This window comes from Phyllobates terribilis, unplaced genomic scaffold (assembly GCF_046119375.1).
Source record: "Phyllobates terribilis strain yellow unplaced genomic scaffold, ASM4611937v1 Scaffold_11__3_contigs__length_659146591, whole genome shotgun sequence".
NCBI classification, from domain to species: Eukaryota; Metazoa; Chordata; class Amphibia; order Anura; family Dendrobatidae; genus Phyllobates; species Phyllobates terribilis.
In genome coordinates this window covers 532755571-532899749 of record NW_027362771.1, presented here as the reverse complement: position 1 = coordinate 532899749, position 144179 = coordinate 532755571, and the positions used below count along the sequence as shown (strand labels likewise).

Genomic DNA, 144179 nt, shown 5'->3' with positions numbered 1-144179 from the left:
TTATTCTAATTTACTGAGATAATGACTTTTGTGTTTTCATTGGCTGTAAGCCATAATCATCAACATTAACATAAATAAACACTTGAAATAGATCACTCTGTTTGTAATGACTCTATATATTATTAGTTTCACAATTTGTATTGAAGAACTGAAATAAATTAATTTTTTGACGAAATTCTAATTTTGTGAGATGCACCTGTATACACTATGTGCAGAATTATTAGGCAAGTTGTATTTTAGAGTATTATTTTTATTATTGATCAACAACTATGTTCTCAATCAACCCAAAAGACTCATAAATATCCAAGCTTAATATTTTTAGAAGTTGGAGTGTTTTTTTTTTAGATTTGGCTATCTTAGGAGGATATCTGTTCGCGCAGGTAACTATTACTGTGCAGAATTATTAGGCAACTTAATAAAAAACAAATATAATCCCATCTCACTTGTTTATTTTCACCAGGTAAACCAATATCAGGGCACAAAATTTAGAAATAAACATTTCTGACATGCAAAAACAAAAACCCCCAAAAATAGTGATCAATATAGCCACCTTTCTTTATGATGACACTCAACAGCCTTCCATCCATAGATTCTGTCAGTTGCTTGATCTGTTTTCGATCAACATTGCGTGCAGCAGCCACCACAGCCTCCCAGACACTGTTCCGAGAGGTGTACTGTTTTCCCTCCCTGTAGATCTCACATTTTATGATGGACCACAGGTTCTCTATGGGGTTCAGATCAGGTGAACAAGGGGGCCATGTCATTAATTTTTCTTCTTTTAGACCTTTACTGGCCAGCCACGCTGTGGAGTAGTTGGATGCATGTGATGGAGCATTGTCCTGTATGAAAATCATGTTTTTCTTGAACGATACCGACTTCTTCCTGTACCACTGCTTGAAGAAGTTGTCTTCCAGAAACTGGCAGTAGGTCTGGGAGTTGAGCTTCACTCCATCATCAACCGGAAAAGGTCCCACAAGTTCGTCTTTGATGATACCAGCCCATACTAGTACCTCACCTCCACCTTGCTGGCGTCTGAGTTGGAGTGGAGCCCTCAGCCCTTTACTGATCCAGCCTCTGGCCCATCCATCTGGCCCATCAAGAGTCACTCTCATTTCATCAGTCCATAAAACCTTTGAAAAATCAGTCTTAAGATATTTCTTGACCCATTCTTGACGTTTTATCTTATGTTTCTTGTTCATAGGTGGTCGTTTTTCAGCCTTCCTTACCTTGGCCATGTCCCTGAGTATCGCACACCTTGTGCTTTTTGATACTCCAGTAACATTGCAGCTCTTAAATATGGTAAAACTGGTGGCGAATGGCATCTTGGCAGGTTCACGCTTGATTTTCCTCAATTCTTGGGCAGTTATTTTGTGCCTTTTTGGCCAACACGCTTCTTGCGACCCTGTTGGTTACTTGCCATGAAACGCTTGATTGTTCGGTGATCACGCTTCAAAAGTTTGGAAATTTCAAGACTGCTCCATCCCTCTGCAAGACATCTCACAATTTTGGACTTTTCAGAGCCCGTCAAATCTCTCTTCTGACCCATTTTGCCAAAGGAAAGGAAGTTGCCTAATAATTAAGCACACCTTATATAGGGTGTTGATGTCATTAGTCAACACTCCTCCTCATTACAGAGATGCACATCACCAGATTTACTTAATTGGTAGTTCGCTCTCAAGCCTATGCCGCTTGGAGTAGGACAACATGTATAAAAAGTATCATGTGATCAAAATACGCATTTGCGTAATAATTCTGCACACAGTGTATTTCTGGCATAATTCATGGCACTTAAGAGGCATAAAGTTTGATGTCTTCGCCACACCCCGCTGAAGCTTTGCCCTCTTTGGCGGTACTGGCCAGGACTGGTGTAAAAATAGCAAAAGTCGCAAATAGTTTTGTGCAACTTTGAGTTGTGCAAAATGTTTGCGACATTTCTAGGTGTTTTATGCTAGAAAATTAACGAAAACACCTTGATGAGCAGGACCTATGTTTACGCAAAATGCTAAAACCAGAAGTGACGCTGATCGCCTTCCGACGCAATGCTGAGATTCAGACCATCTAGTGATCGTGGAAATGTTGGGATTTTTTTTCTGCTGATTTCGGACCATTGGACATTCCAGACCATCCATGCCGGACTAGAGGAATTTTACTGTATTTGATTTATGACTCTTATCCTCTTCTGTTAAGAAATCTAGATATAATATTAAAGATTTGGTGACGAATACAGATTAGTCCGTGTAATACCCTGCAGTCAGGAAGTAAGCGCCTGCATGTTCTGCTTGTTTTGCAGGGGGCCCTGTATTTAGAGACGGTGTGTGTGAGTATAGGGGGGCAATGTGGGCTAGTAAGAGCTCAGAACACTGTGTTCTCGTACTTCTTTCTGGCACAAACTGCATATTAATAGGAGGAGGCAAAGATTAACTCCTTCCCCGATCTATGGAGAAAAGCTGCGTACACACAAGGCAGGAGCTCCAAAATGGAAATCACAACAAACCCAATATATTTTCCATTAAAGGAAGGCAGTGCTCATGGTAAATGCGCTCCCATGAGAAAAATCCATGAGGCGTATATTAATAGTAAAAGTCTATTAGGCCAACAGGATGCTGGATTAGCAGATCTTCCAGAGTACTGGATGATTTTAATACTCGGTCAACATTCTGGAGACTCTAACTGTGGCTTGGAAGCCCTCCATAAATGTCTGCAGCCACTCAGACACAGTATTTTTTTCCTGTTCAGATACTGGATCTTCCTGTCCTTTTTATACTATTCAACTATTAGACAGATCTCCAATTTGATGCAACGTCTTGAACTACAATTAGGAAAAAAAATTAATAGAAGCAAGTCTACAGATACGTTCTACAATAATAACATAATAGTTGTGAAAAAAAAAACACATCTGTCAAGTTCAACCTATTATCCTTCATCACTGGTCCAGAAAAAGGTAAAACCCTTACAAAGCTGGCCTAAACCTTTTTTAACGGTGGTCTATCGAATGTGCACTCATGACTGTAGTCACTGCAAACTGTAAGCACTTAAGTGACAGTAGGTGTAAAGGATGGTGTCTGTTATTTCCTTATAAATTCTTATAAAGTCACAACTGTGCCTTAAAGGGTTTGTCCAGGCTTGGGGTCTGGATTCTCTGGTGCTGGGAGCTGGCGGGTGCATCACCGCAAGTATGGAATTTGTATACATGCAGTCACATGCCAACGAGATGTGCTGGACACATCTAGTCATAATGTGGCTGGAAGTATTCAAATAACATACGGTAACATGACCACCCGCTCTCGGCACCGGAGACTCATGACAGTGCGCACTATACGTGCTGTTAGGATTCATAAGTCTGCAGATACATAGAGTGACTGGACAAACCCTTTACGGCCAGTTTCACACATTCTGGTTTTGCACACATCACAATACCCAGTCCAACCACCTATAAGGCTACCTGCCTAATAGATATATATACGGCAAATACACACGTGGTCAAAATTGTTGAAACCCCTCGTTTAATGAAAGAAAAACCCACAATGGTCACAGAGAGAATGCCAAGAGTGTGCAAAGCAGTCATCAAAGCAAAAGGTGGCTACTTTGAAGAACCTAGAATATAAGACATATTTTCAGTTGTTTCACACTTTTTTGTTAAGTATATAATTCCACATGTGTTAATTCATAGTTTTGATGCCTTCAGTGTGAATGTACAATTTTCATAGTCATGAAAATACAGAAAAATATATAAATGAGAAGGTGTGTCCAAACTTTTGGTCTGTACTGTATATAATATAACAGATCCGTGAACAGCATCTTAATTCCTGTGCTTATTTTCTATACTGCATGGCGTAAAAAGAGAAAAGGGTTAACAAGGCAAAAATGAAATAGGGATAGACAACAAAGATGTTACATTTATTGGGTATAGAATGTTTAAGCCAAAGGCCTTGATTCTTCACTGCCTTTGCACCTGTTTTTGTCTAATTTTGTGTGTTTTGCGACTTTTTTTTGTTTGCACTCAATTAATTATTCTATTTGTGCCTTTCATTTTCATTTTGTGGGTGAAGTTTAGCAATTCCAGATGTTTTTGTCTGATTTATCAATGCCGACTTTTTAAAAAGTCACATAATTTGGCGAAACTTCACTCCAGTCCCTCTTTTGGGTACACCAGCATTTTGGAACAATTTTTTGCATTTGTCGCCAAAAGTAACATAGTAACTTAGTTTTTAAGGTTGAAGGAAGACTAAGTCCATCTAGTTCAACCCATAGCCTAGCATGTTGATCCAGAGGAAGGCAAAAAAAAAACCCATGTGGCAAACACTAAGCTCCAGATTGGGGAAAAAAATTCCTTCCTGACTCCATACGACAATCAGACTAGTTCCCTGGATCAACGCCCTATCAAGGAATCTAGTATCTATAACCTGTAATATTATACTTTTCAAGAAAGGCATCCAGGCCCTACTTAAATGTTAGTAGTGAATCACTCATTACAACATCAAAGTCGCAGCAGCAGTTCAAGAACAGGAAGAAATCCCCATTTTTTTTTACTTTGCCTCAAATTCCTGACTTGCGCTCACCAGTTTGATGGAATTCAGTGGCGTACCGCCAATGGCGGCAGACCACGCGACTGCTATGGGGCCCGTGAGCCGGGGGGGGCCCCATAGCAGTCCAGGGGTGGACATACGCTGCCGGTGCAGCTGCGCCGGGTCCCCACCATGCAGCTGCACCAAGCTGCCGGCAACGAGGAGGATGCTGCTGCAGAGGAGCGAGCTGAAGTAAGTTGTTTTTTTTTTGTTTTGTTTTTTACTGAAATGCTGGGGAGGGGAGGTGGGGGGAGAGCAATGGTGGGATCGTCAGGCTGGGGAGAGGAATGATGGGGCTGGGAAGAGCAATAATGGGGCTGATGGGACTGGGGAGAGCTATGATGGGGCTGGGGAGAGAAATATTGGGGCTGGGGAGAGGGCTGATGGGGCTGGGGAGAGGAATAATGGGGTTGATGGGGCTGGGGAGAGCAATAATGGTGCTTGGGATAGGAATAATGGGACTAATGGGGCTGGGAAGAGCAATAATGGGGCTGGGGAGAGGAATGATGGGACTGGGGAGAGGAATAATGGGGTTGACGGAGCTGGGGAGAGGAATAATGGAATGGTGGGGCTAGGGAGGGCAATGATGGGGCTGGGGAGAGGAATGATGGGGCTGGGGAGAGCAATGATGGGGATCGTGGGGCTGGGGAGAGCAATGATGGGATGGTGGGGCTGGGGTGAGCAATAATGGGGCTGATGAGGCTGGGGAGAGGAATAATGAAGTTGATGGGGCTGGGGAGAGGAATGATGGGATGATGGGGCTGGGGAGAGCAATAATGGGGCTGATGGGGCAGGGGAGAGGAATGTTGGGGCTGGGAAGAGCAATGATGGGGCTGATGGGGCTGGGAGAGGAATGATGGGGCTGGGAAGAGCAATAATGGGGCTGATAGAGCTGGGGAGAGCAATGGTGGTAAAAGGGAGAGCAATGATGTGTTGCTGGGAGAGAGCAAAGATAGGGGTGCTGGGACAGAGCAATGGTGGGGGGCTGGGAGAGAGCAATGATGTGGGGCTGGGAGAGAGCAATGATGGAGGTGCTGGGACAGAGTAATGATGGGGGTGCTGAGAGGAAATGATGGGGGTGCTGGGAGAGCGCAATGATGGGGGTGTTGGGAGAGAGCAATGATGGGAGTGCTGGGAGAAGCAATTATGGAGGTGCTGGTACAGAGCAATGATAGGGGTGCTGGGACAGAGCAATTATGGGGGCTGGGAGAGAGCAATGATGGGGGTGATGGGACAGAGCAATGATGCGGGTGCTGAGAGAGAGCAATGATGGGGGTGCTGGGAGAGAGCAACGATGAGGGTGCTGGGACAGAGCAATGACGGGGGTGCTGGGACAGAGCAATGACGGGGGTGCTGGGAGAGAGTAATGATGGAGGTGCTGAGAGAGAGCAATGATGGAGGTGGTGGGAGAGAACAATGACGGGGGTGCTGGTAGAGAGCAATGACGAGGGTGCTGGGAGAGAGCAATGATGGGGGTGCTGGGAGAGAGCAATTATGGAGGTTTCACTTTTCTTCTACTGTAAAGCCTTGTATATTTTCCGTGTGCACATAGCCTTACAGTTAATTGGGGAGAGTCACAGAGACTGGACGGTGCAGATTATAGTTAATGGGGGGGCACAGTGCTGCTTATCACTTTATATTTTGATTACTAAGTGGCTAATAGTATATTAAGGGGGGGTTACATATCTGTAGTTAAGGACGCATAGCGGGGGAGACACATGTATGCATACAATATGTGACCTTGTTATTTTCTAGGCTGGAGATCATTGTGACAAGACGAGTTGTGGCTGGGAGATGTCGTCATGAAGGTCTGACCAGATGGAGAAGAAGCAGCAGAAACCGGCTCTGATCAGATGAGACGTCAGCGGTAAGTGCCTGGATGTAAATATTATTCTGTATCTGCACTGTGTGACTTGGAGTGATAATGTTATCTGTAAAATCCCTTAGGCCCCATTCTCATATTTGTGTGAAATGTCCGTGTGCTGCCAGATCTTTTTATCGGATGGTCCACGGACTCGTACAGTTTTATAGATCCATTCACACATCCATGAAAATCACGGATCTGAGAATGAGATCTAAGAGGGTCAGAGAATGTCCTGTTCTGATCAGATTTTGAGGATTAGAATAGGACATGCTCAATGTGTCAGTAAAACAGGGCAGCACACCGATACTGCACACAGATGCAGGAATGTAGCCTTATTATGTATAGCACAGTCCCTTAGTATATAGTGTACTCACTTATTATGTATAGCACAGTCCCTTAGTATATAGTGTACTCACTTATTATGTATAGCGCCATCCTTAGTTATATAGTTTCCTTTTTTATTATGTATAACACCCTCCCTTATTATGTACCATCCTCTCTAGCGGCTCACAATTGGGGGATCATACTGTGTTGGGGTCAGCATACTTTACCCTGGGAGTTGAGGTGGGGTACAGTAGGGTCATTATACTGTGCATGTGGAGGAATTTACCATGGGGGTTTCATACTGTGTTTGGGGGGCCCTTTTATTGGCATCACACTTTATGGGGGCAATGAAAGAGAGATCTAGGACGTCAGCAGGAGAAAAATTACTATGTAAAGGATGGAAACTTGTGAGATCTGATCTTTGGTGACCCCGACAATTATTTTCATTTTTTTGGGGGGGGCAATTAGAGCTTCTGCTATGGGGCCCCATGATTCCTATGTACGCCCCTGATGGAATTGGTGCCAAAAAACGGCAATTAATAACACAAGACAAAAAATGAAAATGACTTAAAAAAAAACCTCAAATATTGAATCAGGGCCTTAATTTATAGTTTACTTTTTATTAATAAAAAAATAATAAGTACGTATAATGACTGGATTGGATCACTTCCAGCACATGACTATGGAGGACAGGTGAAACTGTTTACCTTGATGTTATGGTTCCCTTCTATCAGAATTTTGTTGTCCCAGATGGTAAGAAGAACGGAAACCTTATGGACCAGTCACTGCAGTCCATAACAAAACATTAATAATTTAATAATGAAACACGGTGTCTGCAAATTGAGATTCTGATTTGGCTATTATCCTAATTCATATTATAAGACTCGTTAAAGAGTTGATTGTGACTTGTAGGATTGCTGCTTCCAATAGGTGGCGCTATAGTCCTCTCCATCTCTGAAGAGGCAATTTGCATATAATGTAGCCCATAATGTCAGAGTGAACAAAGTCTAATAGGGCTAAAGTATATGACAGCCAAAATTACTAATTTAGGATGTTTTCATGCACACAAAACTATAGCTGCCTTAAAGGGAACCTGTCAGGTGAAAAAACACTATTAACCTGCTGATATGGGATTAATCTGCAGATTAATAGCGTTCTGAACCTGCCTGGTGCCCACATGTTACACGCACGCCGCTAGGGTCAGATAAGGCAAGACGGGTTTCATGAATTCTTTGGAATCCTGGGGGAACCGTTACTCAGGGCGACCATAGACCATCTGCTGCAGCTTCTCTCAGGCACACGACAGATTCAATTGCTGACCAGACACATCTGACAAGAGTCTATTTCAACAGTTTAACAGTGGAATTTACTCTGAAGCACGGCCAGTGCAATTCATTGATATTACAGCAACAATCTTCATTACAGTACAGTCTGAGTTTCTTGAGCAACCGGCTCCAGTAACAATTCTGTAGTTTCTTTGCAAGGCACAGTATTACAGTCTGTTCAGTAGCATAATTCAGCATAGATTAGATCTCTTAGCAGCACACTTCTATGCATACACAACCACAGGTTTTTCCTTCACAAGGACACAATAGTGCAACCATTCTTTATCTTGCATGGAGATGGAGGGAGGGGGGAGCGTTTTATGAGGGAGATGATCCCTGTGACACGATTCCTTCCAGTCCTTATCTCTAGTTCAGGGAGTCTATCTGACCTGTGTTTAGCTTCCCTCCTGACCTGAATTCTGTTCACTTGCCTTCTGTGAGATACAGATCACACACCACCTTTCTCTTCAGCTCCAGCCAGACTAATAAACAAGTTCCTCACAATCTCCCTGGGGCTCTGATAAACACTTCTTGTCTCCTGTGACTGTGTTAACCCCTATAGTTGCTAGATGCTTCTGAAGCACAACACTTCCTGTCTCCTGTGCTTGTGTTATTTGTAACAGTTACTGGATGCTTTGGAAGCAACAGCACTACTTCTGCATGTCACACACAGTTAGATCCCTGCTGCCAGGAGGAAATTAATTTTATTCTTCCGGGCAGCCTTTGACTTTTAGTCACGGGGTGGCGCCTGTGTATAGAGAGCAGTGGTTGTAACCACACCCCTGGCCCTGACTGACAGCAGGCTGTAATGCTGAGTTGCTGTCAGTCAGGACCATTCACTATACACAGAGCAGTGACTGAAACTGTGCTTATGCTGCCCCTGTAACTGAAACCCAAACGCTGTAGGGAGGAATAAAGTTAATTTCCTCCTGGCAGTGGGGCTCTCAGTGCCGGTACCGGTCAGGTTCAGAACACTATTAACCTGCAAATTAACGCCATATTTGCAGGATAATAGCTTTTTGTTTGTCTGAAAAGTTGCCTTTAAAGCAATTAAGGCATTATTCATGGGCCTAACTGTAGGTGGTGAAGAGATAGCAGTCTTTTTAGGTCCTGACACTGAAAATAACCTTCTGACACAGAAGACTGTATGATAACACTCCCGGAATGTTTGGGAGGCTTCAGAAAAAAAGGGGAAAACTTCCAGAAGAGTTGAAAAATCTCCTGGATGCCACCAAAACCTAGTGTAAAGCATCATTCGGGAAAGTTTCTTGTACACAACTCCGGGAGGTCATAGCCTATTAGAGCATGGCAATATTAAAAAAAAATGGCGCATACTCCAGGAGGACCATCTCAAAAAGTTGTCATGTAGGATCTTAAATGGCATAGGATAGGTGGAGACTTCTTACAGATTTTGGATTTTGGCCCAGTAGCCTTACAAAGACTCTAATAAAGGGGGGTACACCTGGAGGCCCCGGGGGTCATATGCAGCCCTCGATGCCTTTCTGTGTGAATCTCAACTATCACCCCAGCTCTAGTATATGATATTATCATAGTGGATATGAGTGATTTATACCTTTCTGTGATGTTTTATTACATCTATGTGCCTAATATGCCATGTTACCTCCCCAGTGGCTACTTTACTGTCGGGCTGTTGTAGAGGAGCCACTGGGCATAATAGGCATAACATACTAACCTGTGCTGCCACCATTATCTCTGCATACAACATGTCAAGCAAAATAACACTAGTAAATGTTTATACCACACGACTTGCAGCATTAAACCACCGCACTCAACAATATGTAATAGATCACCTAGTACTCATAGGCTGCCATTATTCTCGGCAGCACAGGTCCTGTTTACACAGGACGAAGTGCTGCCGAGAACCATGATTATTTTTGTACAGCACGTAAGATTATTTCACAGTATTTTGCTCCTAGGAATGCTCGTTCACGATAATCTTTCAGTGTAAAAAGACTCATAGCCTCTAAATTGTACAGAGTCATAATTTGGTGCCTAGAAAAGTCTGCGTGGACTTACTGTAGAAGATTGGAGTCAGATCACTTATGGAGTAGAGTAGGACAAAAAGTGGTCAAACCTGTACATGTGGACCTGACTTTATACACGAGGCAGAATATGCCTATATCAAGTTTTAGAAGGGTGGATCCAGACTCTTTCTAGATGAAAAGGGCAGTCACGTCCTGCCCTGAACCCATTCACCAGCCAGGAATGTCACATTTTGTGTCTAGTCCTTCGCTGTGGGAGAGGAGAGGCCAAAACCTCCCAGAAAGAAAAAAAAAACTCCAGGCGTCATTTCCCTGCAAGACTTCTGCATTATCAGTACAGCTGTGATATTAACTATTACAGACTGCAGTCTATTATACAGTATATTCCTCTGGGAGACCTATAAGGTCACCATTACGAATGTCATACAACTTGTCACACAACTTTTCTGGAGTCTTGAGGCTCAAATATACATATTTATTCTGTGACGCCGTGGAGAGGGAGAGATCACTACTATGTTTCTAGACAGATCTGGCATTAAAGATCCTGAAAATAAAGGTTTAAAAGATATGTCCACCTTCCAATAAAAATATACTATATGTATAATAAACACAGTGATGTCACAGTACAGGGATAATACACGCAGTGATGTCACAGTACAGGGATAATACACGCAGTGATGTCACAGTACAGGGATAATATACACAGTGATGTCACAGTACAGGGATAATAAGCAAAAAAGGTGTCACAGTACAGGGATAATAAACACAGTGATGTCACAGTACAGGGATAATACACGCAGTGATGTCACAGTACAGGGATAATACACGCAGTGATGTCACAGTACATGGATAATACACGCAGTGATGTCACAGAACTGGGATAATACACGCAGTGATGTCACAGTACAGGGATAATACACGCAGTGATGTCAAAGTACAGGGATAATACACACAGTGATGTCACAGTACAGGGATAATAAGCACAAAGGTGTCACAGTACAGGGATAATAAACACAGTGATGTCACAGTACAGGGATAATGCACACAGTGATATCACAGTACAGGGATAATAAACACAGTGATGTCACAGTACAGGGATAATATACACAGTGATGTCACAGTACAGGGATAATAAGCACAAAGGTGTCACAGTACAGGGATAATAAACACAGTGATGTCACAGAACTGGGATAATACACGCAGTGATGTCACAGTACAGGGATAATACACGCAGTGATGTCAAAGTACAGGGATAATACACACAGTGATGTCACAGTACAGGGATAATAAGCACAAAGGTGTCACAGTACAGGGATAATAAACACAGTGATGTCACAGTACAGGGATAATGCACACAGTGATATCACAGTACAGGGATAATAAACACAGTGATGTCACAGTACAGGGATAATATACACAGTGATGTCACAGTACAGGGATAATAAGCACAAAGGTGTCACAGTACAGGGATAATAAACACAGTGATGTCACAGAACTGGGATAATACACGCAGTGATGTCACAGTACAGGGATAATACACGCAGTGATGTCAAAGTACAGGGATAATACACACAGTGATGTCACAGTACAGGGATAATAAGCACAAAGGTGTCACAGTACAGGGATAATAAACACAGTGATGTCACAGTACAGGGATAATGCACACAGTGATATCACAGTACAGGGATAATAAACACAGTGATGTCACAGTACAGGGATAATATACACAGTGATGTCACAGTACAGGGATAATAAGCACAAAGGTGTCACAGTACAGGGATAATAAACACAGTGATGTCACAGTACAGGGATAATACACGCAGTGATGTCACAGTACAGGGACAATACACGCAGTGATGTCACAGTACAGGGATAATACACGCAGTAATGTCACAGTGCAGGGATAATACACGCAGTAATGTCACAGTACAGGGATAATACACGCAGTAATGTCACAGTACAGGGATAATATACACAGTGATGTCACAGTACAGGGATAACTTATACATAGATATCAGAGTACAGGAATAATAAACACGGTAATATCACAGTACAGTAATAATACAGACAGTGATGTCAAAGTACTGATATGCTATACAAAATAATATCACAGTACAGTGATAATTTAGTGATGTCACAGTACAGGGAAAAACGTCACAGTATAGAGATAATACACAGTGATGTCACAGTACAGAGATGCATTTATTCTACTTTTTCCTATGGCTTAGATCCTAATGAAGACTCTTGGAGTTTACATTACCCTTTCTCTGCTGTCTTAGTTTTTGCTGTGACATCACTATATTATCCCTTTTTTTTGCAAATTATGTCTGAATGTAAATGGGCCCTCAAAGTTGTTGGGCCCCGTTGCAGCTGCTATGCTTATTGCTAGTTCCATCCATGGTGCTGGTATAACACAGTGGCTCTAGTAAAGCACTACTGACTATTGAGCAGAACTAAAGGGCACTGAAAACATCCTTGTGCCAATGGATCATCATCCTACAGGACCAGGGCTAAATTCCCATTAAACCATGTCTACTTTTAACTGGCCACAACACATAGTCATAGATCTTTTCCCTTTCTTTTATAACGGGAAGGAACAAGTCATAGCAAAGATTTTTTGTTTCCCAACAGGGTGTGAAGTATTGTTTATGAGTAATTCCAGCCATTAGAAGGACTCAATATGTCCCCTGTAAATATTCTAATTTTCATATATTTGACAGACTGCATGCAAATTTGGGCTATTCATGACTAACTTAAAGGGGGTTTCCAGTTTATTGTAATTTACTATTATTCATTGTGTAAATAGAACCTGACATAGATTTGCTCTGCTATCTCATCGACAAATGCAGCAGACTTATTAGGTGGCCCATGCCTCTTAATAAATTTGTAGAAACAAGGTCAGATGTGCCCATATAGAATATAAGGACTACAACTTAGACCTTGGTATTATATTAAAGCTATTATAATATTCTAGGTGCAATATTTCGGCCAGACAACTCGAAGCAGCACCATGAAGTATATGTCCCAGTCTACACAGAAAAGCCAACAGCTACGCTACATGAAATGTCAATTTACCGTGTGTTCTCTAGTTGACTTTGTAAAAACTATTTTTTTATATATATATATTTTTTATGGATAATTATATAAAAAAAAAAAAAAAAAAAAAAAAGCAAAATAAAAGCCCAATTTTAATAGTATGTTATTTTCTGATGATACGTTCTCTTTAATCTTCCAAAAAGACAACAACCCTTAGCACACAGCCAACACAACGCGGGAGTGGCATCGGGACAAGTCTGTGAATGTCCTTACGTGGCCCAGCCAGAGCCCGGACATGAACTCGATCAAACAAGACCTGAAAATAGCTGTGACTCTCCTATCCAACCTGACAGAGCTTAAGAGGATCTGCAGAGAAGGGAATCTACAAATACCGGGGTGCCATACCCTAATATTGTGAAGAATGAGGGATCTTCTGTGGATTAAGTCAAGGGGAGTGAATATGTTCTAAATGCAACGTACTTCAATGAGATTCTAGATCCTTCACAATTAGTCTTGAGATCAATGGTGCTGACCCATTCAAATGATTTGCAGCCATGACGTAAATGTGTGCATCAGTTCTGCCCTCCATCATCCACTCAGCGAACTGATCAAAAATGTGTATTAAAACGTAATGTGAGTGCTTAGGGAATCACAGTGGTTATCAGTACAATGACATCCACGCCTATGGACATCTTCATTTTTCCAGTATCACGTGGGCTTCCAGGCGCACAGATTTCTGATGTAATCTACACTCTGACTGTGTCTCCACCTGCGTAGAAGAAATCATTGCAGTGACTCATCCGCTTTGCCATTTACATGCACATTTTCAGTCCTCTCTGACTCTCGCCCACTGGAAATTTTCCAATGTGCTGATGTTTTTTTTTCCAAACTGATCCAATACATTTTCATTTATGAGAAAACCTCACACCACTTATTAAACCACTACTTGGTAATCTGATGATTCCTGTCCCTGCTGATGGGCACTTACTACTCCAGTCCTCTCTTCAAGTTCTGATGCTGAAAGGGACATTTTGTATTGGTGGCCACTCTCGACATATTAAGGGTTCCCACCATGCTTTTATGGTAGCCAGTCATCGTTGCTTTCAGTTGTATCTGTGTCCTCAGATTGATCAGCCGTAAGACTTCTCAATTTAAGGAGAGGAGCTGCCTATTTATCACTCACACGTCCTCCTGGATGGCTGGGGATCCAGAGGAGTTAAGTACTGGAGGCTACTTGTCTGGTTTTCTAAACAGGGACACTATCTGGATAGGGCACTCTTATAGGGGGTTCTCTTTCTGGGGAACTGGTATTGAGAGTATTCTCTGGCTGGAGCTCTCTTAATAGGGGTACTATTTGACAGGGGCGCTGATAATGAGCGGAGCACAAAAGGGGTTGTGTCATGAAGATGATCACTGACCATAGATGCCCTTTTAGGGTGACTAATTCTGGTGGACTTGAGTTGTACTCGTGCTACATGGATGATCATTTCATCTGAATAGTCAACATATCCTTGCAGTATCCACTGAAGGTGAAATGCCTGAATGGCTGTGACTGTCCCCATCATTAGTATGCCAGTGGTGCTGGGACAAACCTCCTTTATGTATGGGAAAATTTTGATGGCCATTGTATATTGGGCTACTCTTTGGTAGGCACTGTATATGGAGGCAGTTTGAAGGGCTATATCAGATATTTATCGTATATCCACAAGATACGGAATTTGGCAAATCTGTTAAATTATACAATTAGGGTTGGCATCGGCATCTGGCAAACCTAGGCATCTACCATACATGGGATGAGGAGCTGAGTCTGAACCAAACAGTCGATACCAAAGTCTAACTAGTGCAAATGGAGATGGGCTCCATGTCTGCCATGGTTGTACGCCTGCAATATTACAGTGTATTGTACAAGCAATCTAGATCAAGTGATTGCAGGTTCCAGCCCTTGGGAGCTGGTGCTTAAAAAATGTATTTTTTTAAATAAAAATATATATAAATGTTCATATCATTCCTCTTTTCCCAGAATGTGAATGAAATGTAAAAAAAAAAAAAAAAGACTTATTAGGTAACACCGGCTGCGTTACATTACTGTTCAAATTAATAAAATATTATAATATTGATCGCAGATGGTGAACTCTTCAGTGAAAAAAAAATCAAAATGGTCACTTCAGCTCCTAGAAAAATGAAATATTAAAGAATTTAGAAAGTCACATGGAACCCAAAATGTTAATGATAGAAACTAAAGCTCTTACCGTAAAAATAAACAAGCCTTGATACAACTTTATTACTCAAAAAATATAAAAAGTTCTGAATCTTGGAAGGTGAAGAGGAAAAATCGAAAGTGAAGAGGGACCCACTAGGACTTTGTCAACCACCCGCATTAACCAAAGGCCAAGTTCAGAAGGATATTTGATATAGTCCGTATATGTGTCTATGAGGCTCTAAGTTTGAGTTGGAAGAACCACGGTGAGTCTGGGCATTAAGGTCTATCTATGAGTATGTAAGTCCAGGTTGGAAGATCTACGGTCAGTCGGGGCATTGGGGTCTGTCTATAAGTCTGTAAGTTTGGGTTGCAAGATCCAAGGTCAGTCTGGGCGTTGTGGTCCTTCTATGAGTCTGTAACTTCGGGTTGGAAGATCCAAGGTCAGTCTGGGCATTGCAGTTTGTCTATGAGTCTGTAAGTTCAGGATGGTAGACCAACAGTTAGTCAGGCATTGCTGTCCATCTATGAGACTGTAAGTTCGGGTTGGAAGACTCAAGGCCAGTCCGGGCATTGTGGTTTGTCTATGAGTCTATAAGTTGGAGTTGGAAGACCCAAGGTCAGTCTGGACGTTGCAGGCCGTCTGTAAATTCAGCTTTGGAGGTCTGTGATCAGTCTGGGCATTATGGGTCGTATGCATATCATGAAATACACCGGTCTGAACCCGGCCTAAAGCTGCAACTTTATGCAACCATACCTCCATTGTTTCTGTATTGCAGCATAGCTAGTACTTGCCATTCAGTAGTCTGGGAAAGCTGAGTGCCAGCCTACGTAAGCCATATAGTGTCTTGGATCTACTCCAGCGTTGCCAGAAGCCGACAACCAAGCTTCATACTTGTGATCTAACATAGACATGCTCTTCAGACAGAAGGGGCCACCTCTGCCAGCTTCACCCACCGCATATATAATAATACAAAAAGGAGCTACATGACTATTAGCATATATGGCGAGATGTGCTCTCTTCAGTCATCGCTTTGGGGGGGATGAGTATTTAGTGAGTGCAGTTGTAGCACCTCACTTTGTATCATTAGGCCATTTGCATGACGCCCTAATTTAATGAGGTTTGCCCTCCTCCCGTGGCACGCGCTACACATTTTTTTCAGCACGCCAGTAATCACTGTATGGTTACACCCTCTTGGTGATGTAGTGCGAAGTATACGGTAAGATGTGTTTCATACGGGGGCAGTATATCGGATAAATGGCCGGGGAGGTGAGGGAAGGCAGATGAGGGAAGCATGGGATTACATAGAAGCTAATGAAGAGTCACTGCCAGCGCTCGCTGTCTCCCGCCCCCTCACCACCCTCCATGCCTTGACAGACTTAGGTTGCCATAGATACAGACAGTAATGCAGCTTCTTAATGGGAAGGTGACGTTAAATGGGAGCAGTCTGACTGATGCCAGTGTGAGGGGCCCCATTGTCTGGGCATCTTATAATTACCATGTAATGGAGTCTGCCTGCACCGTTATTCACCATAATGACTGGTTTACCTGCTGGCATCTCAAATGGATCAGTAATTAAAATGTAACTTAGTGCACTGTGTAATCACCGTGTTCACGTAGCCGCGCGCAACCTCGATGTATTGCGGGTTAGAAAGAAAATAAAGGACACCGGTAACATCGTGGAGAAGCACTCGCCATATAGACGCCAGACTATTATCTGAAAGGCACTTAATAATTGAGGGATTAATAGACGGTGACATTGATACGGCTCTGGCCTTGTAGGGGTTAATGGATGTGGTTTAACAATTGCCGTCATAAAAGGAGTTAACTAGTGAGAACAGGGGGATATATATATGTGTGTGTGTGTGTATATATATATGTGTGTTTACGTGTGTGTATATATATATATATATATATATATATATGTGTGTGTATATATAATGTGTGTATATATATATATATATATATATGTGTGTGTGTGTGTGTATATACAGTATATATATATATATATGTGTATATATATGTGTGTGTATATATACTGTATATATATACACGTGTGTGTATATTTATGTGTATATACATATATATATATATATGTGTGTATATATGTATATATGTGTGTGTGTGTGTAAATACACAATATTCATAATGTGTATGTATGTATATATACCACCTATAACGTGAATCTGATGGACCTGCAGTTCTGAGGCAATAAACAGGTTAATGAAAGAGATCACCTGTCAATCAAAAATGACCCTGCCATGTTGTAGGGTGAGACTGTGAGTGGTCGGGGAGGCTGCTGGGGGTGGCGGAGTAACTCACAGGGTGGTAAGGAGGTGGGAGAAACTTGGGGTGAAGATAATAAGAGACTGAGGAAAGATTGCAAACAATGAGGCGATGGGAGTTGCAGAACCTGAGATGGAGAGGAAGGGTGGAGAGGGAGAGAAGCGAGGAAGGGGAAGGGAGGGGAGGAGAAGAGCTCAAGAACAATGAAAAATGGAGGAAAAACATTGATAGGGTACAGAAGAAGGGGCACAGTGTGCCGGAGAGGGTGCGTCACCTGCTCCTCCTTTTGGCGCTATGCGATGCCAGCTGTTTCCATAGAAACCATCAGCAGGATACATTTTTAACCCTTCATCTATTAGGGATCTGTAGAGTCAATGCTCCATTACACAAGTTACTAACAGACTATTAAAACAATTAACCTGAGGCTCGATACAGAACATTTCCCCAGGAGGAGGGACGGGGAAAAAAAACAGACACGACTCTGATACAGCTTGTCACTTCCACTTATTACACCCACCATGCAGAAATTCACTAATAGCTCTTGTCTCGAGCGACGTTCACATTTGTTCCCAATTATCTATGTGGGCATTCACGACTCGCTGGTTCCCAATTGAATACACGGTCGTGTGAGATATTTCTTATTAATTGTTTTGGGGTTTAGTATTGGATTACACTTGTTTTATAATCTTCTTATCTTTTTTTTTTTTAACCTGTTTACTGCATCCCCTGATTGCAGCGCTCTGGAGTATGTTGGCGCTACAGATAGGTCTCTATTACTAGTGCCTTCCCTGCCCAGCTAGCAGTAGTCCAGGCTGTTTGCTCTTTTAAGTGCGTGTGGTCTCCTCCACTATTAAGTACTGGCATAAAACAGTCTGCGGAGGCCTCTGACAGCTCTTGTGCAACCACCCTCCCCTCCTGCTATGACTGCGGTAACCCAGCTCTGACCAACACATCTGCAGTTTGTTATGTGCTAGCGCCACCTTGAGGCCACATAGTCTAGGCAAAGTTAGTCAATGCTAGAGCGCATACATACCATGATACAACACAACTCAGAAAGGCCTAGTCCCAGGAACCTCCTGACTGTCCACCAGGCAGATCATGACCATTGCGTTTCCCTTATGTCTGACGAAACGTAAAAAAAAATTAACAAAAATATGCCTGATAAAAACTCTTGATGCAATTATCACTCTTAGGCCACAGCCCCCCTATCAGTATTTGGTCAGTATTTTTTCTCAGGAGTGGGAGCCAAAACCAGGTGAGGAACGATCAGAGAAAAGGTATAATAGAAACAAGTCACCAATTCTGCATTTATCACCCACTCCTGGTTTTGGCTCCCACTCCTGAGAAAAAATACTGACCAAATACTGATAGTGGGATTGTGTCTGGTATTGCAACCCAGCTCCATTGGAGTGATTGGAATGCAATACCATGCACAAGCTATGGTCAGGGGTGGTGCTGTTTCTAGAAGAAAGCAGCCATGTTTTTCTAATCCTGGACTACCCCTCTAATTTGTTTTCATTACCAAAAACTTTTAAAAATACAAATTTGATGTTTGTTGAACGCATATCGGCCTTTATAGTATTGTATCAACATTTTTATAGATTATGGGGTTCAGTTATTGCTGCTTTTACCTAAATTATTTGGAGTAAAATGTGACTTTTTATTGTTTTTTTTTGGCATGCGCCAATTCGATTTATACATCTGACACAAAGTTCCATTATTTTTTTGCACTTCCCACAATTTATTATTATTTATTTATTTTATTTTTTTAGACAAAATGGATGTGGCGTTACAGATGTTTTATACAGATTTTTCAATTGTGACCTTTTTAAAAAGTTGCAAAATATCTCCATTAGGGGGGTGGAGAAGAAGATGGAGTAACAGTTCTAGACAGAAGGGTTATATCTTAAAGGGAGTCTATCACCCCAAAAATGGTACGTAAACCACTTATATAGGGGACTTATCCCATATTAAGCTCACACCTATAGATTTTTGTGATTTAGCTGCCATAAAAAAATATTTATTTCCTATGCAAATTAGCAGATTTCTGTGCACCCTTGGTGTGGCCAAGGGCTCAGTGCACCTTTATGCCCCCTCAATTTTCATACTGAGCACTTTATCATATATTGTGCACTAGACAGAGACCAGGGCCGGCTCCTGGTTTTTGTGGGCCCCTTTAACACAAACCACGATTCATGATGCACAGATACGGCGGAGAAATATATATATAGTACAATGCAGAAGATTTCACTTCTTACATTACATGAGCGATATCTATTGTAAATTCTACAATAGCTCAGAAACCGGCGAATCCTTGCAGCACACAGTGCAGACCGGACAGTATAGTCCTCTATACAGTATTATGGCACCACTAATTCCTCCATACAGTATTATGAGCTCCATACAGAATGAATACAGAATACAGAATGTTCACCGCACCTGCGGGTTTCGCTCTGCTCAGCTTGTTCACCGCACCTGCGGGTTTTGCTCTGCTCTGCTTGTTTACCGCACCTGCGGGTTTTGCTTTGCTTGTCTACCGCACCTGCAGGTTTTGCTCTCCTCTGCTTGTTTACCGCACCTGTGGGCTTTGCCCTGCTCTGCTTGTCTACCGCACCTGCGGGTGTTGCTCTGCTCTGCTCGTCTACCGCACCTGCGGCTTTTGCTCTGCTCTGCTTGTCTACTGCACCTGCGGCTTTTGCTCTGCTCTGCTTGTCTACCGCACCTGCGGGTTTTGCTCTGCCCTGCTTGTCTACCACACCTGCGGGTTTTGCTCTGCTCGTCTACCGCACCTGCGGGTTTTGCTCTGCTCGTCTACCGCACCTGCGGCTTTTGCTCTGCTCTGCTTGTCTACCACACCTGCGGCTCCGTTCCTGTGTCCCAGTCTGTGCTGGTCCCTATCCTGCCTGCGTTCCTACCTGCCAGTACCCGCCTGTCTGCATGCCATGCCGTGCCTGCTAAAGTCCACCTGTCTGCATGCCAGCCATGCCTGCCAGTGCCCATCTGTCTGCATACCAGCCGTGCCTGCCAATACCCACCTGTCTGCATACCAGCCGTGCCTGCCAATACCCACCTGTCTGCATACCAGTCATGCCTGCCAGTACCCACCTGTCTGCATACCAGCCGTTTCTGCCAGCACCCACCTGTCTGTATGCCAGCCTAACCTGCCTGTTCCTGCATTCCCCGGTGTGGGTCAACAGCTGTGACCGGGGTCTGACCTGGAGTAGCACCTGGTCCCTCTGCTCGGTTCCTCTCTGGTTCACGGAGTCGACTGAGCCGCCGTGTGACCTTGGTCGGACCGAGTTGATACTTAATTACGCCCCTCCAGGCACTCCTCGGTTCATGGTCCAGTGGAATCACTAATCATGCTCACGCCAGTCAGTCCGGGCATGTGCGTAACAGTTTGCTCAGGCCATGGTCCCCGTTGAGCCCCACGGCCCTTCGCTCTCTGAGACATTAGAATTCTTGTCTGGCGAATACGTGCACCAAGGAAATTTTTTTTCTCAAGCTGAGGTCCAGGCGATTTACGCACCAGCCCAAATGGAGCTATCAGCACTCGTTCCTGCGAATCCACCACGGTACTATGGGGAGCCAAAACAAAGCCATGCGTTTGTGGAGCAATGTATGCTACATTTCAAATTCTATGCTCACTATTTCCCCACTGATCGGGTTAAAGTAGCATTCATGATGTCCTACTTAGCGGGTGATGCCTTGAATTGGATCACCCCCCTATGGGAAGCATGGAATCCTATCGTCTCTGACCTGCAGGCCTTCCTGGTGGCCTTTCTAATGGTCTTCGATGACCCTAAACCCTGAGGCTTCTGCTAAAGCTTCCCTTCCCAATATCCTGGAGCAGTCCCGATGGGTGATGCGTGTAGGTAGCCCACCAGCTCTCCAGCCTGAAGAGACTGCCGCCCACACAGAATTCACACAGGATGACAATGCTCCACAGAATACTTCTCTTCCCAACCTCAAGAGGCAGTCCAGACGTGCAAGGCGTAGAGGTAAACCGTCTTGCCAGGTTCTGTCCACCCAAAGACCTCCTGTTCCCCAGCCTGTTGAGGCAGCTACCCGCACAGAATCCATGAAGGATGACCATGTTCGTCAGGCAAAGCAGAGGCCGGAACTCAGTCACAAAATCGGATTGCGGTGCCTCTGCGGTTGTTTGGGACACCCTGATGGTCTCTGTCCAGCGAAGGTTGGAGAATCCCAAGACATTAGGCCTGTAGGAGAGGCTGCCCTTGGCGTTAGTGTTTCCTCTCCACAGATGACCGTGACTGTCTCCGTGGCAACTGAAGGCCTCAGATTAACCAGAAGTTTCGGGCTGAAAGCCGTGAAGAGTCGGTGTCTGATCCCCATCCGACAACTCCAGAATCCGGTTTGGGCATTGTCAGCGGAAGGATGAGCCCTACATAGAAACAGTCAAAATATGTCTGTACAAATTAAGCTCCAGATTGGAGCATTACACATGAAGAAGTTCACATTCCAGATGCTGTCTGGTTTACCCCCAGGTCGTCCAGAGCCGAGAGATCTAGTGCCCGCTCAGGTCTGGAGATCCTGCATGGTGTTTCCTGGGGGACTGCTGAGGTACAAGGAGTGTCCAGTCCCCATATATTCAGGACCGTCAGCAGTGTCTTCTTCTTCTTCACCAGACCTGCTAGTCGCTGACTCGCTGTGCGCTGAAGTCTCCGAAGGAAGGGAAGCGAAGGCATTGTCCCCACACAGTCTCGACGATTGCACCAATGATCTGCCTTTAGCCACCGCCCCGCCTCGCAGACGTGTCATCTCTGAAACCAGACTGAAGTTGGTCCCTAAGCAAGGATCCTCCATCTCTAACAAATCTGGCAATAAGTCCATCAAGGCGGTGGCTACCTCCAAGTCTCTGCACCTCTCCAACCAGCCGGAGGACCTTCAGTTAGCACCCCGAAGGATTCAGGAGGCATCTGATAACAAATGGAGAGAGACTTTTCTGCACCCTGTACCTGGTACTTCGCCCACTTCATCCAGTAAGCTTGGCAAAGTGTACGTCAAGGCGGTGGTTACCCTCGAGTCTCTGCACCCCTCCAACCGGGTGGAGGATCTCCAGTTGTCCCGTGAATCTTTTGGGGTGCTATCCTATATTAACAAATGGAGAGAGACTTTCCTGTGTCTTGGTCCTGGTACTTCACTCACTTCATCTGTTGCGGAGGATGGCTCGATGGGAGGAAGCATCCTAGTCACCAAGATGGTGAGACCAGTTTCGTTCCCTCTAGTGGACCGAAGAGGTAATCTTCTTGAAGCGAAGGATCGGCCTCCAAATTCTCTGCAGAAAATCCTTGCAGGCTTGAAGAAGAGGGGGCGTAAAGTGGGGGGTACTGTAACATTCCTGGCGGTGTGCTGGCATGGCTTACCAACTCCTACCATGCAAGACCGCCATCTTACCTATCAATCCAGGCTGCACAATTTGCTCCAGTACCTGCTGTGTCTCTTGTCTGATTTCTCAGGGCGGCGGCGCGGCTACTGCCTGATTCTTATAGTTACTGTGTGCGCACTCCTAATGCCTCCCCAGCCTATTGCTGTGAGTCACTGGATACTTAAACCCTCTCCACCCAGTAGGGGGTGCCTGAGCAACACTTTCATTCAGTGTGTTCTGTGCAACTGAGTTGCCAGGTCCTGTCCTGTATCTTGTCTGTTTCCGCCCCTGGGGGCTGTATACCCAGGCCTGTTACTTGTATCTGTGACTTCTAGTCTGTCTCCGCCACCCTGGGGGCTGAGTTCCCAGGCTCGTTCCTGTATCTTATTCCTGGTTCAGTTTCTGTCTGAACTGTGTCCTAGCCCGTTACCTGTTTGTCTCTATGTCCGAACCTTCCCTTTTCCTGCAGTGTCTGAACCTGCACCTAACTCCAACTCGTTATCTCTGAACTTCTGTTTGTGAGTTTTGTGTACACTCGCTACTTCATTGTAAGTACCTTGTGTGTATCTGGTTCTGCTTGTTCACTGTACCTGCGGTTTCGCTCTGCCCTGCTTGTTCAGCGCACCTGCGGTTTCGCTCTGCTTGTTCACCGCACCTGCGGTTTCGCTCTGCTCAGCTTGTTCACTGCACCTGCGGTTTTGCTCTGCTCAGCTTGTTCACCGCACCTGCTGGTTTTACTCTGCTCTGCTTGTTTACCGCACCTGCGGGTTTTGCTCTGCTCTGCTTGTCTACCGCATCTGCGGGTTTTGCTCTGCTTGTCTACCGCACCTGCGGGTTTTGCTCTGCTCTGCTTGTCTACCGCACCTGCGGGTTTTGCTCTGCTTGTCTACCGCACCTGCGGGTGTTGCTCTGCTCGTCTACCGCACCTGCGGCTCTGTTCCTGTGTCCCAGTCAGTACTGGTCCCTATCCTGCCTGCGTTCCTACATGCCAGTACCCGCCTGTCTGCATGCCAGCCGTGCCTGCCAGTGCCCACCTGTCTGCATGCCAGCTGTGCCTGCCATTACCCACCTGTCTGTATACCAGCCGTGCCTGCCAGTACCCACCTGTCTGTATGCCAGCCTAACCTGCCTGTTCCTGCATTCCCCGGTGTGGGTCAACAGCTGTGACCGGGGTCTGACCTAGAGTAGCACCTGGTCCCTCTGCTCGGTTCCTCCCTGGTTCACGGAGTTGACTGAGCCGCCGTGTGACCTTGGTCGGACCGAGTTGATACTTAGTTACGCCCCTCCAGGCACTCCTCGGTTCATGGTCCAGTGGGATCACTAATCATGCTCACGCCAGTCAGTCCGGGCGTGTGCGTAACACTAAGTTTGCTGCTTCAGTGTTTTTAGATTTTTTAGGTCGGATGTTTCAATTATTACCGATTTACAATTATCACCATTTCATAAGGTTTCATACTTTTCTCGACAAATACATGTTTATGTAAAGCCTCAATATTTCCAGCATTGACCCTTTTTTTTTTTTTTTTTTTTACAGACTTCTACCCTTCGCCCCTGGCAGCTGGATATCATCTTCCGGTCCAAATCCTGACTGATGACCCATGCTTTTCAGTGCTTGGAATTTATCAAAATTTTTGTGCTTTTGATTGTCCACCAGCTTTTTGAGAATTGACAAAAAGGTTCTCAATGGGATTAAGATCTGGTAATTTTCCTGGCCCAAAATTTCAATGTTTTGTTTACTGAGCCACTTATTTTACCACTTTGCCTTGTGACATGGTCTCCATCATGCTGGATAAAGCATTGCTCATCACCACATTGCTCCTGGATCCTTGGGAGAAGTCGGTCTTCAAAGATGTTTAAATCCCATTCTTTATTCATGGCAGTGTCTTAGGCAAAATACTGAGTCAGCCCCCTCCATGGATGAAAATCCCCAACACATGATTGGTGTCAGGATGCTTTACTGTTGGCATGACACAGGACTCATGGTAGCGCTCACCTTTTCTTCTCCTGACATTCTTCCAGATGTCCCAAATCCCTGGACTTCCTGCAGATTTTAAAATTTGCATTGAAATCCACTATTAAAATCTACAGCATAAATTGACATGTGGCTTGAAAATTTACATTACAGGTCATTTTATGCTGTGGATATCTTATGTAATACTTTTATAACATTTGGTGAAACCTCATACGTAATACCGCTACTGTAATGTACTTTGGACTTTCCTAGCAGAAATCCCTTTCAAGATGGAAAATCCACACCCTATCTGCCTGTAAGAACATTAAATGAAGCATTAAATGCAAGTGTAAAGTCCTCTATAGTGATTTACACTGGTGCTTGAAAGTATGTGAACAGTTGAGAATTTTCCATATTTCTAGACATTTTTGATCTAAAACTACATCAGATTTTCACACAAGTCCTAAAAGTAGATAAAGACAAGCAAATCAGACAAATGAGTCAAAAATATTAGACTGTAATTTTTGTTTTCAGGAAAATGATCCAATATCAAATGTCTGAGTTGTAAAAGTAAGTTAACCTTTGTTTTCAGTGTCTGGTGTGACCCCCTTGTGAAGCAATAACTACATCTAAATGTTTTAGATAATTATTTATTAGTCCTGCATATCGGCTTGGCGGAATTTTAACCAATTTGTTCCTTGAACTCTGTTATGTTGGTGCATTTTCTCCCATTAACTGATCGCTTCAGGTCCTTTCATAATATTTCTATAGGATTAAGGTCAGGACTTGGCCATTCCAAAATTTTTAACTTCATCTTTCTTTAATCATTCTTTTGTAGAACGACTTGTGTGCTTTGAGTCGATGTTTTGCTGCATGACCCACGTTTTCTTGAGATTCAGCTTATCAACAGATGTCCTGACATTTTCCTTTAGAATTTGCTGATACAATTCAGAATTCACTGTTCCATCAATGATGGCAAGTCATCCTGACCCACATGCAGCAAAACCAGCCCAAACCATGATACTACCACCACCGAGTTTCACAAATAATATCAGTCTGATTTTTTACTGTAATGCAATGTTTTTCTTTCTTCAAAGATAAGGCTTCTCATTTAAACCATCATATTAAAAATAGCTCTATTTTGGTCTCAACTGACCACTGTCCACAAAATATTGTTCCAATAGCCTTCAGGCTTGTCCAGGTGATCTTTAACAAACTGCAGATGGACACCACTGTTCTTTTTGAAGAGCAATCGCTTTCTCCTTGTCCTGCCATGCACAACATTGACGTTAGTGTTCTCCTGAAAGTAGACTCATGAATATTAACCATATCTAATGTTCAGAGAGGCCTTTAGCTGCTTAGATGTTACCTTGGGTTCCTTTGTGACCTCGCTCACTATTATACACCTTGCTCAAGGAGTGATCTTTGTTGGTTAATCACTCCTAGGGAGGATAGTAAGGGTCTTGAATTTTCTCCTTTTGTTACACAATGTGTCTGACTGTGGATTGGTGGAGTCCAAACTCTTTAGAGATTGTTTTGTAACATTTTCCAGCATCAACAATTCTTCTGAGATCTTCAGAAATCTTCTTTGTTCATGCCATGATACACTTCCCCAAACATGTTGTGAAGATCAGACTTTGATAGATCAGTTGCTTGCCCACATTGGTCATCGCACTGATTGAAAACACCATTCTGTAATTTCACCTTCAATTTATCTCCTAATTCTAAAGGTTCACATACTTTTGCAACTCACAGACATGTTATATTGGATCATTTTCTTCAATAAAAAAACCCTAGTCTTATATTTTTGACTCATTTGTTTGATTTGGTTCTCTATCTACTTGTAGGACATCTGTGAAAATCAGATGTTTTAGATCAAATTGATGCAAAAATATGGAAAATTCTAAAGGGTTCACTGTGCTGTTGAATTTCTGAGTGATTTCCTTATTGATACCTAAGTTAGCCTCCAGGAACATGACCCTTTTCCACTTGTGTCAAAAAATCTCACAAAATTTAAGAATATTCAGGAGATATCCATCCATGAATAACATTAGTACCCTTAAGATTTCAGCCCAGTCTCTTTCCTTAGTTGAACAGATTTCTGGCATCTTGGAGTGAGCATCAGGAGGCAGATTTTTCCCTAGACTTCTCCTAAACAAAGATTTGTTGTTTTTTTTATTGCCAAAATAAAACATCAAGGTTCATCGCCTCAAATTCCAAGAGCACTTCTCCTCAGCATGTTCAGAGACATCATCAGATGTCAGAGTCATTTTTATCATTAGGAAGGCTATGCTCTAAATATCAATTCACTAGAAAATCCTATAGTGTTGTTTTTTTCTGGAAGATTTCTTCAAGGGAGGTGTTCTGGAGCAAGTTCTTGCTTCACATAGAGGAATGGAAAACTATTTCAGGGTCTTTGTTGCTCCCAAAGCATCTTGTGATGGACCCGTGCTTCCTCATCACAAAGGATATTGTCCACACTTGTCATTGTTCTGAGTAGCATTGTTAAAGGGAATCTGTAAGATTTTTCCTAGTAAAACACAGATATTGTTCCCTATCAAAATCTTGTGCATGCGCCACTTTTATGGTTGACTGGTGCATGTGCAGAACGAAACTGTCTGTTGCAATGATCCTTAGTCTTGTACTGCCCATGCACCAGTGAAGAGCAGCACAAGCGCAAGATTTTGTCAGGGAGCCGAGTTGACATCACACAGTAGAACCTCTGTCTCTTTCAATCAAGATGTGGGGGCGACGCTAAGTAGGGAAAATAGAGATGGCACCAAGGACTACCGCCCACCAGTTTGCTTGCATGCCTAATTAACAGTTTTACAAAAAATTATTTTGGTGCAATGGAGCACTGGATGACAGCAAAATAGTTATCAATGGAATAGGAGATGTTTCAACATGCCCTATTCTGCTATGCCTGTGGTTTATTAGTGAAAAATTTAAGGATAAATTCCCTTTATTTATTCTTCACCATGTCTGTGTCTATGTGTGGAAAACTATCAACCTCCTTCCATCATGGATGAAGAAAAAATGCCTAAGTTCTTCTCCAGACCTCAAGTGTCCTGCTTATGTGATCAATACCCCTTCCATGACTCTAAGGCTGTTATCATTTTGAGTGGAAATTCTAGTAGCAAAATCAAGACCCTGTTAAGCCAGTCCAACGTCTCAATGTATTGTGAAATTAATGTCTTGTAACGTAGTTTCTGCAAGAAGCACCACATGATTACCTTTTTGCAACAGTCTTATTGTTACACACCTGTCCCAGGTCCGGGCTTTGCTCCCTTCACCTTGCTCCGCTGCCATCTGTTGTGCTCCACATCGGGCTTTGTAGGTTGCCCGGCGTGCGACATAATCTCCATAGGCTTTTTAAGGCCCATTAGCACTCAGACCTATGTCTTCGGATTGCTATTCAAGACTCTAGTTTTGTGTACACCACCTCCTGCTTAACCTGCTTCCGTTCCAGCATACTTCACTTCATCCTTCCTGCTGCTCCCAAGACTCCTGTGTGTGCCACATCCTTACTCTCCATGTGCCATCCTGCCAGCTGCACTGACGCCGGGGTTTGTGTACCCACCCAGACCTGGGGCTTAGCGAGTCCACTTCACAAGGTGAGCCTAATACTCAAGGGACAGGATACCTATTCTGTTAGACACCAACAAAAATCTATGGCGGTGGTTGGTGCCAAGCAGCCTCACACGCAGGGGAGCCCTCCACAAGGTAAGCATAATACTAACAGGACTGGATACCAATTCTGTTAAGTCAGCAACAAAAACCTATGGTGGTGGTTGGTGCCAAGCAGCCTCACGCAGGGGAGCCCTCCACAAGGTGAGCATAATACTCACAGGACTGGATACCTATTCTGTTAGACATCAACAATAACCTATGGTGGTGGTTGGAGCCAAGCAGCCTCACGCAGGGGAGCCCTCCACAAGGTGAGCATAATACTCACAGGACTGGATACCTATTCTGTTAGACACCAACAAAAATCTTTGGTGGTGGTTGGAGCCAAGCAGCCTCACGCAGGGGAGCCCTCCACAAGGTGACCTAATACTCACAGGACTGGATACCTATTCTGTTAGACATCGACAAAAACCTATGGTGGTGGTTGGTGCCAAGCAGCCTCGCACAGGGGAGCCTAATACTCACAGGACTGGATACCTATTCTGTTAATACACCAACAAAAATCTATGGTGGTGGTTGGTTCCAAGCAGCCTCACACTGGGGAGCCCTTGTTTGTCACTCCCTCAACTAGTACTCAGATCTGATTGGGAGGCCCATTGTCTAGTGAATGGTTCCTCAACTCCAGTCCTCAAGAGCCACCAACAGGTCATGTTTTCAGGATTTCCTTAGTATTGCACAGGTGATGGAATTCTTGCCTGTCCAGGTCATGCAATTATCACCTGGGCAATACTAAGGAAATCCTGAAAACATGACCTGTTGGTGGCTCTTGAGGACTGGAGTTGGGGAACACTGGTCTAGGGCAACGAGTCCTGTCTTGCAACATTAAAGAGTTAAAGGCAGCCAGGCTTGCGTAACTCCACTGTGCAGAACAAATTCGTGGTCATTCAGACAAAATTCCATCTGTGTTTATATCAACCAGTAGGGAGGTACAAGATACATTCATCTCTCCAGGGAGTACGGATGGATCTGAGCAGAGAAAAATCTTGTTTGCATTTCAGCAGTCCTCATAAGTCGGACAGTGAACAACCGGGCAGACGGGCTCAGTCGCAGCTTCCGCAGCCTAGGGGAATGGAGCATCAGTCCAGAAATCTCTCAAATTGCTCACAGATGGAAAGTGCCTGGCCTTCTTGTACTCGCTTCACAAAAAATGTCAAGTTGTCTAGAATTTGCTCCTTTAACACTACAGACAACCAAAAGAGGACAGACGACTCTGGGCCGTTAGTCCTACCAATGACCTTCCTGCAGTTTAAAGGCTCCTAATGGGGGCTTAAATAATATGGTAACTTTATGGGGTCAATTATTTATTTTTCTTCAATGTATGTATTGCATGTATTTTTGGCTAAAAAAAATTTTGCTATTGGGTTTCATTTCCATGGTTGCACGGTTTGTCTTATTTAATGGCTTAAGAATAAGTCAACTGAGAATCTGTCAGTGAGATTGCTTTGACTTGATTGCTTAGAACTCTATATATTTCATTTTCTGAGCTCTTCACAGATGATTTATGACCAAAAGGAAGTTGAGTTTAATTTTGTCATAAATCAGCTGAGACGAGCGCAGAAGAAAGTAAGAGTGGTCGGATCCAGAGCCATTCCGCGGCCAGCAATAGTCAGAGATCACTGAAGCTCCAATGAAATCCAATTGCAATAATATTTTTTTAAGCGAAAAACTACAAGCACTTAAGTGAAAAAATGCCCCTAAATTAAAATTCAGGTGTAAAACTTGTCACACACGCGAGATAGATGTCAAGTAGTGGACCAGCCCTTTAATGGCTATGGATTTAGAATAGGATGTCATATAAGCTCCTGCAGAGGTAATATGCAAGTAGGGGTCTCTATACTTTTGTCGGACATAACTAGGAAGCGTAATTGCACTGTAAAGCACAAGGGACGGACACGGCTGCATCATAAGCCTCTGAAGATAGAATGTGATTGAGATGTAGTCAGATATTCTATGTCCTTATGACACAGAGCTAAAAAGCAGCTACTTTGAGAGTCAAAAAACAGTAAGGCTCAATCTCCCATTTTTAACCCCATGTAGCTTTTTTTGTGTAAATTTTTGTATTTTTTTTTTTTTTTTTTTAAATATAATATAGAAGACTGTGCTCTCAAACATGTTCAAATCCCCAGCATAACCATAGAGGTAAATTATCTCTGGATGGCTATACCACCCGAATCTCCCAAGTAGACAATAGTATTAAATGATGAAATGTTGCTGCCTTCAGCCACCACTAGAGGGAGCTCACTACACACAGAATAGCTAGTACGGTCTGTCTCTGAGTGTGCATTGAGCTCCCTCTGGTGGTGGCTGAAGGCAGCAAAATTTCATTTAATACTAAGTCTAAATGGGGAATTTGGGCAAAAAAATAGCAGAAAACAGCTCTAAATTATTCATCAAGAATTTTGTACCTTCTTAAATGGAAAAAAATGGTCCTGGAGGGTGGACATTTACTAAAAAAAATGTTTTAGCAGCTTTTCAGGAAATATAACAACAGTTTTACATTATTACCAAAATGTACCATATAAACTGTGGGTAAAGATTTTCCACGACACTGTCTGTATACATATTTTTTTTTTATTTATTTTAACAAAATAAATAAGATTGCTTTGTGTCAGTGGCCTCTTGGGTTATAATTCTTCCCCTTTTGGTTCCGAGGAAACATTATCACTGCCCTTTCTCTCTTTCTCTCTGCCTCGTGTCAGAATTTGGCACATGCAACTGCAATGGGTTTTATGGTTTCCATCCAAATGAATGAACGTCTTTGCCTCGTTGCCTCGGTAAGGGAAAAAGAAGCGTCAAGCTTTTGCAAAAGGATGCCGGGGCATTTTTCATGTTTGTGAGGGTTTCAATTTTATTACAATGTCTCACATTTTTCTGCAAAACACAAGCAACTGTAAGATCTGCTCTTCCTGCGTCCCTAAGACAACACTTCCTGTTTCAATGTTCTAGCAGTGTATAAGTGTTAAAGGGACATTATAGTAACCAATCAGAAACCAGAACTCACTTTAAAAAAGGTAAGAAACTAAAAAAAGTAACTGGATTTATTTCTATTAGGTCCTCTACCCTTACCATAACTCTGAGATGCTAGGGCTTAGGCTGAGAAGTTTGTCACAGTGCCGATTACTTAACACAAAAAAATATTTAACCATGTTAAAACCTCACTCAAGGAAGTGTCCCGAAATAGTAAAAAAGGGATATGCTTTTTATTTTCCTCTAGAAACAGCGCAATTCCTATTGATGGCCTCTGCCCTTAAATTAGGAAGAGCTGCAATACCAATAACAGCCCAATGACAGGTAAGGCGCTGTTACTAGGAAACAAAAAAAAACAACATTTACTTTTGCTATAATCCTGGAAAACCCCTTCAGGGGCTTGTAGGGGTATGCCATATAACTAAGTGTTGATGTTTTGCTAGTAACGATGTGACTTTAAATATAGACATTCTCCTTTAAGGGAACCTGTCATCTTGGAAAATGGTATATACCTGCAGGTATAAGGTTAATCTGAAGGTAAATAGCACTAAAATGCTGCCTGACCGCCTTAATGAAAGTGTGGCTACTGGGAGAAAATGGACTTATTTCCTCCCATGAGCCGCCAGCTTTCAGTCATGGGAGTGGTGCAGTCGTCACTCAGTGTTGTGAGCTGTGGCTTTAAGCATACCCTGGCACTTGTACAGAATGAACTGTCAATCAAAGTGCGGGGGGTGCTTACAGCCACCGCTCACAGTTTAGTGGTCGATGACTGTAGATGCTCCAGGCTCCGCCCCAATGACTGAAAGCCGGCGGCTCCTGGGAAGAAATAAGTTCATTTTCTCCTGGTAGCTGCACTTTCAGTAAGGTGGTCCGGCAGCATTTTAATGCTATTTATCTACAGATTAACCCTATGTCTGCAGTTATAGAGCATTTTCTAAGGCAGGTTCCCTTTAAGAAGCTTGGGGAAAAGGAAAATAAAAATAATAAAACATAAAAGCTAGAGAAGTAATCTGCTGCTGTCAAATCTGACACCTGGTGTAGTGTTGCATACAATAAGTGGTTCACTATACGAGCTGTCAAATCTCTCCAGAGAGAACAATTACACCTACGACAACATGAATACTTCCCTTTAAATCATCGGTGTGGACTTTTTTACCCCCTATTTTTAAGGTGAAATAAATATTTTGATTCTTCCTAATGAATAAACAGAGTAGGTGGCAGCTCTCCGGGTGCACGGGCAGAATCTTTTCTCTGCCATTCTTTGGGTTAATTAACACACAGATAGACCGACAAGACTGTGTCGTTACTTTGCAGATCTTTAATGGGATCCTCTGTTAACCTCCCTTGCAGTCATGCCTTTATGGGTCTCCTGGGGTAATATCCATGACGCGTCTCATCAAATGCAGGTCAGATGCACGTGTATAGGACGTAACCCTGGGGGGCCAGCGTAGATATTGCACATTAGTGTAGAACCCCCTTTAACACGGGAGGAAGATGCCAGTTTACAAGAGGTTAACTACATAAGGGGGCTAAAACTTATTTACTTGTATAAAATGGGACTTTAAAAAAATATTGCATGACCGCCCAAATCGTGTCCCAGGTCTGTGGGACTAGAAGTAAATATGGGTAATACACAGGTATGATTCCCACAGTTCTCATGTTTAAATATTAAAACCAACGCCCCCTGTACATGTCACATTCATATACACGTGGTATATGCAGAGCTGTACTTTTATATTCTCGCCCTATGGAAGAAACTAAATTCCTTTTTGTTTTGCCCCTTTATAACCATTTAATGGTGGGTGGCTGCAAGGCAGCAGTGGGTGGTTGCAAGGCAGCAATGAGCTGCCACCTGTAACTTTTCTCTGGCCGGGTAAAAAAAAGCAAAGACAGAGAGTAGAGGATGCCAGCAGTGAGTGTATGGATGGAAGATGGGGAGTGCAGAAAGAAGGGCTGAACGGGAGATGATCTAAGAGAGGCCCTTAAATGCATCCAATTTGAAAGCGGTGTCCAGGAATCGCTTCAACTCTGTCATGTGGGTCTTCTTGTTGCCGGTGGCCGGGGCGGCTGCAGGTTCTCGGCCGGCGTACCTGGAGAACAGGGACGTACGGTTTAGAAGACTTATAATTTTCTTACCGTACTATATCATGCAAAGCACTAATGGTAACTGGACAGCAGCGGCCACCTTGCCAGGAATAATAGTGGTGGGGCATTAGCAATACAACAACCCCAATAAATGGTACCCGCAAAATACGGGATGACTACACAGGACTCCACATCAATACACAAGTCCAGCATCAGCAAGAACTTAAAGGGGTATTTTAATCTCCAAAATCCTAACCAAATATGTAGTAGGTGTAATATTAATAATATTAGCAAATACCTTCAATTAAAAATGTAGTGTAGTTCTTTTGATTAGCTATGCCTCTTTCCTCATGTGCAGGTCATTGCAGAACCTTAGGTTTCCATTGTTACGACCACTGCTATAGTGACAGTTAGTTGCTAGTGGTCAAAACCATGGATACCTAAGCTACTGCAATGCCCTGCACATGGGGTAAGCGACTTAACTTATCAGAAGAACTATACTACTTTTCTAACTGTCATCCACACAAATAAAGTAAAGCGTTCAGGCTTGCCCTTACGTGCTCATCCCTAGCAGTCCTGTTCCAGGTAAATTTATTATAATAAAAAGATTTTTTTTGGAAGTGGGGATTATTGGTATGTCCTTATGGAGTACTGTTCTGCCTAACTCTTTTTAGGGACATCCATAAACCACTTCTTGTTATTCGTTTATACATGCTTATGCATAGTTAGCAAAATATATAAAATAATTTTATAAAAAAAATATAAAAAAAATATATATATATATATATTTGCATTACTTTTTGCCTGGGTATAAAGTATAATTGTCTATATCTATATATGATTGGCTATTTTGGATGGAGCGTTAAGGGGGTTGTACCCCTGTTTGTTTGAAGTACGGGTATTTATTTATTTATTTTTTAATTTTTGAATAAAGATTAATGGTTTTATATTACCCTCAATACTCGCTCTTTATTTGTGTGGATGATATTTTTCTGTACAAATTCATGTTTTATAAGTTTTGAGTTGGGTATGATATATAGTTACCTATGGATACCATTTGGGACTTTTTTTGTGCTTGTTAATACTTTTCTAACTGGAAATATTTGCTAATATTATTATACCTACTACATATTGGCATAGGACCTTGGAGATGGGAATACCCCTTTAAAGGGAACCTGTCACTTGAATCATTTTACCCACACCACGGGCAGAATGAATAAGAGCTCTGCAGTTTCAGAGAAAGGAAAGTTTGAAGTGTGGCTGGGTATTACCATCTCAACATGCTGCGGAGGAACCCCACAATGTAAACTGAGGCTGCAGATTTGACCTCCGCAGTACGGCCATTTATGCTGTGGATTTCACCTTTTGCAATGCAGACGGTGAAGACTGCAATATATCAGCAACTGTATACACAACACTTTAGTGATTCATAGTGAAGTCTGAAGGCAGAGTGTTTCATTGGTTAGTGTAGAAGAGGAGGTAGGCAGTGTTCAGACCTTGTAATCATATCCCTGTCTGGTGAATAAGCTGAGATTCTAATAAAGAACCTATATCTGAGCATCGGAAGAGCCGTGATGGACGCGGCCTGCTGTCCTACTTCACACCTACCAGACAGGCTTATTGCGGTGGATTGTGGTGCGTAATCTTGGCTTCACGTAATCGTAATAACCCTGATTTTTGTGTTCCTCTTGGCACCAGACGAGATCTGCATTGGGGTATTTATTCACTTCCATCTCCAGAAGGTCAAATGGGAATGGAGACAGCTAAAGACATAAGAAAAAAAAAGAAACAGCAAGCATTTATATTAACAAAGTAATTCTGTCCCCACCAAAATTCATCTTGGGATGTCAAATTCAAACACACAGGGCCAAAATGAAAAACTTGGGACAAAGTCGTGGGCCAACCGTATACAGTATAATGGGCCCCACATAGTCCTCCATACAGAATAATGGGCCCCCACATAGTCCTCCATACAGAATGGGCCCCCACATAGTCCTCCATACAGAATAATGGGTCCCACATAGTCCTTCATACAGAATAATGGGCCCCACATAGTCCTCCATACAGTATAATGGGCCCCCACATAGTCCTCCATACAGAATAATGGGCCCCACATAGTCCTCCATACAGTATAATGGGCCCCACATAGTCCTCCATACAGTATAATGGGCCCCACATAGTCCTCCATACAGAATAATGGGCCCCCACATAGTCCTCCATACAGAATGGGCCCCCACATAGTCCTCCATACAGAATAATGGGCCCCACATAGTCCTCCATACAGAATAATGGGTCCCACATAGTCCTCCATACAGAATAATGGGCCCCACATAGTCCTCCATACAGAATAATGGGCCCTACATAGTCCTCCATACAGAATAATGGGTCCCACATAGTCTTCCATACAATATAATGGGCCCCACATAGTCTTCCATACAAAATAATGGGCCCCCACATAGTCCTCTATACAGAATAATGGCCCCCCACATAGTCCTCCATACAGAATAATGGGCCCCACATAGTCCTCCATACAGAATAATGGGCCCCACATAGTCCTCCATACAGAATAATGGGCCCCACATAGTCCTCCATACAGAATAATGGGCCCCACATAGTCCTCCATACAGTATGATGGGCCTCACATAGTCCTCCATACAGTATGATGGGCCTCACATAGTCCTCCATACAGTATGATGGATCCACATAGTCCTCCATACAGTATAATGGGCCCCACATAGTCTTCCATAAAGAATAATGGGCCCAGATAGTCCTCCATAAAGAATAATGGGCCCCACATAGCGGTGGTGGTTCTGGTGTCGCGGGCCAAATATAACCACCCTGCGGATCAGATTTGGCCCAAGGGCCAGAGTTTGACATGCATGGTCTAAGGAAACTGTCTCTGCGCTAACTGTTGGCCATGAACAAGAATTATATGGTGCAGACTAGTGAGCTTCTCCTACCTGCTCCACACGGGTAATTGCCACCTCGGCCTCCATTTCTCGGGTGCTGCGCTCTTTGGTCAGGTCGTAGTACACTTTTCCTGTGCAGAAGACTATGCGCTTCACTCCAGCAGGGTTCTGGGACGCGGGCCCGGCGTCTGGGATAACTCTTTGAAAATGTGTGCCTGAAATGAGACGATAGTGACTGGTATCCATTCTGACGAGAAGCGATGGTCAGATAATATATGGGATATATCAGGTAAATCATAACGTATGTAAAGAATATTTATCTGTCAGTAGGTATTACTATCACAAGAATATTTATTTATTTTACTCACTTATATAACACCATTAATTCCACATAACTTTATAGAAATTATCATTGCTGTCCCCATTGGGGCTCACAATCTACATTCCCTATCAGTGTGTCTTTGTAGTGTGGGAGGAAACCGGAGGAAATCCACGCAATCATGGGGAGAACATACAGACTCCTTGCAGATGTTGTCCTTAGTGGGATTTGTACCCAGGACCCCAGCGCTGCATGGATATCCTCAATATTCCAAAACTCCCTCACAGGTACAGGTCCCACCTCAGGAGCGCTCAGATATTAGCAGAAAGGCGGTTCAGTGACTTTCTGTAATAATTACCATAAACCTAAAAGGAGAGGGGCGCGGACGGCAAGAGTTCCCCTAATGCGTGTATTAATGAAGAAAGGGTGGTCCCAGAAGTGAGATGACGAGAAAAGATCAGGCAGATGAAAATACTCATTTAAAGGGAATGTATCACCAATCTTTTTTTTCGGTAATGGAAACCATTATTGATGGTGATAAATCTGTTTTGTTCTATTTTCTGTACCTGACTATGGTGGCGGTTCATCTTACTGGAGCTCGTTAACAGAATTGCTTTATAGTAGCCACAGAATAATAATTTTATTTATATAGCGCCAACATATTCTGCAGCGCTTTACATGGACCATAGAGACAACAGTCTGGAGACAGCTGCTGACTTCTACAGTAACTATCTCAGGACTGTTGTGGTCTGTGGTCCATGTACAGCGCCGCAGAACATGTTGGCACTATAGAAATAAAATTAGCATTAATTTCAGGCATGCTCTGTGCAGAGGACACATTTACTTTTAGTAGAGAGGCCTCACATGTTTGGTGCCAGAAAAATATTGAAAAAGCTCATCATGCAGGACAATCCATCTGACCTGATATCATCTCGTCGAAACTTGACCTTGCTTCAGGATGACGAAGGAGGGACTTTGGAGTGAAGACGATAAGCTGCGAGGCAAAAAAAATAAAATAAATCAGTGCACAACAGTGAAAAATAATAGAAGCTGGCTGGTATGATGTCTCCCATACACAGCACACACAGATATGAGGGATTCCTGCTCCCCTGTCTCTATAGAACACACCCATAGAGGCAGCAGCATGGAGGACATTATACAGCAGTACTGAGCAGTGTAGATGTGAATCCAGCACTGGAGAGAGATAAACACTAGAAAACTGCTGTCTCCCTGCTTCTCTCTCTGCTCTTCTCCTCTCCATAGACTTCAATAGGAATCTATAATCTGGCAGTCCGTCTTGCTCTGAGCAAAATGGGTTTGAGCGGTTTGTTCTTTTCATTTCTGAATAAATTCAGGAGCAGTAGTGGCTCATTAGTGGAGAAACATCTTTCTCTGATAAGCTATATTGGTGTGTGTCTATAATATAATTAGGGATGTGTCCCTCTGTCGGAAGCCTCTATAGACTGCGCAAGCGCTATGAGCCGGCACAGTCTGGCCCCAGACAGAAGAACGCGTACCACTGAACGCATACCACAATCTCCGACACCATAAGCACATACCTGAACGGGAGGAGTGTTACTGTGGCGCCTCTGTTCAGTCTGGAGGCCGGCGGAGTGCGTCGTCGGAATCGGCGCATGCGCATAGCGCGATATCCGGCACCATTATAGTGAAGACATATTTGCAGTGTGTCTTCAACAAAATGGCGCCGGACAGCGCGGTACACGCAGGTGCTAACTCCAGCGCCATTTTGTTGAATACACACAAAAATGTGTCTTCATTAAAATGGCGCTGGATATCGCGCTATGCAGGCGCGGATTCCAGTGCCATTTTAGTAAAGTAACACAGGTGACACACTGCAGGGGAGCGATGAAAAGGTGAGTAGGAGTGTTTTTTTTATATAATTGATACAGGATGGGAGCAGCACGACACAAACAGGATGGGAGCAGCACGACACAAACAGGACGGGAGCAGCACGACACAAACAGGACGGGAGCAGCACGACACAAACAGGATGGGAGCAGCATGACACAAACAGGACGGGAGCAGCACGACACAAACAGGACGGGAGCAGCACGACACAAACAGGATGGGAGCAGCTCGACACAAACAGGACGGGAGCAGCACGACACAAACAGGATGGGAGCAGCATGACACAAACAGGACGGGAGCAGCACGACACAAACAGGATGGGAGCAGCATGACACAAACAGGACGGGAGCAGCACGACACAAACAGGACGGGAGCAGCACGACACAAACAGGACGGGAGCAGCACGACACAAACAGGATGGGAGCAGCATGACACAAACAGGACGGGAGCAGCACGACACAAACAGGACGGGAGCAGCACGACACAAACAGGACGGGAGCAGCACGACACAAACAGGACGGGAGCAGCACGACACAAACAGGACGGGAGCAGCACGACACAAACAGGACGGGAGCAGCACGACACAAACAGGACGGGAGCAGCACGACACAAACAGGACGGGAGCAGCACGACACAAACAGGACGGGAGCAGCACGACACAAACAGGACGGGAGCAGCACGACACAAACAGGACGGGAGCAGCACGACACAAACAGGACGGGAGCAGCACGACACAAACAGGATGGGAGCAGCTCGACACAAACAGGATGGGAGCAGCACGACACAAACAGGATGGGAGCAGCACGACACAAACAGGATGGGAGCAGCACGACACAAACAGGATGGGAGCAGCACGACACAAACAGGATGGGAGCAGCACGACACAAACAGGATGGGAGCAGCACGACACAAACAGGATGGGAGCAGCACGACACAAACAGGATGGGAGCAGCACGACACAAACAGGATGGGAGCAGCACAACACAAACAGGATGGGAGCAGCACGACACAAACAGGATGGGAGCAGCACGACACAAACAGGATGGGAGCAGCACGACACAAACAGGATGGGAGCAGCACGACACAAACAGGATGGGAGCAGCACGACACAAACAGGATGGGAGCAGCACGACACAAACAGGATGGGAGCAGCACGACACAAACAGGATGGGAGCAGCACGACACAAACAGGATGGGAGCAGCACGACACAAACAGGATGGGAGCAGCACAACACAAACAGGACGGGAGCAGCACAACACAAACAGGACGGGAGCAGCACAACACAAACAAGATGGGAGCAGCACGACACAAACAAGATTGGGGAGCAGGATGGGGGCACACAAAACAGGATGGGGGCGCACATACTAGGATGGGAGAGCACATAACAGGATGGGAGCTTCACATAACAGGATGGGAGAGCACATAACAGGATGGGAGAGCACATAACAGGATGGGGTAGCATGGACCAGGATATGGGACCATATACAAATAAAAATGCTCGCTACATATCACATACATATATGTATACACACCAATATAGCTTATTAGTGATAGCTCTTTCCCCACTAATGAGCCACTTCTTCCCAACTCCTGAACTCAGAATGATACATATATAATACAGTTAGGTCCAGAAATATTTACACAGCGACCAAATCTTGGTGATTTCAGCTCTGCAGGCCACTATTTTGGATTCAAAATTAAACAACTGAGATGCACTTGAAGTATAGACTTTTAGGTTTAATGAACAAAAATATCCTGTAAAATGTTTAGGAATTGCAACCATTTTCCTACAAATCTTCCTTGTTTCAGTGGCTCAAAAGTAATTGGTCAATTAAGTTCACCATAAATAAAATGTTCATGTTTAATACTTTGTAGAGAATCCTGTGCAGGCAATGACTGCCTGATGTCTGGAAGCCATGGACGTCACCAAACATTGGGGTTGCTTGTGGATCTTTCTATCTTAAATTTTGTCTTAAGCATGTGAAATGCAGCTCGATGGGGTTGACATCTGGTGCGAGTGACTCGGCCATGGCAGAATATTCCACTTCTTTGCCTTACACTCCTGAGTTACTTTCGCAGTATGTTTTGGGTCATTGTCCATCTGTACTGTGAAGCGCCATCCAATCTACTTTGCGGCATTTGGTTGTGTCTGAGCAGAAAGTATCGCTTTGTACACTGCAGAATTCATCCGGCTGCTTCTGTATTCAGTTTCGTCATCAATAAACCCTAGTGGCCCAATGCCATTGGAAGCCATGCATGCCTGTGCCATTACACTGCCTCCACCATGTGTTACATAGGATATGTTGAGCTTTGGATCATGAGCTGTTCCATACCTTCTCCATACTTTCTTCTTCCCATCATTCTGGTACAGATTGATTTTAGGTTCATATGTCCAAAGAATGCTTTTCAAGAACTGGGCGACTTCTTTAGATGTTTTTTTTTCGTTGGCAAAGTCTAACCTGTCCTTTCTAATTAGAAAGCTGATTAATGGTTTTCACCTTGTGGTGAACCTTCTGTATTTGCTCTCATGAAGTCTTCTCTTTATGGTAGACTTAGATACTGAAATACCTACTTCCTGGAGAGTGCTCTTCACTTGGGTGGATGAAGGGGTTGTCCTTCACAATGGAAAAGATTCCGTGATCATCCACCACTGTTGTCTTCCGTGGACATCCAGGCCTTTTGGAGTCCCCAAGTTCACCAGTCGCTCCTTTTTTACAGAACTTTTGATTTGGCCACACCTAACATTTCTGCTATCTACTGATGAACTGATGAATGTCTTTTTTTTCAGCCTAATGATGATCTGTTTCTCTTTTATCGTTAGTTTCTTTGACCGCATGTTGTGGGTTCACAGCAACAGCTTCCAAATGCAAATGCCACACCTTGAATCAGCTCCAGACCTTTAACCTGTTTAACTGATGATGGATTAACTAGGGAAAAGCCAACAGAGCCAATTAAAGAGCTTTTGAGATAATTGTCCAATTACTCTGGGTCCCTTTATAAAGAAACAGCTACATATCAAAGGGCTGTAATTCCTAAACCCTGACTGCAATTAGGATCTGAATACCCTCAAATTAATGCCGAGAGTCTGCACTTTAAGCCCATATTGATTATATAACTGTACCTTGAATATGTTTTGGTAAAAAGTTAAAATCCCAAAACTTGTGTCACTTTTGTCATTTATTGATATATTAATAAGATATATTGCAAAAATTCTTATGTTTTCTTGTACTGTTTGGACTGGTGCAAAGTAGTTGAATTGATAGTAACCATTTAAGTGGTAATATGATTAACAGTAATGCAGTAAAAATATCGTGTCCCCTCTCATTCAAAAAAAAAATTCCCAAACCATACCCACCGGTTTCCGGAAAGGTAGCAGGATCTGTCTGCGGAGCACATGGAAATAGTTGGCCGGAGTGGAGCAATTGACAACAATCCAGTTACAATCATAAAGCTGACGAACAGCGAAGTCTTCAGAAGCTTTCTGTTGAGGAAGTAAAAGGTATAAATCACATTCAGGTTCTGCATTTACACCAGCAAGTAACCTCTACGTATAATTGCTATCAACACTCTTTTATTTCTCTGTCCACATCAATAATCAGCTCCACCCATTAGTTATATGGCACCGCTATAAGGTGTCCATGTCGTTCCCCTGGCTGCGTAATACAGATATCCCAAAGGTTAATTAGTACACCTTGTTCATTTAGCAAGGCGATGCTTCCTTGCTGATTTGCTTGAAATCAATGTAATGGTGGAAATTCTGAATCTACACATAAACTCACCCAAATCTAAAGAGAAGGATAGAAGAGGGCGACTTACAGGCCACATATCTGGGTCGTCATTGCACATCTGCAGGAAGCGTTCAGGTCTAGCAGAAGAATGTTCAGGACCCTAAAAGACAAACCGATATATATGTGTAACTTACCATATACATTCACTCCCTCATTTCTGCACATTAAGCAATGTCCCTTTCCTGGTAAACGACACGCTGCCCCATAGCAATGCCATCTATCACGTGAGGAGTAAAAAAGAGCCTATAACACTTAAAGGGAACCTGCATGGTCCACGAATGCTATTAACCTGCAGACATAGGGTTAATCTGTAGGTTAATAGCGTTATGGAGGTGCCCGGCTGCTGTACTGAAAATGCAGCAACCGGGAGAAAATTAACCCTGTTTCTCCTGGGAGCCGCCGGCTTTCAGTCATGCAGGTGTGCCCAGAGCAATAACAGTCACCGCTCACTGCACTGACAGCGGCAGCTGTAAGCACACCCCGACACTGACTGACAGCCAGCTCTATAGTGTGTCAGTGCCGGGGCTTGGTTACAGACAAAGCTCTCAGTGCTGTAAGAAGAGACTGTAATTACTCTGGGCACGCCTGCATGACTGAAAGCTGGCGGCTCCCGGAAGGAAAAAAAAAAGTTAACTTTCTCCCAGGTGCCATACTTTCAGTCCTGCGACCAGGCACCTGCATAACGCTATTAACCTGCAGATTAACCCTATAGCTGCAGGTTGATCATATTGTTGAACCTGACAGGCTCCCTTTAATAAATAGGCTGCACGAGCAGTAAAACTACACCAGTTGTATGTGTGAGGGATTGTAAGGTGACATGCTTGGGTTCAGGACACAGAATAATAATGTGCGACATATGGTAAGCAGAATTATGCTTTGATATTAATCCCAGGAGAATAAATAAATCTGATTAACAAGTGTCCTTTCCTAGATTTATGTTTCTCTCTAAGTGTAACCATCTGTTACAAATTGCTTTTACGGGCGGCATGGTGGCTCAGTGGTTAGCACTGCAGCCTTGCAGCGCTGGGGTCCTGGGTTCAAATCCCACCAAGGATGACATCTACTAGGGGTTTGCATGTTCTCCTCGTGTTTGCGTGGGTTTCCTCTAGGTTCTCCGGTTTCCTCACACTCCAAAGACATACTGATAGGGAATCTAGACTGTGAGCCCCGATGGGGATAGCGACGATAATGTATGTAAAGCGCTGCGGAATAGGTTAGCCCTATATAAAAAAAAAATTAAATAAATAAATAAATTTTATTAAAACCTGTAGGTTATCGCTTTCTTACCATTCCCTCCATGCCATGGGGTAGTAACAGGACAATTCCATTCTGTCGTACCCACTTAGCCTGCCCAGGGCAGATGAACTGGTCAATGATACATTGAGCCGTGTTGTGGAAATCTCCAAACTGTGCTTCCCAGAGGACGAGAGCATTCGGGCTGGCCATCGCAAACCCAAGCTCGAATCCTGGAAGAGACAAACCGTGAAATTAAAATATCAAATATACTCAATGTGCTTGATAAAGGGGTGCCCAACTCTAACCCCCCCCGACATATACATCTTACTGTGAGAGTAGGACTATGTGACCCACAGAACAAGCCGAAGTAAACACCTTCACTACTTTCTATTACTAACTATATCAAATAGGAACCCACTGCCTTCATAATGTAGATACCGTCATATGGTGGCAGTAATATAGGACACACTTACCCAGCACACCGTACTCCGAGAGCGAGCTGTTACACACTGTATATGGAGCCTGGTTGGGCCACATATGATTCATGGGGATACAGGTTCTCTTGTCCACATTTTGGTCATGTAACACGTGGTGACGGTGGCTGAAGGGGAGACAAGTGTGTAAGAAAAAGCAATAGAGTGCAGATGTATATTATACAGAGGATACGGAAAGTATTCAGACCCCTTTAAATCTTTCACTCTTTGTTTCATTGCAGCCATTTGGTAAATTCTAAAAAGTTCATTTTTTTTCTCATTAAAGTACACTCTGCACCCCATCTTGACTGAAAAAAACAGAAATGTAGAAATTTTTGCAAATTTATTAAAAAAGAAAAATTGAAATATCAGATATCCTGGATGAAAACCTCTTCCAGAGTGCTCTGGACCTCAGACTTGGCCGAAGGTTCACCTTCCAACAAGACAATGACCCTAAGCACACAGCTAAAATAACAAAGGAGTGGCTTCAGAACAACTCTGTGACCATTCTTGACTGGCCCAGCCAGAGCCCTGACCGAAACCCAATTGAGCATCTCTGGAAAGACCTGAAAATGGCTGTCCACCAACGTTCACCATCCAACCTGACGGAACTGGAGAGGATCTGCAAGGAAGAATGGCAGAGGATCCCCAAATCCAGTGTGAAAAACTTGTTGCATCATTCCCAAGACGACTCATGGCTGTACTAGCTCAAAAGGGGGCTTCTACTCAATACTGAGCAAAGGGTCTGAATACTTATGACCGTGTGATATTTGAGTTTTTCTTTTTAAATACATTTGCAAAAATTTCTACATTTCTGTTTTTTTCAGTCAAGATGGGGTACAGAGTGTACAATAATGAGAAAAAAATGAACTTTTTAGAATTTACCAAATGGCTGCAATGAAACAAAGAGTGAAAAATATAAAGGGGTCAGAATACTTTCCGTACCCAGTGTGTGTGTGTGTGTGTGTGTGTGTGTGTGTGTGTGTGTGTGTGTGTGTGTGTGTGTGTGTGTGTGTGTGTGTGTGTATTATATATATATAATCAAGTCCAACAAAACAGATGACTGGAATAACCAGATCCATATGCTCTAACAACCATTTTACTATATTTACATTTCCAATTATAGGAATAATATAAAATTGAGCTACAGCTATGGATCATTTTTGCAAAGAAAGCAGCACTATATAAAACTGATCTAGCATACGTGGGTGAATAAAGAAATAATTTATTGTATTATATTTATACAGATCTGGTTCTGTTGCCCGCCCCGTCTTATAAGTGCTTTGTGTACGAGGTGGATGTCTCCCCGGTCACTGCTGTGCCAGTCTGAACATGTTACATCAGTTCCTTTGTGACTGCGGTGCGAGATACAATGGCTGTCACACGTGATTGGCACAAAAGAAGAGCACCGTGCAGGGATTTGTTTTCGCGCTCTGAGGCTGCGTTTGGTGCTGATATTTAGTGAAGACTTTGAGCGCAGAATGGGGAAAGTATATTGTCGTGAAGAAGTGTGCATGAATGGACAGTGAGGCTCCAGGAAGATGGCACAAGTGTCAGCCATGAAGAAGGAGCTGGACGTCCGTCTATTGAGCACGTGAACGGATTCTGTCGGACAAGGATGAAGATTGACGTCTGATGAAGAGCTGAAGACAGAGGTGCGCTCGTGGCTCGCAGCTCAGCCTAAAATATTTTTTTAATGAGAGAATGTGACAGCTTGCTCACAGTTGGACAAAGTGTATTGAAAACCCATGAGATTATGTTGGGAAATTATATACTTGTCTTTTCTGAAAGTTAATTAGAATAAATTCTCTCGTCAGAGTGCGATATTTTTGACTTGCCCTCGTGTGTGTATATATGGCTTATATCTATCCTTATAGTAAGAAGTCTCCAGTTCAAAACACTACAACGGCCTACTGTGACAATACCTGAACGTTCCCCTCTCTACATCTTGCCCACTCAGACGAATATGGATGCCTTCTTTTAGGAGAGAGCCGAATGCCATATACTCAGCCAGTGCCCAGTCAATAGTCCTGTTCTTCACCATTTCTCCTCGGGCTTTCAATATGCGGCTCAGACCTGGGGGAGGCAAAAGGTTAGTGTATAAGCCCAGACGACAATCAAGTGCAGTTAGATGTTCCTAAAAAAAAATGGAAAAAGACTTTACCTCCATGGATAGTAAAGTCCTCCACAGGAACGGAGCTGGCCACATTTCCTATGTGATTCAACTCATCTTCACTGAGGCCAGTAGAAGGGCAGGACATGCTGCGGGGCTGTCCATCCAGAGTGAAGAAGCCTGTAAGGAGGTGGAAGCATTTAGAACAAAGCAGAAATGCCTCGCTTAAAGGGCTTGTGCCCCGACTCCTAACTCTGACATTGGGTGTGAATAGACCCTGAAGCATGTTGGGTGGGCACAGGAGCAATGTCCGATACCCAGCAGGTATTGTGCACGTAATTAGACTAGGACATGTGCATGCTACTTGTCAGGTATCTCTGCAACTGTCCCACCCAATGTGCAGTAGTGATCATCTCTCCAGGCAGAAAAGAGAACTGATACAACAGAAACTGATCACATACCGGGCCATGGGGAGTCCAGCCAGTGCTTGATATGAAGGATCTTCTCATCTTTGGAGCGGGTTAGTGCTTCCTCACAAATTCTGTCATACTTGGCTATCTCCTCCTATAAAGCATTCACAAAACGGCTTCATACAAGAGTAACAAAACACTGGATTATGAGCTGCGCGCCGCGCCTGGTCACCGCTTGTGTGCCACGCCTGGTCACTGCTTGTGCGCCACGCCTGGTCACCGCTTGTGCGCCACGCCTGGTCACCGCTTGTGCACTTCATACCTCATACTCCGGCTGATTAACCACTCCTTGTGAAATAAGGGTCTCTGCGTATTTTTGTAGCACTGCCTTCTGTTTGCGGATCTGCTTGTACATCAGGGGCTGGGTAAACATGGGCTCGTCCATCTCGTTGTGGCCATTGCGACGGTAGCACACCTACAGAAGAGAAGATGCATAGAGTGCCCTTATTTTTGCGTGGCGAGCTAAAGTTTTTATTAGTATAATTTTTAGGTACATACGCTTTTTATTGCATTGGGGGGGGGGGCAGGTGGAAATATTGAATAACAGCAATTCTGGAGTTAACTTGATTTTTTACATTTTCTTTTGTATTGTGAAAAGGGGCAATTCAAAATTTAGTGTATTTTTTTTTTCTTTTTTTTTTTTTATTCGTTCTGAATTTCTTTAGTTCTACTACCGGGATTTAAACCAGCAATTATTAGATCGTTCATATTACAGTATATATTAAAATTAACAGCAACCGTTCAAACAGTAGCCGGGGAACTCACATCTTCTTAAAATAATTGATTTATTTATTCAGTAGTATAAAAGTCACAAAAAATGGTTGAGCGCAAGAGTACAAAAATGAACAAAAACAGAAAAGAAATATCCACTGCACTCCCAGGCAACATGTTTCAGACCTACATGGTCCAGGCTTGACCATGGACTATGCAGGTCTGAAACCTGTTTCCTGGGAGCGCAGTGGATATTTCTTTTCTGCCTTTATATTTTTCGAGCTGTTGTGTTCAACCATTTTTGTGCCTTTTATACTACTGGATCAAAATAAGCAATTATTTTAAGAAGATGTGAATGCCGGTTATCGTCTGGATTGTTGCCTTCACTGGAGTACTTTGCCGTGCACCTGGACAGGTGAGCTGATTGCTCATTTTTCACATTAAAATTAACAGTCACCCATGAAGCCTTGGTGGTGTCTGTAGGCAGTGAGAATGCTATGTTTCATATCTATTAGGTGTCTATACGGAGCATGTAGCCCTCAAAACAGAAGGTCCACCCACTCCAAAACATTCAGCGACAACTATTGACTTCACAGATCTCCAAAGTAGTTGTGAACAAGTCTTTCTGAAGTTTTGAACATAGACTTTGACTAGTTATGCAGTGATAGGGTACACTGAATAATAGGGAATATTTGTGGTTGCTTTCTGGGCGACATCCCAGGACTAAATGCAGCTGGACATGACGAGCAATGATGATGGGAGAATGTGGAAAACGCCTTCAAGTTTCCTAGAACTGCATTGTTCCTTGCTCAAGAACAGAAAGGTTAGAGGACACGTGATCCAGAAAGAAATACCTAACTCACGTCACTGAGAAAGATCAAACAGGCAATCATTAACAGAGTAATAATGACATTAGTAACCTGATATGTGCACCATCAGCTGATGACGGCCTCCACGTCTGCACAATCTGTATAGAATTACAAGTCTTGTTTCTACGACATCATGAAATCTGGGTAAGAGGCCACGTACCAGATCTACGACCACATCTTTGTGGAAGGTGCTCCTCCATTCTGCGGCCACGTTGCACACGTACTGCACAGCTTCAGGGTCATCGGCGTTGACATGGAAGATTGGGGCGTTGACAACCCTAGCCACGTCTGTAGGGTACGGGGAAGAGCGGGCCATACGAGGATCAGTGGTGAAACCAATCTGATAGAGAGAGGAAGGTAATTTAAAGAAAAATGGAAGTGTGTACAAAGAGAAAATATAAACCTGGTCCTGCTCTCTTAATAAGCCCATGAGAGTTTGCCCTTAATGGGCCTATATCGACGCCGTAACAAGTCGATTGTGCTTATATGAAGGCCCTTTTATACGAGTTTGGCCATTGATGAGGTCAATGATTAGGGACAGTGTTACCTATAAAAGCTCATTTGCAATTATTATTCAATGTGAAAGGGCTTTAAGAACAGGGACCAATAAAAACTCTGATCTCCACCTGAAGATTAAAGATCTTCAAGTCACATCTTTGGGGGCTTCCTACCATTGTGGCATATTACCACTGACAACTGCACTGGGCTATTATATGCTTATCCCAAAACAAGGTTTTCATTGGATATAATTCCCGTTACATGTACAGAAACGAGCCACATACCTGGTTGTTGACCACAACATGAACGGTGCCATGTGTAGTGTGTGATGGGAGATCGCTCAAATGGAAAGTCTCATACACTATGCCTTGGCCGGCAAATGCAGCATCCCCGTGAATGAGGATAGACATCACCTGAGAGAACAAAGAGGACAACTGTCAGGACCATGACCAACAGTGAACCTCGCTCTTCTAGACATGCCCACTTCCGACTTATTACCTTCTTGCCTTCATTATCCCCACCATAGAACTGTTCTGCTTTGGTTTTTCCTTGGACAACAGGGTCAGCAGCCTCAAGATGGGAAGGGTTGGCGACCAATGATAGGGTGATGTTCCTATCAGTTACCCTGTTTATCCGCCTGTGATACATTCCCAAGTGGTACTTCACGTCTCCAGAACCCTGAAGGAGGAGGAAGAGTTATTCATTCTTTTTACTCAAGTGTCCTAGTCCACAAAGGACTGCACATGGACCCAAAGTAGTCATGTATGTGTGCGTGAAAAATAAAATATCAACATGTCCCAACGTTCAGCGGGTGAGAGTCAGATGGGCCAAATGACACACACGGGTACAGGTGCACTACCCGCGGATCCAGTTCCTTTGGGCATGACATGGCCGATGCTTCACCCAACTCTGCCTGATCGTGTTTTGGAAATGGTAAAATAAAATAAAAATATCATAACTCGCCTCATCGGCAGCTTCCAGTTTAGAGTCAAACTGGCAGAATATCTGCTCCAGCTCTTTTCGGATCACATTCGCCAGAACATTAAGACGACCTCTGCAAAACAGACAGGAGAGGACACAAAAAAAAAACAATGGTCATTCACGATGTGACATGGAGGAACAACAAAGATCGGCACTGTGAATACAGCGTCAGCTACCTGTGTGGCATCCCCATGATAACATAATCCACGCCGTTCTCGCTTGATTTGTCAATGATGGTCTTCAAGGCGGGAATTAAGACTTCACATCCCTCCAATCCGAAACGCTTCTCAGATGACCACTTACGATGGAGGAACTCTTCAAACCTATACATGGGATTCCAATAATAATGAGTATAACTTTACCAAATATAACCACAGGAAAAAAGTCTGACAAGTAGTAAAGGAACAAGATAAGTCTGACGGTTCTCATCCTTCCAAGTCATGCTATAATGGAGTTCAAAGAACGATCTCAGGAGGACAACCCTTCTCGAGTAAGAACTGGCCTAGCGATCAACTTACACAGCAGCTCCCCATTTGAGTTCCTAGAAGGGGGAGTTCATAGATGATGAAATCAATGTGATCTAGAAGATTTATACCACCTCGGTAACCGGAACAAAGGGATTGTCCGGAATTTTTAAAGATTTGTTTCAGGGTAGGAAATGTGTTAAAATAAAATAAGCAGACTAATAAAAAGAAAATAAAAAATAAAAATACTAGAAAAAAAAATTGGAAAATAAACGTAAAATTGAAAAATCACTCCCCTTTTTTTCCAAAATGTACAAGTAAAATCTAAGCAATAAAAAAAAACTTACCATATTTGATATCGCCACATGTGTACTTACTTGTCCAAACTAATAAAAAAAATCTAAATAATTATTTTATATGGCAAATGCTGAAACGTTAAAAAAAAAAAAAAAAAAAAAAAATTGGAATGGCAGAAACATTGATCCTTTTTTTCATAACCTGTCACCCCAAAAATTGAATAAAAAGAGATTGGCTATTAGTATGGACCCATAAATTAAAAAATAAATGTAACAAACAAAAAAAAAAACACGCCCTCCTTCAACTCCATTTTTTTCCAAGTTTTTCTTATTTTCAAGTAGTAAACAAACTACATAAACTTGTTATCACCATAAATGTACTGACCCGTAAAGCAAAATTATCATCAGGTCATTTTAACTACAATGCGTCTGTTTTTAAAAATAGAAAACAATGGCAGAATTTCTGTTGTTTTTTTCCCATTTCATCTCGCTTGGAATTTTTTTCTTGTGTTTCAGTACATTATATGGTAAAATGAAAAATGCCTTTCAAAACTACAACTCGACCCGCAAACAAAAAGCCTTTATACAGCTATGTCGGTGGAAAAAGAAAAAAAATATATGGTTCTTGGAAGCTGAGGAGGAAATTAAAAAAAGATGGCCAACACTCCAAAGGGGTAATAATGTGCCCTCATCCCATCTCCAAGATCCTATCCCAATATGTAGTACGTGTAATAATAATAATATTAGCAAATACCTCCAATTAGAAATGTAGAATAGTTCTCCTGATAAACTGTCACTTACCTCATGTGTAGGGCATTGCAGTAGCTTGGGATCCATGGTTAAAACCACTAGCAACTAGCTGTCACTATATGAGTGGGCGTAACCATGGATACCCAAGCTACTGCAATGCTCTGCATATGGGGTAAGCGACACAGCTTATCAGGAAAATGTACTACATTTCTAATTGGAGGTATTTGCTAATATTTTTGTTACACCTACTACATATTAGGATAGGATCTTGGAGACCACCAAGCTACTGCAATGCCCTGCTTATGGGCTAAGCGACATAGCTCACTATACTACATATATGTAATTGGAGGTATTTGCTAATATTATTATTATTACACCTATTACATATTAGGATAGGATCTTGGAGATCACCAAGCTACTGCAATGCTCTGCATATGGGGTAAGCGACATAGCTCATCAGGAGAACTATACTACATTTCTAATTGGAGGTATTTGCTAATATTATTATTATTACACCCACTACATATTACGATAGGGTCTTGGAGATGGGAATACCTCTTTAATGGATATACCATGACCTGGATGCATGAGAACCTTATAGACTCATCTTATGAATCAATGATAGCACCTGGTAGATCGGACCAGTCTTGCCAGCAGAGTGCGTTTCTCCTCGTTGGTGAACTGCATGATTCCCGGGGTCTCAAACTTCTGCCGGATCCACTGACATTGTTCCAAGTCATTGATGAACATGAACTCGACCCCGATGTGCTGACAGTAAGAGCTCTGCACACAGAAACAAGAGATGGAGCAAAGCAGGAGAAAATGCAAAAGCGCTAGCAAAATACGGAGGCGCCAATCACATCGCCAGCGGGTGGCCACCTCTCACCTCCAGCCTTTTAATGATCTCTCGAAGGGGCAGTGCCGTCTCATTCCCTCCAATAAAAGTAGTGGTTGGCAAATGGAAGACTTTGTCCAGGTCGGATTCCTCTAGCCCGTAAAACCCTGTGGAGGGCGGTGGTCAGAGACAGACAGACGGAGGCAGCGTTACAGAAGGAGAAACGCAATGCGGCCAGCCATGCAATGAGCATTACGGAAAGGGTGTGATGGCGTTCACAGTGGTGGGATACATCAGTGGAAAGAGCAAGGTATATGGCACGGACAGACACAGGACAATGAGACATGTGGGTGGAGAACGCATCACACACGGTATATGGGGTCATTGTGGTTTATAAAGATGTGTTGGAAAATTGCAGGACAGAGGTGATGGCACATAGTCGGGGCAGCGAATGGGACAGGAAGCAGGTGAGGGGGACAAGCAGCATGGTAGGTGGGGGGCAGAAGAGAGACGTTAATCTACAGCTGTCCTGAGAGTACGCTCATTTCATGTTTCCATTATAGAATCAATAAAATCACAAGCTTCATAGTAACCAACGCTGCAGAGCCAGAAAATCAGTACACAATACCTAATGTAACAGCTATTTCTAAGTATAAAATGGCTTGTACAGGGTTAGAGAAACATGGCTGACAAACCGCATTACACCTGTCCATGGGTCGTGTCTGCAATACCACACACAGCCTGTAGACATGCGTGGCGCTGTTTTGTCCAACAGCAGCCAAGTTTCTCCAATTCTTTAATGTGAGACACCTATTGTGCCTGATGCTCTACCGACCTGAGCAGTTTGCTGCTGACTGTGCCAACAACTAGTGGTCACATCATGTCACTGCATCCTTAGAAAAAGAAGTAATTGCCCAAGTAGGTGCAGTATTTTTTACTAAAAAAAAAAAGAAGTTTTTCTGATTTCCAAGTATCCAGAATAAGATGCAAATCTCCTTTCTTAGTGGCACTCAGCAATCTGAGAATTAAAGGGCAACTGATAGTGGATTCATGCTGCCCGAACCATGAGTAGCATATATCAGACCCCAGCTCTGACATGTCAGCCAGGTATGTTTTCCTATAAAATGTTGCTGTGTTTCAGAAAAGACATACATTATTGAGCCTGCCTAGGAGTATGACACTTGGGTGACTAGTCCAAGAGGCGGATCCTCCCCACCCCGCTCCTCTTGAGTGACAGGTCTCTCCCTATACACACACACACGTATATTTTCTCTGAAACGTTCTGAATAATACATACCTGGCTGAAATTACAGAGCCAGGGTCTGATTCCTGCTGCCTGAACCAATCAGCAGGAGAACCCGTCATCTCCTCCGTCAGGTCCGCCTTAGTAAATAATTGTATTTCTCATAAAATTACAATTTTGGACTATGTGTTCTGATAACTCTAACTTGTGCCGTTCATCTTTTATCCCTACTGGAAATTTATGTATAAGTTGACAACTGGGTGTGACCAATGGGGGGGCATGTCCCTGCTTGTCAGCACTGATTGGACAGTATCCGGGCATGTAGTGACACGCCCCCCACGTGACATCACCCAGCTGTCAACTTATTCATAAATTTCTAGGAAGAGTAATAGAGGAACGGGACAGCATGGACTTATAACAAAAGATGATCCAGAATTATTCATATATATTTTTTTACAAGTATTTACTAAAACTGACATACAGGGACAGGACCACCTGAATTGAACATTTGGGGCAAAGCGGATACGCTGCATATACCATAGGTAGGGTCTGAGGAGCAGGTGCACCACACACAGACCCATAAGTTTAGGATCTCCTCCTCAGGTCCCATACTTGGCATAACACAGAATATTAATTTTGTCCGGATGTTCTTAGATTAAGAAAAAAAAAAGACTAAATAAACAATAATATTTCATAATAAACTCTAAAACCCCTTTATAGATTCCGGACATGGAGATTGCTGGTTATGTAAGTAACACGCTCAGTAAATCTGATCCTAATGTCCTTTCTGTGAAGAATACATCTGGTTTCTGGCTGGGACGTCTTGTCTCTGCCACCCACAAAGTTCACTTTGTATTGAACCCTACAAAAGTACAAACGTTCAAGTCACCCAGAGAACTGGCACGCACACACCGGGATTTGGCATAGTCTACCAGCTCAATGATAAAGCATATGTGTGGCGTACAAGACGGTAATCCAGGTCCACACACTCACAAAGAAACCATCCATACACCACTTACCACTCCATATTCTACAGGATATTACAGGGTGAAATCCATGGTTAAAGTCCACAGCACAGGTCAATTTCTGCTGTGGAAAATCCACTGTGCATCTGCCCCATGCCGTCTGCACGCATCCTATAACAGTCATAGGCCGGGTTCACACAAGTGCATTTTTTGCTCAGTGTGTACACACTGACCAATGTTAGCCAATGTGGTTTTCCATATAGACTTAAGGTCCGTGTGGAATAAATCGCATACAATAGTCTCAGCTTTAGGGCCGCAGTCAGACGGCTGCACTACATCGCAATCCTCGGACTGGCCGTTGGCAATGCTGACCTGAGCATGATAGCACGTATTTCTATGCAGCGGTCACGGTTAGGTGAGAAGGGCCGACGGCAAGTCCGAGGATAGCGATACGATCCTCGCGCGAGCAATACGGCAGTTCCAGAACCCCGTCTGCGATGCAGATGAGTGTACTTAGATGTATATGACGCATGTCGCGTCTGAAATTTGCAGACGTTACTGGCCAGGTAATTTAAAGTCTTGTGTGAACCTGGCCATACAGTGCACAGCAGCACACCGCATCAAGGCTCACAGCATACACATCATTTAGGCTCCACTCTGTGGGTTTCATACACATGGAGGATGGACTAAAAACTGATGCATCCAGATTTCTGGCTTATTTAGCTATGGACTCCTGCAGAGTACATATCATATACAGCAGCCTGTATTCCACCCATCATCACATTATAGGATCCTGTCCAATGTATGGAATACAGGCTGCTGTAAATATGGCAGTAACAGGGAAAGTAATTTCCCATCCTGTTTAGTGGGAGTGATCCCGTTGCCTACTTGACGCAGTATCACAAATGCTCTGGTTACAGGTGGGACTTGCGTAAGACAGATAGGAAGGAGCAGAGGGTGTGGAGAGGGTATGGAGAGGAGAAGGAAGCGAGGAGGGCTGTTAGATAAAGGAGATTTTTCCGTACCTCCCACCGTGAGAACTCGAAGCCGATCCAGGAATGCCGACAGGTCTGAGTGTGTTAGGAGAGCGCAGCACGTGGGGAGTTGGGGGTTAAAAAGAGGAAGAAGCGCAGCATGGGGAAAAGAGAGGAATCTTTAAATATAAAATCTCAACAGCGCACAAAGGGGCTCCTACGAGCCGCAAGCCATCTCTGCAACGTAACCGGGAGAGAAAAGAAAACAAGCACACAGGCACGTAAGCTTCCAGCGTGCGGCGCAGTCCCGTCCTGTAATGTGCACACAGCAGTGTAATAGACACACATAGATCTGCAGAGATCTATGTCTCCAGCTTCTTACTCATCCCAGTGTAAGACAGCCTCGTGAAAAACACTTGCACTTCACACACTCATACTCACACAGGGCTGGAAAAAGAAAATAACACCGTAAGGCGACACAAGTCAGTCTCATCTATGTGCTATCCCTTTAAATCCAGCACATGGAACCATAGAAGTCAATGGTTTTTATTTGTACATATGTTAAGAAAAACTTGGAGCATGTTCTATACCGACATATCGGTAGCACAATCGTATATATAAGGCCTTAGGCTCTGTGAAGGCTACATCGGACACTTACGCTAACTGCATGGTACAGACTGGGATGTTTGGACAGGGTCTTCTGAACTAAACTCAACAGCCTCATGAAAATGATGGGTTCTGGTCAGGAGACCTGGGGCCAGTCTGAGGATCAAGCTCTGTATACGGACCATGAAAGTCGGAAGCAGTATACACCGAGAAGACTATACTCCACTGAAGGCTCTGACGTAAGCGGCATAACCGGGTCTTCTAAGGATCTGTACGAGGCAGGACACCTCTTCGGCAAACCTTGCGTCATTGCCTAGTCACGAGCTACATCTCCTGAAGTCATTTCTAGACTTCTGGCCATAGAAGAACTGTGCCCCTTAGTATTAGGATTTATCAATATTACTGATCTGTAATATAAAGGCAATGGAGATCTGTGGGCCTATAATGTGTCATAGTATCCCTCAGATCTCAGCGTTTTTTTCTCATGAATTCCATATGAATCGCATACATATTACATAAGTATGTTCTCCTAGAAAAATTGAGTTTTCTGCTTTAAATATGGCCTGTCTCTTGCCATAAAGATGTATTTTTTTAACCTGGTATAAATGCCGCTGTTCTCAAGAATCCAGCTCGGTTTTTCTTTTGATCCTGTGCCTCTCTGTTCCTGAGATATGGCCTTCCCTTTATAGCTATCTAGTCTTGTTAGCCAAAGGGGTGTGGTCCGGAACTTTTCTCTCTGGGCAACACCTTGAAGCCCACATCCACTTCGCTATGGGTGAGTTCCCACGTTCAGAATTTGCTGCAGTTTTGACGTTGCGTATTTATGCAGCGTCAAAACCGCAGCGGCCAGATGTTACACCATAGTGGATGGGATTTCTAGAAATCTCATGCCCACTGCGCGTCTCTGTGCACCTGCGGATCACCTGAGGAAACTGAGACACAGAGTGACTGCAGACAGATTTCGATCGGACAACCCCTTTAAGATCTAAATAATTGCTGGTGACTGGACATGATAAAGTGTGCTTTCTCTGGGTGTGAGACATGCATTGGGCGCACTGTGTCAGTATCAATTCACGGGTAAAATCTGTCTTCTGTGAAGACAGATTCTCCTAGGAGATGACAGTTGGTGCTTCTAAAATTCTATGGAGGAGCTAGAAGCTAACACAGACATTCTGCTGCAAGTTCTCCTAAAACGAGTTACATTTCTCCATAGACCTTTATCAGCACCAACTGTCATCTCCTATCTCAGTAATGTAACAACCTGTATTCACTGAAGATTAGTTATGATCGAGCATGCTCGTTGCTCGAGATTTATGAGCATGCTCGGGCGAGCACCTATTATCTTCAGCGTGCTCGGGGGTTAAGTTTTCGTCGCTCCGTGAACTTGATTTGTGACTGTTTGACAGCTTTAATACATGTGAGGAATGCCTGTTTTTCCAGCATTCCTCACATGTATTAAAGCTGTCAAACAGTCGCAAATCATGCTCACGGAGCGACGAAAACTTAAAGCCCGAGCACGCTGAAGATAATCGGTGCTCGCCCGATCATGCTCAGAAATCTCGAGCAACGAGCATGCTCGATCATCACTACTGAAGATAGATTTTACCCGAAAATTGACAATTTTGAGAATGAAAGATCGGTCAAGGGGGAGAAAGAAGCAGATTTCTCTAATAGGATATATTACAAAGTTTGTTAATTTCACATATACTCCTGATTTATGAAAATGGATAAATAAAATGACAGTTTAGAGGCATTTACACTGCAAGATAATCATAAACAAGCGTTATTAAAAACGGTAGTTACACAACTATCTCACAGTGTAAACAGGCTGCTGGTCACCCGACGAACAAGCAAAAAGGCAAAGTAATCTTTAGTGAAGCACAAAAGATCGTTCTCGGCGGTGCATCGACCTGTGTAAACAGGACTCTCACTGCCCAGAACCATGGCAGCCTATGTGCACTGAGTGATCTAGTATTGATCGCTCAGTGCGCATCGCTTGCTTTGGTCTATCTGTGTAAACAGGCAGTTAAATGTCCGCCGATTGGTAAAAGTTTACCAATCGGAGGGTGTATCTTGCCGCCAGTCCGTCCGTCTAAACGGACCCTTACTCTTTGAATCTGTATGGGACACATGCTGGTTTCACAGTGCAGTCTTTACGCAGACTGACCAGTAGCACCATACAACTGCCGATCGGTAAACATTTACTGATCGGGGGTCATTTAAAATTCCGGTTTACACAGGCAGACAAAAGCAAACTGCACACTGAGAGATTTATATTAGATTGCTCAGTGTGCATAGTCTGTCATTGTTTTCGGCAGTGAGAGTCCTGATTACACAGGAAGATGCACTGCGGAGAACGATGATCTTTTGTGCTGCACAAAAAAAATCTTTTTCCAAATGAACTTCTACCTGATGCTCATCTTATTCTGAAAACTTCAGGGAAAAAAAACTGTCTGTATGACTCTCTGCAGTCAGATGTAAGAGTTCTGGAGGCTGAGTGACTCAATGATTCTCGGCCTTGCCAGTATGAGCATGCACATAGAGGTGACCGGTAATCAGCCCATTGGACTCCTAAGTCCAGAATTATTATTATTATAGCGCCATTTATTCCATGGCTCTTTACATGTGAAAAAGGGGTATAATACAAGAACAATTACAATAATCTTGAACACAATGTGACAGCGACTGGTACAGGAGGAGCGAGGACCCTGCCCGCGAGGGCTCACAATCTACAAGGGATGGGTGAGGATACAGTAGGTGAGGGTAGAGCTGGTCGTGCAGCGGTATGGTAGAGCGGTGGTTACTGCAGGTTGTAGGCTTGTCGGAAGAGGTGGGTCTTCAGGTTCCTTTTGAAGGTTTCCACGGTAGGCGAGAGTCTGATACGTTGGGGTAGAGAGTTCCAGAGTAGGGCGGAAGCACGGGAGAAATCTTGTATACAGTTGTGGGAGGAGGAGATAAGAGGGGAGTAGAGAAGGAGATCTTGTGAGGATCGGAGGTTGCGTGCAGGTATGAAACGGGAGACTAGGTCGGAGATATATGGAGGAAACAGGTTGTGAATGGCTTTGTATGTCATGGTTAGGGTTTTGAACTGGAGTCTCTGAGCAATGGGGAGCCAGTGAAGAGATTGACAGAGAGGAGAGGCCGGGGAATAGCGGGGGGACAGGTTTATTAGTCGAGCAGCAGAGTTTAGGATAGATTGGAGGGGTGCGAGAGTGTTAGAGGGGAGGCCACAGAGCAGGAGGTTGCAGTAGTCGAGGCGGGAGATGATGAGGGTGTGCACTAGTGTTTTTGCAGATTCATGGTTTAGGAATGTGCGGATCCGGGAGATATTTTTGAGTTGGAGTCGGCAGGAAGTGGAAAGGGCTTGGATATGTGGTTTGAAGGAGAGTTCCGAGTCCAGGGTTACCCCAAGGCAGCGAGCTTGAGGGACTGGGGAGAGTGGGCAGCCATTGACGTTGATAGATAGGTCAGTTGGGAGGGTTGAATGAGATGGCGGAAAGATGATGAATTCCGTTTTGCCCATGTTAAGTTTTAGAAATCTGGCAGAGAAGAAGGCTGAAATAGCAGACAGACATTGTGGGAATTTGGTTAATAAGGAGGTGATATCGGGTCCAGAGAGGTAGATCTGTGTGTCATCAGCATAGAGGTGATAATGAAAGCCATGAGACTCTATGAGCTGTCCCAGGCCTAAGGTGTAGATGGAGAAGAGCAGGGGTCCTAGAACTGAACCTTGGGGGACACAGACAGATAGGGGGCGAGATGAAGAGGTGGTGTGTGAGTGGGAGACACAATGTCCGGTCAGTTAGGTATGAGGAGATCCAGGATAGGGCCAAGTCTGTGATGCCGAGAGATGAGAGAGTCTGGAGTAAGAGGTAATGGTCCACTGTGTCGAAGGCAGATGGCAGGTCCAGGAGGAGGAGCACAGAGTAGTGTCGCTTAGATTTGGCGGTTAGTAGGTCGTTTGTGACTTTAGTCAGTGCAGTTTCAGTACAATTAGCAGAGATTTATGTTTAAAGGGCTATACACAAATAGAAAAAAATATTTTTCTGCCAGTCCCACCAATGGTTGCACCATTTACAGGTGTGAAGTTGGTTTTGAACACAAGTAACAATAAATCGGTTCGACCAAAACTTAAGACTTTCCAGATCTTACTACTCAAAAGAAAATACTGTTAAATGTGACAGGAAGCCCTCAACCCTTTATCACAGTAGATATGTCACCAAATTGGACGATATATACAGTACAGACCAAAAGTTTGGACACACCTTCTCATTTAAAGATTTTTCTGCATTTTCATGACCATGAAAATTGTACATTCGCACTGAAGGCATCAAAACTATGAATTAACACATGTGGAATTATATACTTAACAAAAAAGTGTGAAACAACGGAAAATATGTCTTATATTCTAGGTTCTTCAAAGTAGCCACCTTTTGCTTTGATGACTGCTTTGCACACTCTTGGCATTCTCTTGATGAGCTTCAAGAGGTAGTCACTGGAAATGGTTTTCACTTCACAGGTGTGCCCTGTCAGGTTTAATAAGTGGGATTTCTTGCCTTATAAATGGGGTTGGGACCATCAGTTGTGTTGTGCAGAAGTCAGGTGGATACACAGCTGATAGTCCTACTGAATAGACTGTTAGCTGCTTTTTTCTTGCCATAATACAAATTCTAAGTAAAGACAAACGAGTGGCCATCATTACTTTAAGAAATAAAAGTCAGCCAGTGCGAAAAATTGGGAACACTTTGAAAGTGTCCCCAAGTGAAGTTGCAAAAACCATCAAGCGCTACAAAGAAACTGGCTCACATGAGGACCGCCCCAGGAAAGGAAGACCAAGAGTCACCTCTGCTTCTGAGGATAAGTTTATCAGAGTCACCAGCCTCAGAAATCGCAGGTTAACAGCAGCTCAGATTAGAGACCAGGTCAATGCCACACAGAGTTCTAGCAGCAGGCACATCTCTACAACAACTGTTAAGAGGAGACTTTGTGCAGCAGGCCTTCATGGTAAAATAGCTGCTAGGAAACCACTGCTAAGGACAGGCAACAAGCAGAAGAGACTTGTTTGGGCTAAAGAACACAAGGAATGGATATTAAACCAGTGGAAATCTGCTTTGGTCTGAGGAGTCCAAATTTGAGATCTTTGGTTCCAACCACCGTGTCTTTGGGCGACGCAGAAAAGGTGAACGGATGGATTCTACATGCCTGGTTCCCACCGTGAAGCATGGAAGAGGAAGTGTGATGGTATGGGGGTGCTTTACTGGTGACACTGTTGAGGATTTATTCAAAATTGAAGGCATACTGAACCAGCATGGCTACCACAGCATCTTGCAGCGGCATGCTATTCCATCCGGTTTGCGTTTAGTTGGACCATCATTTATTTTTCAACAGGACAATGACCCCAAACACACCTCCAGGCTGTGTAAGGGCTATTTGACCAAGAAGGAGAGTGATGGGGTGCTATGCCAGATGACATGGCCTCCACAGTCACCAGACCTGAACCCAATCGAGATGGTTTGGGGTGAGCTGGACCGCAGAGTGAAGGCAAAAGGACCAACAAGTGCTAAGCATCTCTGGGAACTCCTTCAAGATTGTTGGAAGACCATTTCCGGTGACTACCTCTTGAAGCTCATCAAGAGAATGCCAAGAGTGTGCAAAGCAGTCATCAAAGCAAAAGGTGGCTACTTTGAAGAACCTAGAATATAAGACATATTTTCCGTTGTTTCACACTTTTTTGTTAAGTATATAATTCCACATGTGTTAATTCATAGTTTTGATGCCTTCAGTGTGAATGTACAATTTTTATAGTCCTGAAAATACAGAAAAATCTTTAAATGAGAAGGTGTGTCCAAACTTTTGGTCTGTACTGTATATACTGCACACATTAACTCCTTAAAGGGTTTGTCCACTACTAGGACAACTCTTTCTTGATCTAAATGTTTGGCCCTGATAAAATAAAAAAGCCTATACTTCCCACCTGTGCAGGCGCGGTTCCAGCAGTGTCGGCACTGGCGGGACCGGAGCTCCCATGTGGCGTTGTGACACATGACGCCAGCGCACAATCAGCGATGGCGTCACTGTTCCAGCCTTCTGTCGAATTGAACATAAAGAGGACGTCCGGGCTGCAGATGATCTAGGTGTCTTGTGATTTCTGGTCCAGCCACGCCCCCACCAGTGATTGTTCACAGAGAGCAGCCAATCAGTGGTGTGGGCGGGGTTATACAAAGCTCAGCATTAGAGCACTGCTAAATCTGCAGAAGAAAAACTGTGATTCTATTACAACTACTGCACCCAGTAAAACAAGAGATATATCGCTGTAATCAGGGTATCTGTCCCTACATCATGCTGTTGTCAGATTACATAGCAAAAAATCCTGCTAACAGATTCCCTTTAAGGCCAGGGCTACACTGCTACATTTGCTTGTTGCGGCCACAGTACCCGGTGGTTCACAATATGACCCCAGTCACCTGCATTACACTGCTATGTAGCAGCGGCATAAAGCGATCTTTGGCAGTGAGAGTTGTGTAGCCTCTCACCAGCCTAAAGAGGTTGTCTGTCATTAGGCAGCAAATGGTCCCAGTTTATAAGGGAAGGCAGTATCACTCTATAATGTAATTAGCTAGTCTCTCAGTCTCTGGTGATAGATACATGCAAATCCCATTTACCCATCTGAGCCAGATATACCAATTTGCCAAAATTTGGTCTTCCAGCGCTTACCACTTCGAGATCTACATTTTCGTCCTCATTAATAGGGCTAATTTTTACATTTCCATAGCGAACCTTTACAGTACGTATAATTCAGGATGCCCGTGCAGTAGAGGAGAGAAGCAATCAGTATCCATGGTTATAAATGTCAGACACTTTATCAAGTTATAAAAACTACAAAATACTTACATGAGCCGACGTTCTCATCAGATCAATCCACACACACAGAAACGTACTCATGCCCACCACATGCTCCATGTCCCAAGCAATCCCAGCCCCCGAACACACCCAGATCATGCCACGTGTGGTTAGTTGGTGGTTACCGGCTGAACTAATCTATGTTAGTTGTTTCTGGCGTGAGAGCAGCACAAGCCTTTGTACCCTAGCCATCTGTTATTACCCAGGCTACACTCAGAGCTCCTACTAACAGCTTCTAGGGCAGGACAGCCATGCCAGTCATCTCTAGTGTGCCCGTCCGCCATTGTTTGGTCTTGTTCAATATTTTACTTTGGCTTATTAGCATTGAGGAGCAGCCGGTCATTTACCCAAGACGAGGGTAGTGGATTTAGAACCAGAATGAGGCCAATTTTAGACAAGCGTAAAACTGAGGCTAAAAATGCAGTGTGACCCTAGGCCTAAAGATGGCCATATACATGAGAAAGCTGTTGATAGAGATGAACATGTTGCCAACAGCGCTCTTTCCCGAAAAAGAGAAATCTACTGCCAGACATCTCTGGCGAAGGATTATCTCACTTGAAAGTCCATCTCCACGATCTTTCTTTTCCCCAACATCATCTGTCAGGAGGCCTCCAAACATATTAGATGGTCGTCTTGTCCCACTGAAATGGGAGCGTTCAGACAACTTTCATATAAGGAAAACAAAGGGATCAGGTGTTGAACGTCCATCTCCCCTATCCTTCTTTTCCTAACAATCTGTCAGGAGGCCTCCAAGCACATTAGATGGTCGTCTGGTCCCATTGAAATCGGAGCGTTCAGACAACTTTCATCCAAAGTAAAGCAAAGGGACCAGGTGTTGAAAGTTCATCTCCATGATCTTTCTTTTCACTGATATCATCTGTCAGGAGGCCTCCAAACACATCAAATGATCATATGATCCCACCGAAATAGGAGCGTTCAGCCAACTTTTATCCAATGTGTACAGGGGCTGTTGGGTTATTTCTTGGGCATTCCTGTACTACGATGCAATTCCCAAATCAACCATGGATCAAGTGACCAAAACAAACAGAATTTTAGGAATCTATGATGCTGTCAGGTCTTTGGACCTACGAATGGCCTGAGTCTCCCAAAAAAACATGCCTTCATTACATGTGTCTAAAACTTGCCTAAGGCTGGTCTCACACTGCGTTTTGGACCTCAGTCTATCATTTCAGCTCTCGATATATAGCATTCATCTACTACACAATTAGTGTAGTAGATGTGATGGACACGAAGGCCAAAAGGACACTCTTATGGCCTCCTCCTGGTAATAGATACTCTTAGCTTGTATGTCAGGTGGTTTTCTGGCATACAGGTTAAACTTATGGAAAAAGTGTGGTGTGCACAGGGTCTAAGACGTCTTTTTATGTCTGACGTTTCCTACCAGGGAGAAGCTGTTAGTTGTGAGCTCTGGACCTCCATAATAGCGAGCAGGGGGACAAACAAACAACTTGGGGGTGAGAGGAGGCGGTAAGCAGTGACCATACTAGTATAGCTACTGGCCCTCACCGAGTTTGTCTGAGGATGTGACAATGTCAGCTGGCACACATGAGTCCAAATCTGCGTCCAGAATGCCCAGTGGGTCAAGCTGGGCAACATGGTGCCCGCGGATCTACATAAAGGAAAGGTGCCAGGGTAGAAGAGAACAGTGAAAGAAAGACAGAGCATAGATATAGAGATGTAAGGGAACAAGGTTGTTGGGGAATAATAGAAATGGAAGGGTAAAGAGAAGGCACCACATAAAATAATAAACACAGGAAAAAAAGGGAAAAGAAGAGGAAAAGTAAAGAGAACAGTTACAATGAGTCTGATACATAACCCTCACCGACATTCGGAGGACCGACAATTACTGGAGCGTCATCAAAATTAACAGTGCTAATTCCAAGGGGGTCAAGTTTTGCAATGTGGTGACCCCTTACCTAGAAGCAATGACACAAACTGGTTAATGACACCTCCCCCACCCCGACAGGCAGTCACTAAGTAATCAATATCAGAATAGAGGTGACTGCCTCAGCAATATAGAAAGCCGTAAGAGTTTCATTCTGTGGTTAAAGAGCATTTCCTCCTCGGAGAAAAAGAAAACTTAGCAGTAAATGTATGCCCTTGAGCTGTCCTTTTCTGGTAAAGGGCACCTATCATTTGAAAGAAAACTTTTGACATGTCGAAAGTTTTGATTGGTGGGGGGCCAAGTGATGAGACCCCCATCGAAGGCCAAAGGCACCGTGCCTTTAGACTTCCTATAAATCCATCCTCAACAACACTGCTCTCCGAGAAGAGCTGATAAGATACGTAGGAGCACAGGGCTTAGTTGAGCAATCCCACCCCTTAGTTTTACCCATTAGTGGGGGTCTCATCAACTAGGACCCCACCAATCAACACATCTGACGTGATATTTTTGCTTCGGTCTCGTGTATGAAACTGCAAAAAAAAGCAAACTGCCCTTGTCGCCCATAGTAATCAATCAAAACTCAGTTTTCATTTTTCTGCACCAGTTTAAGAAATGTAAGCTGTGCTCTGATTGGGTGCTATGGGCGATAAGGATGATTTTCCTTTTTATATAGTTTTGATAAATGAGGCAGTCCTAACGTCTGTGCAATTACTTAGTAGGTGCAGACGGCTTACAACAATATCAGTAATAATAGCTGGAATACAGGACAGGAGCAGAATAACTAATATATTCAAGAAACAAAATGGCAACAGATAGGACTTGGTTAGGACGCTTAAAGGAGTTGTCCACTACTAGGACAACCCCTTCTCAATCCGTATATTTGCCCCTTGTAATATAATAACACTTATACTTACCTCCGATGCCATTCCAGCGGTGTCGGCACTGGCACTCCCGGGGTTCTCATGACATTGTTACGTCATGTGATCCCTGTGGCCAATTAGCGGCTGCTTCACTCTCCCCACCTTTTCTCTCTCACTTCCTCCGGATGTATGTGATAGGTCTAAAGGTGGGGAGAGTGAAGCCAACGCTGATTGGCAGCAGGTATCGCCTGACATAATGTCACGCGAGCCCTGGGAGAGACTGTACAGACACTGCTGAAAAAGTGCCGGCACAAGAGGGGAGTATAAGTGTTATTATTTTACTGGGGGGGGGAACAAACATATGGAATGAGAAAAGGTTGTCTGAGTAGTGGACAACCCCTTTATTACCCAAACCCAGCGTGATGGTCTTCAGTTGTACAGCAGGGTTATATAAACGCTGGAGCTGCCCTTATAGGCGTATTCCGACATCAGATATTTATAGCGTATCCAAAAATATACCATGAAGGTGGGGTCCGACCTGTCATACCTCTTGTTATACAGTGGCCGCCGGGTGTCGGCTATTGCAAAATGCCGGAGTTGGCCGTGAAGACTGTGACAATTTCATGATGGAGGTCACAGGACCCCAATTCACAAAAGAGGGTTACATCTCATTTATACTCAATTATTTTTCCAATGTTACTTACTAGGAGGCCATTATAACATTACGCTGCTTCAGCCCCTTATTTTCAGCAAATGTCTAAAGCTGGCCATACACAAGAGATAGCTGCCAACCTAACGATATCTATCGCCACCTACTCTCCACACAAGAATGCTTGGGGGGACTTTTAGATAGTTTTTAGCCCTAATACTAAGCTGCAAAATAGAGGGCCCACTTTTTAGGCAGTGCGAATTCTCTCTAAAAAAAAAAAAAAAAAAAAAAGCCTACTGGCAGCCCGGAGTACTACAGTTTATAGACTCTGTGTTAGTCATATCATAAGTCAAATGGGAAAAAAGAAGGTGAAATAGGTAGATAGGAGAGACATACCTGATATGCCCGGATCAGGGACTGCACAGCGAGGTGATCTTCCACTAGCTTGTCTACATTTGGCTGTGCCTGCACCAGTGACTGTGCCTGGGAGAATGTAGAAAGGCTGCTACCCAGGGGTGGGGGGCTCTGGTAAGCCGTTCCGGGGGCTGCTCCGGCATTGGCATTTCGGAAGAAAATGTCCCACGACTGTGGAAAAAAAACTCACTGTAAATAAACTGTGCCAACGAAGATGTAAAGGTAAGAACTTGCTAGTCATTAGATGTGTTATATGTACATTACTACAGCCATAAATCATACAAGGAAAATACATGAGGATTGTAAAAAAAAAACAAAAAAAACTAAAAGTCTCTGTCAAGACAATGGGATCGTGGTAAACACCGTGCCCCATAGCACAAATTCCTAATAGCGTGGAACGGGATATCCTCGTGGCCCATCCAATGTATATTTTCCACTTCTTTGTACATTGTTGCACCAGTCATGACCACATCATCATTCATGTTCTCATCACACAATAAAATGAAGTTCTGGAATGGACGTCCTCTTCCAGGAGCCTCATACACCAGGCTGCCTCTACGAATGTTATGGCCTTGGGCCTAGACGTTAACAACTCTATTAGGAAGTTACTCGGGTTTCTGGAATAACTGAGTGACAACCAATAAAGGCCACCATCTCATACACTAGTGGTCACTCAGCATTCGGAGACTCGGGAATAGTAACATTTACCGAGATATGCGGTTATATACCACCCTTACCCCCACAGTATCCGCATCTCAGTAGAGCGTACACTGAAAGCCCCCATACACATTAGATAGCTGTCAGCCGAATGATGGCTCCCCCCGACTCCCCCATGTATAGGAAATCTTGGCTTACAAAGAGCTCCTATGTTCTTATGCCGAACAAAAGCATCAGGCAATTGCGTTATCTCCACAGAGAACAAAAGGATGGGTCTGTGAATTTCAACAGGCCATATCCTTATCTTCCCTAACATTGCCTGTCTCGGAAGAGTTGACAGGTCCCCATACACGTTAGGCTGTTGGCACAGACACTGGCGGGTATGGCCCGACTTTAGTCTAATGTGTATGACGGCCTTTACCTGGCCATATACATTCGTTAGCTGTTGACTGATCTTTTTTAGCTGAATGCTACCTACACAAGAACGCTGAGCGTTCCTGTGTCCTCTATAAGATAAGATGCTGCCGGAATAATCTCGATCAGGCGTTTGAATTCCAGGTGGCCGATAGTCAGTACACATGAGACTGTCAGATGATCATGTCAAAATGGTGGATTTGGCCAACTTTTACCTAGTGGGTATGGGTGCCTTTCAATAGCTGTCAGGCAGTTGTCTTTCTCCGACACCCCCCTACACATGCATGCTCAATCGAACCAGGGCTGTGGAGTCGGTAAGCAAAACCTCCGACTCCACAATTTCCATGACACAGACTCCGACTCCCTCATACATGGCTCATGTTTAAGTGATAAATTTACTGTAGCACTGATTCATCTCACCTAAAAGTCTAGACCCTTAGATCAGGAATAGGACAGACATTTATAGGACATTTCATAACTTTCCCAAATTCTTATGAAAAAATATTCCCAACAAACTGCATTGAACTACTGTACCCAATTTATTATATAATTTAGGAGTCGGAGTTGGTCCATTTTATACCGACTCCACCAAAATGGGCACAGACTCCGACTCCACAGCCCTGATTCAAATGTTCATGTGCTTCCCATGGATATCATATCTCTTAGGAGAACAAAAGGATCGGGTGTTGAAATTCAACATGGCTGTTCCTTCTCTTCCTTGACATCATCTGTGAAAGCAGAGAGTTGGGAGGTCTCCTTTAGATGGTTGATGAGTTTGGCTGTTTTTAATCTATAACTGTAGAACGGTTTGGTGAAAGTGACGATTGACAATACAGCAAGTTGATCAGCGCTTGTTCCAACAAAAAGGATTTGTTTATTTTCCTTTCTCTACAGTTGACATCATTGTTGGTGGCACATCCCCGGTTACACAAGAGGATGCGATGATGGCATTATAAGGGTGACAGCTCAAGCAGCGTCTGAAACTCCGCTTACAGAGATGCCCAATAGCAACGAGATTTCAAAACCAAGTAGCGCGGCCATTGGACCTCACAATAGGTGGCCTCTCAGATGCATGCAGTCACAGGTTTCCATTGTGCAATGATTGTTCGGGTGATGATTGTCCCATGTAAAAGACCATTGAGGTGCAAAGTGCAGAGAATCCCATGTTGTTTTGCAAAGATCTTACTAAATTATTATGGTGTTTGATTGTGAAGGGTATTAATATCCTAAGGGCCCAATGCTTGACATCATGATCGGCATGGAAAGTCCAGTGGTCGTTCTTCCAGGGCTCCTGAGGACAGCTCAGCCAGACTGACCGATAACTGGTTTCCGGAAAATTGTTTTCTGTAAATTCAGCAAAAAGAGAACTTGAGACATTCCCCAACACAGGACTTAGTCTGCAGGCAAAACGGTCAGCAAAATACTATTTCCTGCTTTTTGGGAACACAAAGTCCTAGTGTATCTATGAGGTAACCTCTCCGGAGAGCGGGTTAAAGGAAAGGCGACGACAAAATATCAGCTAGTTCAAAACAGCTTCTACTATGGACACATTGAATATGCATATATTTCCAGATACAATCTGTGTGCATGCATTACCTCCAACCATCCAAAGGTTTCCTCTATTTCCCTAATATACCTTTATATGAGAATGGTCAAACAAAAAAAGCCATGGCGCTGCGGAGAAGTCAGTCAGCAGCTTCCATGCAGCCTGTCAGCAGAATCATTTTCGGGCAGCCTATGTGCAAGGGGGATCAAGAAGTGGAAATTTGGAGAACCCAAACTGCTTTAAAGGGGTTTAAAGTTGACCCAAAACGCTGTAAAATACCTCAAACAAGAACCACAGTAGGTACTCTGTGTATTGGCTGCAGCAGTAATGTCACACTGACAGCGCACATCACCGCTGTAGCTAATCACTGCTGTGCCAAGCAGAAGCTCAGTGATTGGATAAAGCAGTGATTTGCGCAGTCAATGTGATTTCACTGCTGCACTCAAAACACTAGAGACAGGAGCAGCGGTGGGGAGCTGGCATGGTGAGTACCTGCTGTGATTGTTATTTTAGGTATTTTCCAGCGTTTCCTGAAAGTGGAAAACCCCTTTAAGAGTCCCAGTGCTGCACCACACCAATGATCATTGTGATTTCTCCATGCTGCAGGTCTGCAGTGTGAGGATCCCACCAAACAGCTAATAGGAGGGTTCAAATGGCCATTGCAATAACGGTGGACGTTACTGGGTAGGTGTGCGGCTCCGTGCACTCTTCCATACCGCGGACTGGGGCAGTAGCTGCCTACCAGAACATGCACTGTGCCTGTAATTTGGACCAGAATAGTGTATGCTGCATTTTTTTTTTTTTTGTTCATGTGCACTAGCAGGTCCGTGTGCCATCAGAGTGCAGTCTATTCTACACAGAGACCGAAAAAAAACACTCATCTGAATGAGACCTGTCTCGGCATGCAGCAATGCAATGATAAACTACATATGTAATGCTCGGGGGAAAAGGATAATTACATATTATTTATTTATTTTAACTACTATAGCGCCATTAATTCCACAGCGCTTTACAGACATTATGGGCACTGTCCCCATTGGGGCTCACAATCTACATTCCCTATCAGTATGTCTTTGTAGTGTAGGAGAAAATGGGAGAACCCAGAGGAAACCCACGCAAACACGGGGAGAACATACAAACTGCTTGCAGATGCTGTTCTTGGTGGCATTCGAACTCAGGACCCCAGTGCTGCAAGACTACAATGCTAACCACTGAGCCACCGTGCTAACAACTGAGCCACCGTGCTAACCACTGAATTTTAAAATTCTCTTACCAATGGCCAGAAATATAACCAAAATCACGAATACAAAGTCCAGCAGGAGACCAGACGTGAATGTCCTCTCGTCCCCACCCTTGTGTGATGACACTATTTTAAGAATCGTTGTAAGTCACAAGAAAGAGAGGGGGAGGTAGGTGCTGGAGGAGGCAGAAATACTGCCAATGTAATTACATGTCAGTCTAATCAGCAGCCATTGCTCCTAGGGATAAACTGCAAAACAAATTATTCTACTAAATGCAGGATCTATGGAGAAAAGTATCCCGGGGTAGATGCCACCCGCCCCAGGCTGAGCCTAGGAAGGAGCAGCTCCTCCAGTGGTATTGTGGAACAATTCAGTGTTGGTGACAGGGGACACGAGGCCTCATTTATCAAAACTTTATAAAGGCAAACCTGTCTGTTGCCCATAGCAACCAATCAGAGCTCAGCTTTCATTTTTTAAACTGCTCTTTAAAAATGAAAGCAGATTTCTGATTGGTTGCTATGGGCAACAGACAGTTTTGACTAATGAGGCCTACTGAGCCTCTGGCAAAGTAGAGGAAATTCTATCATTAGAATCGCTTTAACCCCTTATTAACTGACCCAGTACACCCAGATTTACCCGAAGATACTATAGAATTGCTACATCATTTAATCTATTCCTAAGGCTGCGGACCTATTGATAAGAATGGATATATTTAGGCATCCCTTAAAATCTGGGATCCGAAAATGAGATTTGGGAGACTTGGAGCACGAGGATCAGTACCAACAAGCCTCAGTGTAAGTCAAACCGGTCCCCTGGGTGCCCATTCGTGCCCGTTCTGACATGTATCCACCACTGTGTTGTGATTTCTGTTATAAATGGAAACCACGACGCAGATGTGCACAGCGCCTAAGGCTGCATTCACATGTCCCTGCATCACGCTACATGATTTCCTTTCTATTAACCCAAATTTTTAGCGGATGATCATTTTGAAGCTGGTCCGATAAATTTTCTGACCAAGGGACCTATCATTACATAGAACTAAACGGCTTTCTACTAAGGACAGACCGCTGATCTGAGATGACCACCCCTATGATCCATGATAACGGATATGATGAAGTATATGATGAACACTATAAAGGCGAATCATATCAACAGTATCAAAAAAGTGAAGCAGAAAACATCCATGTACAATGAGGTCTAAGCCCTGCAAAGAAAGGGTTAACCTTGAAAACTGAATGCAAAAGTAGCTAGAGAAAGGGAGTAAATCAGAACAAAGGTCATAGTAAAAAAAAAAAAAAAGGGTTAATGTGTCTGCATGCGAAAGGACTGACCCAACCCCTTTTTCCAAGAGGCTTTCCCTTTGCGAGCTGGCGTCTTGCCCGTCCGGATGACGCGCTATTTATTCCAGCAAGAACTGGCCTGCACGGTAACAGGGTGACTTTTAGATAGTTAATGGACAGGACCTGCACCAACAATGGCACTAATGCTTTGTACTGAACAGAGCCCAAACACAAAGACAAGATCCTCAATTAAGAAAGGTCTTATGGATTTAAAAATGCAGGTTTGCCTTTCAGAACCCAAGGAAATCTGGGTGACGTCAGTCAGCACCACCGCCGTGGTAGCCATACTGCCCATCATCCAGATTTTCTAGACACAAATATAGCTGAATACAACTTTTAGTGACCAAATTATTTTTTTCTCCTTAGTATTTGGAGTTAATTGAAGGTCACACAGAAGGTCACAGTACAGGGTCCTGTAGGTTCTTCATGTTCCTTCATACAGGCATTGTGCACATGACTCGGCCATTTATGTAATTTATCTATTAGTATGGTTGACAATTTTTCGTTAATCAGATACCAGGAAAGGCGTCTCTTGACTTCAAATAAATCCAAGCCTGATTTTTTCCAGGCCAATGCTATAGTTTGCTTAACTGCAAAAAATGGAATGGAATAAGAACTTGGGTGGGTTTGGGGATATTAGGGATACTTTTGTTAAGTAGGGCTTCCCAAGGTTTATTTTTTAAGGTTAATATTTGTGACTGAGAGAATAAGGTAGTAAACCCTGATCCAAAATCTACGCACTATAGGACACAGCCACAAAATAGGATACATATCCCCGGTGGAATTACAACCCCTAAAACAATTGGGAGAGTAGTTAGGAACTGCCTTGGCTACTCTAGCTGGGGTTAAATACCATCTAGTTAACACCTTATAACTTGTCTCCAACATTAAGGTGTTAAATATTCCACTGGTTGAAGAGGACCAAATCTGGGACCATTCAGAGTCTGTTAAGGTAGTGCCGATATCAGACTCCCAACCAGAGGTATAAGTTAGCTTACGCCTATGTGAGGTGTAACTAATATGTGAGTAAAGGAGTGAGATAGTGCTTGTGGATTTTGGCAGCACCTTTGTTCGAAAGGTTGTGAGCGTGTAAGGCGGAGTGGAATTTCTCAGAAACGCGATAATAAAATTCTTGAGTTGTAAGTAACGAAAAATTTCTTTCGACGAAAATTTATATTTTTCTTGGAGGACTGGGAAAGGAATGATCCCATTAACATTAAATAAATGGTGTATTCTTGTGATTCCTGCTGTGACCCATAAGTGAAAGTTAAAAAGAGACACATATCCTGGGGGGAATTGTCGGTTGTTCCATAACAGAGCAAGAGGCATGAAAGGGGAGATTAGGTTAGAGGAATATTTCAGGGGGTCCCATAATTTGAGAGAATGTGACAGGATAGGATTCGTAATTTGTTTGAGATGTGTCGGGAGGATCCATAATAATGCATCAAGGGTCACTGGGTGATACTCAGGGGCTTCCAAGGAAAGCCCTTGGGGGATCTGAGTAGGCACGGTATAGAGTTAATTGGGCCAGCTGAGCTGCCTGGTAATACTTAGACAGATTAGGGACTCCCAGGCTGCCCTTTAAGTGGTGTCGGTGTCCAAACAAAAGTGTTAAGGATGCGTTGTGCTGTTTTAAGCGAATGTGAAGGAATGGGGATAGGTAATACTCGAAAAAGTATTCCAGGGAGAAACGTCATCTTAAGCGCCCGTATTCGGCCCAACCAAGAGAGATGCAACTGGGCGATGCTCTGCCAATAACGATGATCACCCAACAAACAAGCGTTTCGCTCATTTGTCGCGTGTTCGCTGGCATGTTAATGGGACCGATAATTGGGAATGTAAGCTCTTATGACTGTTGTCTCACCTAAATGCACCATAAGGTGCATGGCCACTTTTAAACCTCTTAATAATTGCTCTGTCACTGAAGGTTGAACACAACTGGAAGGTGACCCGTACAGTTTCATCGATCCGACAACGTGAAGACATGTTCCATATTACCAGTTCCTGTGTTCAACCCTCTCACCAAAGAGAATACAGGAGGACGTTTGTAAAAAAGATAAGGAACATGACTGCAGATAGGGCCTTTCTACCACCATATATCGCACCAAGGACGGGTAACCTTGAGCTTTTGATCAGCAATTTTCTTCCACCTCACGGTCAATAAACTTGTCACATACACACGTGCCATCACATTATATGGTGACAAAGGTAAAAAACAATAACCTATAGGATCATGTGTTCAGTGACCCAAGGCAAAGTCACCAGACTTACTACAAGAGGTGTAAACGCTGTCAAATCTATGGTCAACCAGCTGCACTTATATAGGAAAACCTGTAGTAGGCCAGTTCCATGGAACCGATCCATGGCAGCAGTTTGCGCATCCATGTACACAGTAAAGCCCTGTATTTGCAGCCTGTACAGCAGCACATGGATCCTTTACTTCTCCATATTACAGACCCTATTCTCCCCTTCATGCAGCGCTTTTAGGTAAAATACTTCCAAGATCTAACATTGCTTGGATGCTTAAACCAGGCATAATACAGCAGCAGACATTCCTAGACAGGTGGGATGCGAGAGAGATCGCCACCCTAAGGCCGGGTTCAGAGGGCCGCATTTCACGGGCCGTTTACCGACGACAGGTCTCCCAATCCAAATGTACGGTGTCATATGTGTCTACCAAGCTGTAAGTTTGACCCGTGTTTAGTCCAGGCATTGCGGTCCGTAGATGGATGGTGAAATACGCCCCTCTGAACCCGGCCTAAGAGTTTATTCACAAGCTGTTAAAAACATCATCTGAAACTTAATAGTTTTACTGTGGATTATCGGGGTGTGTATGCTTGCCGGCAATCATCCTACAACAAGAAAAAAACACTAGTTCATAGGGTGTACAGATCTTTAATGCCAGCATAAAAATGATGGTTATCCGCAGCACATCACCACTTGCAAAAAGGAACATGCAGCTGATATCACAATGTATGGGGACAGAATGCTTATATTAACCATCGATCTGTTCTCATTGTCCCATACTTTTCTTGGACGACCTGTGATCGGGGCTCATTAATGGGCTGAGATTGGTGCCATGAGCCCCAACTGCAACTCCCCCATCCCATTCTTTACATTTCGCCAGACTATAGTCTCTTAGAAGCAAAACCTCCCACCTCCGCAGATTTGCAAACCAAAACAGCTTGAACTCTGGCATCTCCATTGTTCTCACGCACAGAAAGAATAAGGAGAGTTATACTTAGACAAATGCAACCGTACTCTGAGCACAATAAGAAATCTGCAAGGATGGAATATAGGAATTTTGAACTGCATTACTCCATTATAGAGTATCCTTCTTAGGTACTTATTGAACATTTTGGTTAAATTGTTTGTACCCATCTTCCAGCGACAAGGTGACTTCTTCTGATGGGAACCTACATTAACAGACTTCCTTCTCCTGGGCTTTGGCCTATAATTTTAAAGGGGGTTGTCCAGGCTTGTGGCTAAAGTCTGCAGTTATTCTATGTGACTGTATACTTGTGAGTCCTCACAGTGTGCACTTTGCAGGCTGTCAGGGTTCTCCAGTGCTGGGAGCAGGCGGTTACTTCCAGCCACATTCCAACTAGATGTGTCAGGCCTCTCTCAATTCACTTGTATTGAGAGAGGATATGAAAGTCTAGTTGGCCCATGACCACATGTATGCAAATCGGTCACAAACCTGCTAGCTCCCAGAGCCGGCACCAGAGAATCCTGACAGCACACACACCGCGCGCTGTGAGGATTCATAAGTCTGCAGTCACATAGGGTGACTGCAGACTTGAGCCCCAAGCCTAGACAACCCCATTAAAGGTCAGGTAGGATCCAGCTGGAATTAAAAACAGCTTTGGACATGCTGGAGGAGTGTTCAGCCAACTATGGAGGCAGTCACTTATCTCCAAATGTACAATGCAAAAAAACAAAATTAACAAGCACCTTCTGGCAAAATTAAATAAATGTCCAATACAGTCACAACAAGCTGTACATTTATTTCAATTTTCTAGGAGGTGTTTGTCAAAATGTTTTTTTTTTTTGTTTGGTCTCGGTAAGGGGGGAGACTATACTTAAGTGACAGCTGAATATATTTTGGAGGCTGGGGGGAGACAAACAGACACTCTGAACAAACAGCACAATGTAAAGAGCTTGTCAGACGCTGTGATAAGAGACTTATCCACCTGAGTTTTGGTGGGACGGTGCACCCACCATTCATGATGTCGCAAATGCTCTTTCAATAGTGGCGTGGACAGGAAAAGTCTTAGGGTACGTTCCTACAAGGAATGTACACAGCTGACTTTCCCTTGCAGATTTAATGTGGAAAGTAAACTGCATATTACATTGTGAATAAGATCTCATAAAATGTCAAGAGAAAATCTGCAGTAAATTGATTGGAACTGTGGATTTGAAATCTGCTTAGTGTTAGTTTACTCAGACATTACCCTTTTCAACACAAATACCAAATTGTGCGGCATATCGGCCTCCAAGAAAATCTTCAGCAGTATCGCTGCGACATGTTACCGTAGGGATGTATCCTTGCCAATAAATATAACAATTAAAAAAAAGCTTAAAGAATCACTCCCACAAAACTTTTTATTGCCTAAACCTGTTAAAATGTATATGTAGTGTAATGTAAGTGCAGTAATATACTCACTGATCGCCGTCCTCCCCAGTTTCCAGCGCTACTCCGGTCCCTTCCCACTCACATGACTTCAATTCCGATTTGCCGGCTTCACTTGGGGTCTATATGCGAGCCAGAAGTCACCTTTTACAACCTTCTTCTGACACTCTATAAACTTATCATCACGCACGCAGGTGGCGCAAGTAGTTCGTGGACCCACTGTGTCACGGGGCCGGGCTTACCTAGGAGAGGAATAGCTAAGCGGCTACCTGGTGTTCACTGGAGCTCCTGATGGTGGAGCCAGGCTTGAGCTGCAGGTAGCTGTTGGGTACCATTCCTAGGCAGTCTCCGTTGCTGCAGTTGCTGACCCCAAAGGTCAGGTACACAGATAAGGACTGGACTCAGGCTTCGTTCAGACTACTCCTCGGACAGGGCAGATATTTATAGAGTCACAGACAGGGCTGGTGTCGAAGACTGCTATAACAGTCCGTAAATACGGGGTACATGTTTAGACACTGGCCGCACAAGGACCAGGGGACGAGGTTCAGGCACTGGCCACACACGAACCAGGGGAAGAGGTTCAGACACTGGCCACACAAGAACCAGGGGAAGAGGTTCAGACACTGGCCACACAAGAACCAGGGGAAGAAGTTCAGGCACAGGCCACACAAGAACCAGGGGAAGATGTTCAGGCACTGGCCACACAAGAACCAGGGGAAGAGGTTCAGGCACTGGCCACACAAGAACCAGGGGAAGAGGTTCAGGCACTGGCCACACAAGAACCAGGGGAAGAGGTTCAGGCACTGGCCACACAAGAACCAGGGGAAGAGGTTCAGGCACTGGCCACACAAGAACCAGGGGAAGAGGTTCAGGCACTGGCCACACAAGAACCAGGGGAAGAGGTTCAGGCACTGGCCACACAAGAACCAGGGGAAGAGGTTCAGGCACTGGCCACACAAGAACCAGGGGAAGAGGTTCAGGCACTGGCCACACAAGAACCACGGGAAGAGGTTCAGGTACTGGCCACACAAGAGCCACGGGAAGAGGTTCAGGCACTGGCCACACAAGAGCCACGGGAAGAGGTTCAGGCACTGGCCACACAAGAGCCACGGGAAGAGGTTCAGGCACTGGCCACACAAGAACCAGGGGAAGAGGATCAGGCACTGGCCACACAAGAACCAGGGGAAGAGGATCAGGCACTGGCCACACAAGAACCAGGGGAAGAGGATCAGGCACTGGCCACACAAGAACCAGGGGAAGAGGATCAGGCACTGGCCACACAAGAACCAGGGGAAGAGGTTCAGGCACTGGCCACACAAGAACCAGGGGAAGAGGTTCAGGCACTGGCCACATAGGGACCAGGGGTGGGGGTTCAGGACCTAGCCACAGAAGGACCTGGGAACCTAACAACTCACTAGTAGCACACTTCACTCACTAATGACTCAATGTTGCTTAGGCACCTCCCTATTGGGGAGGGTGCCTTTTATACAAGATGCCTCCTTAGCAGGGGCACGTGCTGCCCCTTTAAGAACAGAGGAGCGAGCACTAGGCGCGCTGCCAGGGCACAGACACAGGAAGCACGCCGGGGAACATGTCGGCGTCCCTGCATGGAGGGGGAAAAGAAACCATGCAGGGGCACAGGCATAAGTGTTACACTTACGTTGTAAAAGCCACTTCCATCTCATACACAGACCCCAGGATGATCCAGCAAGTTGGAATAGAAATCACGTGGCCCAGAAGAGGACCAGAGCAGCGCTGTAAACTGAAGAAGACGGCAATCAGTGAGTATATTGTCGCACTTATACTACATTACATACACATTTACACAGGTTTAGGCAATAGAGTTTTGTGCGAGTGCTTCTTTAACCACTATACAAACAAAAAGTTTTACAACTTTCTAAACTGCTTTACTTTCTCACGGCTCATGAGTCAAGAGGTTGCTTTTAGCTGCACAACTCTTACTACGCCGGAGTATGCAGCAATCACAGATCTTGTGAGGAATTAATACACAAAGTAAATTAGAAAGTTGTAGAAGAACATCATCTAAATAAAACCAGTAGGTTGGAGAGGGTCACTCTTCCTATGTCTGTTTTAAGGTGCCAGTACATATGTGAGCAAAGTTGACTGAAGCTGCTGATTTTGTCGGGACTGACTATGTAATGTGTAAGGGGGCTCCCGACTCTCCCCTGTCAGAAGATATTGTGGGAGGAAAAAAAGATGCTAACAGCGATTGGAGGTTTATGGCCTTTGGCGTTATGAAACGCGTGCCATGAAGAGGAGTTGAGATTGGGCACAGTAAGTACTATTTCATGCAGAAAATTCCTTTAGTTTCCATCTATTGAACAGAACCACAGGAAACCCATCCCCGAGCATAGTATAAAGCCAAAAATTATTCATCCATGAAGAATCTGCTGCAGCGGCTCCTATAAAACCAGCAATTACTTCTATAATTAGGGTAAGGGTGCAGTAAGGGTTGCCTCCTCTGCCCTAATTACGGATTATGGTCAGGCAACTATCACGTCAGAAATTACCTCAATGTGGATCAGATACTTGGTGCCTAGTGAATATACCTGCGGAAATGAGGACACACCATAGATGGCCAGCTAACAAACATAGTTTACGTCATACATGTCAAACTCTGGCCCATGGGCCAAATTTGGCCGGCAGGGTGATTATATTTCGCCCACGACACCAGAACCGCCACCACTATGTGGGGCCCATTATACTGTTTGGAGGACTATGTGGGGCCCATTATACTGTATGGAGGACTATGTGTGGCCCATTATACTGTCTGGAGAACTATGAGGGGCCCATTATACTGTATGGAGGACTATGTGGGGCCCATTATACTGTATGGAGGACTATGTGGGGCCCATTATACTGTCTGGAGGACTATGTGGGGCCCATTATATTATATGGAGGACTATGTGGGGCCCATTACTCTGTATGGAGGACTATGTGGGGCCCATTACTCTGTATGGAGGACTATGTGGGGCCAATTACTCTGTATGGAGGGCTATGTGGGGCCCATTACTCTGTATGGAGGGCTATGTGGGGCCCATTACTCTGTATGGAGGACTATGTGGGGCCCATTATTCTGTATGGAGGACTATGTGGGGCCCATTATTCTGTATGGAGGACTATGTGGGGCCCATTATTCTGTATGGAGGACTATGTGGGGCCCATTATTCTGTATGGAGGACTATGTGGGGCCCATTATTCTGTATGGAGGACTATGTGGGGCCCATTATTCTGTATGGAGGACTATGTGGGGCCCATTATTCTGTATGGAGGACTATGTGGGGCCCATTATTCTGTATGGAGGACTATGTGGGGTCCATTATTTTGTATGGAGGACTATGTGGGGCCCATTATTCTGTATGGTGGACTATGTGAGGCCCATTATTCTGTATGGTGGACTATGTGAGGCCCATTATTCTGTATGGTGGACTATGTGAGGCCCATTACTCTGTATGGAGGACTATGTGAGGCCCATTACTCTGTATGGAGGACTATGTGGGGCCCATTATTCTGTATGGAGGACTATGTGGGGCCCATTATTCTGTATGGAGGACTATGTGGGGCCCATTATCCTGTATGGAGGATTACGTGGAGTCATTATTCTGTATGGAGGATTACGTGGAGTCATTATTCTGTATGGAGGACTATGTGGGGCCCATTATTCTGTATGGAGGATTACGTGGAGTCATTATTCTGTATGGAGGATTACGTGGAGTCATTATTCTGTATACTGGTTGGCCCGCGATTTTGTCCACGTTTTTCATTCTGGCCTCTGTGTGTTTGAGTTTTACATCCCTGGTCTACGTCAAGGGTCAGCAACTTACAGCTGTAAAACTTCCAACTCCCAGCGGGGCGCATTGTGGTTTTGGCTACTGTTGGGACGTTTACGCTCATGAGGTACAAGTCTACAGTTTAGATGGGCCCGCCATACAACCAATGTGTAAAAAATGTATACTGCAAAGAATATGTATTTTGCAATATCATTTTGTATAGGAAAGTGCTACACTTTCCTATACAGTTAACTAAACAGTAATATGACAAGTAAAGACCAGACGGAGACTAATAGAACATTTTTTCACCCATCGTCTGGTGGAGAGAGGCAACGGAAACATTAAAGTATACACCGCGAGCTTTATGGACACAGTGTGCACTCAGCCTTAGTGATCTGAACAGGGATTTGGTGGAAATATTTACAACAGAAGAAGGTTGATGGTCCCACGGAGACATCCCTACTGTCACCCCAGCGACATACAAACACAGGTACATTACTGAAACGCGTCACATCTCTTAGGGGCCGAGGATTATGATCTGTGATTTCCACCCTCGAACTGCGATCCTCTTTAAGCTCTTAAAGATGCAAGGAGTGATAATATTATAGTGATATTCCATATTCCATGTAGATACCAGGCCACGACCTCCCATCAGTGCAGAAAACACCTTCTCCTCCTCCTGCGTCTCACTTCCGGTCACTCCTCGTGAATATTCCCAATCAGACTAAGATCTGTGCCATCCGCTTATTGCAGCCCTGGGACCATCCTTACCTTGTGGACACTCTTAGGGTTCTCCAGCCACGCATAGTACATTTCCTCCACATAATTAGAACTAGTCCCACTAAGAAAAGGCTCTGCGGCCACAGGTGTACTAAGGCACCTGATAGGCTGAAACGTCCTTGGGGCCACAGGCTGACTGTGTTTTAGTGATCGAACAGTCTGAGAGGCCGTCAAAGGCCTTAGTTTAGCAGCACAAGTCCTTAAGCTATGCATGGTTGTGTCCTTGGGAGAGACCGATTACCAGAACCTGAGAGAAAAGGAGAAAGAGGAGAACATTAGCGCGTCCACTCGCTGCACAGAAACGGATTATACAAGCCCAAGCCTGAATGACATTACCAGAGCAGGTTATCCCCGGACACGGCTATATCTGTGCTCGCCAACAGTGTGCACAGCACTTTATACAAAGCCGTGAAACAATGCGGCTGCAGTGGTCACAAAGCAGGATGTACTAGATGGTTTATGGAAAAAAATGTGCTAAAATCTGATGGTGACCATCTCGAACTGGACGAAACTGCAAATCTTCAGCATCGGCTACACTTTACCAAAAGTGAGAAAATTAGCTATACATATCCCATACTAAGGTAAGGGCAGTAGCTTCCAAAACGTCGGACTAGTTGGACCAGTACTGGCTAATATGACCACTCCACAGGAAGGATATCCTCTACAAGTCTTACAAGGACATCTTGCCAGGCTGGACACGTTCCAGGAGTCATGTAGCCAATGCATCATGAAATTCAAAGCTTGTGGTAATTTTTTTCAGAGACTGTTGGCTCCTGGAGTGATAAAAACCGACTTTTAAAGGTTGCAAATATTGACCAAAATGTCCCCGTAAAGCTTTGTTTCGACCTTTGGGTGTAGCACCTGGGACTTGTCTCCTAAAATGTATCAGTATCTGTCGGTCATAACCTGCAGAACCTCAAAAATGTACAAATTTTTCAAAATGCCATACATCTCGGCCTAAGTTAATGAAGCAGTGTCTCGGCGTGAATCAGAAGTGAGAATGTCGTCACCAAGTCACAGGGTAGAGCCTCAGATGTAACAGAAGAACTGATCTTATGTACCGGAGGAATATGATTCCCTTTTCAATGTAAAGTCATCATGAGGCAGCCAAGAACGCAGTCTATCTACAACGGCATGAAGTCTGTAAGATTATACCATACTGCAGTCATGAGAACCAGTCTAGGGAAGCACCGAAGCTGAGCAAACACCATCCACAGAGAACACCATTTCCCTAGATAAGAAGGAAGAAACTGCAGCTCTGACTACCAAGAAGCCAGCATATTTACAAAAGGTTGTTTTATAATGAGGCAGTTGCATAAGTCATTCCCTCATACACATCTATTATTTTGACATTTTAAAAGTCACAGCATTCAGCAGCTTGCATTGGACTTAGTCAGTCACAGCATTCAGCAGCTTGCATTGGACTGAGTCAGTCACAGTATTCAGCAGCTTGCATTGGACTGAGTCAGTCACAGTATTCAGCAGTTTGCACTGGACCGAGTCAGTCACAGCATTCAGCAGTTTGCACTGGACCGAGTCAGTCACAGCATTCAGCAGCTTGCACTGGACCGAGTCAGTCACAGCATTCAGCAGCTTGCACTGGACCGAGTCAGTCACAGCATTCAGCAGCTTGCATTTGACCGTGCTTAGGACTCAGTCACATCGCCGTACAGAGGCAGTACATTATGATTAGTGTTATGGCTGCAGGATGCACCAAGTTTGGAAGTTGACCCCAATCCCAAGGATTGGGGTCAAATTCCTAATCGCTGGAGATCCGACTGCTGGGATACCAATCCCGAGAACTGGGCTCTGAAGAAGATGCACATACAAGACCTCCGCTTTATTCATTCTCTATTGGACTGCCAGAGAAAGCTGAACACTGTACTATGCCATTTTTATTAGTCCCATAGAAAATGGATGTAACGGAAGTGGAGATGAGGTGCTTCAGAGCCCAGCTCTCGGGATCGGTAGGGAGTCACCAGGGGGTCAGATCCCCTGCAATCGGGACAGTATGCCCTACAGATAGGACATAACTTCCAAACTTGGTGCAACCCCTCTAATAAATGGTCTGTCAGTTCAGGAGACCCGTGGTCGGACCAACAACTGCGCCTGTAATACAGATCATAAAATACCGCCATGATATGGTTGTGAGAATCAACTTGAGGGGATCAATGAGTGGAACAGGCAGCCACGGGAGGTGGTCAGTTCTCCTTCGATGGAAGTCTTCACACAGAGGCCGGACAGACAGTGGATCCTGCATTGAGCAGGGGGTTGGACACCCTGGTGGTCCCCTCCAACTCTAACATTCTATGAACTTTTGATTGAACGCAGTCTATTAGTTTTACTGAATCAAACAGATCCAAGTTCAGTTTAGCGGCATTGATTTTTAGTTCTTTTTGGTCGTAAGACCTTGAGAGAAGAACACACCTTGAAGCAAAAAAATGACAATGCCTCATGGATCACCCAAACCCCCATATTATTATTTTCTGGCATGACTAATGATAGTAAGTCAGTATGGATGTTGCTTCAGACTGCGCCAATTAAGCGTTGGACTTGATATTCCCAGCAGATCCAATATAATCGCAATCTATTAATAAAATATTAGGGATTTCCTATTTAAGTATCGATCAATAGTTGCTCATAATGGAAGTTGCTGCACTATGACACATCCAGAAATGAGGACAGCAGTGATGTACAAGGCCAGGATGCAGCTATCCTCTGTTGTGCAGATATGGGAACATAAGAGTGGAATTAAGTTGACAAATGTTAGCAGACGGCTCAATCCGCAGTAATTTCCTGCATGGATGCCTATAAGATCTATTTGACCTGCTCAGCTGACCTAAGCCCCCACATCAATCAGTGGAAGGAATAGCTAGCTGTTCTTTGAAAGGTACAGGAAAACTAAAATTTCCAGCATGATGTGATACCCTGATCAACACCCCATACCTCACCATAAGGGTATGCCCGCAATGGACTGATGCCGCAGAACGTTTGCACTAAATCATGTGGTGATGAAAAGGTCACTATGTGAGCAGATACCCTTCATTCACACATTGCGGCCACCGTGGGGTTTTTATTTTTAAAGCACAGCAGTAACATTTTTTGCCTCTTATTTCAAAAATTGCAGCAAATGATGCATTGCTGTATAGCGGCCACAACGTGTGAACATAGCCTTATTCAGGTACAGGCTAAACAATCACTCCAACAGCAATCTTCCAGTCTGATTTTCGTTTCCCCAAAGAGTAGAAAGAATGACCCGAGATGTTGTCGGTGAATTCCCTGGATTACAACAGGTATAAGGAAGGGCCAACCTAACCTAGAGTCCTAAAATCACAAGTTATCCCCTATAAATGGGGTGACCTTTTGATCGGTAGGGGTCCAATCGTTAGGACCCAAGAATATGGCTCTGGATCCCAGGCTCTGTGTTGAATGGAGAGAAGGTGCCCACACCTCCGCTCCACCGACTGTCTATGGAGCGGCAGGGATTAGCCAAGCGCTGTACTCCGCTTTCTTCAGCATCTTTATAGACAATAGTGGTATCTGTCACACAAAGCCTGACCTTTGAAAAATAGTATATCAAAGAGGGTAGTCTACTGTGCTATTATATATACTTTTTCCAGTATTCTGGTATATGTATACACTTCGGCCACTGTCTGAGCAATGGATCTATAAGGATACCATGATTAAGGCTTCCTGCTGAAACGCGTCGGTTGTGTTTTATGTATTTCCCATGGTGGCCATTGCATTCATGCAACTTTAAATGTTGGAGCAATAAAGATGTTTTTTTTTACAATGGATTTATAACCATTTTTCCCATCGCTGGAGAATCACTCTCTCTTTTCATAAGGACAGGTTTGGTGCACATGCCAAGAGATTTTCTGGCATGTGTGATAAATGTATGCACAAACCATGATATGATTGGAGCCTTAGAGGGGGTTGTCCGGTGCAAAGAAGTCATCACCTAATCACAGAATAGGTGATAACTTGTTGATCGAGGGGTGTCCAACCGTTGGGACACAGGGAAAGAGAGGCACTTTTATCGGTTAGAAAGGACAGCCGTTTCATTCATTCCCTATGGGGCTGCCAAGCGCTGCGCTCCACTTTTTCCGGCAACCCGACAGATCATAAATGAAGCTGCCGTTGGAGGATCCGATCTGCCACTCCACCTGGGATAAAAGTGCCCTGTTCGGCCGATTGGTGGAGGTCCGACAGCGGGGACCCGCACCTATCAGTAAGGTATCACCTATCCTAAATCATAACTTGTTTACATTGGACAACCCCTTTAAGTCAGCTGATGGCTAGAGGAGAACATGCCGCTGTAAGACACCTCTGACAGCAGCTTATTGCCAAAGGCGACAAAGGATCAGGCATGTGGAAATTCAACATTCTTGACCCATCCTTCTGTCCGAAAGTCGTCTGTGTATGACAGTAACCTCCAGATAGGAAACTTCACTGCATTTATGGCAAATTTTCACCAGCCCCCTGGGACTTCAGTGTGTTACCTTACGCTCAAGTCTGTGGTCTGGACAATATCCTCGTATACCGGGGAGTAATCAGTCACTTCATTTACATGACGGATTCCTCCAGATCAGGTCTAGCCACATCCTACACTTCAGTCATCACAATTTATATGCCTTCTGTGTTTCTTGCATCCTCCGACCGTCTTTAAAAACAAACCAATTATGAACACTCCCGGGTCATCACTCACATCAGTCACGTTGTACTCCTCCTATGTGAGACACATGATTCACCATCACAAATTAGCATTAATCAAGAAATCTAGGTGATCAACAAAATGGTCACCATTTCAGCTATCACCCAGCTTTCCCACACCCCTGAATGAGAATCACTATGATGGTATAACTAGCCAAAATTGCCTTACTGCGTGCCATCCCCTGGGGAATCCATTACAGGGCTCATACTGGACTTCCTCAGATTCCCGAAGCAAAATATAAGGTAAGTAAAAAAAACAAATATTTTTAAACACCTAAAATATGATAAGCAAGAATAGTGTGGGAAGGGTTACAGGCTTGTAAATGACGACAAACCTTAAAAAGGTATTCCCATCTCCAAGAAGTGGCAGTTATTTCAGAGGCCATGGACTAACACCCGTCTTCTTCTTCTCTTTTCACACAGGTACATGCTCTTTCCTGCACAATTCCTCTGCTTGCTGTATTTGCCGCCATCTAATGCTCTGCTCCCCTGATTCAACTCACTGGTAGAATTCTCTGCTTAATATTTCTGCTTTATCTGTCCCATTCCATTCAATACTCACATATGTCTGTCCTTTCCCCACTGTAGACTTTATCTGATGCTTAGAGGTGCTAAACTGCAGAGCCTGCAGAGTCCTAGCCCTGTCTTTGATCACCCAGCCATCTCCTGGTGAGATGACCAGCTGCTAATTTAGCCACAAGCAGCTCCCACAATGCCCCTCACCTGATGGTTTAATGAGCCCTATATATTTAGAAGCTCTTTAAGGGGTGCAAGCGTGCTGGGTTGTGCACGCGTCTTCTTGTGCCAAGTGGCTTCGGAAATAAGTGGCAGGTATTTCAGAGGCAGTTAGTCAGGGCAGGAGTCAGGTAACCAACACTTTGACCACTTACTCTCTTTTAACCATGTTTCTGTTAGCTCTCACTTTTTCCTCTATAGTCCTCCACTTAGTAAGAAACTCTTCATCTCTCCCTCCATCCTCCCCATTCATCTCACCTCCTCCTCCGAATTATTCCTCAACATTCAATCCTGGATCTCCAAACACAGACAGCCACCTCATGCTCTCCCACCTGCTAACACTTTCTCTGCTCCTCCTCACTGCTGGAGATATCTCTCCAAATCCTGGTCCTCCTTGCCATATCCCCACAGTTGCTTCTACCTCCTATCCACGACCTTCCACAAACTGTCGCAACCCTTCTAACCTCATACCCATCCAACTAATCCCCACTTCCCCAGTTGCACCAACAGGAGCAATATGGAACGCTCGCTCCGTCTACAACAAACTTTCCTACATCCACGACCTTTTCATTACTAACAAACTTTCCTTCCTCGCCATCACCGAAACATGGCTCACCCCCTCTGACACAGCCTCCCCAGCTGCACTTTCATATGGCGGATTCCACCTTTCCCACACCCCCCGCCCCAATGGCAAACATGGCAGAGGAGTAGGTTTTCTCCTGTCAGATACCTGCGCTTTCACCCAAATATCACTGCCACCCTCTGTTACACTCCCCTCTTTTGAGGTGCACTGTGTGCGCATCTATTCCCCCTCTGACCTCCAACTGGCCGTCATTTACCTACCCCCAGGGCTAGCCACCACTTTCTTAGACCACTTCACCACATGGCTGCTTCACTTCCTTTCCACTGACATCCCCACTATCATAATGGGTGACTTCAACATCCCCATTGACACTTCCCACTCGTCTGTCTCTAAGTTCCTGTCCCTCACTTCCTCCTTCGGCCTTGCTCAATGGTCTTCAGCAGCTACTCATAAAGATGGCCACACACTGGACCTCATCTTCACCCGCCTCTGTTCCCTATCTAACCTCTCTAACTCACCCCTCCCTCTCTCTGACCATAACCTCCTCACATTCTCTACCCTCTCCTCTCCGGGTGCACAATCCCCACTCCACAAACTTACACATGCTCGCAGAACCTCAAACACCTTGACCTACACTCACTCTCTGAATCCTTCCTCCCTCTTACAGACATAAATTCCTTACACAATGCAGATGTTGCTGCCGCTTCATATAACACCACAATAGCTGCAGCTCTCGACTAGATCGCCCCTCTCACACACACCAAATCTCGCACAATCAACATGCAACCCTGGCACACCAAACTTACTAAAGAACTGCGACAGGCCTCCAGGGTTGCGGAGCGGAGATGGAAAAGGTCTCACTCCATCGAGTACTTCATCACATTTAATCAATCCCTCACTATTTTCAAGTCCGCACTCACTACAGCAAAACAAACCTACTTCTCATCTCTCATATCCTCCCTGTCTCACAACCCTAAACAGCTATTTAACACTTTCAATTCTCTCCTTCGTCCCCAAGCACCTCCTCCCTCTTCTCTCATCTCAGCCGAAGACTTTGCCACATTCTTCAAGCAGAAGATTGACATCATCAGACAAAGCTTTTGCCTAAAGTCCGCACAACCCCTCCTCATATCTACTCAACCTTCCTCCTCCAAACCCCACTTTTCCACCATTACAGAAGGTCAAGTCTCCTCTTTACTCTCCAAATCACACCTCACCACCAGCGAACTTGACCCAATCCCATCCCATCTCATCCCTAACCTTACCACAGTCTTCATCCCAACCCTAACCCACCTCTTCAACCTGTCACTAACAACCGGTGTCTTCCCCTCGTGTTTCAAACATGCCACAATCACACCCTTCCTCAAAAAGCCCTCCCTTGACCCATCCTCTCTGACTAGCTACCGCCCCATATCACTTCTCCCCTTTGCCTCAAAACTACTAGAACAACATGTCCACCTTGAACTGTCCTCCCACCACTCCTCCTGTTCCCTCTTCGACCGCCTGCAATCTGGCTTCCGACCGCATCACTCGACTGACACTGCCCTGACCAAAGTCACCAACGACCTACTAAACGCCAAATCCAAGCGACACTATTCTGTCCTCCTCCTCCTAGACCTGTCATCTGCCTTCGACACAGTGGACCATTCCCTCTTACTACAGATTCTCTCATCTCTTGGCATCACGGACTTGGCCCTATCTTGGATCTCCTCATACTTAACAGACAGGACATTCAGCGTCTCCCACTCACGCACCACCTCCTCATCTCGCCCCCTATCTGTCTGTGTCCCCCAAGGTTCAGTTCTAGGACTTCTGCTCTTCTCCATCTACACCTTTGGCCTGGGACAGCTCAGAGTCTCACGGCTTTCAGTATCACCTCTATGCTGATGACACACAGATCTACCGCTCTGGACCCGATATCTCCTCCCTACTAACCAAAATCCCACAATGTCTGTCCGCCATCTCATCCTTCTTCTCTGCCAGATTTCTAAAACTCAACATGGATAAAACAGAGTTCATCATCTTTCCACCCTCTCATTCATATCCCTCATCTGACCTATCCATCAACGTCAATGGCTGTTTACTCTCCCCAGTCCCACAAGCTCGCTGCCTTGGGGTAATCCTGGACTCTGATCTCTCCTTCACACCACATATCCAAGCCCTTTCCACTTCCTGCCGACTCCAACTCAAAAATATCTCCCGGATCCGTGCATTCCTCAGCAAAGACTCGGCAAAAACACTAGTGCATACCCTCATCATCTCCCGTCTTGACTACTGCAACCTCCTGCTCTGTGGCCTCCCTTCCAACACTCTTGCGCCCCTCCAATCTATCCTAAACTCTGCTGCTCGACTAATCCACCTGTCCCTGCGCTATTCCCCGGCCTCCCCCCTCTGTCAATCCCTTCACTGGCTCCCCATTGCCCAGAGACTCCAGTTCAAAACCCTAACCATGGCATACAAAGCCATCCACAACCTGTCTCCTCCATACATCTGTGACCTAGTCTCCCGGTACATGCCTGCACGCAACCTCCGATCCTCACAAGATCTCCTTCTCTACTCCCCTCTTATCTCCTCTTCCCACAATCGCATACAAGATTTCTCCCGTGCTTCCCCCCTACTCTGGAACTCTCTACCCCAACACATCAGACTCTCGCCTACCGTGGAAGCCTTCAAAAGAAACCTGAAGACCCACCTCTTCCGACAAGCCTACAACCTGCAGTAACCACCGCTCCACCACATTACTGCATGACCTCCTCTACCCTCACCTACTGTATCCTCATCCATCCCTTGTAGACTGTGAGCCCTCGCGGGCAGGGTCCTCGCTCCTCCTGTACCAGTCGCTGATTCGTTTTGTTAAGATTATGTAAATGTTTTTGCTATGTATATCCCTATCCCTATCACATGTAAAGCGCCATGGAATAAATGGCGCTATAATAATAAATAATAATCTCCAAGATCCTATCTCAATATGTAGTAGGTGTAATAATAATAATAATATTAGCGAATATCTCCAATTATAAATGTAGTATAGTTCTTCTGATTAGCTATGTCGCTTACCCCATGTGCAGAGCATTGCAGTAGCTTAGGTATCCATGGTTATGACAACTAACTTACTGTCACTATATGAGTGATCGTAACCATGGATACCTAAGCTACTGCAATGCCCTGCACATGGGGTAAGCGACATAGCTAATCAGTTGATTTTGGCAGAGTCAGCTAACCATGCAATGTGTATGGTGGCCTCCTAACATATTAAGTCTGGTGATTATGACCAATCCTTCTGTTTGGCAGAAGATCACAGAACTGTGGAGCCGAGCGTTTCTGTGTGATGGAGTCAGGAGAGAGAGGTGTCTGCCCAGCAATAGTCCGACCCAATGTGTGTGACCCCACTGGATCCTGTCGTGGGTTATTTTATGGGTTAGAGATGTAGCTTCACAACTTTCTAGAATGGGAAAACCTTGGCAAAGGAGTGTACCCGTTTTATTCTGACACACCTCCCTACAACGCCCTTAACCCCTTCAGAACCTGGCAATTTATTTATTTTTTTTTTTTTGTGGTTTTGCTTTTTCTTTCCCTTCTTCCAAGAGCCATAACTTTTTATTTTATTTTTCTGTCACGAGGACCTGCCTTACGGGGCGAGTTGTAGCTTTGAATGACTCCATTCATTTTACGGTATCATGTACTGAAAGACGGGAAAATGCTCCAAATGGGGTGAAATTGTGAAGAAAAAAAAAAAAAAAAAGCAATTCCGCCATTGATTACAGATTTTTGCTTTTACGGCGTTCATTGTGCAGTATGAACGACCTGGTAACTCGATTCTTCAGGTCAGTACGTGTACGGCGATAGTAAACCTGTATTGAACCCTATGGGGCTGCGCTCGACTTTTTTCTGGTAGCCCCATAGAGAATGTATGGAGTGGGGGTGGAGCATGCGCACTACAACTCCATCCTAATGAGGACAGAAGTGCCGTGTTCTGCCAATCGGTGCAGGTCCCGGTGGTAAGACCCCCACTGATCACCTTTCCTAAGAGATAACTTATTTTCATTGGACAATCTCTTTAAAAATCATTTTACACCACGAACTAGCGTGATTGGCAACCTGTTCCTAAGAACGGCCAGTGTGCATGAACCCCAAGTTTTGTCTAATGTGCCCCATTGTTTAGGCAGGCCCATCATCTTAATCTTTTTTCCCTTTCTTACATTTGTCATCACACCCCGATCCCTTCATCCTGCAGTAACCCATATACTTCTTGTGCCATAACGCAGTTTAGCACTAATGTAATATACTCTCGGAATGGTAGAGACCTGCGGAATACAGAGATTATCAGGAAGATTGAGATTATATTCTCCTCCTTTACATTGAAACCCGAGAAGGAATTATGGTTTCTTTCACAGGTATGTATAATGCTGCCGTCACTATAACCACCCATGTGTGCCGCTCCGATGGGATTACTCTGCAGGTTTAGATTGTGTCTCCGCACGGCAGCCACTACAAGTAACATACCCGGTTTACACCAGTCTCAGGTTTGCATGTGCTGGTCTATAGGTCGGTAACAGCAGTCTGTACTGATGGGACGTGCGTCAGGAACCAGTGCACAACCTGTTTGCTCGTGCAGGGCTGTGCTGGCACAGGGAACATAGTCCTGACCTTCAGGGGAAGGACATACACAGGACTCAAGGGCACAGGCCAAGCCGGAGCTGGATTCCCTACAGAGGAATTATACCTGGCGTACAAGGTGTGATACATTTCCCCAGACATTTCAGATCATCGCTTCTACATTCATATTTCCACTGCCCCAAAACTCGCCCAGTCTGGGTCTGCAAAACGCACATGTGGAAAACGTCCTTAGTGACGACTAATGACATCTCCGACAGGTTCACTCTCATCGGTTATAGTGCGACCCATTGGGTCCTGTTCACTACAAAATAGTAAAATTTGGAATAAGAACAATACAAAACGTAAAAGGACCAATACATCAAAGTGTTTACGACTGGCATAAAACACTATGAAAGGCAGTACATGTGATTTTTGGCATTTTTACAGCAGTTTTAGGGCAGCTGGTCAGGGCTGGGGAAGGGCCAGAGTAGAATGGGCTGGGACTATAATCAAGTTCATTGATTATTGTAGCGTTTATTTGCTCAGAAATGTTAATCCAGTCACTGAATAGAATACAATTTCTGGCGAGGCACATGAAGGCGCACATAGTTGAGAAGATGCGATAAATTTATTAAGTGGTGTTCGCCTCTAAATGAATTCGGTATGCACGCCCCTCATTAAGACTAGTGTACGCAACACCAGTCTTAATAAATCGGGGGCAAAGCGTAAAATGGCCTCACACTTATTTTTCAAAATAAAATTTGTCATGATTTGGATTCCATGTTGAAGGGGTTGTCACATGATTGATTTTCAGGATCGCTCCGCTCCCGAGCATCCCTGCTAGTCTGATGGTGGTGAGCTCCTGAATGACTGTACTACCCGATGCGGTTATACGAGTCAGCATCGGAAGAGCACGAGCACTGAAGCTGGCCGCTGCCAGCCCCAGAGCAGCACTTACAAGCTCTATAGCATAGAGCTTGTAAGCACTGCCTCGCTTCAGATTCCAGTCACCACTGATAGACTGCATCAGTGGCTGGTAACCTAGACAACGAGCAATAAACAATAGAATTCAAAATCCCTCCGTTCTTGAGAATGGAGATGATGTTTGCTAAGTAAGTGGGGATTCAACTCTCCTGTCATGCCAAATTTCAAATCTTACCCAACACCGTGTCAGGGACAGCTAATAACCTGGAAACCATCTTCGAAAGGCGCTGTGCTAGAAATCACCAGCTCAGTCCCTGCAGTCTCCACATATCGCATTCTTACACGCATACTTGTACATTTATGACAGTCCCTATTCATTATACAAGCATCATGTCTAACAACTAACCATTTGTAACCAAACATTCCTGGAGTTCCCTGTACAAACCAGTCCGACCCTGCTACACCCAGTCCTTATGAGGAGCACACACCACCTTCTTCACTAGCAAAACAGGGAAGAAAGACATGATGCCAAATGGAGCTGCGCCAACAGTGTGCCCACATGCAGCATGGACTGCAGCACTTCTATAAGCAGACCATCTTTATCTGGTGCATTGTTGTGAAACTACAACTCCCAGCCTCTCATGACGACCTCTAAGCTACTGCACTGTTCGTGTAAAGAGCTTTCGGCATGGTCTTCTCCTAATACTATTTGATAATTGACCCTTTCTTATCATTTACATTCTCTCTGGGTAAGGTAGTTGGCACACACAGCAGACTGCACACCCTCCTAAATCGTATACCTAACTGAACCAGTAAAGAAAGAGTGTGCGAGTACAGTCAAGTATCAAGATCCATTGTACAGCCGATCTCTCATGGTTCCAATATCGCAAGTGCACAGAAAGCCTTGGATGATTTTTCCTTCAGAAAGTGCGTAGTATAGAATGAGATGAAATTAGTAACTGTGAAAACTGGGAACACTGGGATTCTGCACCAAACTGGAACAACTATGGGCAGCATGGTGGCTCAGTCGTTAGCACTGCAGCCTGGCAGCATTGGGGTCCTGGGTTCAAATCCCACCAAGCACAACATCAGCAAGGAGCCTGTATGTATGTAAGAGGCGGTTCCCAGGGCTTCTATTCAGTGTCCAAATATTACGTGATTTGCATCAAATCTAGTATTAATTTTGTTGCAGAAAAGCTGCGGATTTGCAGTAGCTTTAACCCTTTGCACCTGCATCAAAATCTTCAGGTGTTAGGGTAAGTGCACACACGTTGTGTTTTTTCTGCACCAAATCTGCTGATAACTTTTCCCTGGCAGGAGATTAGCTGCGTAAAAAACGCGCGTATTTGCTGCGTATTTTTGACATGTCACTTCTTTCAGCGTTTTTCTAATCACTGAAAATACGCAGCAAACAAAAAAGCAACATGTGGGGACAGTGAATTCTGGTTTCTCATAGACTTTGCTGGTACTGCTAGACAAAGCTGAAAATTTACATAAAAATCTGCTGCAAACACGCAGCATAACACAACGTGTGTGAACATAGCCTTAGGGTAAGTACCAGCAAATTGTATGAGAAACCAGAATTCACTGTTCCCACATGTTGCTTTTTTTGTGTATTTTCAGTGATTAGAAAAACATGTCACTTCTTTCAGCAGAAAAGCGCGTATTTTGTCGCGTACTTTGCTGCGTTTTTCACCCATAGGAAGTAATGGTGGTCAAAAATATGCACCAAAATATGTGCGTTTTTGACGCAGCTAATCTGCTAGAGAAAAGTTATCAGCAGATTTGGTGCAGAAAACACACAACGTGTGTGCACCTACCCATACATGGGGATTTTGATGCCATTTTGCTTAGCAAAGGGTTTGCTGAAATCTCATCTATTTAGCTAGTACTAAAATACAAATTGAGAAAAATCTGAACATACCTTCACACAATGACATTTTCCAACCAGAAATTGCACAGAAAATCTGGAGCGTTATCAGTCTCATGCAACTGTTATTTGTCCCCCAGCTTTCCCATATATGCCTGTATTCACATTATGTAGTGTCAGTTTGCTGTATGTACCTGGAAAACTGGCAGCGCACACAATAAATGTAACCATACGCCTGTCATGGCAGATGCAAGAAAAAAAAGTTAAAAGCTTGTTCTTTTGGCCTTTGTCAGGCTGGAGGTTTGCTTCTACTGCACTATTTAATACAGAGGCATCTAGAGAACAAAGAACTGAAGGCTGTGCATATATATGTGTTTATTAGGCCTATAAGGGAACCTAACAGCTGTTGCATGCTGCCTGAACCACAAGCATCATGTCTCAGACACTGGCTGGGTGATTTCTGTCATGTATGTTTGAATCAACATTGAGGGGTTTAAAAGCCGGCCTGATGCCCTTGAGTGACAGGTCTCTCCTTGAGTGTGTGGGTATAGTGAGAGACCTGTGAGTCACTGGCATCGGGTGGTGAGAAGGCTTTCAAAAGCGTGCACATAGCAGTGTATGATGACACAAGCTTTCTATTGAGCGGAGTGCACGCTCTTGCACAATCGTTTGAACAATCGGTAAGGGACACCCTTTGATTTACAGGATGTTTGAGACTTATAATGTGTTAAATAAAGCTTTGAAAGTTTAGATAGAGGTCCACATGCAATGGATGTCACTGTACAGCTATAGAGCGGCACCTGAGGGAAAATCCGCCTATCAAATATCACTGACGTGTGAAAGCCGCTCCACCAAGAATCAGCAGGAGAGAACATGTCCCAATCTGAAAAAGGACAAATCAATCACATATTTACTGGTGCTTATTTTATTTTAAGAGGAAATGGGAACGGATTCCATTAAATGGTTTAACAATTACCACTTTCAGGAAGAAAGTTTCAATGATGACTGAAGATGTGTGAACGCTCCTTTAAAGGGCTTGTCTCAATTTCTCCTCTGGTGCACACCGATCCTGACTTCCTAGCTGCTGGGAAGGGCTGCGCTCCTGAAGCTTGACAGATCGGACCAACAGGTCAGGCCGCTGGTCCAAACTGCGTGCTCTCTCCCCATGCGCTAGCAGAGGCAGCTTTGTCTCTATAGTATGGGAGAAACCCAGGGAGGGGAACTGAGGCTGGTCGGATCCAATGATCCGGGGGCTCCAGAGTGCTGCAGGTGGGCACTAAAACACAGAACCTGCAAGCAATTCCTTACCTAGGTAACAGACCACTCAAACCCCCCAAAAAAGTAACCAGTAACTGTATACAAGATAATCCCTCCGGTCTTGAGAATGGAGAGGATTGTTAATAAAAAGTAAATTGCAAAGTTGCTTGTATTTACAAGCAGATTGCAATTTTAAGCATATATAAATGGGCATTCCCATCTCCAAGAACCTATCCCAATATGTAGTAGGTGTAATAATAAAATTATGACATACTTTCAATTAGAAATGTAGCACAGTTATTCTGATTAGCTTTGTCACTTACCCCATGTGAAGGGCATTGCAGTAGCTTAGATATCCATGGTTACGACCACTCTCATAGTTATAGTTAGTTGTTAGTGGTTGTAACCATGGATATCTAAGCTACTGCAATGCCCTTCACATGGGGTAAGTGACAAAGCTAATCAGAAGAACTATGCTACATTTCTAACTGGAAGTATTTAGTAATATTATTACACCTTCTACATATTGGGATAGGATCTTGGAGATGGGAATACCCCTTTAAGTCTATGCTATGGTTCTGCCCAACCTTTGAGTTGTATTAGCCTTATAATTGGGCACCCATAGATTTCTATCCTCTCCTACCATACACCTCCTGTTGCTACATTCATTAGTACAGAGCTTCTGCTGAACGTCAAACGTTTATCAGATTATGAGGGAAGTTCTCCTGTCTTCCTGAGGAAGGACACTGCAATGTCCAGCGCTCACACACTGTCCTGCAAACGTAACTGCACAATGGCAAGTACCACAAGTAGCGCGACACTGAGAAATCTCCGGAGAATATCCAAGTGCACTGGATCTTTATCCTGGACGCTTCTAATAGGACACTTGCTGTGGAAAAATCCACCACTGTAAATTAATTTAATTGTTGCACTAAAAAATTAGAAGGACACCGATATAACGCTCACATCCAACGGGGGACTGACTGGATGATTATAACATCACTGAATTTTGGGGACTACAGGAGGATACACTCATTAAAGAGTTATCCAGCACCTCTCACTTCTGCATCCACAGTTAGTAATTAGAACAGGATGAATGCCCAATAAACTGAAGCGGTTTATAATAAGCTCAAAAGCCTGAACATATGAACAGCAAGTGGTCTCTACACTGCAGGGCGCATGTTCTCGCCTTACAGCAGAGTTCCCCAACTCCAGTCCTCACAGCCCTCCAACCAGGAGTGGAGTTGGTAAGCCAAATCTCCGACTCCTCAATTTCCCTGACTCAGACTCCACAGCTCTGTTTTCCCAAATTCTTAAGAAAAAATATTAAGCACATCCTGCATTGAACCATTGTACCCAATTTATTATACATTTTAGGGGTCGGACCATTTTATACCAACTCCACAGCACTTCCTCCAACAGATCATGTTTTCAGGATTTCCTTCGTATTTGCAAAGGAAATGGAAATCCTGAACTTTAGAGTGTTTATTTAGTGCTTTCTCAGGAGGGTTAAGGAGTGGACCCAACCGAAAGAGGTCATGTGCAGATACCCTAAAAGGGTCATTACTAGACGCTTCGCTCTCCTGCATCAAGAAGTGAGAGGCGCAGATGACGAGGCACAGACGACCACTTGACAGGTCTTGTGCCTAGCTGCAGGTGTTGTCCACCTGTCCTGTTAGAAAAGGATGCACAAGAGCAGCCAATATCTGGCCACCAACACGTCAGCAGCGCCTCCCACTGTCCGATGCAAAAGTGAAAGGGTTAAGTCACACGCCAAAAAAAGTTCATGCCACTGCTCCACAACTTGCTGTAACAACTTTTTTTTTTTTTTTGAGAGATGCATTATGGCTTTGTAAAAGAAAAATCACAGCACGGTCGCAGTCTCACATGGTTCCGGTCTCTGATGGCATTTGAGAGTGACCCGAGAACCAGAAAGTGGATTTCTCCAGACCCCTGTCAGTCAAGGGGGGGGACAAACCGACACCGGTCAAGTCAGAACTGCAACCTATGAGATTAAATCTATAGCCAATACATGAATTTTGGGGGGCTGCATTCACTATAAGGCATTAGGCGTACCCTCCACCCTGGATCCATACAGCTGGGCTCACTAGGTCACAACTTTAGGCCCAGGCTATTGGTGGTGGGGGTCACCATATCCACAATGCAACTTCTACACTTTTGTAGTCATGCAACTAATGTTATGGTCCCATGTCATTGCCCACCCTCTAGTACAGCACATGCCTACAGAGCAGGCACAGGAGCTATCCAGGAGGGGTGGACACTTCTGAAACTACCATGGGAGGCTGGAAGTTGCAGATCTCCTTGTAAGAAATGCCAGAGTTTGCAGTCAACCGATCAGGAGGGCACCGCCACCTCTGCTGCTCACACAAGGGGCAAAGTGACTCTAGAAGTAACGCCCTGCCTATACAGCATGCTTGCACGGGCCCACCTAACTTGACCTCGCAGCAGCCTTGGACACACAACCCCGCTCTGCTGCAGTTAAATCCCCTCCCACAGGTCTTTCTCTCCTCCAATCGCTGAGGCCGTATCAAAGCAGTTTCTGTAAAGCCTCTTTTGATTGGCCCTAAGCCTGAATAACACCGGCGGGGAGTTAGAAGAAGCTATGGCCCGGATCCCCGCCGCTGACGTCATATCATAGCCAACACCCTGCCTTTAATAACGAGCTATTAGCCATCCCGCCGTAGCAGGCCCAGCTCACCTTGGCTTGCAGAAAGCAGCCACTGCCGTCCGCTCCGTCCGGCTCCCGCCCGACGAATGGCTGAGAAAGCTGGAGGGCGCGGCCTGAGAACAGAACGACACGCCCTGCCGAATATTACGCACATGGCCACGCCCCTGCAGCATGACGCACCTTTCCACGCCTCATTACGTTTTTGTTTTTTTTCCATTCAAGAAATTAAAACTTTGTTAACAAAGACAAAGTAAACTAAGAACTTCTTTGAGTTGCCTGTAGATGGTGTATTTTTAGCCTGAGATCCAGGGACCGGTCAGGGGGTGTAAAGTTTTGTTCCAGGCTGTTTTTGTTCTTGCTGACATCTGCTGTGAAAACATTTATATTTCAAGATATGAAGAAGTCATCTGGGAAAACTCAGCCCCAAAATACAGCACGCTTTTTCCCCCACTAAATTTGGGAGGAAAATGGTGGAGGGCGGCGGTGGAGCGGGGTCACAGGAGGCAGGGTAACCGATGGCGGCAGGAGTAGGGTGACGCTGCGGGCCCTGGGCAGGGAGGAGGGGTGTCCCGGCGGTGCGAGGCAGGAGCCATTGATCTCCTGGCAGTGGGCTTCAAGAAAATGTCAGCGGTGCAGGCAGGAGTGCAGTCCCCGCTCTGCACATTGTTCTCCCAGCAGTGGGCTTCAGGAAAATGGCCGCCAGAGGCAGCGCATGCCCAGATTTAGATCTCTGCTCAATGACGAACCGAGATCTCAATCTGCGCATGCGCCGGAGGGCCATTTTCCTGAAGCCCACTGCCGAGAGATCAATGTTGCAGAGCTCTTGCCTGTATCCCTGACATTTTATTGAAGCCCACCGCCAGGAGATCAATGGCTTCTGCCCTGCCTCGCACCGCCAGGACACCCCCTCCTCCCTGCCCAAGTCCCACAGCTTTACTCCACTCCTGCCGCCACCGGATTCATGCAGCAGCGACACTGCCTCTTGTGATCTCGCTCCACCGCGGCCCCCCCCGATTCCCGCCAGTGAGCTCCGTTCAGACTATAAGGCCACGGCCCCACTATCAGTATTTGGTCAGTATTCGGTCAGTATTTTTTCTCAGAAGTGGGAGCCAAAACCAGGAGTGGGTGATAAATGCAGAATTGGTGACTTGTTTCTATTATACCTTTTCTCTGACTGTTCCTCACCTGGTTTTGGCTCCCACCCCTGAGAAAAAATACTGACCAAATACTGATACAGCGGACGGGGCCTAAGACGGATCTCCATTTGACACATTTAAAAAAATAAAATTCATATTTTCCTCCTTTAAATTTAAAGTGCATCTTATGGTCCGGTGCATCTTATAGTCCGCAAAATACAGTATATTGTGTTGTAATGTATTGTGATATGGTATGTATAATGTTAGTAGTGTACAGTATAGAATAAGACATAGTTTAGGGCTTAGTGCATAGGGTAGGTAGTATAAGGTAGTTGACTGTAGTTCGGTAGCAACATTAGGGTAAGATAGAGTTAATGTTGGGACTAGCCCATAGTGGGAGGGGATTAGTGTTAGGGCAAGTGGCTACTTCCTGTAGATAGATAGGGCCAAGTTTAAGTACAAGTAGGAAGTGTTTGTGAGCAGTGCTGCCGTTTTGGGTGAACTACGGAGAAAGAAAACTAAGGGACAGGAGAGTAGCAAGACCTTGAAGTGACCGAAGAAGTGACAGAGTGGCATTCCACAGAGAAAGGGGCCCTTGGATAGGACAAGGTGCCATGAGAAACCCTGAGCTTGCTAAACGCCAAAGGAAATGGGCCTAAACAGGACTGAGTTCATAGGACTAGTGGGGGTTCCGAGCAGTAGATCCAGGGCGCCAGTAGTGGAAGAAATAGGACACAGAACCGCTGAGCAGGTAGAGAGACTTGCTGATCAGGACTGTAGCAACAAGCTAGGCTGTGATGAAGTTTGGGCGAAACGGTGTGCTTCATTTGAGAAATGACATGGTGAGTCAGGGTGGACTCCACCGAGTGAAAGGCAGGGCCACGACGGGCCTCAGGAGGTGGAAGAGACAATGCCATTCGTGGGTTGTGGGTCGGTGAGATAACAGTCGAGAGCAGAAATGGCGGAAGGAGGCGCCGAGGACATGGAGCTGTCCGGCTCAGTTGCAGAAGACACAGACGTTTGTCACGAGGGCCTGGAACGAGTTGACTTGGCCAGTCAGACGGGATCCGAAGACAGGATGTGGCCTACATCTCCAGGGTTCCTAAGGACCAAAAAGAAAAGAGTGAGGGTCTGACGGCTCGCTAACGACCTAGGGAGTCTGAGCTGGTCGATGGAGGAGGGAAGGCGACACGGTGCCTGGATTAAAGATGTGCCGGCGGGTCCCCTGGCTGAGTGCTACGGAGACCTAGCATCCCAAGGTATAGTCGCTAACTACGACTCCCATCGGGTACACGGGTTCATTCAGGAGTTTGTAACTAACCGTGATGTCTATGTGGAGAGAAGAATGGTGAGCACAGAATATCCGCTGCAAGAGCTGAATGACCTCATAGGGGGTGCGCGGGTCTGGTTCCTGAAACTGGATGGTCGCCGCTGATGGTATGCGGTCTGTGTGGTTCGATAGGAATGGGGCTTAGCTGGACCATGGTGGAGAGCAAAGAAAGATTGGGAGGAGGCCTTTGAGATCAGCTATCCGGGAACTCCAACCACTGACTTGTGGAGGATACCCTCACAGGCTCATGGGTCGCTTGTTATCCAGGTCATGGCTTGGGCAATTGTGTATGTCCACACATCGGGAACCCCACCTCACTCAAGGCAGGTGTTTGAGGAGATGGAATCGCCTTCAGGCTCATCAGAAGAAGAGGAAGGGTTCCTTTGAAATAAACGGAGTCGGAAGTTGAGAGGACCAAGTTGTGCTCAAAACACCTGTATGCCAAAACTGGGCTGCCACCAGGAATTTCGGGGCCCCATACTGGCAAAATTTTCGGCCCCCTTGAGACTCCGCCCAGGCTCCACCCCAGCTCCGCCTCTGTAATGCACACGCCCGGGCTGAGCGGCGTGTGCGTGTGATTGTAGTGATTCCACTGTACCGTACCGGAGAGTGCCTGGAGGGGCGTAACTAAGTGGCTGCCCGATCCGACCAAGATCGCACGACGGCATACGACGCCAGTGCACCAGGGAGGAACCGAGCAGAGGGACCAGGGTCTACTCCAGGTCAGACTCCGGACACGGCTGTTGGCCCACACCGGGGAATACAGGAACTGGAAGGTTTAGGCTGGCACACTGGTATGCAGACGGGGAGGTACTGGCAGGTACAACAGGTTGGAGCACAGAGAGGATAGGACCCAGTACAGACTGGGACTTCTGGAACAGAACCGCAGAAGCGGTATACAAACACAGCAGGTTGAGACCGCCCGGAGCGGCGGGCAAGAGCAGAGCAAGACGAGACCGCCAGGAGCGGAGCAAAGAGTCAGAGCAGAGCGAGGCTGCCGGAGCAGCGAGCAAAGGGTCTGAGCAGAGCGAGACTGCCGGAGCAGCGAGCAAAGGGTAAGAGCAGGGTAGGACTGCCGGAGCAGTGAGCAAGAGGAAACAGAGCGAGACTGCCGGATCAACGAGCAAAGGGTCAGAGCAAACTACCGGAGCAGCAATCAAGAGGGAGCAGGGCGAGACTGCCGGAGCAGCGAGCAAGAGGGAGCAGGGCGAGACTGCCGGAGCAGCGAGCAAAGGGTCAGAGCAGAGTAGGACTGCCGGAGCAGCGAGCAAAGGGTCAGAGCAGAGTAGGACTGCCGGAGCAGCGAGCAAAGGGTCAGAGCAGAGCGAGACTGCCGGAGCAGCGAGCAAAGGGTCAGAGCAGAGCGAGACTGCCGAAGCAGCGAGCAAAGGGTAAGAGCAGACTGCCGGAGCAGCGAGCAAGAGGTAGCAGAGCGAGACTGCCAGAGCAGCGAGCAAAGGGGAGAGAGCAGAACGAGACTGCAGGAGCAGTGAGAAAGAAGGAGCAGAGCGAGACTGCTGGAGCAGTGAGAAAGAAGGAGAGAGCAGAACGAGACTGCCGGAGCAGTGAGAAAGAGGGAGCTGAGCGAGACTGCCGGAGCAGCAAGCAAAGGGTCAGAGCTGGGCAGAGGAGACAGGACACAGTTCACACAGGACAGGCAGGAAGGGAAAGGCGGAACCAGAAACAAACTAGATACTTACAAAGAAGTAACGAGAGAGCACAAAACTCACAACTGAAGTACAGCGACAACAAGAGGGAGTTAGGTACAGGTTCAGACAATGCAGGAAAAGGGAAGGGACGGACATAGAGGCAAAACAGGTAAAAGATAGGAGAGAGTTCAGACTGGAACTGAGTGTACGGAGGAAACCGACACTGCAGCGGGATACAGGAGCGGGTCTGGGAATACGGCCCCCAGAGAGGCGGGACGAACAGGCAAGGAGCGTGTTCAGACTGGCCTGGAAATACAGCCTCCAGGAAGGCGGAACAAACAGGCAAGGAGCGTGTTCGGACTGGCCTGGAAATACAGCCTCCAGGAAGGCGGAACAAACAGGCAAGGAACGTGTACAGACTGCAGGTTAGGGTACACAGATAGGACACAGTACAGACATGGGAACAGATACTGCAAGACAGGTAACATAGACAGGACCTGGCATGTCAGAGACAAAAGCCAACTGACAGGGCAAGATGCTCAGGCAGGGATTGATTGGAGCAGCTGGGTTAAATAACAGGTGACAGACAGCAATAGGCTAAGGACGCACAAGGGGTGTGACCCACAGCAGGTACAAAAAGCAGGAAGTGATCGGGCGCCGCCCTTAAGCAGCAGAAACAGACACAAACAGACAGCATGGAGGGAAGCCAGAGAGACATTCTGGACTGGAGATCAAGTGCGCGCTCTTGCACAGTGGGAGATGGACCACTATGCAAAGACGCCGCCAGGTATGGTACAGTACCCCCCCCCCCTTACGCCCCCTCTTCTTCAGGCCTGCCAGAATCTTCCGCAGGGAATTCGAGGGCCAATCATTCACTTCAAGGAGATCACTTCCACTGTCCACAGGAAAAACTGGTCTCATCTGGTTAGCTAGGATGCTACCTCCTATCCAGCCATCCTCAGCAACAGACGAAATGGGTGGAGTACCAGGAACAGCACACAAGGAAGTCTCTCTCCACATATTTTCAGGTGGCACCCCAGAGGGTACAGGAGACAACTGGAAGTCCTCCACCGGGTTGGAGGGGAGCAGAGACTTGGGGGTAATCTCTGCTTCGAGGTACATCTTGTCAAACTCACAGGAAGAAATAGACGGGTTATCAGGTACAGGGTGAGAAAAAGTCACTGTCTCTTTGTTATCTGGTGGTACCCCGGAGGATTCAGGAAACAACTGGAGGACCTCCGCCGGGTCAGAAGAGTGCAGAGGCTCGGGGAAAATATCTGCTTCAGAGTACACAAGGTCGGACACACTGGACGAAGCAGGCGAGGTATCGGGTGCCGAGTATAGGAAAGTCTCTGTCCATTCACCACCAGGTGGCACACCGAAGGGTTCTGGAGACAACTGGAGGTCCTCCGCCTGGTCGGAGGGGTGTAGAGACTCAAGAATAACCTCTGCTTCGGAGTACACTAGGTTAGACTCACTAGGCGAAGCGAGCGAGGTATCAGATCCAGGATATAGGAAAGTCTCTGTCCATTCACCACCAGGTGGCACCCCGAAGGGTTCTGGAGACAACTGGAGGTCCTCCACCTGATCGGAGGGGTGTAGAGACTCGGGAGTAACCTCTGCTTCGGAGTACACTAGGTTGGACTCACTGGACGAAGCGAGCAAGGTATCAGGTACAGAGTATAGGAGAGTCTCTGTCCTTTCGCTACCAGGTAGCACCCCGAAGGGCTCAGGAGACAACTGGAGGTCCTCCGCCAGGTCGGAGGGGTGAAGAGACTCATGGGTAACCTCTGCTTCGGAGTACACTAGGTCGGACTCACTGGATGAAGCAGCCAAGGTATCAGGTACCGAGTATAGGAAAGTCTCTGTCCATTCGCTACCAGGTAGCACCCCGAAGGGTTCAGGAGACAACTGGAGATCCTCCGCCTGATCGGAGGGGTGTAGAGACTCGGGGGTAACCTCTGCTTCGGAGAACACCAGGTCGGACTCACTGGACGAAGCGGGCGAGGTATCAGGTGCAGAGTATAGGGAAGTCTCCCTCCAATTGTCATCAAGTGGTATCCCGGGGGATTCAGGAGGCAACAGGGGGTCCTCCGGTGTGGATTCTGGGTGGGCAGCAGTCTCTTCGGGCAGGAGAACTGGTGCACTACCCACGCACATTACCCGTTGGGGCTTCTCCGGGATACAGGGAGATGAAGCTTCAGTAGGGACTTCAAGGTTGGGGTCAGGAGGTCTCAGGGAGGACAGACCCTGGCGTGACGGCTTGCCTCTACGTCTAGCACGTCTGGACTGCCTCTTGAGGTTGGGAGAAGTATTCCGGAGAGCGTAGTCACCCTGTGAGGATTCTGGGTGGGCAGTAGTCTCATTGGGCTGGAGGACTATTGCGCTACCCACACACATTACCCATCGGGGCTGCTCCGGGATATTGGGAAGTGAAGCTTCAGCAGGAGCCTCCGGGTTAGGATCATCGAAGACCATTAGAAAGGCCACCAGGAAGGCCATTATGTCCAGGACGATAGGATCCTGTGCGTCCCATAGGGGGGTGATCCAATTCAAGGCATCACCCGCTAGGTAAGACATCATGAATCCCACCTTAGCCCGATCTGTGGGAAAACATAGAGGGTAGAACTTGAAGTGTAGCATGCATTGCTCCACAAATGCACGACACTGTCTTGGATCCCCATAGTAACGTGGCGGATCCGCAGGAACGAGAGCTGATAGATCCATCTGGACGGGTGCGTAATTCTCCTGGAACTCAGCTAAGGAAAAAAAAAATTATTTATTTATTTTTAATGCATGTATTCACTAGAAAACGTCTCAGAGAGCGAAGGCCGTGGGGCTCAACGGGAACCATGGCCTGAGCATGCTGTAATGCACACGCCCGGGCTGAGCGGCGTGTGCGTGTGATTGTAGTGATTCCACTGTACCGTACCGGAGAGTGCCTGGAGGGGCGTAACTAAGTGTCTGCCCGATCCGACCAAGATCGCACGACGGCATACGACGCCAGTGCACCAGGGAGGAACCGAGCAGAGGGACCAGGGTCTACTCCAGGTCAGACTCCGGACACGGCTGTTGGCCCACACCGGGGAATACAGGAACTGGAAGGTTTAGGCTGGCACACTGGTATGCAGACGGGGTGGTACTGGCAGGTACAACAGGTTGGAGCACAGAGAGGATAGGACCCAGTACAGACTGGGACTTCTGGAACAGAACCGCAGAAGCGGTATACAAACACAGCAGGTTGAGACCACCCGGAGCGGCGGGCAAGAGCAGAGCAAGACGAGACCGCCAGGAGCGGAGCAAAGAGTCAGAGCAGAGCGAGGCTGCCGGAGCAGCGAGCAAAGGGTCTGAACAGAGCGAGACTGCTGGAGCAGCGAGCAAAGGGTAAGAGCAGGGTAGGACTGCCGGAGCAGTGAGCAAGAGGAAACAGCGAGACTGCCGGAGCAGCGAGCAAAGTGTCAGAGCAAACTACCCGAGCAGCAATCAAGAGGGAGCAGGGCGAGACTGCCGTAGCAGCGAGCAAGAGGGAGCAGGGCGGGACTGCCGGAGCAGCGAGCAAAGGGTCAGAGCAGAGTAGGACTGCCGGAGCAGCGAGCAAAGGGTCAGAGCAGAGTAGGACTGCCGGAGCAGCGAGCAAAGGGTCAGAGCAGAGCGAGACTGCCGGAGCAGCGAGCAAAGGGTCAGAGCAGAGCGAGACTGCCGGAGCAGCGAGCAAAGGGTAAGAGCAGACTGCCGGAGCAGCGAGCAAGAGGGAGCAGAGCGAGACTGCCAGAGCAGCGAGCAAAGGAGAGAGAGCAGAACGAGACTGCCGGAGCAGTGAGAAAGAAGGAGCAGAGCGAGACTGCTGGAGCAGTGAGAAAGAAGGAGAGAGCAGAACGAGACTGCCGGAGCAGTGAGAAAGAGGGAGCTGAGCGAGACTTCCGGAGCAGTGAGGTAAAGGAAGAGAGCAGAACGAGACTGCCGGAGCAGTGAGAAAGAGGGAGCAGAGCGAGACTGCCGGAGCAGCAAGCAAAGGGTCAGAGCTGGGCAGAGGAGACAGGACACAGTTCACACAGGACAGGCAGGAAGGGAAAGGCGGAACCAGAAACAAACTAGATACTTACAAAGAAGTAACGAGAGAGCACAAAACTCACAACTGAAGTACAGCGACAACAAGAGGGAGTTAGGTACAGGTTCAGACAATGCAGGAAAAGGGAAGGGACGGACATAGAGGCAAAACAGGTAAAAGATAGGAGAGAGTTCAGACTGGAACTGAGTGTACGGAGGAGACCGACACTGCAGCGGGATACAGGAGCGGGTCTGGGAATACGGCCCCCAGAGAGGCGGGACGAACAGGCAAGGAGCGTGTTCAGACTGGCCTGGAAATACAGCCTCCAGGAAGGCGGAACAAACAGGCAAGGAGCGTGTTCAGACTGGCCTGGAAATACAGCCTCCAGGAAGGCGGAACAAACAGGCAAGGAACGTGTACAGACTGCAGGTTAGGGTACACAGATAGGACACAGTACAGACATGGGAACAGATACTGCAAGACAGGTAACATAGACAGGACCTGGCATGTCAGAGACAAAAGCCAACTGACAGGGCAAGATGCTCAGGCAGGGATTGATTGGAGCAGCTGGGTTAAATACCAGGTGACAGACAGCAATAGGCTGAGGACGCACAAGTGGTGTGACCCACAGCAGGTACAAAAAGCAGGAAGTGATTGGGCGCCGCCCTTAAGCAGCAGAAACAGACACAAACAGACAGCATGGAGGGAAGCCAGAGAGACATTCTGGACTGGAGATCAAATGCGCGCTCTTGCACAGTGGGAGATGGACCACTATGCAAAGACGCCGCCAGGTATGTTACAGCCTCCACCCATCGAACCTTCCACAGTCCCACCGCCCACTCTTGGAAAAACTCTACTTTCTGCACCACATCCTCACCAATCATACATTAACAGTTCCCATTGAACACCAGATCACATACATAGCCAGCAGCTTTTGTTTTGGCCAAAAGATTTTTTAAGTCGCCACCACAACAAGGAAACCCTTCTGGCCAGACCCTACTCTACTGTAACCTATTAAACATTTCTTATAATACCCAATGTTCTTTTTAGGTATATTTTTATTTAAGGGAATGTGTCACATACATTTTTTAAAATGACCAATAATACCACATACAAGGGACAAATACCGTCACATCGTGACCAGACAACATATTACCACCACATAGTAACTGAATAATACCACATACAAGGGACAAATACCATCACACCGTGACCAGACCACATATTACCATCACATAGTGACCGAATAATACCTCATGCAAGGGACAAATACTGCCACTCCATGACCAGACCACATATTACCACCACATAGTGACCAAATACTACAATACTGATCATTAATAAAAAAAAACAAAAAACAGAATACTAATATTATCATAAGTGCAATTATACACAGAAGCCCTGTGTATAGTATACAGTGTATAGTGTCAGTGTACAGATAACACGCCGACTCACCAGTTGAAGTCCTTCATCTTCGCTTTTCCTCTTCATCCAATGCAGATCGCCATCACTTCTTCTAGCCAGGACTCGTCTCTACATAAAATAATGCAGTTATCTAGAGCACTGCTTCCAGATCACATTACCCAGTTTTTTGCCCAACTTGTATACTACACCAGATGAAGAAAAAAAAGTGACACAGTGTTGACCTGTACAGTAACAGGACCCCCCTCACTGAAAACATTATCCTCAACAATAAAATACATCAAAGCAGTAATAATATCCAGAATTAGCCCCTACAGTAATAATGTCCCACATCCTGCCCCATGCCTCCATCCTGCCCCTATTGTCTCCATCCTGTCCTTATTGTCTCCATCCTGCCCCCAATGTCCCCAATCAGCCACCATTGTCTCCATCCTGCCCCCATTGTCTCCATCCTGCCCCCAATGTCCCCATTCAGCCACCAATGTCTCCACCCTGCCCCCATTGTCTCCATCCTGCCCCCATTGTCTCCATCCTGCCCCCATTGTCTCCATCGTACCCCAATGTCTCCATCCTGCCTCCAATTTCTTCTTCCTCCCCCCAATGTCTTCATCCTGCCCCCATGTCTCCATCCTGCCCCCATGTCTTCATCCTGCCCCCCATGTCTCCATCCTGCCCCCCATGTCTCCATCCTGCCCCCCATGTCTCCATTCTACCCCCCATGTCTCCATTCTACCCCCCATGTCTCTATTCTGCCCCATGTCTCTCCATTCTGTTTCCATGACTCCATTCAGCCTCCATGTTTCTATTCTGCCCCCCATGTCTCTCCATTCTGCCCTCATTGTCCCCTATCCTGCCCCCATAGTGCGGCTTTAAAAAAAAGTTTCTTACCTTGCTGCGCTCCAGCACCCAGGTCTCCCATCACTGGAAGCACGATCGCTGGCACTGACAGTGACGTCATATGCCAGCGACGTGCGTGCTGACGTTAGCCACCGGCCTGTGGTTGGCCGGTGGCTGTTAACTATTGCCGTGCAGGAAGTTTGCCGCTGGGGCAGGTGAGCCGAAGAACAGGGGCCCGACCGGGCTCCCTCTGTTCACCGAGCCCCATACGCCAGTAAGGGCAGTAATGCCATGATGGCGACCTTGATTCCAAAAGAGTCCCAATGTAACATACCTGGCGGCGCCCTTGCATGGTGGTCCATCTCCCACTGTGCAAGAGCGCGCACTTGATCTCCAGTCCAGAATGTCTCTCTGGCTTCCCTCCATGCTGTCAAGTTTGTGTCTGTTTCTGCTGCTTAAGGGCGGCGCCCGATCACTTCCTGCTTTTTGTACCTGCTGTGGGTCACACCCCTTGTGCGTCCTCAGCCTATTGCTGTCTGTCACCTGGTATATAACCCAGCTGCTCCAATCAATCCCTGCCTGAGCATTGTGCTTCATTCAGTGTGTGCTTGCACTCTGAAGGTGCCAGGTCCCGTTCTGTGTTTCTCTTGTCTGCCTATCCTGGAGGCTGTATTTCCAGGCCTGTCTGAACACGCTCCTAGCCTGTTCCTCCCACCTTCTAGGGGCCGATTACCTAGATCCGCTCCTGTATCTTGTCTGTCCTGCCTGAACACGCTCCTAGCCTGTTCCCCCCGCCTTCTAGGGGCCGATTACCTAGAACCGCTCCTGTATCTTGTCTGTCCTGTCTGAACACGCTCCTAGCCTGTTCCTCCCGCCTTCTAGGGGCCGATTACCTAGACCCGCTCCTGTATCTTGTCTGTCCTGTCTGAACACGCTCCTTGCCTGTTCGTCCCGCCTCTCTGGGGGCCGTATTCCCAGACCCGCTCCTGTATCCCGCTGCAGTGTCGGTCTCTTCCGTACACTCAGTTCCAGTCTGAACTCTCTCCTATCCTTTACCTGTTTTGCCTCTATGTCCGTTCCTTTCCTTTTTCTGCAGAGTCTGAACTCGTACCTAACTCCTGCTTGTTGTCTCTGTACTCCCGTTTGTGAGTTTGTGGTCCACTCGCTACTTCACTGCAAGTACCCTGTGGGTATCTGGTTCTGCCTTTCCCTTCCTGTCTGTTCCGTGTGAACAGAGCCCTGTCTCGTCCTGCTCTGCTCTTGCTCACCGCTCCTGGCGGTCTCGTCCTGCTCTGCTCTTGCTCACCGCTCCTGGCGGTCTCGTCCTGCTCTGCTCTTGCTCACCGCTCCTGGCGGTCTCGTCCTGCTCTGCTCTTGCTCACCGCTCCTGGCCGTCTCGTCCTGCTCTGCTCTTGCTCACCGCTCCTGGCGGTCTCGTCCTGCTCTGCTCTTGCTCACCGCTCCTGGCGGTCTTGTCCTGCTCTGCTCTTGCTCACCGCTCCAGGTGGTCTCGTCCTGCTCTGCTCTTGCTCACCGCTCCAGGCGGTCTCGTCCTGCTCTGCTCTTGCTCACCGCTCCAGGCGGTCTCGTCCTGCTCTGCTCTTGCTCACCGCTCCAGGCGGTCTCGTCCTGCTCTGCTCTTGCTCACCGCTCCAGGAGGTCTCGTCCTGCTCTGCTCTTGCTCACCGCTCCAGGCGGTCTCGTCCTGCTCTGCTCTTGCTCACCGCTCCAGGCGGTCTCGTCCTGCTCTGCTCTTGCTCACCGCTCCAGGCGGTCTCGTCTTGCTCTGCTCTTGCTCACCGCTCCAGGCGGTCTCGTCCTGCTCTGCCCTTGCTCACCGCTCCAGGCGGCCTCGTCCTGCTCTGCTCTTGCTCACCACTCCAGGCGGTCTCGTCCTGCCCTGCTCTCACTCACCTCTCTGGGCGGCCTCACTCTGCTGTGTTTGTCCGCCACATCTGTGGTTCTGTTCCTGAGTCCCAGTGTGTACTGGGTCCTATCCCGCCTGTGTTCCTACCTGCTAGTGCCTTCCTGTCTGCACTCTAGCCGTGCTTGCCTGTACCCCCCTGCCTGCATACCCACCTGCCTGCATACCAGTCGTGCCTGCCTATTCCCACCAGTCTGTGTGCCAGCCTAACCAGTCTGTTCCTGTATTCCCCTGTGTGGGTCAACAGCCGTGTCCGGGGTCTGTCCTGTAGTAGCACCTGGTCCCTCTGCTCGGTTCCTCCTTGGTGCACTGGCGTCGTATGACGTCGTGCGACCCTGGTCGGATCGGGTGAATACCTAGTTACGCCCCTCCAGGCATTCACTCTCCGGCACGGTCCAGTGGAATCACACGCACACGCCGCTCAGCCCGGGCGTGTGCATTACACCCAAGAGTTTCAGCGGGCCTAGGACCCTTTTGTCTGTGACACCTTGTTGTTGAACATGGATGGCTGAAGGTTTGGCTTTCCCAGTCCTCAAAAATCCCAGTCCCAGTCATCAAAAATCACCTTGGTAGAACGGAGTCATTGAGGTGCATCGCTCCCTGCTGGTGTCCTTCATGCGATTGGAGTTACGGAGGTTATGAGCACAGGCAATGGAATAAAAAAGTAAGAGTGCTGAGGAATCAAATTCCTTACCTAACATTTGGTAGTCCTCCAATTGGGGCAGTTTTATTTATTTGCCACTTTTTGTAATTACCATACATTTTAATCGAGAGATAACCCCCATGTATCCCATTGTAGGGCTTTGCTGGTGGTCCCAATGGTCAAGTAAGCATGTTCTCGTGAGTCACTCCCAGGGGCACTGCTGTGCAGGTAAAAACATTAAAGGAGCTGCACTCTCACAACCAATATGGGGCCGGTGGTGTAAACCACACTGATAAGAAAGTTATAATATATCCGAGCGTTATCCCATCACGTTTTGTTCCTCTAAAAAACTTTAGTAGAAGAACCTCTTAGAAAAAGTCATGTTTGTCCAAAAGCTTGTATCATTCTTACAGCAAAGAACTTGACAATAAATGTTATAAAAAAAAGAATACAGCACTAGGTCAAATGAAAGATGATAACAGCGAGATATAAATGGAAACCTTGTGACACGGACCAGGGTCCTGGAATCTGCATTGTGCTACGTGTCTGCTCTCTAGTTCTCCTGTTCTCACATTTTACTGTTCTCATCAACACAGGAAACACAACCCCCGCTGAGCACGCTGACCCCTCCAGGCTTGATATAGCACTAGTCATCATTGTATCTCTGTAATAAAAATTCATTAAAGGGGTATTTCCATCTCCAAGATCCTATCCCAATATGCAGTAGGTATAATAATAATAATATTAGCAAATACCTCCAATTAGAAATGTAGTGTAGTTCTCCTGATTCGCTATGTTGCTTTCCCCATGTGCAGGGCAATGCAGTAGCTTAGATATCCATGGTTACGACCATTCATAAAGTGACAGTTAGTTGTTAGTGGTCGTAACCATGGATATCTAAGCTACTGCAATGCCCTGCACATAGGGCAAGCGATATAGCGAATCAGGAGAACGACACTACATTTCTAATTGTAGGTATTTACTAATATTATTATTATTACACCTACTACATTTTGGGATAGGATGGGAATACACTTTTAACCTCTTTCTGACGTGAGGCGTAATAATACGTCCCTGTGCCCTGGGCCATAATGACCAAGTACGTATTATTACGTCTCAGAGATCGTGCCTGCACAGATCGCGCCCACAGCTATCACACCCTCTTGGATTGGAGACCCTGCAATGTCATTGCAGTGTCCCGATGGTTGCCATGTTGACCTGATGTCGTCATGACAACATCACCAGGCACTAGCAAGGTAGTTTGATCATGCGCAGTGTATGATCAAGCTATCTTGTTTCTGCAGCACTGACAGTTATGAGGTATAGCAGTGATCCTGCACTGCTATATCTTATAACTGAGATCAGACTGCAGAAAGTGAAAGTCCCATAGTGGGGCAAAGTAAAAAAAGTGAAAAGAAAAGTAAAAAAAAAAAGTTGTAAAAATATTAAAAAAACAAAAACATATATATATATAGTGAGGTAGCGATATTGATCATGTTGAGGGGCACTCACTTCACCGGGTCAATTAAAGCACACAAGCAACGTTTTCCAGTAAACTTAAGTCCAGCAGTTTATTACACATCATAAACTGCTTATAACATAGTCCATTTCAGTGGCTCGCAGGAATGTTACACATGTAATACCCTAGAGCCTTTCAATGGCAGCTGTGCACGCTTGGCTTCAGATACAGTCTTCAGCAAGGTAACAACACTAACATCCATATCAAGCACTGTCTTTTACCTTTGCCGGGTCTTAGCTGCTTCTATCAGCTCTGTTCTGCCAGAGCTGTGGTTTAAGGCTCACCAGATGTGGTCTCCAGGCCTAATGGTGTCCCAGACACAGGGATCAGGTCTCTTGCCTCCCTGTGTTAGGTGTTGGTCTGGGGCTGGATTTGAAATGGGTCCAGGACCTTCTGTGGTCTCCCATTCCAGGTCAGGGGGAGGTTACCTTGCCATGGTTGATGGGCACACATGAATTGGCCAATTTATGCGCTAAAAACCTTCGTTTTTGTAAGTACTCGTTGCTGAGGAAAACAGTTTAGATCCAATATTTTCATTGTTAAGACGTATCTTGGCCATATGGAGTGCTGCTGCATTCTTTTGATATATATATACAGTACAGACCAAAAGTTTGGACACACCTTCTCATTTAAAGATTTTTCTGTATTTTCATGACTTTGAAAATTGTACATTCACACTGAAGGCATCAAAACTATGAATTAACACATGTGGAATTATATACTTAACAAAAAAGTGTGAAACAACTGAAAATATGTCTTATATTCTAGGTTCTTCAAAGTAGCCACCTTTTGCTTTGATGACTGCTTTGCATACTCTTGGCATTCTCTTGATGAGCTTCAAGAGGTAGTCACCGTAAATGGTCTTCCAACAATCTTGAAGGAGTTCCCAGAGATGCTTAGCACTTGTTGGCCCTTTTGCCTTCACTCTGCGGTCCAGCTCACCCCAAACCATCTCGATTGGGTTCAGGTCTGGTGACTGTGGAGGCCAGGTCATCTGGCGTAGCACCCCATCACTCTCCTTCTTGGTCAAATAGCCCTTACACAGCCTGGAGGTGTGTTTGGGGTCATTGTCCTGTTGAAAAATAAATGATGGTCCAACTAAACGCAAACTGGATGGAATAGCATGCCGCTGCAAGATGCTGTGGTAGCCATGCTGGTTCAGTATGCCTTCAATTTTGAATAAATCCCCAACAGTGTCACCAGCAAAGCACCCCCACACCATCACACCTCCTCCTCCATGCTTCACGGTGGGAACCAGGCATGTAGAGTCCATCCGTTCACCTTTTCTGCGTCGCACAAAAACACGGTGGTTGGAACCAAAGATCTCAAATTTGGACTCATCAGACCAAAGCACAGATTTCCACTGGTCTAATGTCCATTCCTTGTGTTCTTTAGCCCAAACAAGTCTCTTCTGCTTGTTGCCTGTCCTTAGCAGTGGTTTCCTAGCCGCTATTTTACCATGAAGGCCTGCTGCACAAAGTCTCCTCTTAACAGTTGTTGAAGAGATGTGTCTGCTGCTAGAACTCTGTGTGGCATTGACCTGGTCTCTAATCTGAGCTGCTGTTAACCTGTGATTTCTGAGGCTGGTGACTCGGATAAACTTATCCTCAGAAGCAGAGGTGACTCTTGGTCTTCCTTTCCTATGGCGGTCCTCATGTGAGCCAGTTTCTTTGTAGCGCTTGATGGTTTTTGCAACTGCACTTGGGGACACTTTCAAAGTTTGCCCAATTTTTCGCACTGACTGACCTTCATTTCTTAGCTTCTTTTTTCTTGCCATAATACAAATTCTAACAGTCTATTCAGTAGGACTATTAGCTGTGTATCCACCTGACTTCTGCACAACACAACTGATGGTCCCAATCCATTTATAAGTCAAGAAATCCCACTTATTAAACCTGACAGGGCACACCTGTGAAGTGAAAACCATTTCCGGTGACTACCTCTTGAAGCTCATCAAGAGAATGCCAAGAGTGTGCAAAGCAGTCATCAAAGCAAAAGGTGGCTACTTTGAAGAACCTAGAATATAAGACATATTTTCAGTTGTTTCACACTTTTTTGTTAAGTATATAATTCCACATGTGTTAATTCATAGTTTTGATGCCTTCAGTGTGAATGTACAATTTTCAAAGTCATGCAAATACAGAAAAATCTTTAAATGAGAAAGTGTGTCCAAACTTTTGGTCTGCACACGTATTGTACCCATAAATTAATATTATTATGAAAAAAAAAAATAAACAATAGAAGTACACATATTTGGTATCGCCACGCCCAGAACGACCTGACCTATAAAATTGACGCACTAGTTAACCCCTTTAGAGAGCATGGTAAAAAAAAATAAAAACCAAAGCAAAAAAACGATGCTTTATCATCATACGGCCGAACAAAAAGTGGAATAAAACGCGATCAAAAAGACATATGTAAATAAAAATGGTATCTCTGAAAATATCATCTTGTTCTGCAAAAAACAAGACGCCATACAGCTCCAGCAGCTGAAAAATAAAAAGTTATAGCGCTCAGAATAAAGCATAAAAACCTGATATAAATCTGGTATCGCTGTAATCACACCAACCCGAAGAATAAAATCGTCTAATCACTTATACCGCACGAGGAACGGCGTAAAAAATAAATAAAACCAATTCTTCATCTGCTGCTGATTTGTTCATTCTGCCTCCCAAAGATCGCAGTATGGCTCGGCTCACATCTATCCTGCGCTCTAAGCTGAGCACTTACACCGGGGTTTCCATGTAAATTTCTGAAATATGTGATTCAGACGGAACCCCCGGCGGAACATTCCCTGTAATGAGGCAGATGGAGGCACTGTGGACGCTGTCTGGTCTGTGATCCCACGGTGTCCATCCTTTTATTAGGCGTGCATAAAAATGTCGTCGGCCACAGTTTTGTGAACCTCTGAAAAAAAGACACCGCTAAACAGAGGCCAGACGGAGTCCAGAGTAACTCTGCTGCCTAATTATAGTGAATGGATCCCTCGGGGGTTTTATCTGAATTAGGTCACTCAGAGATTTAAATGGACACCCCAATATCAGTGCTCAGCATAGGGCACAGGATAAATGGTAACATTTTACATAACATTTTGGATCACAAAAAAAGCAAGTCCTCACTCAATACGCCATCTACTAACGGAAATATAGGGGGCTTCCAAGTTGCAATAGCACAAAGGCTCTGGAAAAGCAAAATGGCCCTTGTCCCCCAAAAGAAATTCAGCAAATTCTGTGCTCCCAAATACAAATGCACACCTCCCTTTTGAGCCCCACAGTGTGCCTAAACCGCAGTTTGCGTCCACATGTTTGACATTTCTGTTGTGATGAGAGCCCGCCTAATTTACGGGTGCATGTCTCTGGAAGCACAAGCTGGGCATAACGTAGTGGTCACTACAACGTACTGGTCACTACAACGGCAGTTTGCAGTTTTCACTCAGCAGCATCCACTGCTGCTTGTTTCTGGAAAACACCCTGAAACAAGCTGTCGATATATTGATGACATCATATTCATTTGGGAAGATTCCCACGATGACCTGTGAAAATTCCTGACCAAACTAAATTACAATGAATTTGGACTAATCTTCACTCCAACTCTTAGTCCCAAAAGCATCAACTTTCTGGATCTCACCATTTCAGTGGATCAAAGCAATAATATTATTGCAACCAGTTTCCGAAAAGAGGTAGACTCAAATAGCTTCATACCAATTGAAAGCTGTCACCGCCCGTCATGGCTGCTTAACATACCAAAAGGCCAGTTCACTCGTATCTGAAGAAACTGTAGCAAAATAACTGACTAAGAAAAAGAAGCCCAATTTTTTAAAAATCAATTTGTAAGTAAAGGCTATCAGGTGTAAGCCCTGGAAGCTTCCGCAAAGGAAGTTCAAGAGATGACGAGATCTAAACTGATCCACAATAGTAAAATACCACAGAATACCCCAGATCTAAAAGAACAAATACTAACTGTGCCCATCATTACCCAATACCACATGAATAATGGGACCTTTAAGAGGATAATCAAGAAATACTGGCATATCCTTAAACAGGATAGAATAATCGTGGATTATTTGCCATCACACCTGAAATTTGTCATTAGACATGCACCCACCTTCTGCTTAAAAATTGCTCCGATGAATAAGGGCATGAATATGCCTATACCGAAAAGGAAGCAAAAGATAGGAAAGACAGCGCACATAGGGCTTTATCCGTATAAAAGTAAATACCAGGTCCTACAATCAGTCTCACCTTATGAGGTTGTGTGAGTCACAACCAACTGTGAAGCACCAGTCAGATGGCCGCTGCAGGAGACCCCGCTGATCAGTAAACAAATGAGAGGAGATAAGAAGCTGGGCTGATCCTCCGTGCTGGTCCAGAGACACACAAGGATTAATGATAAACCAAAACTTTCTTTATTCCTTGGCCTACGCGTTTCGTGGCTACACTGCCACTTCCTCAGCGCAAGAAATAAAGAAAGTTTTGGTTTATCATTAATCCTTGTGTGTCTCTGGACCAGCGCGGAGGATCAGCCCGGCTTCTTATCTCCTCTCATTTGTATACTGAAAAGGGGAAACCAACCTCAAGACTTAGGTGATTTCTCCCCATGTGGTCTCTGCTCATCTTGCAGACAGTGTTGAATGAAAAAAATCTACTAAGCTGTGCTTCAAAAATACAGACGGCTCTGAAACCTATCCCATTAAAGACAAGATCACGTACTCCACCACTGGAGTTATATATGTCATAGAATGCCCATGTGGCAGAATATATGTAGGCCGGACAAAAAGAAGACTAACACAAAGAATAAGAGAACATCTGAACAATATAAAAAAAGTTTCCAAGGGCATCCCTTGTCCAGGCACTTTAAAGACATAACCAACCCTATAAAGGATTAAAAAAATTTGGTATTCAAATTATCCCCACAGACTGGAGAGGAAGTGACTACATTATCCGCATGTCCAAAGCGGAGTCCAAGTGGATTTTCGTTTTGGACAGTCTGACACCAAAAGGCTTAAATTTTGATATTGAATTATACTCCTTTCAATAGCCATTTCTGAAATTATTCAGAATTCCACACAACCATTTATATGTGGATTATCCACACAATGTGCCTCCTGTTCTTTTCTATTCTTTTTTTCTCTATATATTTTGGATGTTCGCAGTCAAAAACACATATGGAAAGCCCTCTTTTTTCTTACCCACCCATTTTTAAATGTTTTCCATCTTAACTAGACTTTGTACCTCCACTACACACCTTTGGCAAAAATATATATAACTATACCTTTTTAAACCTTTCCTACTCAAGAATATATATATTTTTTGCCTGAGAGACATCGCTCATTTTTTTACCCATTTTTTCCCCCCTTTTTTTTTCCTTTTTCTTTTTACATACAGGTCTTTTTCTAATGAAATTTTTTGACAAATAAAGTAAATAAATAAACAACATTTGGCCTTTTTTGAATATACCAGTAAATTAATGTTTTGTTTTTATTACACTGCTTATTATGTGTGGTAAAGCGAATTGCTTGGCTCTCACAGAGGCACACAAAGGAAATACGTCTCGGATTAACTTCCTGTAGGTTTATTGGGATACGGCATAAACCTCAGCAGGGTCCAACAAAAATAAACATGTCCTCTCTGGGATAACGAAAAACAAAAAGATAAAGTATAGTACAGTCCATAGGTAGGCAGGGTTTTGCCCGCTCTGTATAGCACATTCAGGTTTTTACCACAAAGACCTTCTGTGGAGCTCTCTGGCTTCCACACACACACACACACAGTCTGTAGACTTCCTTTTCCAGACCACACCAGAGAAAAAAAACAGTGACTGAGCATTTAACTTGCCCAGCCACACCCTGAGGTGGAGATATGGTGAATGACTTTCCGCCCTTCTCAATGTCATTCACAAGAAAACACTCCCTTTGAAAATGGTGGTTTAACCCCCAACACATAACATGCTGGAAGAAATCTGTAGGTTTAGTTCACTGAAGCTAGTAGCCGCAGTGAAACATATCTCCCCTCACATATATCACCAATGACTCTGTCACATATTATACTATTCCATGTAAAGTTGCACATGTCCATTTGATGAAATATGGTGGCTTTCCAACAGCTTTTTTCACACTAGGATCCATATAGTACTCATATACTATCAGATGCTGCAGATGGATCTATTTTGAAGTAGAATTTGGACCCTCTGAAGAGGAGGCGGAGTTGAATGCCTATAAAGAGCTCCCTGTTTCATCTGGAGCCCATACCCTGATGATGGGGAACTGAATATTCCCTGAAACGCGTCGGTCTTCTTTTTGGCCTCTTTGAGACTCCGTATCGAGTGACGTCACGCGCCTTTCCAGCACACGCCGTCCATCTTTGGTTTGGTATCCAGGGACACTACTGGCCGAAGCGCCCCTGGCTTTGCTAGACCTGCTTTCTGTCTTCCACTTGTCCCATCTGCAGCCTGCTCACGAGCGTCCTTGGATTCTATGTACACTACCTAACGTTCCCGCAACCTGTGGCCACCTGCTGCCCATCACCTGCTGACAGCTCCGGATGGGGATTGCAGTAAGTAACCTCTCATATTGGCAGCTTGGCTGCAGGGGAAGTTAAACCAAATTAATACAAAGTTTTCTATGGGAAACCTTCTGAAATAGTGACCACCTTTGCTTCACCTGGATATTCTTTTAACACCAATTTTGCGGGCATCAGGGCCATGTGGAATCTTTATTGGTGTACTATTATTATGGACTATTTTATCTACAGTGGTGGCCAAAAGTATTGGCACCCCTGCAATTCTGTCAGATAATACTCAGTTTCTTCCTGAAAATGATTGCAATCACAAATTCTTTGGTCTTATTATCTTCATTTAATTTGCTTGCAAGGAAAAAACACAAAAGAGAATGAAGCAAAAATCAAATCATTGATCATTTCACACAAATCTCCAAAAAAGGGCCGGACAAAAGTATTGGCACCCTCAGCCTAATACTTGGTTGCACAACCTTTAGCCAAAATAACTGCGAACAACCGCTTCCGGTAACCATCAATGAGTTTCTTACAATGCTCTGCTGGAATTGTAGACCATTCTTCTTTGGCAAACTGCTCCAGGTCCCTGATATTTGAAGGGTGCCTTCTCCAAACTGCCATTTTGAGATCTCTCCACAGGTGTTCTATGGGATTCAGGTCTGGACTCATTGCTGGCCACCTTAGAAGTCTCCAGTGCTTTCTCTCAAACCATTTTACAGTGCTTTTGGAAGTGTGTTTTGGGTCATTGTCCTGCTGGAAGACCCATGAGCTCTGAAGGAGACCCAGCTTTCTCACACTGGGCCCTACATTTTGCTGCAAAATTTGTTGGTAGTCTTCAGACTTCATAATGCCATGCACACGGTCAAGCAGTCCAGTGCCAGAGGCAGCAAAGCAACCCCAAAACATCAGGGAACCTCCGCCATGTTTGACTGTAGGGACCGTGTTCTTTACTTTGAATGCCTCTTTTTTTTTCCTGTACACTCTATGTTGATGCTTTTTCCCAAAAAGCTCTACTTTTGTCTCATCTGACCAGAGAACATTCTTCCAAAACGTTTTAGGCTTTCTCAGGTAAGTTTTGGCAAACTCCAGCCTGGCTTTTTTATGTCTCGGGGTAAGAAGTGGCGTCTTCCTGGGTATCCTACCATACAGTCCCTTTTCATTCAGACACCGACGGATAGTACGGGTTGACACTGTTGTACCCTCGGACTGCAGGGCAGCTTGAACTTGTTTGGATGTTAGTCGAGGTTCTTTATCCACCATCCGCACAATCTTGCGTTGAAATCTCTTGTCAATTTTTCTTTTCCGTCCACATCTAGGGAGGTTAGCCACAGTGCCATGGGCTTTAAGCTTCTTGATGACACTGCGCACGGACACAGGAACATTCAGGTCTTTGGAGATGGACTTGTAGCCTTGAGATTCTCATGCTTCCTCACAATTTGGTTTCTCAAGTTCTCAGACAGTTCTTTGGTCTTCTTTCTTTTCTCCATGCTCAATGTGGTACACACAAGGACACAGGACAGAGGTTGAGTCAACTTTAATCCATGTTAACTGGCTGCAAGTGTGATTTAGTTATTGCCAACACCTGTTAGGTGCCACAGGTAAGTTACAGGTGCTGTTAATTACACGAATTAGAGAAGCATCACATGATTTTTCAAACAGTGCCAATACTTTTGTCCACCCCCTTTTTTCGGTTTGGTGTGGAATTATATCCAATTTGGCTTTAGGACAATTCTTTTTGTGTTTTTTCATTGAAGACAAATTAAATGAAGATAATAATACCAAAGAATTTGTGATTGCAATCATTTTCAGGAAGAAACAGAGTATTATCTGACAGAATTGCAGGGGTGCCAATACTTTTGGCCACCACTGTATTTGTGGACTTTGATTAATTTATGAGAAACCAATCCTATGTGTAGTATGTCCGTTGTAAAGCTTGTTTTTAACACATCGATTATTCTTCATTTTTTCCTTACTAGTTTGTGATCTTATTCATCTGTTTTTAGCCTTTATGCATGTTTACAGAGTGCGTAGCGCGATAGATTTATCTTTATTTAAATATCTTTATTTAAAGCACTTAGGGGCTCTGTATATGGAGTCTGCATACTATTCTAGGAAACCCTGGGCTCCAGAAGGCAAATAGCGCTCTGTCCCTCCCGAGTCTCACCGTGTGGCTAAGCAGTACTGTACAGCCATATATGGGGTCAGGGCCGGCGTCAGCACCCGGCGTACCCGGGCAAGTGCCGGGGCCCTGGAAAATCAGAGGGGCCCAGCCGCCCACTCACTGTCGGGGCCCGGCCCAAACACCCGCCCGCCCGCCCGCCCACTCACTCACTGTCGGGGCCGGGCCCACACACCCACCCGCCCACTCACTGTCGGGGCCGGGCTCACACACCCGCCCGCCCACTCACTGTCGGGGCCGGGCCCACACACCCACCCGCCCACTCACTGTCGGGGCCGGGCTCACATACCCGCCCGCCCACTCACTGTCGGGGCCGGGCCCACACACCCACCCGCCCACTCACTGTCGGGGCCATGGCCGCATCTTCGGCACCTGTTCAGTGACGCAGGTGCTGCTTGATTGCCGGCACTCCCCCAGTCCCAGAAATGGCCGCGCGCTGTCAGGCTGTGTCTGCTAGTAGTGACACGGCAGGGTCGACGGCACTGCACCTTTAATTTTGCTTGTGTGTCGCCCCTGCCGCGTCATTACTAGCAGACACAGTCGCACAGCGCGCAGCCATGTCTGGGGGAGTGCCATCAAACACCGTCAGAGCGGAGGTCCTGCACAGATGGGGGGGGGAGCGGCCCGGACCCGACCGCAAGTGGGCCCCTCTGATGGTCCAGGGCCATGAAGTCTGTGACACGCCGGGGGCCCTGCACTGCCCCATACCTGAGGAGCTGCTGGACAGGACACTGGACCGGGGACAGGTGAGTGGGGCTTCCCCAATCCCCATATTAAAAATACTTGTAATGGGTCTGTGTGAGTGCATGTGTAGCACCCCGAGGACTCGGCTGCTACAGGGGTATTGCACCTCGAACCAGAGGTGTGGTATTCCACTCCCGGGTAAGGATGGAGAATGGAACAGAGCTCAGTTAGCTGCATGCACTACACGCATCCCATTTCCGGGGGACAGAACAACGGTACTCCCACCAGATAGTTGTGCAGGTACGACAGCGTCTGTCCCTGGCTGGAGTGGGGGGGGGGGGAGGAACATCCCAGTGGTGTAGGAGCAGATAGGGGAGGGACTCTGGGCATAGGTAGGAGCCCATTGGTTGGATTGTCACCAGGGCTCGGGTGTCAGAGGGAGTATAAAGGTGGGCACCATCTAGGAACAAGGGAGTTCAGTCTGAGGAGAAGCTGAGAGAGAGTTCAGCCAGAGAGGGCTGACAGGGAGCTGTGGCTCCGTCTGGGCCCAGCTCCAGAGCTAGGCCTGAAGCAGAGAGGAGAGAGAAGGAAGAGGAGAAGCACAAAGAAAGGCCCAGAGACGCAAGCATAGAGGGAACCCTGAGATCCCACAAGAGAACGAAAACGGGTGAAGGGTTGGCAGAGAAGGGTGCCGGATCCCAAACTGGTGGAGGCCAATTATCCTTAGCCAGGAACCGGAGGTCGTGGTCAAGTTTTGGCACGACCCCTCACCACATCCACCAGGAAGGCACGCCACATAGGGTCAGGGAAACCGGAGAGAGGTTTTACCCCCATAAGGCCCGAGGAAGCCGGACAAAGGTGGGTCCCTGGTGGGGAAGGCCAGTAGGAAAGAAGAGAGGGGAGCTCTGGACCACGCTCTGGAATTGCCTGGGAGTTGGCCGAGTCCCTGACCTGGTGAATGCAGCATGACTCGGGTGGTCCTACTGTGCACAAGCGACCTGATAAAGAACCGTGAGTAAAGCTTTTGAAACTGCACTACCAGACTCCGTGTTCCATCGTCGTACCTGCACCACCAGTACTGGGACATCCACACCATCACCCCCATCATCAACTCTACAATAGCTGCCCTGAGGCAATACTCCTCCCGTGGGGAGTCGTTCCATTCTCAGCTGCACCAACAACACCAGCCTCGGCGGTCTGCCCTGCAGCGGCGGTCTCATGACCGCAATCCACGGGTGGCGTAGTCGAACATTCTAACATATACTGCTAAATACTGCCACTCAGTTTGACTCCCTGGGCACGGACCGGGTCACCGCCACGAGACTACTACCCCTATCTGATCCGGCTCCGGGTAAGCCCCCGTGCGCGCGATGCCGCACGACTCAGGCCCAGGGGCGCGTCAACTTTGGCGTAGTCGACAGGATTACGTGCCCGCAACCACCGGGTACTGCGTGCCTGAAGAAAAGTTCACATTTACCGCAAAAAGGAGTCTCCCGCCAATTCCAGAGGGTTCCCGCCATCGGACGCCATCTGGGGTCGTTTCCCGCCGTTTGCCCGCCATCTGCAGTCTTTGCCCGCCATCTGCGAAGTTTCCCGCCATCGGGAGACGATTCCCGCCATCTGAGACGATTTCCCGCCCTGGCAGAGCGGACGCCATTAAGGGCGTGCCAGAGGGTGGCAAGAGACCACCTCCCATCGTGGGCGCGGTCCTAGAAGGCGCCAAAAGCGGAGACCGCCCCCACCAGCCGAGACTACCACCATGGAAATGTCCATCAAAGTGGGGGGTCTGCCCCTGAAACTGACTGTCACTAAGTTGCCCCGGGACCACTCCCAAAGGGGGCGGATAGAGAACAAAACGGAGAAGATGGGTGCAGCCTGGAGGAGTCTGGACAGATCGCACCCGGAGATGGAGGGAGAGTCGAGCAGCACCGACCCTGTGGTCCGGAACCTGTTGCAGGCTGCCACCCCAGAAGGCCTGGTGGAGATCCTGGCACAGCTCCCAGAGATCGGGAGCGTGCACAGACCGCGCTGGAGGCCTTGGCCCGGAAGATGGCCCGAGTACAGCAAGAAGCACTGGCCGAGTGGAGAAGGGAGATGGTCCAGCAGGCTGGAACCCGCCAGCAGAGGACGCCACCCGCAACGTGGAGCATGTCTGCCCCTGAGGATGGTGCAGGAGGGACGAAGGCCGGAGACGACGCCGCGGAGGGAGCCGCAGGGATGGAAGCAGGTAATGGGGACGTCATCACCCCGAGCCCAGTAGCCGAAAGCCTGCCCCAGCTCCCCGTCGCAGAGCCCGAAGTCCCACTCACCGCGCCCGTTGCCGCACCACCACCGCTCCTAACTAGGCCTCAAGCGGCAGGAGCCGCGGTCACGCCCTCTGTTACGCCATGCCCCTTGACCCTGAGTGCGGCAAAGCAGGAAGTACCACCGGCCTGGTCTCAGGGCCGAGTACCCCCGGGCGCCGCGGTCTCCACAGTGCCCTCTACCTCCACAGTGCCACCGGCCTGGTCGCAAGGCCTGGTGAACCCGGGCGCCGCTGCCCCTTCAGCGCCCTCTTCCCCAAAGGTGCCATACCTGGACCCAAAGAGGATGCCTCCGGCCTGGACACAAGGCCGGGTACCTCCGGGCGCCGCTGCCCCCACAGCGCCCTCGACCTCCACAGTGCTGCCCCTGGGCGAAGATCTCTTTGCGCAGCATACTAGCCCGGACGGGCTGCCCTTCGTGTGGCCACCGGAGTACATCAACCCCCGACTCCGGAGGGAACGGCCCCTGTGTGAGCCTCTGATCCCGGCACCGGCACCCGCTAAAATTGTCCCGCTCCCGTTGGAAGACGCCCAATTCGCATGGGATCCCACCGGTGAGGACCTCATGGGATTCACCAAGGAGACCCGGGCGGCCGCAGCCCGGCGGGAGGAGTGCTGCCGTCAACAGCTGGAGGTCTTTGGGAGAGAACGGCGAGAGAGGCGGATCCGCGAGGAACAGCTGCAGGTCCAAAGCGCGGAGTAGAAACGCCGGGCCCGACGAAACCCCCGTGCGGCCCACGGTCCCCGCGCCAACGGGACCGTAATAAAGTTCCAGTTGGAGCATGGCTGGGGCTTTATCCGGGATCACCGAACCCCCGGCGACGTCTTTGTCACCCGCAGGGATGTTGAGAGCCACCTGCCGGAGGGACACCGCGGACGTGACCTTTACCCGGGTGATGAGGTCACCTTCACCCGGCATCAGTGTGCCAAAGGACCGTACGCCCTTCACGTACACCGGCTGACTGAGGAAGAGATACAGTATGAGGAAAGCCAAGAGGACCCGGACGGGTTTGAAAACTACCCTCAGGAAGGAGCACGAACAGGACACCATTATTAGAGAGTGGTAAAGAAGGACTGTATACAGTTACCCGTCGGGGTACAAGAACTGTCGTAAAATTGGTGTTTGTGTGAACTGTTACGAGTGTGCCCTTAATCCCTTACCAGGCTGAGGACTGTGAGCAGCCATTCCCCTATCCCCACTGGCCGAGGACTGAGAGCGGCCACCCTGTAAATAGTTGCGCTTCCTAAGGCGCCCCCTACTGGTTTTATAGAAGAACTGCGTTTCTACTTTAGAACTAGAGACTGTTGCACTTTACCTGGTCACAAGTTGCACGGTGACCAGAGATCAAGAATGTGTTGGTCAAGAATGTTTTATATGAAAAAGTTTTTGCTAAAAAAAAAAAAAAAAAAAAAAAAAAGTTGATGGTATTTTATAAGTGTGTGCAGAAAGTCTAATAATGTTTCCGTAATGTTTTATACCTGTAACGTTAAAAAAGAGAAAAGTACCTCCCATAAAGGGATGAGTTTTCAGTTAATGTTTTATATACGAGTGTACACTTTAAAATTTTTGTATGTTTTAATTTGCTTTTACTCTTTTCCAGCCCGAGGACGTGCTGTGATTTACCAGGGGGGAATGTAGCACCCCGAGGACTCGGCTGCTACAGGGGTATTGCACCTCGAACCAGAGGTGTGGTATTCCACTCCCGGGTAAGGATGGAGAATGGAACAGAGCTCAGTTAGCTGCATGCACTACATGCACCCCATTTCCGGGGGACAGAACAACGGTACTCCCACCAGATAGTTGTGCAGGTACGACAGCGTCTGTCCCTGGCTGGAGTCGGGGGGGGGAAGGAACATCCCAGTGGTGTAGGAGCAGACAGGGGAGGGACTCTGGGCATAGGTAGGAGCCCATTGGTTGCATTGTCACCAGGGCTCGGGTGTCAGAGGGAGTATAAAGGTGGGCACCATCTAGGAACAAGGGAGTTCAGTCTGAGGAGAAGCTGAGAGAGAGTTCAGCCAGAGAGGGCTGACAGGGAGCTGTGGCTCCGTCTGGGCCCAGCTCCAGAGCTAGGCCTGAAGCAGAGAGGAGAGAGAAGGAAGAGGAGAAACACAAAGAAAGGCCCAGAGACGCAAGCATAGAGGGAACCCTGAGATCCCACAAGAGAACGAAAACAGGTGAAGGGTTGGCAGAGAAGGGTGCCGGATCCCAAACTGGTGGAGGCCAATTATCCTTAGCCAGGAACCGGAGGTCGTGGTCAAGTTTTGGCACGACCCCTCACCACATCCACCAGGAAGGCACGCCACATAGGGTCAGGGAAACCGGAGAGAGGTTTTACCCCCATAAGGCCCGAGGAAGCCAGACAAAGGTGGGTCCCTGGTGGGGAAGGCCAGTAGGAAGGAAGAGAGGGGAGCTCTGGACCACGCTCTGGAATTGCCTGGGAGTTGGCCGAGTCCCTGACCTGGTGAACGCAGCATGACTCGGGTGGTCCTACTGTGCACAAGCGACCTGATAAAGAACCGTGAGTAAAGCTTTTGAAACTGCACTACCAGACTCCGTGTTCCATCGTCGTACCTGCACCACCAGTACTGGGACATCCGCACCATCACCCTCATCATCAACTCTACAATAGCTGCCCTGAGGCAATACTCCTCCCGTGGGGAGTCGTTCCATTCTCAGCTGCACCAACAACACCAGCCTCGGCGGTCTGCCCTGCAGCGGCGGTCTCATGACCGCAATCCACGGGTGGCGTAGTCGAACATTCTAACATCTACTGCTAAATACTGCCACTCAGTTTGACTCCCTGGGCACGGACCGGGTCACCGCCACGAGACTACTACCCCTATCTGATCCGGCTCCGGGTAAGCCCCCGTGCGCGCGATGCCGCACGACTCAGGCCCAGGGGCGCGTCACATGTATGTGAATGTCAGTGTGTATGACTGTGTATATATATTTGTCTGTTTTATATATGTCTTTAAGAATTTGTGTAAAAATATGTGTTTGTCTGTATGTGTACATATCTGTGTACCGTGTGAGCGTGCGTGTGTCTGCGTACCGTGTGTGCATGTCTGCGTACCGTGTGTGTGCATGTCTGCGTACCGTGTGTGTGCGTGTGTCTGCGTACCGTGTGTGTGCGTGTGTCTGCGTACCGTGTGTGTGCGTGTGTCTGCGTACCGTGTGTGTGCGTGTGTCTGCGTACCGTGTGTGTGTGTGCGTGTGTCTGCGTACCGTGCGTGCGTGTGTCTGCGTACCGTGTGTGCATGTCTGCGTACCGTGTGTGCGTGCATGTGTCTGCGTACCGTGTGTGCGTGCGCATGTCTGCATATGTGAAGGATGAGGTGGCAGGCTGGGCCCTGTGTACTATATATATATATTTCTCCGCCGTATCTGTGCATCATGAATCGTGTACGTGTTAAAAGGGTCCACTGAGACTCTTTCGCCCGGGGCCCAGAAAAACCTGGAGCCGGCCCTGTATGGGGTATTTCTACTTTCAGCAAAAATTGTGTGACAAATTAAATAAATATAATAATAAATAAAATGGGGTCTCTTATGGGGGGTTCTGCTGTTCTGGCACCTTAGGGGCTCTGCCAATGTGACATGGCACTGTCAAACCAGCCCAGCAAAATATGAACTCCAATATGACGCTTCTTCCCTTCTGAGCTTTGCACTATGCCTCATAAGTAGTTTTTGACCACATATGGGGTATCGGCGTAGAAATTGCACAACAAATTTTGGGGTGCATTTTCTCCTGCTATCCTTGTGAAAATTAAAATATTGGGGGCTAAACCAGCATTTTTGTGGGAAAAATATATTTTTTCCATTTTTACAAATCCACGTTGTAAAATTCTGTGAAGCACCTGTGGGTTCAAGGTGCTCACCACACATCTACATGTTGAGCGGTCTAGTTTCCAAAATGGGGTCACTTGTGGGGGGATTCCACTGTTTAGGCACATCAGGGGCTCTCCAAACACGATATGACACCCGCAGACCATTCCATCAAAGTCTGCGTTCCCATATGTCACTCCTTCCTTTCTGAGCCCTGACATGCGCCCAAACAATAGTTTTGGTGTCCACTTTCTCCTGTTACCCTTTTGGAAAAAAAAAATAATAATTATATATTTATATATATATATATATATATTTTATTTTTTTGGGGGCTAAAATAAAAAAAATTTGGAAAAAATGTTACTTGCCACAACAACGATAATGTTAATTCTCAGATGGAATGATTTGCACATATGAACAGATTATATGAGAAAGAGGTCAATTGAGACAAACTAGTCAAAGACATAGGCTGTAAAAGGGGGTTTCTCAAACAGAGCCTTTCCAAACACATCACCCTTGTGCACAGCAAGAACTTTGACTCTATAACAGTGACACCTGGAGAGCAAATTCCACCACTCACCAAGAACAGAAAATCGGTCCTCAATGCGAAAGAATCTTACTGGATCTACAGACTGGGCATTCTGTATCCAGATGGATTAAACGAGACAGTTGAGACAGTATAAGATATGTAGCTAGATGAATAACACCACTTTTTCCATGGCAATTAACATCTTGATACTTTTAGTAAAGTCCCATATCAGAACTAGGGACCTGGGGCATCTATCTGGCACCCCGACATCTCTCCAACACATCATATGTCTTTGACTAGTTTGTCTCAATTGACCTCTTTCTCATATAATTTGTTCATATGTGCAAATCATTCCATCTGAGAATTAACATTATCGTTGTTGTGGCAAGTAACATCAATACACTGATTATTGGTTTTTATCCCCCTATAATTTACCCATTTACATTCAATTCATCACCAGTACAAATACATATTTTAATCAATATAGATCCAAAATTCATGAGATAATCGAAATTATACCATCAAATCACTTTACTTTATTAACACATGCCCCAATTATTATCCAGCAGATGCTCAGGCATCATATTATATACGAGATCCAATCCAACTCAAAGAAAAAATATAAGCAATTTGACACATCAAACTACAATTTGTATCACGATAACACTCGCCGCTCTGGTTCGGGGCCGTTCCGCAGACTGTGGCGGAGGGGTGAGTCTCCAGGAGCGAGCTTACTTCTGTGTGTCTGGTCTGGGATGGTTTTTTTTCCACCAAATTTTTTTTTTTTTTTCTGCTACCCTTCACATCAATTAAATGCCTCCCTAAATCAATTGTAGGAGCTCCACACAGTAGATAATTACAGATTTTGACAAAATAGTCATTTTGTTAACATAGGCTTCCAGCTCACATTTAGGTGATGATTTTTAAAATTTGAACAATGACATCTCACACTATTGGTAAGAAATATATGTATACAGAAGTCCACCTATACTCATCAGACTCCAGATTGAGTTGGGGGTTACCTCTGAGGGTGTCCCCACCCACAAGTAAAGATGCTGGGTATAAGATTTCAGTCAAACCTAAGGTCTCATACACACATGATAATTGACATGGCTGCATGAGGTTTTGGTTTTTTTTCTGCAGGATACATTGTAACATTTTTTTGTTAGGGCTGTTTTGGGGTACATGTAAATTACTGCGTAATTTATATAATTTTTATTTTTGAAGTAAATATAAAGCAATTTTCAAGGTTTTTTTGATTATATATTTTTTTTACGATTCAAATCAAATAATTTATTGAATGAACCCTCCATGTTATTGCAAGCGTTTGAATACATAATATGAATATATTTAAAAAACATAAAAAAAAAATGACCACTCCAGCACTTCCAAATAGAAAAAGACAAGTGTGAACAGGTGCAAGCTAAGAGAGCCACTTTGCATAACTAACAACTGAAAGCAGCACTCTCAACCGTTATAATATACAGTGGGTGCGGAAAGTATTCAGACCCCTTTAAATTTTTCACTCTTTGTTTCATTGCAGCCATTTGGTAAATTTTAAAAAGTTAATTTTTTTTCTCATTAAAGTACACTCTGCTCCCCATCTTGAATGGAAAAAAACAGAAATGTAGAAATTTTTGCAAATTTATTAAAAAAGAAAAACTGAAATATCACATGGTCATAAGTATTCAGACCCTTTCCTCAGACACTCATATTTAAGTCACATGCTTTCCATTTCCTTGTGATCCTCCTTGACATGGTTCTACTCCTTCATTGGAATCCAGCTGTGTTTAATTAAACTGATAGGACTTGATTTGGAAAGGCACACACCTGTCTATATAAGACCTCACAGCTCACAGTGCATGTCAGACCAAATGAGAATCATGAGCTCAAAGGAACTGCCCAAGTAGCTCAGAGACAGAATTGTGGCAAGGCACAGATCTGGCCAAGGTTATGAAAGAATTTCTGCATTACTCAAGGTTCCTAAGAGCACAGTGGCCGCCATAATCCTTAAATGGAAGAAGTTTGGGACCACCAGAAGTCTTCCTAGACCTGGCCGTCCAGCCACACTGAGCAATCGTGGGAGAAGAGCCTTGGTGAGAGAGGTAAAGAAGAACCCCAAGATCACTGTGGCTGAGCTCCAGAGATGCAGTAGGGAGATGGAAGAAAGTTCCACAAAGTCAACTATCACTGCAGCCCTCCACCAATGGGGCCTTTATGGCAGAGTGGCCCGACGGAAGCCTCTCCTCAGTGCAAGACATATGAAAGCCCGCATAGAGTTTGCTCAATAACACATGAAGGACTCCCAGACTATGAGAAATAAGATGCTCTGGTCTGATGAGACGAAGATAGAACTTTTTGGTGATAATTCTAAGCGGTATGTGTGCAGAAAAACAGGCACTGCTCATCACCTGCCCAGTACAATCCCAACTGTGTAACATGGTGGTGGCAGCATCATGCTGTGAGGGTGTTTTTCAGCTGCAGGGACAGGTCGACTGGTTGCAATTGAAGAAAACATGAATGCAGCAGGCCCTGTGACGTGTCCTGCTCTGCCTCCCCTCCCGCTACCATGGAGTGCGCTTTGTTTCCCTCCGGCCCCATTTGGCTGCATACTGCCAGCGGAGGGGAAGCCTCAGTGACTCACCTTAGCTTGCGCAATACAAGGCTGCGGCACAGTACGCAGCCAAACGGGGCCGGAGGAAAACAGTGCGCTCCATGGGAGCGACGCTTTGTGCATGCGCGGGAGGGGAGGCAGAGCAGGGCACATCACAGGGCCCTGTGATGTGCAGGGGAGGGGGGAATATGGTAATTTAGCACAGAGGTGGCGATTTAGGGGAGTAGTAAGCAGATAGGAGGGGTATGCTTGGTGTCCCCTGGATGCCAAGCCTCTGGAAAACAGACTTTATAAAACCAGATTTATCTGCAATCAGACCTATGCTATCGGCCATACAGGTATGTATAGATTTACTTTTCTATGCCCTGTATGGCTATAGTAGAGGTCTGATATCACCCATGGGGGTGACAGATTCCCTTTAAATATGGCAACGTATACACATCACATTTTATCTCATGTTAAGTGGCTCCGTCGGGGCTTACGACCCAAACCCCACAAAACGTGATTGTGGCGTATGCGCTGATGGGGCCATTGACAATAATGATGCAGACAGAGTCACAGTGTGCTCAGTCATGCATCATTGACGGCCATATATGCCTATTGGAGGCATACAGCAAGATGTAGTCTACTACGTCTTGCTGCACGCCTCAACAAGGCATCATTATAGACTATGGCCCCGTCAGTGCATACGCCCAAATATCGTTTTGTGTGGGTTCGGACGTAAGCCCTGACAGAGATACTGGAAATAAGATAAAACATGATGTGAACATTGCCTAGGATGTGACAAATTTAAGCCCACTGCTGTTATTTATACCAACAATCTAACTTTTTGTGAGAATGTTTGTAACCATGAAGCTCATTGCCTCTTGAGAGTAGCTGTATACATCAAGCTTATTGCCTCTGCGTGAGTAAAGTTGTTCATGAACCATCTTCTGCGCTGCTAACTACAGACCTGTCTCCAATCTTCCCTTTATCTCTAAACTCCTGGAACGCCTGGTCCACTCCCATCTAAACCGCTATCTCTCGGATAACTCTCTTCTTGACTAGTGATGAGTGAGCACTAAAATGTTCAGGTGCTCGTTGTTCGAGTCGAGAAAATTGAAAAGCTCGAGTGCTCGGTCCGAGCTCGGTCCGAGTAATGAGCCCAATTTAAGTCTATGGGAAGCTCGAGCATTTTTCCGGCAGACTGCAGAGAGCCTAAAAAGCCTAAAACATACAAAAACGAACCCAAAATGGATTTTCCTGGGAAATATGTTAAGGAACATCCTTTCCAGGATAATGACTTGTATATAAGGCAAAATAAATAATGAAAAACAAAAATGCTCCTCCACACCTTGGGCTATGTTCACACGTAGCGTTTTTGACGCGTTTTTGTACTTTTGCATTGCTGCAACCAAGACAAATGCATTCACCGGAAAATGTAATTTTAACATTCTACAACCTTATCTGGCCATGTGGTGTGTGACACATCATCAGACACATCCTGTTTCATTTATGATTGAGGGACTCTGAAAGTCACAACGCCTATTTTTATAGCGCCATCAGGTGGCCCTTACTATTGTTAGAGAGCCATCAGTCGGCTATGCTTAGTTGTTCCTATTATTAACAAGTGGATCTCCTATACTGTTATTGCGTATGCAGTGACTGCAAGGGCTGCCAAAAATTTGGACGCAACCCAATACCCCTTTGAAGAGACATAGAGAAGGGTCTCAGTAAAAAAATGTTCCCATTATAAAGTAGTAAGTCTCCTATAGTGGTAATGCCCATGCTGTGACTGCAAGGGCTGCCAAAATTTGGGAAAAACCCCAGTAACAATTTAAAAACACATAGAGCTGGGCCACAGTAATGAGTATGACATGTTCCCATTAGAAAGGAGAGGGTCTGCTATTCAGTTATAGGGTATGCAGTGAGTGCAACGGCTGCCAAAATTTAGGAAAAACCCTACTAACAATTTAAAGACACATAGAGCTGGGCCACAGTAACGACATGTTCCCATTAGAAAGGAGAGGGTCTGCTATACAGTTAAAGGGTATGCAGTGAATGCCACGGCTGCCAAAAATTTGGAGGAACTCCAATGTCCGTTGGAAGAGACGTAGAGGTCGGAGGGCCTCCTGAAAACAATGTTCCCATTATTAGGAAGTGGGTCTCCCATACTGTTTGCCTATGCAGTGAATGCAGCGGCTGCCAAAAAATTTGGAGGAACTCCAATGCCCCTTGCAAGAGACGTAGAGGTCGGAGGGACTCCTGAAAACAATGTTCCCATTATTAGGAAGGGTGTCTCCCATACTGTTTGCCTATGCAGTGAAACAATGGCTGCCAAAAATTTGGAGGAGCTCCAATGTCCCTTGCAAGAGATGTAGATATGTTGATATGGTACATATGGTGGTGATATGGTGGTGGAGGATGAGGATGTGAAAAAGGAGGAGGACAAGAGCAAATAGACAAAATCAGGAAGCATACACCCATGTCTGGGTGTGAAGACAGAGGTGCATGGGAATAGAGTTAGACCTCCCAAAAAAAAGGCACTGTATTTGAGTTTATGTTACACTACTATCATTCGGTGGTGTTGAGAAGTCTGGCCCAATCCAACCCTTGTTCATTTTTAAAAGAGTCAGCCTGTCAGCATTTTCATGCTCTGACAAAATGCTAGCGGCAGGGCAGGCCAGGACCTCCAAGGTGTAGAGAGCCAGTTCATGCCACGTGTCCAGCTTGGATACCCAATAAATATAAGGCACAGAGGAATCTCGGAGGACGTTTGTACGGTCGGCAAGGTACGCCCTCAGCATCTTCCGCAACTTTTCCCTCCTTGGGAGAGTACCCCGCGCATCAGGGCTTGTGCGATGGGAGGGTCTGAGAAAACTGTCCCAGAACTTTGACAGTGTTCCTCTGACTCTGCTCGATTGCATTTGTGTCTCTCTTGCCTGAACTCCTTGGTTGTCCAACGAACTGTGACCTCTGCCGCCAGCGTTCTCAGATGTGAATTATTTTAATAATTCTGCAACAAGGGCCTTCTCGTACTGCCCCATTTTATTAGGCCTGTCCTGTGCGGGAATAAGAGACAGAAAGTTCTCCTTGTAGCATTGGTCTAGAAGTTTCACCAACCAATAATGACTGTCACCCAAAATTTGGACAACGCGAGGGTCACAGGAAAGGCAGCGTAACATAATCTCAGCCATGTGTGCCAGACTGCAGTGAGGCAAGACTTCCTTGTCCTCACCAAGAGGATGACTGACCATGCTCTCCTCCTCATACTCTTCCTCCTCCTCACTGTCCTCAGGCCAGGGAACAGACGGTATGACAGTTGTGTAGGTAGTACCGTCTATAGCGCAGGAAACTAGCTCCTGTTCTTCCTCATTGTCACCCAATCCACGTTGGGATGAGATGAGGCTGGACTGTGTGGAATCACCCTGTAAGGATCCTTGCTCCATCTCATCGTGCTCCACCTTCAATGCATCCTTTTTAATTATGAGAAGAGAGCATTTCAGAAGACAGAGAAGTGGGATGGTGACGCTAATTATGGCGTCATCGCCGCTCACCATCTTGGTGGAGTCCTCAAAGTTTTGGAGGATGGTACATATGTCTGACATCCATGTCCACTCCTGAGGTTTTATGTGTGGAGTCTGACCTGAATACCGACGGCCTTGGTGATGCTGGTAGTCAACAACTGCACTCTTCTGCTCACAAATCCTTCCCAACATCACAGCAAGGGCGGCGGAAGCTGTAGCTGACTTTCTAAAATGGGCACACAGGCGGCATACTTTGACAATCAGATCTGACAGATCCGGGTAGGTTTTGAGAAACTGCTGAACCATGAGGTTAAGCACTTGGGCCAGGCATGGTACGTGTGTGAGCTCGCCTCGCCTCAGAGCCGCCACCAGGTTCCGGCCATTGTCACACATGACCATGCCTGGCTGTAGGGTCAGCGGTGTCAGCCACAGATCTCCCTGCTCTTTCAGAGCTGTCCACAACTCTTCAGCATTGTGCGGTTTGTCACCTAAGCATATTTGCTTCAGCACAGCCTGTTGCCGCTTGGCCGAGGCAGTGCTGCAGTGCTTCCAGCTTGTGACTGATATGGTCATTTCGGAGATGGATGCTGAAAAGGAGGAGGAGGAGGTGCAGGAGCTGTTGAATGTAGGGGCAACCCTGATTGACCCAGGGCCCTCAATCCTCGGAATCGGGAGGACGTGTTCTGTCCCAAGAAATTCGAACTGCACCTGACGAAACAGAGGAATGGAAGCATGTGACTCAGAGAAGCAGGAGGATCGAGAGGCAGTCAGCACCCATACTGCTCAGGAACCAGTACCAGGCTCTCACGCAGGAGAACCACGAAGAAATGCAGCAAGATAAGACCTTGCCCACAATGAATAACCTTGTAAGCCCTCAGAATCCTCCTGGATGGAGAAAGAAAAATGTTGTGAAGAAAAAACGGAGAGTGGTGGTCATGGGGGATTCCCTGTTGAGAGGAACAGAGGCCGCTATCTGCAGACCAGACATAACCTCAAGAGAAATGTGCTGTCTTCCAGGTGCAAAAATTAAAGATGTGTCTGACACTGACAGGATATCAAGACTCTTAAGACCTACAGATCACTACCCATTCCTGCTAATACATGTGGGGACAAATGACACCGCAAGAAAGGACCTGGAAACCATCTGCAGTGACTTTGAAAACGTAGGCAAGAAAGGGAAAGAATTGGGAGCGCAGGTGGTCTTCTCATCCATCCTCCCAGTGGATGGCCATGGAACAATGAGGTGAAATAAGATTCTACAGGTGAACAACTGGCTACGTCAATGGTGCCGTCAACAAGGATTTGGATTTCTGGATCACGGAATGAATTGCCTACATGATGGACTCCTTGCTAGAGATGGGGTTCACCTTACGAAGACTGGAAAACGTGTATTTGGAAGTCACCTTGCTACACTCATCAGGAGAGCTTTAAACTAGAACAATGTGGGAAGGGAAGCAAAAGGCCAGAAAAAGCTATACAGCTGACAAATACTATTGAGATCTCTGCTACTGGAAGTGGAAAGACTAAGACAAAAAAATCTAAATAATAAAAATATGGGAGGAAGAGAAACCAATCACAAACTAAAATGTTTTTATACAAATGCACAAAGCATGGGCAACAAACAAGGAGAATTGGAACTACTAATGCAGGAAAAGAAATATGATGTCATTGGAATCACTGAAACTTGGTGGGACGATACACATGATTGGAATACAAGGCTAAAAGGATACAACTTATTTGCAAGAAACAGGCTTGATAAACGAGGAGGAGGTGTCGCTTTGTATGTTAGAAAAGTGAATATGTGCACAGAGATTGAAGCTTCAGAGACTGGGAGTTCTGTGGAAACTGTTTGGGTAAGAATACAAGGAGAGAACAACGGAAAGGACACCATTGTAGGCATTTACTACAGGCCACCTGGGCAAGCTGAATATATGGATGAACTCTTTATGTATCAAATGACCAAGTTCTCCAAAAAATATGACGTAGTGGTCATGGGAGAGTTCAACTATCCAGACATTTGTTGGGAATCTCTCTCAAGTAAAACTAACAGGTCCAGCAAATTCTTATCCTCTCTTGCTGACAACTTTATCATCCAAAAGGTAGGGGAGAAAACAAGGGGATCTGCTACTTTGGATCTAATCCTTATAAACAGGGAGGAAATGGTTGAGGAGGTAAAAGTGGCTGGGGCCCTAGGAGGCAGCGATCATACTATTATAGAATTTTGGATAACTAGAGGAGAAAGACATGTGAAGACTCAAATTTCAAGGTTAGATTTCAGAAAGGCAGATTTTAAGCGACTCAGAAAGAGAATAGGAGGGATCCAATGGCTGGATGTCCTTAAGGACAAAAATGTCCAGGAAGGATGGGAAATTTTTAAAAATTTGATTCTCAAAGCACAATCGTTAACAATCCCAAAAAGTAGGAAAAATGGGAAGCATTTAAGGAAACCAGGATGGATGAACACAGAACTTAAACACATGCTGAAAAGAAAGAAAGAAATGTTTATCAAATGGAAAGAGGGAGGCATATATAAAGAAGATTATAATGCAGTCTGCAGAACCTGCAGGGCACGTATCAGGTTATCTAAAGCTGACAATGAATTAAGGCTTGCAAGAGATGTCAAAAGCAATAAAAAAGGATTTTGGGGGTATGTCAAAAGTAAAAGAAAAGTCAAAGATGCTATAGGATTTTTACAGGATGAAAATGGTGAAATGGTAAGAAAGGATGCTGAGAAGGCAGAACTTTTTAATTCCTATTTTGCATCAGTTTAATCTCAGAAAGAAAATGTAACATCAACTGATCTTCACTGTCCTATTAAAGGAATAGAAGAATCCAGGTTATCTGTAAACAGAAAGATTGTGAGGGAATATTTAGCTAACATAAATGAGTTCAAGTCTCCAGGTCCAGATGAATTACACCCCAGACTACTGAAGGAGATCGTAGAAAAAATTTTAGAACCACTCTCCATAATCTTTGAAAATTCTTGGAGAACAGAAGTCCCAGAAGACTGGAGAAGAGCAAATGTTGTTACTATCTTCAAAAAGGGGAAGAAGGTGGACCCAGGGAACTATAGGCCGGTGAGTCTGACTTCTATACCAGGAAAGATCTTTGAACAAATTATTAAACAACATGTATGCAAGTACCTGGATAAGAATGAAGTGATTAACCAGAGTCAGCATGGGTTTGTAACTAACAAGTCATGTCAGACTAACTTAATTTCCTTCTATGACAGAATCACTGACTGGGTGGATCAGGGAAATGCTGTAGATATAGTATATCTTGACTTCAGCAAAGCATTTGACAAAGTATCTCACACCATCCTTATTGAAAAAATTACCAAGTATGGAATGGACAAGGCAACTGCTAGGTGGATTCATAACTGGCTTAGTGATCGGACTCAAAGAGTGGTCGTAAATGGCTTCACATCTAGTTGGATGAATGTCTCAAGTGGGGTACCACAGGGCTTAGTCCTGGGACCTGTATTGTTCAACATCTTTATCAATGATTTAGATGAAGGAATTGAGGGTAAACTGATTAAATTTGCAGATGACACAAAGCTAGGAGGGATAGCTAACACTAGAGAAGAGAGAGAGAGAGGATTCAAAAAGGCCTAAATAAACTGGAGCAGTGGGCAGTAACTAACAGAATGGTTTTTAACAGGGAAAAATGCAAAGTACTACATCTTGGAAATAAAAATGAAAAAAGCATATACAGAATGGGAGGAATAGAGCTAAGCAATAGTACATGTGAAAAAGACTTAGGTATACTAATAGATCATAGACTGAACATGAGTCAACAGTGTGATGCAGCAGCAAAAAAGGCAAATACAATTCTGGGATGTATTAACAGAAGCATACAGTTTAGATCACGTGAAGTCATTATCGCACTTTACTCCTCTTTGGTCAGACCTCATCTGGAATACTGTGTTCAGTTTTGGGCACCACATTTTAAAAAATGACATCGACAAACTGGAGCAAGTTCAGAGAAGAGCGACCAGAATGGTGACCAGTCTGCAAACCATGTCCTATGAGGAACGGTTACAGGATTTGGGAATGTTTAGCTTGCAAAAAAGAAGACTGAGAGGAGACGTAATAGCTGTCTACAAATATCTCAAGGGATGTCACATTGTAGAAGGATCATCTTTATTCTCATTTGCACAAGGAAAGACTAGAAGCAATGGGATGTAACTGAATGGGAGGAGACACAGATTAGATATTAGAAAAAACTTTTTGACAGTTAGGGTGATCAATGAGTGGAGCAGGCTGCCACGAGAGGTGGTGAGTTCCCCTTCAATGGACGTCTTCAAACAGAGGCTGGACAGACATCTGTCTGAGATGATTTAGTGAATCCTGCTTTGAGCAGGGGGTTGGACCAGATGACCCAGGAGGTCCCTTCCAACTCTACCATTCTATGATTCTATGATTCAAGGTCCGACTGGGTCCCGGCTTCCACTATATTAACCCAGTGTGCCATCAGCGAGATGTACCATCCCTGCCCACAAGCACTTGTCCACATGTCCGTGGTTAGGTGGACCTTCCCAGTAACTGCGTTGTTGAGGGCACGTCTAATATTATGGGACACGTGCTTGGGTAATGCAGGGATGGCACACCGGGAGAAATAGTGGTGGCTGGTGACCGAGTACCGAGGGACGGCCGCCGCCATCAGGTTGCGGGAAGCTTCGGTCTCCATGAGCCTAAAAGGCAACATTTCAAGCGCAAGCATTCGCGAAATGTGTGAATTTAGTAGTGTGGCCTGTGGGGCGTTGGCTGTGTATTTGCGCTTGCGTTCCAAGGACTGGGGTAGGGTTAACTGAACGCTGCGGTGGGACAAGGACGTGGACATGCTTGCTGATGGTGTTAGTTGAGTGTTCAACGACAGGTGCAGGGCGGAAGGCATCTTGGCATGCACCATGGACAGGGGATTGGCGTGCACGCACAACAGGGGAACAAGCAGTGGTGTCACCCGCAGACACTGTTGCTGGACTCTGGAGTTCGGCCCACTTAGTCGGGTGCTTTGCTGCCATGTGCCTGATCATGCTGGTGGTGTTCAGGCTGCTAGTTTTGCTGTCCCTGCTGATGCTGGCCTGGCAGGTGGTGCAAATGGCCTTTTTGGGGTTATCTGCAGAGTCTTTAAAAAATAACCAGACTGGGGAAGACCTAACAGTTGTACTGGCAACTTCCGTCGTGTTTGCGTTACGAGGAACACTTTTCTGCCTTGTGCTTCTTCCTGCCTGTTGTGGTGCTACGCCTCCCTCCCCCTGTGTGCTGCTGTCCTCGCTCTGTATGTCAACCTGCTAGATTGGTCAGTTACTATATCATCCACCACCTCGTCTTCCCCTTCCGCACCCTGGTCCTCCTCCTGACTTTCTGGCAATTGTGTCTCATCATCATCATCATCATCCACCTCTTGCGACAGTAATTGCACTTTCCCACCATCGCCTTCATGTGACCGTGGCTGCTCCAATATTTGGGCATCGCTACATGCGATCTCCTCTTGATTCGCTTGAAGCTGGCCTGGTGAGAGGCCCGAATCTACAAATGGAAAAGTGAACAGCTTTTCTGAGTGTCCAAGTGTGGGATCAGTTGTCTCTGGGCACTCGACATGGTGGGAGGAAGAAGGATCAGGGTGAGGAATATGCGGTCCAGACTCACGGCTACTGAGACTTGACCGTGTGGAAGACAGGAGGGTGGTGGTGGTGGTGGCAAAGTGACTGAGAGCATTATCTGCTATCCAACCAACAACCTTTTGACACTGCTCTGTGTTCAATAGTGGTGTTCTGCGGTCCCCTAGTAATTGGAACAGGAAGGTCGAGTGACAAGATGTGGGTATTTGTTGTGGCACAATTTCAGCTTGCCCACCGCCACATAGTTTGTAAAGCCGAATAAAGACTTGCGTCCATCAAGTTCGACCTGTTAGTTCTGTAATTGCTAAAGTTGATCCAGAGGAGGGCAAAAACCCCAAATGATTTAGCCAATCTTCACCTGAGGAAAAATTCCCTCCCGACTCTGAAACCAGCAGTCAGAATAAATCCCTGTATCAACCTACTGTTTTATTTTATTTTTAAGTATATGCTGAAATCTGCCTGGTATCTAGAAATGCATCCAGTCCCCGCTTGAACTGGTGTAGTGAATCTGACATTACCGTCTCCTCACTCAGTGAATTCCATATTCTCACTGCTCTTACCGTAAAGAACCCCTTCCTATGCTGGTGCTGAAACCTTTTCTCTTCCAGTCTTAGTGAGTGCCCTCTTGTTACCGTAATATTCCTCCTTTTGAATAAATCCCGGTCAAGATCTCTATACTGTCCCCTAACATATTTGTACACATTTATTATGTCCCCCCTCAACCTTCTCTTTTCCAGGCTGAATAGTCCTAGTTTTGCCAACCTCTCTGGGTATTGCAGTCCCTCCATTCCCTTTATTAATTTTGTTGCCCTCCTTTGTACCTTTTCAAGCTCATTTATATCCTTTCTATATATTGGGGCCCATAACTGAGCACAGTATTCCAAGTGTGGTCTGACCAGTGCTTTGTACAGTGGAAGAACAATGTTCTCATCCTTTGCAGCTATACCTCTTCTGATACATCCCATTACCCTGTTTGCCCTTACAGCAGCGGCCTGACTTTGGGCACTCCAATTTAGTTTGCTATCAATCAAGATGCCCAAGTCCTTCTCCATCTCTGAATTCCCCAATGATTTCCCATTCAGTGAGTACTGGTGACTTCCATTTTTCCTTCCCATATGTATGACCTTACATTTCTCCTCGTTAAACCTCATTTGCCATTTAATGCTCCACCTACCCAGTTTATCCAAATCCCTCTGTATTAATTGTTTTACATAACTTTGTGTCATCTGCAAATATTGATATTTTACTATTTATCCCGCTGACTATGTCGTTAATAAAGATATTAAATAACATTGGGCCTAGTACAGACCCCTGTGGTACCCCACTAGTGACGCTTACCCAATCTGAGTATATTCCATTTATAACCACCCTCTGCCTTCTATCCTTTAGCCAGTTAGCTACCCACTTGCAGACATTTTCCCCCAGCCCCATCATTCTCATTTTGTATACCAACCTATTATGTGGCACGCTATCGAACGCTTTTGAGAAGTCGAGATACACGACATCCACTGGTTCCCCCTGATCTACTCGAGAGCTAACCTCCTCGTAGAAGTCAATCAGGTTTGTTTGGCAGGAGCGATTCCTCATGAATCCATGTTGGTTCGGGATTAAAAGATTATTAGCATCAAGATGCTCCGTAATTGCCTCTTTAATGAAGCTTTCAAAAATTTTGCCCACAACGGACGTCAGACTCACCGGCCGATAGTTTCCGGCGTCACTTTTTGCTCCCTTTTTGAATATTGGCACTACATTCGCCTGTCGCCAATCAAGTGGTACAGACCCAGTCTCAACAGAGTCCTTAAATATAAGATATAACGGTCTGTCTATCACATTACTTAGTTCCCTTAGTACCCGTGGGTGTATGCCATCAGGTCCTGGTGATTTGTTTATTTTAATGTTACTGAGGCGTTTCTGTACCCCAGCTTGGGTTAGATTTGTCATACTTAGTGGAGGATTAAGTTTGTCACTTCTCATTTCTCCTGTTAGTTCTATTTCCTTTGTGAAAGTTGTCAAAAAAAAATTATTTAATAGATTAGCTTTATCCTCATCTTTCTCTATGATTTTGCCTTCCTCACTTTTTATCGGTCCAATATTATCCGATTTAATCCTTTTACTATTTATATACGTAAAGAACAGTTTGGGATTTGATCTACTTTCCCTAGCAATACGTTTCTCTGTTTCCTCCTTCGCTATTTTTATTTGTTTTTTACAGGTTCTCGTTTTTTCCTTGTAACACATTAGTGCCTCCTTACTGTTTTCCTGTTTTAATCTCTTGAATGCCTCTTTTTTGCTATTTAACGCCCCTTTTACGTTCTTGTTCAACCATATTGGTTTCCTCTTATTTCTGGCCCTTTTATTCCCATACGGTATATACCTCTCGCACTGAGTATTCAGAATTCTTTTGAAGGTTTCCCATTTACTATTCGTATTCCATTGATTAAGAACTTTGTCCCAGTCAATAAGTTGAAGGTTTTCTATCAGCTGATCAAACTTCGCCCTCCTAAAGTTTAATGTTTTTGTTGTTCCCTTATTGATAACCCTACTGAAGGGCATTTTGAAGTCGATAATATTATGATCGCTATTACCTAGGTGCCCCCCTATCTGTACCTCAGTTATTCTATCAGGCCTATTAGTCAATATTAAGTCCAACACGGCCTTCCCTCTCGTTGGTTCCTGCACTAGTTGGGAGAGATAATTATCCTTAATATTTGTCAAGAACTTTTTTCCTTTCTGAGATCTACAGGTTTCTGTTTCCCAGTCAATATCCGGGTAGTTGAAATCCCCCATTACAATCACTTCATTATGTTTTGCTACTTTGTCTATTTGTCCTAATAGCAGATTCTCATTCTCCTCTGTTATATTTGGTGGCTTATAGCAGACCCCCAGTAATATTTTATTATTATTTTTTGCCCCCTCTATCTCTACCCACATGGACTCGACCCCCTCTTCTCCCTCTCCTATATCTTCCCTTAGTCTGGGTTTTAGACATGACTTTACATATAAGCAGACTCCTCCGCCTTTCCCCTGTTTCCGGTCCCTTCTAAATAAACTATAATCTAATAAATTTACCGCCCAGTCGTAGCTATCGTCTAGCCAAGTCTCTGTTATACCTACGATGCCATACCTCTCCTCCGATATAAGCGCCCGCAGCTCATCCGCCTTATTGGTCAGGCTTCTTGCGTTGGTCAGCATGCAAGATAAAACTCTGCTGACACACTCCAGCCACATGAGGTCTGGCATTGTCCTGCATTAGGAGGAACCCAGGGCCAACCGCACCAGCATATGGTCTCACAAGGGGTCTGAGGAGCTCATCTCGGTACCTAATGACAGTCAGGCTATCTCTGGCGAGCACA

General features: G+C 45.5%; 1 protein-coding gene across 2 annotated transcripts; it reads right to left on the bottom strand.

Moving 5' to 3' along the window:
* Positions 1–33361: 33361 nt before the first annotated feature.
* Positions 33362–98707, bottom strand: OGDH (oxoglutarate dehydrogenase). Of its 2 annotated transcripts, none has more exons than XM_073653769.1 (23): positions 98579–98707; positions 81173–81428; positions 66762–66950; positions 64794–64887; positions 52314–52429; positions 52056–52210; positions 50094–50240; positions 49900–49990; positions 49435–49614; positions 49221–49349; positions 48599–48778; positions 47121–47273; positions 46850–46952; positions 46440–46568; positions 46201–46351; positions 44276–44403; positions 43854–44032; positions 42595–42666; positions 42134–42259; positions 37830–37902; positions 36641–36804; positions 35289–35443; positions 33362–33685 (listed from the first exon to the last, which is right to left on the bottom strand). In XM_073653769.1, the coding sequence occupies exons 2-23, from the start codon at positions 81392–81394 to the stop codon at positions 33565–33567; spliced, it is 3057 nt and encodes a 1018-aa protein (XP_073509870.1). In that variant the 5' UTR covers positions 81395–81428; positions 98579–98707; the 3' UTR covers positions 33362–33564. The 2 variants fall into 2 exon arrangements, with proteins under 2 accessions (XP_073509870.1, XP_073509869.1); XM_073653768.1 differs by lacking the exon at positions 64794–64887 and adding an exon at positions 64478–64580.
* Positions 98708–144179: the final 45472 nt, after the last annotated feature.

Excerpts from the sequence above, each read along its gene's own strand:
- OGDH (XM_073653768.1), bottom strand. The coding sequence starts at position 81,394 with ATGCATAGCTTAAGGACTTGTGCTGCTAAACTAAGGCCTTTGACGGCC. Across the intron at positions 52,430-64,477 it reads CACATCCTCAGACAAACTCG|GGTTTTACGGGCTAGAGGAA; the intron begins GTGAGGGCCAGT and ends CGCCCTCCACAG. Across the intron at positions 44,033-44,275 it reads CTCGGAGTACGGTGTGCTGG|GATTCGAGCTTGGGTTTGCG; the intron begins GTAAGTGTGTCC and ends TGTCTCTTCCAG.